Here is a 141,948-nt window from a genome sequence, read left to right on the forward strand (position 1 = left end):
AGCCACTGATGACCCTCAATCATCAAATCCAGTGTCTTCTCTGCCTTTATCCCTCTCGCCTCTCAGTGACCTGTGGCCCACATGACGGGTCTGACTGCACACAAGGCTCAGGGTTATCTGGCCTCCACAGCCAGGCCCCGGAGTCAGACTTCCTGGGACTCAGTCACAGCTGTCCCCTTTCTAGCTGTCTGACCAGGGGCCAGTAACAGCCTTCTGTGCTTCGGTTTGCTTCTCTATAAAATGGGGATAATAACACCATTTACTTCATAGGGTCCTTTGAGAATTAGGTGAAATTATGCATGTAAACATCTCAGAACAATGCCTGGCACAGAAGGAAAGCCTGGCAGGTTAGGTATTAGTACACAGCCTCACTGGCCTTTACCACATGCACCTCCCCTCCCCTGACCTCCACTTAGGTTCTGCCCTCAAAACTCAAGTCTTGCTTTGAGGCTGGGCTTTGCACTCAGCTTTCCCTTTGCCTGAAAGTTGCAAGTAACAAATCTGAACTCAGTTGGGCTTTAGCAAAAGAAGACATTTATTGGTGCCAATAACTGCACAATCTATGTGCAGGTCTGGTAAGGCCTAATCGAGAGCTTCACTGGGCCAGACCCCATTTCTCTCTTCATATTCTGGGACCCCTCTCCCAGGCCTAAGAGGCAAAGCAACCCTCATGGTGCAGAGATGACCCCAGACACTCCCAACTCCCTCTTCTTGGTGCAAATCTAGCACACAAAACATTTGTTTCATGGACATTTCAAACTCAAGTCCAGGAATAGTGTCTCTTTGAGCAGCCCACCTCTAGCCTGCCCATCTGTGAGCCAATCACAAGGACCAGGGCCTTGGGTAATTAGAGCCACCTTCTGAGATGGGGGTGTGATGGAGGCAATATCACCCAAAGGATGTGGACTGGGGCCAGCTGCTGAGAAATTCTGATTACAGCTTAGTTCAGGGAAGGGGAATAAAACACACCCAGTTGCCACATCCTCCATGAAGCCTCCCCTAAGTCCTCCTCTCCCAGTTACTCTGTCACATCAAAGTTGGTAACTTTCACATGCTCCCTCCCCTCTGTCTGTCTGCTTCCAGTAGAACATAAGCTTCCCAAGGTAGGAATTGGGCCTGCTGGTTTCCATGTTGGTCCCCAGGGCCTCAAAGCTACCCTTCCTGGGCCTCCAGCACTCCACCTTCCCCGGCCTCTTCTACTTTCTTTAATGTTCTTTTTCTGCCTTTGCACAGCCTGCTCCTCCCACCCCTGTACTCAGCCTTTCCACAGGTGTAGCCTTGGAGACCTGCTGGCTGGCTGCAGGCCTTCAGGATAGTTTCTGGGAAGTCTCCTAAACCTAAATCCCCAGCTCTGATCTCTGCTCAGAATTTCAGAGCTGGAGTTCCTACTGCAGGGCGTGCCCCCGTAAATCTTCCTGGAGATGGTAAGTTTCTATATGGTTGTTATTTATTACACATAAGACAGAGCTTCATGTTGTCTCCCTGAAACCTGTCCCCTCCTGACTCCCCTGTTTCTATGAATGATTCTGTGACAGCTTGTCCATTGCTTTGAAAGACAACACAGCAGGATTATGAGATGTGAGTGGATGGGTCTTTGCCTCACCTTTGGTGTCAGATGGAAGTTTTTGGTTTTCTGGTGTCTTTGTCCTTGTCTGGTGTGACCCAGGCAGAGGTTAGGAGGAAGTATTAGGACAGAGAAGTGATGACTCCTTCATTCAGTGAATGAGGTCAGGTAAGTGACTAAGTGACTGACAGCCCCTTCACCTGGCCACCAAGAGACTCAAGGCTGATTTGCAGCTCAGCTGTAGCCACTCAGGACCCTCTCTGCCACTCTCACTGTGTATTTCCTGGGGTCCTGATGCTTTCTTTCTTACTTATACTTTACTAATTTGTTGCATGCATTTCCTGTGAGCTGTCTCAAATCCTCTCTGGAACAAGGTGGGGAATACATTAATATTTAAAATAAAATAAACAAAATGTCAGTGAGTGTGTGTCTTAGGCTTGAAATTCCTTAAGGGCAGGGACCATGTCTGTTTATATAGCACCTGGCACAGTATCAAATTGAGGCTTAACAAATGAATTTTGATGAAGAGGGAGAAAGAAACCGCCTGCACGGAGACAGAGAGATTCAGACCTCACCCTCCAGTTAACTCTCACCCAAACCCCCTTTTGCAAGGGGGTATCCTCACCCAGTTCCTGATCATCCGACTGCCTTCCTGTCACACCTGCCCTGTCCGTGCTCCTCATCCCCAATCCAGACATTCCCCTTCCTCCCACAGCACAGCCACAGACACACTTCACTCAGGGCTTCACCCCTGAAATACCCAGCCCACCCTGGTGCCCACTAGCCCTGCCCCAGGCTCACCCAAGGCTGGGCAGCAGGGAGGGGCATTAGGAAGTGCCACCGGCTGAGCCACTGGAGGTGCTGTCCCCATGCGTGCCTTGGCCCCGTGGGGGCCTCCAGCCAGGCGGGGACCTGGCAGAGGGAGGGAGAGGCTAAGCTGCTTCAAAACTCCAGATGCAGCAGTTAAAAAGAGGACAGAGGCAATGATCCTTCAAATTGCCACATCTGTATAATCTGCCTTTTATTTTCTGCTTCATGAAGTTTTATTTCCTATTATTTATTCACCTCCCCGCCCTCCCCTCCCCCGCCTCTGCTCCTCCTTAGCAGGTGACATGCTCAGATGGGCCCTGAGCCTTGGGCTGGTCTCGCCCCTCCCCCTGAGCCCCCACCCTGGGCGGCTGCTGAGAGAAAGCACCTGCTCCCCCTCCTAGGACTCCCCTCCATCCTGTACTTCAGCCCCTACAAGCCCCCCCCTCCATCCTCCAAGGGGAGCTCAACTGAAGTGTGCGTGGGTGAAGGGTCAGGGAGGTGAGGCCTGCTCCAAGGCCAGTGTCACTACCCCCGAGCCAGAGCTGCTGGGGAAGGAGAACCCAAGGTGCTGGCACTCACAGCCAAGTGGGGTCTGCACCACCACACACCCCTCCACCTCTCCTCTCCTGGCCTTCTTCCCAACTCCACCCCTAGGACCCTCTGCCTCCTCTCTTCCCTCCAGCAACTTGGCGCTGGGGCCAGGGCTGGACCCAGTCTGGTGAGGGGGTGGAGAAGGGAAGAAGGGAGACCAGCTAAGACTGTTTGGGGAGGGGCAGCTTTGGTCCATTTTAGGCTTGTTGTCCCCCTTCCCACCCCACTATGGAGACAAAGCAGCAGTCCTGAGACAGGGCTCATGCTGCCCAGTGTAGACAGGGCCTGGGGCAGAGGCTGGAGGGGTGGGGGTGTTTGGGAAAGGATGCTCACATTTTGAGTGTGGTTTGCCTAATGTCCTCCTGACCCTCCCTGGGGCACGCAAGCATAGATCACCTTCTCTAGGAGGAGAGGTTAATTTTCAGGTGCAGGGTTTAGGGTTTCCAGTTGGTATTCCTAGTGGCTTCTTGGGGAAGAGGGGGATGCCGGAGAAAGGCCTGGGAGGGGCATGAGGGATTTTGCAAATACCTCCTGACACCCTGGCTCTTTCCGTCCCCTCTTGGGGACGTCCTCACTTCTCCACCTGGCTCTACAGTGACTTTCATAAGTCTTCTTTCTAAGCTCTAAGGGTTTCTTTTGAGGGGGGTGGTAATCCAACAGGTGCCTCTCTCAGGGTCTAGCACATCTTAGTGGTTTCATGAAACCTCCGAATGAATGAGTGAGCATCTGCGAGGTGGACTTCAAGCCTGGCCCAGGTGAACAGGGGCAGGTAGCTTTCCTCTGGCTTCTGTGCCAGCCTGGGACTCCTTCAAGCATGGCTTAGCTGGAGCGGGTAAGCTGAGACAGGACCCTAGTGCTGTGGGTGGGTGGCACACCAGGAGCCACCCAACCCTCACCCCAAAGGAGACCTGATTCTAAATATAGAACTACAGCGTTTCCTGTGGTGTTTAATGGAAAATTACCTGGGGAATTTGGGACAAGGAGGGCTTCATACCTGAGCCAGTCAGATGAGGCCATAATGCTGTCACTGACCCAGGTAACTGTCAGTCACAGTGGCAGAGCTGGACATCTTCCTGAGAAGCCCCTTGGGGTCTCCAGTGGGGAGGTGACAGGGTGGCCACAGCCCTCAGGACTTGGCTCTCTAGAGGGTGGGGCAGGAACAAAGCTGATGACCAGAGGCTGCATCACATGACAGTGACCAGCAGGCTTCAGCCCACAAGTTCAGTCCCTGGAATGGCAGGCAGAGCAGGCCCCGGAGCTGCCCTCCAGGCCCGGCTCCCATCCTTCCTCTCCACTGCTTTTCTCTTTCTCTTCCTTTTTCCATTGGTGGGGAAATGAGCCTCCATTCAGTCCAAGCTCCTCTGCTGAGGACAGTTTCCCTCCAGCAGCTGTGGCTACATGGAACCCCAGAAGATTGTGGCCATGCCCTCTGGGGAGCTGTAGGTGGGGGAAGTGGTGCTGCCTACAGCTGGGGCCCCCATGGGGTTTGGGGGGCAGGAAGTAGGGGCAGGGGTGAAAAGGCAGCTTGAAAGAGGAGGTGGCCAGTTGGGAGTTCCCAGTCCATGCCCCTCGCAGGCCTGTGGATGTTGGTGAAGCCTGCTACCAATGTCCCCATTCCCCCTCAAAAAACCAAACAAACATAAAACAAACAAAAAAGATTTATTTGCAAATGAACAGGGCTCTCAGTCAAGGCAGCTCCTGGAGTTCAGGCAGCAGGCGGGCCTGTGTGTGGCTCTATGTACGTGGGCTTGGGCCCCCTTACAAGGAGGGTGCTTTGGCTGGGGAGGCGGGGGAGAGGGTGGAGTGGAGGGTCTGCAAGGGGTGGGGATGGGAGGCACGGTGGGGGGGTGTTGGCTTCACGCTGGTGCTGGTTTGATTTATCCCTAATGAGTTCTCAGCACATGGCTGCTCCCGGCTCACTCCAGGGGCCAGCACGGCCTCCCGCGGGCCCAGCCGCCCCAGCTCCAGAAGAGCCAACGCTCGCTCAGAAAAGAGCCAATTTCCACACTGCACAGTCCGCTTCACTCAAGGGGAAATCACATTTCCCTGGGAGAGCCGCGGGCAGCGCTTCACTCCACAGCCTGGCCAGATGCCACCAGGCACAGATGCAGAGGGGCTGGGCCCGGCTCCCTTCTCCCCTCACCCAAAGTCTGTTCCTCCCCACCCCCAGGACCCAGTAACCCCCAGATCTGGGTGGCCTCTTTGCCTCCTGGGCCTCGGCCTCTGCTCCTTCGCAAGAGAGGAGAAGGCGTGTGGGGGGGTATGCTGACTGGGAGGAACAGCTTGCCTGCTCCCTCCTGTGTCTCCCAGGAAGCCCGCACCCTGGTTCTGTTTGGGGGGGCTGAGAGATGGGTGGGGGTGACTACGGGAGCACGAGTGCACAGGGCACCATGAGGATGGGATTTGCTGTCAGTGTTGGGTCCAGAGCCTCTGAAGAGCCAGAGGAGCAGAAGGAGGTAATGAGAAGAACAAGAAACTGGAAGAGCGGGCTTCTGGTATTTGCTGAGCATGAAGCAGGACTTGAAGCCCTATGTGTCCACAACCCAGAGACACAGATGGTGGTGAAAGGAAGTGATTGCTTGGGACTCAGCAGAAGAGGTGCTGGAGTGAGAAACCAAGAGATGAGCAGGAAAGAGAGAGGAGAAGGGGGGCGGCCTCTGTGGCACAGGCCCTTCATGGGACTCACAGCCTCGGGGTCGGCTCAGCTGGGCCACGCCTGCCAGGGGCACATGAAAACTGGGGCAGAGGCACAACCAGATGCCCTACAGAAGGAAAGGCTTTGTGACCCAAAAGGTGGAGGATGGCCACCAGGGGGCGGCCCGAGGGGAGACTCAGGGCCACAGGTAGAGAGGAAGCAGGGTCAAGCGGGCACTCCTTGGCTCAGCCCTGTGCTCCTCTCCACCTGCAGGCTGACCTCTGGCCTTTGAGCCAGGCCTCCTGGCCAAGTTGGCAGTGCCCCAGGTGTCCCTGCACACGCAGCACAGGTGCCTGGGGTCTCTGCAGACATCTGGCTACCCCAAGATACTGGAGGCTTCACATTAGGATGAAGATTAGGGGTCAGGCTGTGGTCCCAGCAGTCCCGAATGACCTTGGAAAAGTCAAGTCCTCTCTTGCTCTCAGTTTCCCCAAGTGCAAAATGGGGCCGATGTTCAGAACAGAGACAGAAATTGATGTGAATGAGCTTTGTAAACAGCAGCTCAGCTTATGTGAAGGGATATCATAACCTCTGAGGATAAGGGATGACAGGGTGGTTGTGGCAACTAAATTTGGGCAAAGTGGGGGGGTCTGGGAGGGAGCCCCACTCCTCACTGACCTCCCTCTGCCCCTGAGGCTCAGGCCCACCCACTAGGACCCCTTCCATCCGCACCCACCCCCCAGAGGGCAAAGATGTCAGGAGTCACATAAAGAAGACAACTCATACACATGGGAAAGGGCGTGTGTGTGTTGGGGAGGAACACAGGAGGCTGGCAGGAGCGGGAGGGGGCGGGCAGCCACAGAGAGCTCCTCAGCAACTCTGGCCGCCTGTCCCCCCCCCCCCCCCCCGTGGCCACCCACTCCTCTCACCTGAGGTGGCTGCGAGGGTGGAGTGCGTGCCTGGCTTGGGAAGGGCAGAAAATATGTGTTCTTTAGTAACAACTCTCTGCAGGAATACTGGAGAAGTGAGCGGAGGGGCTGAAGTAGCCTGGGCCTGGCTGGGAGGCAGGACTCCCAGCTGCCCACATCTGCAACCCTGCCTGCCCCAGCCCACCTTAGGAAGCCAGCTCCGCCCCACCTGGGGGCCTGGGTGGTTCCGGCTGCCTTGTCTCCCAGCAGGAGACCCACCTCTGGGCTTGGGCTGTCTGGCCCAGGTGGACCTCTGTGACCTCCAGGGGGAGCCAGGAGGGCAGGTGGGCAGGGCGGGAATGAGGATGGACCAGGGATAGCTGCCTGGAGAGCTGAGGGTGTCTCTGCACTCAGGTGGAGGATGGGATCACTCCAGGGTGCAAGGCCGGCCCCCAGCCTCAGAAGGCCTCAGGCCCACACCTCGGCCGGTTATCTCCTGACAACACTCAGTACTCCCACGAGCCTTCAGAGAAACCAGGCCTGACTCCACTACACATAACCAGCCCCTCCACAGGCAGGGCCCACGGGGCTTCCCATGCTCCCATACCCTCCCTGCCCTCTATCTCCTTCTTCACACCCCCTCAGGTGCCACCCCAACTTCTCCCAACACCACCCCAGTGCTGGGCCACCTCACTCTGCCTCTCTCCCCCAGTACACAGATGACTATATCTTCTGAGCCCCATGGTTGACCATGAACAGAATGTCTGGGTAGGTACCAGCCAGGACACCTGCACCTGGGCCACACCCCAACCCACTAATACCTGCTCCAAGCAGATGCTCAGATCACCCCCAAGAAAGCAAGGTGAGTTCTGACCAATAGTCACCTGTGGCAAAAGCACAGCCCAAGTCCCTTTGTCACTGGGGGTTTGAGAGGGCCTGCCAGTGGGAGTGTGCCCAGAGAGGGTTTTGGCTATGAGGGCAAAGGACCACCTGTCTGCTCCGTGGTGCATCTCAAACTGATTGGCGGGGGGCTCAGTTAGGACCCTCAGGAACCCAGGGTTCAGGATGGTAAGGAGCGTCAGGGAGAATGGCATTCAGTCCCGCCACACTCACAGGCTACAGGGCATTCCTGTTACTCAAACTCAAGCCTCATCTCAGATCCCGCAGGAGATTTGGGGGAAGGGCCCCTGGGAGGTTCCCCGCTGGCCCTGCTCTTCTTATCCACCCTCATTGAGCATCCCTGGCCTCTCCTTTGGGGGAAGCAGGGAGGTAAAAGCTCCATTTCCCAGCCGTGGGGCCCATAGGTGGGATAAAATTCTCTTCCATCCGACTCACCCCAGCTGTTGTGTGACTGCCAGACTGTCAGCATCACCTGGCCGTCCAGCTGCACACGGAGCCCTGGCCCTCACTCCAGCAGTGTCCCTGTGGGGAGGGGCCCTGCAGATATCGGGCAGTACCTTGTGGGCCACCATTGTTGGGGGCAAAGCCCTTGTAGCCACCATCGTGTGTGATGACGTGTTCTCCAGTTTCTTAGATAGGGGTTGTCCTATGTTCCTGCAGGCTTCCTCATACCCTCTGGCCTCACCACCCCCTGCATCTCCATTGCTATCTTGCCAAATCTTTAGAACCAAACCAAAGGGAATGAGACCTGCAGTGGTCCCATATCCTCTCTTGGGTCTGGAACCCTTGGGCTTCCATCATGAGGATCCTGGGGTGTTGGGTGGGGGCCCTGGACTTAAACTAAGAGGACTGAATTGACTCCATCACTTCCTTTCTTGGGCAGGTTATTTCACTTTTCTCTGAGCCTCAGTTTCCTCCTATGGAAAATGGGGCTAATCGCATCTTAACTCATGTGAGGCCCGCCTCAGCGCGCCCGGCACACAGGTGCACTCAGATGTCCTCTCCTCTCAGTCCTCTCACACCACAGGCGCATGAGAGCTGTGTCTGTGGGCTCCAGGTTGTAGCTATTCCCGGATCCTTCACTAACCCTCCCTGATGATTCTCTGGCTTCTGTGAATTGCAATAGCGACTACTCATGGGGAGGCTGTGACTGTCCTGGCACCATGCCATGTACTTACTGTATCCTTGTGTTTACTCTGGGCTGAAGAGATCAAAGCTGAGGAAAAGTGTTTTGCCTGGTGTTATTAAACGTCTATTAAGGGCAGAGGAAGAATGAGAAGCCAGGGTTCTGGGCACTAGCTGGCCCTTTCATCCCAGCTGCAAAGTGTGCTTGTTGACCACTGGGCTCTGAGATTCTCTGGAGAAAGCCCAGTTCCCGATGCTCCCTCCCCAGCCAACCCCAAAGCCTGAGGCGGAGAGTAATGGTTTATTGAGTCGTGGCAATGGTGGGTTGTCTTTAAAAAAAGAAAGAAGCATGAAGGAGAGAGGCCTGACTGCTGGAAGACGACTCACAGAGGCCAAGGTCTGAGGTGGGAAGAGGGGAGCTCGGCACACACAGGGCTTCCTGTGCAGTACTTAGTCAGGCCTGGGGGGCAGAAGCTGTGGGAGCCAGAGAGCCAGCCTCCATTCGGGCTTCCTGCTTGCCGCAGGGTCTGTTCAGTCGCTTGGGCTCTGGCCGCACATCTGGCTTGGCAGGGCCACTGAGAGAGGGAAGCAGGTTCCCAGCAATCCTGCCTTGCTCTGCCTGGGGAGGGCTCTGCCCTGGGAGGGCTGCTGCTCGCCCCTAGGAGCCAGTGGTCCTTGAATGTCTGCCTTGAGCTGAAAAGGCTGGTCTGGCTGATGCTTCTGCCAAAGGGATGTTCCAGGGCAGGGGCCTGGCATGTGCTTGTACATCCACAGCTGTAGCAAAGGGGAGGCCCGCTGACCACCAGGTGCAGCTTCTGGCTGACTTGACCTAGCCCCTCAGCCCATGGCCATGAGGGAGATGCAGGAAGAGCCAAGCAAGCTGAGAGGAGCAGGTGGGAGCCTCAGCTCTGGGGCAGGTGGGAGGTGACTCTCAGGGTGGCAGTGGCTGCAGGCTGGACTGGTGAGCACACAGCCCACACTGCCGGAGCTGCTGACAGAGCCACAAAGGTGCCTTTGTGCACCCCTAAGGCTGTAAGTGGGCCCCAGCTGCCATCCCTCTCAAGCTCCTGGGCTGTCCCCTCATCTTCTGTATTTCTCCCCCAATTCTGTCTCTCTCGCAATGGGGAATAGGACAGTTCTCTCTCCCTGGGACTCCTGCCCCTCATTAAGGAGTCTTAGAGGACAGTTTGGCCTTCTCCAAAGTCATCCTGTCTTTTATGGTTCACTAAGTCAACCTCACAGGGAGTGAGCCGCAGTGCTGGACTTGTGGTTATTTTTCATGTAATAAATAAAGATTCCTTTGTGTGACTCTCTGGGGCCTGTCCCAGACTGAGTCCTCCTGTTGCTCAGTCGCTCCCACTGTCCCCATGGCAACTACAGATGGTCAAAGGCCGTGGCGGTGGTGGGCGGCGCACTCGGCCTTGATGTGGAACTGTAATAATATGGGGAACCTGGACATGGTGAGAAAACAACAACACTGCTGGTCAGAGGGGGAAATTGCACTGCAGCCCCTGCACGGCTAAACTTTAAGACAGGCAAGTTAATCATTTACCCCTCTAGCCTATCTGATCATCAAAGATTAACTCCTCTCAGGCTCTATTTCCTCCTTCTCTGGCTTCACCTTTGAGTTTCTGGCCAGAGTGGAAATGGTGGCTTTTGCCCCTCCCCTGTCCAGCTGCTTTGACCTTCAACACCCTCATTTCAGGCAGAGGGCAAGAGATAGCAGTTGCCTCTGGCACCCCAAAGAACCAAGCACACGGGGGATCACCAGGGACTCCCCAGCCTTGCTCAAATAGTGCAAGATCAGGAACTCGCATGGGATTAGAATGGGATGTGGCCAAGGGGGATGTGCCTTTGAGGGCCGCAATGGGGAGGCTCTGCACACCTGTAGGATGCACAGCTCGCGAAGGCCCCTGGAGGAGGTGCTTTGAGCCCTGGCGTGGCTCAGCACCCTCACCCTTTCTGGCTAAATGAAACAGAAAGATGGCTTGGGGTTGAGCCTATCTGACAAACAGCGTCCAGGTCAACCCCCCTCCCAGTCATTTCTGGAATGCCAGGAGGTCACTGGAGGAGGGGTTTTGGGGGATGGATGGTCCTGCCAGGTCTGCGATGGTGCCCTCGGGTGGGCCTCATTTGCACCACTGCTTCTCTCTGGCTCAGGTTTGCTCTGAGACACTCAGTTGTCACTCAGGGAGACTCCAGCTGGATTACTCAAGTTCCCCATTTATGAGGCCTGGTTTCCTGAAATGCTTCTCTACCCAGCCCAGGTCCCCAGGGCAGGAAGGGTGAGGAGCAACCCCGCAGCTCTCTCTCTGGACCTCATCCTGCAGGTGGTCCACACCTCAGGTCAAGTATCAGCAACATGGGGAACAAAGGATTCTTGTGTGAGGGTTCTGGTGCTGAAGCACAAGTATTTGTGAGCCACTTAGGTGGCTCATATGGGCCACGGCAGGGCGTTCTTTGCAATCTGCACGCTCCCAGGCAGGAGGGCAACATGCACTTCTGCAGGACGCCCCTGCCTCTGCTGGACCTTAAGTCCCCAAAGGCAGGAAGTCCACCCTGAGACTATTCTTGAGTCCACCCTTAAGTCCTGAGTCTTACACAAAACAGAGATGCCATAGACAGGCCTTAGGCAGGAGGCAGGAGGAAGAGGCAGGGGCGCCCTTTGCTTCTGCCCATTCCCCAGAAAGAACCAGACACATTACCTTCCCTCCACCAGCTTGGGCTTCAATAACCCATCTCCCCAGCCCTCCATCTAACCTGCGCCTCCCAGCTTTCTGAGGGTGTTTGGCCCAGCCTTGCCCCCAAGCCCACCCCACAGAGCAGAGGGCCCAGGGCCTGGGAGTGACTTACTCAGCAAGCTGGAGTTGGGGAAGCGCCAGGCCTCGCTGTAGGAGGAGTAGGGGGTGTGGCCATAGGCGTTGCCAGAGTATTCACTTCCTGTTGGAGGCAGGCAGGTGAGAGGCCTGTGAGGTGTCAGGCAGCCAGGCAGGGCTGGGGGCAGGGGAGAACAGTTGGGCCTGGCACTGTGGGACAGGCGCAGCTGGAGCCACACTGTGGGAGCTCAGAAGGCCCCCATCAAGCCTTGGGGACCCCAGTCTGCATGATTTTGGACAGTGCCCTTCTCCAGGTGCTGGAGGCCCTGCCATCCCAGGCCCATCCTCCACAGGACTCCCAGAGAAAAGAGGCTATTAGGATGCCCGTGTTACAAGGAAGAAGCGAAGTCTTGGGATCTGTAGATGCTCATACAACCCAAGGGTTTGGTGGCATCTGGAAGCCATGTGGGACTCTGGGACCCAGGGTCTGGCCACTTCCACACTGCCTGGACTTTCTGCAGAAGGGCCTTCCTGGGAGGGGCCAGCAGGAATGGAAGGGGTCACAGAGCAGTCACAGAAGGAATCCGGGAGTATAAACTTTTCCACCACCCTAGGTATGAGATTCTCAGGGACTGTGCGTGGTGGGTGGGGTTGCTGAGGATTAAGGCAGGAGCGGAGAGGAGGCAGGGGCCTCAGGCCCTTGGTTTCTTGGGGGAACCTGTGCCGTAGACTTGCTCTGTGGACTTTGCTGGCTGGCCCAGTGCAAGTCTGTCAGTTTAAGTAAACCCAGTGCATGCATTTACACAAAGTAAATGAGATCACTTCTTTCCATGTGTGGATTCTTGGCTTTGCCAAAATAATTATTTACCAGAGAAATTACTACAATTTTGCTTAAGTAACAACAACAAAGGCAAGCAGACCACCACAATTACCACTGGTACTTGGGACAAAGCTAATGTTTGCAAAGCAGTGTCCTGCACACCGTGGCCTTTATCCTCATGGCCAGCCTATGACGCACTCGTAATTACTGCCAACTGGTAGATGAGGAAATCACTGCAGGGGATTACCCTGTTGGTAAATGGCAGAGCAAAATCTGGTTGTAGGGCTCTTGACTCTAAATTCCAGATAAGCCCTTTATGCACTCATCGAGACAGAAAGCCAAGTCCCTGTTCAACCCTGAGGTCCCATCAATGTCCCCACCACCTCTCAGAATCTCATTTGCTGGGAACTAAGTGCCTTCTGTGGCTTCTGGTCTCCTTCTCAGACTCTGGAAGGCGAGCTTAAGACTGCCTGGCTCTGGAGCTGGCCTGCCTGGAGTCAAATCTGTGTTCCCCACTTCCTAGCTGTGTAACCTTGGACAAGTCTCTTAACCTCTCTGAACCCCTTATCTGTAAAAGGAGTAAATTATTGTCTCTTTCATGGGGTTTTATTGAGGATTAAATTACATGATACACAATAAATGCTCATCTCTATGCTTGGTATATAAGAAGCAATCAGGAAATGCTACATTTAGTATTTTCCCATTAAGCAGGTGCTAAAATAAAGCTCCATGGAGACTCAAAGCAGTCATTTCCAACCAGGTTTAAAGCCTGACTTGGGGTCAGAGAAGCAGGCATTTGCACAGGAGGAGTGGAAACAAGGAGGAGAAGTGTGAAGCAGAGGGAGGCTATTGGATCCTTCCTTGTCCAGGGAGTCAGCAGTAGTCAGGAACACAGTAAGTTCCTTGGGGCAGGGACTAAGCTGAAAACATCAGACACACAAAATACGTGCAAAGGATGGGAGGGAAAGAGCAAAGAAAAATAAAAGAAAACTAAGAATTCATTTAACCCATTCATTTTACAAATGAAGAAACTGTTCCCCAGAAAGGGCGAGACATCTGCCCAAGGCCACATGTGCAGCAGATCCTGTGCTAGAACCCTGGCCCCTTGCTGCAATCCAGTGCTCTTTCTTGTACCCCACAATGTGATTGCCCCATGTACTGCTGGCATACCCCAGAGCTCCCTCTCACGATGCCCTGGAGGAAGCTGAGCCTATGTGGACTGCACAGCAAGGGCCCCCGAGCCTTACTCCAACCCCACCTAGTGCCAGACATTGCCCACTCTAAAGGGCAAAGGAGGGAGCTGGAAAATGCATTGTGTTCTGTCACTTATTCATGCATTCACTGGCTCACCTGTGCTCAAGTACTGAGTACCTATCTGCTTCACTCACATGGAAGTTGGGGCAGGGGGCAGGGTGAGGGGGTGATGCACTCCTGGGGGCTGCATCTTCCTCCCTTCCTGCAACCACGGTGGATAGAATGCCCCCGAGCCGGTGAAAGGCCAACCCATCCTTTACTCTGCATCCCACCCTGCTCACTTGTCTGAGGACTTGGCCCCTACAATCGATCCCTTCTCCTCTTTGTTTTGTCAGTCTCTCCATCCCTAAGTCATCACTCCCTTCAGCCAGCAAAAACATGCTCTGCTATCTTCTCTTTTAAAACACCTCTTCCTACCTCACAACCAGCCACTAGCCCCTTTCTTGGATCCATGGTCTCGGTCTTCACCTCGTCATTCCCCTCCAGTCAGGCCAGCACTGATCCTCCCAAATCCTCACGCCCTCTACCTTGATCATGTCATGTCCGTTGCTATGCTCACTAGCCCCTCAGCCTCTCAGCTGACTCTGCTGAGCAGGTCTCCTGATCTCCCAATCTGGAGGCAGTTCATCACTCTCTCTGGGTCTGTAGATTTCAAGGTGTCCACCCTTGTGGTTTGCTTCCTAAGCCACTGGCCTTTCCTTGTCACTCTCCTGCTGGTTCCTTCTCTGCTAGAAATCTGAATGTTGAAGACCCGCAGGCCAGGGTTTGCCAGCCTTCTGTGCTTTTCCATCCACATTCTCTTTCTAATGATTTTGTCTAACTCCTTGGCATTAAATAATAGCTCAGTACAATGGCTGAAATTTATGCCTTAGTCAAGATTCTTTTCTGACTTTAGACATATATCATGGGCTTACTGGTTTATGAAAGTGGGACCTAGGAGGTATCTCGATCCCAACGCAGCCCAACAGGACTGTTGATTCCCACCTGCCACACACCGTACCTCTTCCCCCTCTAGGTCCCCATGGATATACTTGCCACCACCACCCATGCATTTTCCTAAGGCTCAAACCCAGGAGTCATCCTTGTTTCCTGTTTTTGAACTTCTACAGAGAATGCACCAGCAGATCGTGTTGGCTCTGCTATCAGAATATATCCTCAGTGGCTCTTTTCCTTCACCACTACCTCCTTATCCTAAGCCACTGTCCTGCCTTGCATGAAATATTGCCATTTTCCCTCCCCTAACTGGTCTCTGTGCTTCCACCATTGTCTACAATCCATTTTCTCAGCAGCCTGAGTAATCTTAAAGTTTGACTCAGTCACTACCAACATATCATTTTGTAGAGCTTTCCTGCTCACTGTTCTTGGATACACTCTCCCTCTTGCTCAATGTGACTCTGCTAAACTAGTTCCTGCCTCAGGGACTTGGCACTTGCTATTCTTTTGGTCTGGGGATGGTCTGCTCCAGTTTGTCACTTGGCTGACTGCTTTGAACACCTTCTCAGGGAGGCCTCCCCTGATCTCCCAATCTAAAACAGTTATCTCCTCTCCCCGTGACTCTTTATTACATCATCCCATTTTATTATCTTCACTTATCACTATCTGAACTAATCTTGTTTATTCATTGACTTGTTTACTGTACTCTTTTCTCCACTATTAGGTCATAAGCTCCATGAAGAGAGGGACCTGTCTGTTCACTGCTATATCCCCAGCATCCCGTACCGTAGATCCTCAACCAGCATGTGTTAAGTGAAAAAGTGGTGAATGGATGGAAGAGTTCAAGGATGGCTGAAAGGGTGGATCATGGAAAGACAGATGATGGAAAGATGGACAGCTGAAATGATGGATGCACGAAAGGAAGGATGGATGGTTGGATGAAGGAAGGATGGATGGACCGATTAAGGGTGGATAGATGGATGGATGATAGAAGGAATGAAGGGAGGGAAAAAGAAAGGAAGGAAAGGAGGGAGGAAGGATGGATGGATGATGGAAGGATAGAAGAATGGACAAGAAGATGCATGGATGTACAGAAAATGTGTGTAAAGTTGAATGAATGGAAAGCCAGAGGGATGGATGGGTGGATCCATCTATTTGGAGTTGTCAGTGCAGCTCCAGAGCTGGTGAGAGGGTCGTTAACTGTGTTAATGACTCAGTAACAACAGCAACAGTTGGAAAGAAAAGCAGAAGATGAATGAACAAGAGGAGTCTGTGTCCCCGCCCTCTCCCGGTGTCATTCTCCTATTACTTGTTCCTTTATTTCTGGTATGGTGGAAGGCAGTGTGGCATAGTAGAGGAGCCCTGTACTTGAATCAAAAGACCCGTGTTCGAACAAGTCAGCCACTGAGTATGGTCATGATCCTGGACATCACACTCTGCTTTTCTAAGCTTGTTTCCATATCTATATAAAACTAGGATTGTATAATTTCCCCATCTCATAGTGAAGATTAAACAAGCAATGAAGTTATATAGATGAATGGCCAGGCACACAGACATCCATAACAAATGAGCTCCTCCTTCCACAATGGGTTGAAGAATGTCATTGGTATGCCTTGCAGTAAGCATTGATTATATACCTAGCACATAGTAGGTACTGAATAAATATTTATTGATTTTAATGGAAGGAATGTCCCATTTGTTAACTGGGAGATTACAGCTGCTGGTAAGAGATGGACAAATAATTTCTCTACAAAAGAAATTCCTTAAGAATTCATTTGCATGGAGTTCTTAGGAGCAAGATGATGCATTTAAATAGTACTGCACTTTCTGAAAACTGATTTGTATGTAACTTATCGGGAGCCCAGGCATCTTGCAAGACAAGGCCACTCCCTTTTGCAATTCACCTGCCTTTGATGTTATAGTTGTGCTATTTTTTGCCCACAACACCCACTCAGGATGAGGTCTTTCTGGAAACCTAGGGCTCTGATGAGAGGCCCAAACCTCCCAGCTCCCTCACAGGCCACACTCTGAGCCCCAGGAACCCCCTGCCCTGTGCCTGCCCCCTGGGAATGATTCATAATTAAGAGAAAAGCCCTGTGCTTCATGTTTCTGCCTCCTCCTCTAAGCAGGCGACAGGGGAAGGTGGAAGGTTGGAAGGGGGATGGGGGGAGCCAACTGGAGCCTGGGATTTTGATTGAGAGGCCCCATTATCCACACTCTTAAAAAAATAACCGAATCTTTTCCTTTTTTATCTTGACCAATCTCATTTCACGCTCCAGAAGAGGAGGGGAGGGAGGGAGGGATTGGGGCCAGGAGGGAGAGAGGAGTCAGTATTCTGTATTTTCAACGCTGCATTAAGCACATCGCCACGGTAACCAGGCAGCAACAAGTGCCAGCTCAGCAGGTTCCCAGGGAGAGCAGAGCCTCCTTCCCTCTCTCACCCTCCCTCCCAATCCTGCCCAGGAGAGCCCAGCCCACCTGCCTTAGCGCAGGGCACCCAGAGTGGGTGGCTGGCAAAGAACAACCCCTGCCATGGAGGGAAGGAAGCAGGCCTGGGTGAATGTGCTGTGTCTGGGGTCAGAGCCAGGGAGGTGTCCAGGGCTGGCATGGGGGTCACAGATGCCCTGATGCAGAGCCCCTTCCAGAAGTGCCAGGTCCTCAGACCTCTCTGGGCAGTGGAAATGACTGTATTCCAGCCAATCATCCTTAAGTCCTTCTTATACGGTTCCTAAAAGAGTAAGACTCACCCTAAGACACTCTCCTGGTCCTCCTCACTTGTCCAGGCCTTGAAACCCTGTGTCACTGTTGGGTGATGATCATATTGGTAGACAAAGAAACCCAAATGACTGGCAGACAGGATCCCAGGACAGTTCAAACAATGATGGAAGAATACTTCCAGCTCACCTCACGATAGTACTTGGGAAATGAGTACCTAGAACATGGATCCTGCCTTTGCAGGGGTGAGTGAGGGTGGGGGCAAAGGAGGATATATTTCAACCATCTTCATCATCATCACCAGCCACACCATTCCTATTCAGATTTTACAAGGAGGGTAAACAGATTCAACAGAGCTAAATAACTGGGAGACAATGGGTTGCTCAAGGGCCAGGCTTGTGTTTGACTCACAGTGTTCCAAGGGCCCTTAGGATGCCCTCCATCAAGGCTCACCAGATCAACAGAAGAAGTGGGGAGCTAGCCTGTCTCAGCGTCTCCCTTTCCATCGTGGTGGGGAGTGTGGAAGCAGGTGGAAGAAGGGAGCTGAGTTGGGGTGAGTTGAGAAGCCAAGACTGCACTGAAATCTTGTCTGCAGGCATTTTCAAGATGCACCCTTGGGCCCATCCTTCAATGCCCTCTGGGAAGTCTGTGCATGGAGCATATCCTGCCTCTTGCCCCCTCTTGCTCCACCTTTGACCAACACTTTGTCTTTGCAATACTCCTCCTCCTGCCCAGCCCCTCCCCTTACCTGCCACCATGCCTGCGATGGCAGAAGAGGCATAGCTGCCCTGTCCACTGGTGGGGATGTGGGGTGGGTATCCAGGCAGCGTGGGCCCCACCATCTCTCGCCCTGGAAAAATACAGCAAGGGTCATCAGTTAGGCCAGAGTGGGCTCCTGTACTCACTGCCTTGCTCCCCTGAGGCTCAGCAAGTCCCATCATGCCAGGCCCACTCTCAAAAGCCATTCTCCAAACACACTTCTTCCCCCCGTCCTCTGAGCCCACGGTCCTCTCTCTGTCTGGCCTTCTACAGAACAGGCTCCACCTTACAGGGAGCACCTGCTACTGCAGTCCTGTATGATTCCTTGTTCTCCAATGATTTTATTCACGATGAATCTTACTCATCCGTAAAAATATCATGGTACTGGCAGGAGCCTTCTAGGTTCTCCTCATCCACCATGGTATCGGCACAGCAGTGGGCACGGCCGATCTAAGCAGATACCACGGAGGGCACTGGGCTCAGCTCACAGCCTTTCAGCCCCAGCTCCGAGGAGCACCCAGAGCAAGGCCTTGAGAAGGGATAACAAAGGTGCGGCCTGCTGGCCCATCACTCTCCTCTTCTGGGCCTGTGGCAGACATTGCTGATCAATCACTGCACTCTCTTCCACTGAGCCAGAGACTGGGTCCCTACTCCTCGACCTGGCAATCCAGGTGGATACAGCCATCAGAGCTGCAAGCGACATGAAATCTATTGGCTATCGCTGACCTGGAGAGGAGATGTGGGCTGAGATATTTAGTGCTTACACATGACCATGAACCATACATCTGTCAATTCCATTCCTGAAAAAGAAATCCATTTTGAGCAAAACAGACACCTGTCTCTCTCTCTCTTTATCTGTAATTTGTGGGTGATGGTGAGGCAGCTCTGTAAAGACCTCATTTCCCTGGCTCCACCTCTTCTTTCCCTCAACCCCCCAACTCAGTCAGACCTTCCCTATTTGGAGCCCACCTGGCTGGGTGGGTTTCTCCCCATTTACTCCATGTGCCAACAGCCGCAGCCCTTCCCTCAGGCCCCTTCTCCCATTGCCCCTGTGTCCTGCAGGCCCGATCAGACTCCCCTCACCCAGGGATCCTTGGCAAGGTTTGCCCAGGTCGGTCCTGGTTATGACAACTGTCCCGCTGTATTTATTAATAATTCCACTTCACATTCAAAGCACCCCCATTCGAATGATGAGTTATTTTGGCCATTCTAGTTCTTGGTGATGTTTATAAGATTTCTCAGGTTCAGTCTACGGCACTTTGGGCTGCACTCAGCATTGTAGGGTGTCCAGCATCATCCCTGGTGTCACTCACTGGATTCCAGAAGCAGCTCCTGCCCAGTGGGACAATCAGAAATGTCTCCAGATAATGCCATGTGCTCCCAGGGGTAATGGCACCCCGGGTGAGAATGACTGCGGTAGGCTGTGACCATTCCACCCGAATGCCTCTGCCTCTTCCACATCGGGGGCTGCTTTTCCTCCCTGTGAGCCCCAGTCAGCCAGCTTCCAAGTCCATGCCTTCTACACCTCTGCTTGCCCACCTGCCCTCCTGTCAGTCCCCAGGAGGTCCTTCATGCTACAGCCGCATCATCACTGCCTCGTGATGATGGACAGGGCGGTGCATCCCGTGGAGCCCTATGAGCTGCCGGCTCCTTGCCTCTATTTCTAGATTCCCAGAAGACAATCCATTCATTCAACAAATCCTTACTGAATTGGTATGATGTACTAGGCACCCTCCTGAGCACTAGCAGATCAGCAGTAAGCAGGGGTGCTAAATTAGCAAGGCCAAGGGCTGAATCAAGGTGAGACATAGGCTGGGATGGGCATTGGGAGCCAAGCGCAGGGGGTCAATGAACAAGACCGGGCCTACGGGGCTTCTGCCTTCTTCTGGAGGGAAGGGTCTAAGAACCAGGGGGCTTTAGTCCTTACCCTGCTTCTATGACAAATGTTCCAAGTGCCCTTAAACCAGCCACATATATGCTCCAAGCCTCAGTTTCTTTGCACACAAAATGGGAACAAATGAGACTAGCCTTATGTACTTTATTGCCTTGCTATGATGTTGTCAGTGTATTTCAGAGCTATGGTCTCATGCTACAGGTGGACACTGATGAGTGCAAAGGACACCTTTAAAGATTGTTATATGTCAAGAGAACCCATAGAGAATAAATCCTATGTGAAATGAGCCATCAGTACATCAGTATTCACTACTTAAAATCCATTTAAAATTGTGTGAATGTTTTGGTAAGAAGGAATACCACCCTCTAATTTGTTTGATGCAATGTCCAGCCGTGGTTGGTGCTGGACCAAACAGGGTGAAACCCATGGGGATTCTACAGTTGGGTTCAGTTCACTTGACTCAGATCTAAACAAATGAGGGATTGGAAACACAGGTGAGGAAAAGGGAACTTTAGTGTATTTAGAAGTGGAGGGAGAAATATGTAGAAGTTACCCCCAGGTAAAATCTGATCATTCTTCAAGGAAGACTACAGCATGATCAGGTCTCAGACTCAGGCGCTCGGCCCTCAGATGTAGCCTATGGCCAGATGCTGGGGCCCATGCGAGGGTAGGGGCAACACGCAGTCTGTGAGGACAAGAGGGGTAGAGGATGACAGGTGGTACGCACAGGAAGGTGAAGGGGAAGGAGCTGGCTAATTCAGGCCTGATGCCTCCTCTCTTTCTCTCCCTCCCTGAGAGAGAGCGCTCTAGATCCAGGCCAGACTGTGGCTGGGGGCCAGAGTACTCAGTATCTTTGAATCGTATCTCCTAATCTGTCTTATGAGGAGCTAGGTTAGATTAGAGACTGAGAACTGGGTGCATCTTATCACTTGATTGATTGGGAGGGGCTTTCTGGAGCCCTGAGTTCAGAAGGATTCTGAGGCTGCACTAGTGTCCTACCATGACTGGGGATGTGGGTGAGGACATACCTATGTGCTGGGTACTCTCCAGGCATCTTCTGGCCCTGGAGCCCTGTGGTGTGTACTCCCCCTGCTCCTGACCTCATCCTGTCCCTTTCCACCACCCTGATCTGCAGCTCATGGGTGAGCGCCCAGGCACATGTTCCCCTTAAGCCACAGTTTGATTTAGTCATGGTAGCCCCTATGGCCCCACCCCGTAAGAACTAGCCCCCAAGTGGCGCTTAGAATTCAGCAGCCTCACTCCCCTGTATTGTGAGATTTTAATCTTTGTCTCCCCTCAGTCCCTGAATTTTCTCCCAGCAGGGCTGAGGCTTCTGAATCAAATGCTGGAGCAGACCCCCGAAGTCTTCCATGAAACTTGGCCCTCCTGGAAAGCCTGGTAAGACTTTGTTCAGGACGGCTCTCACCCAGACCATGGTAAACTCTCCTGTCAATCCCACAGATCTCTGCTTCAAATCCTTAAACACATGGTTGCTTCCAAATGCCAACCTTGTGACCTTCTTAGAACTGAAACCACAGAAACTATGAGGTAGATGCACACCTTCAGGGCCTAACCATGCCCTATTGTCAACTTATTTATTTTTAAGGCTTTTCACCATCATTTATCTTTGACTTGTAATTCCTCTGCACCTAAATATGCTTCCAACACAACCCTGTTTTAAGAAGTTGACACATGTCCAGGTCCATGTTAATGGGCTGCAGAGTGGGGTTCTATGAGAAAACAGTAGCATCCCAGAAATATTGGTAAATATTCCAAATATTCGTAGAGACCAGGATCAAAAACAATGACTTGGAGGAATTCAGAGGGTAGAGGTGATTTCAGACAATTTTATTTGCTCCGCTTTGATGTCTGCCCTCTAAGTGGCCCCATTTCAATTCCTTATCTTGTTCTGATAGCAAGGAAAATTTATAGCAATCCAGAAATCTCTTTGGCAGGACTAAATATAATTTTGCACAAAAGGATGGAGGTGGGTGACAACCCCTTTGATGATAAAACCAAACTCAGAGCTTTCTGGTCAGCTGAGTGGGCGCCATCCTAGAACAGCCAGGACAGGGGTGGCCCTGGATCACCTCGGTCAGTACCGGGACCTTGGACTGGGGCATCTGAAGGGAAGCGGCAGGCATGTTGGGGGCAATCTTACTGTTCCCCACACCCTGATGTTTCTTCTTTCTTAGATGATTAGGGAGAAGCCGAGACCCAGGACAGTCACCCTGGAAACTGCACTATCAGAGTCCCTGGACTAGAAGAGGAGGTGGGAGACAGCAGGAGACTGCGAGGCAGGCAGAGGTTTCTCAGGAGGCAGCAGGGGATCCTTCATGGACCCGCCCCCTCTTCTCCTGGCTGCAGAATTACCTGGGAATAATTTAGTCTCTCAAACTCACTTCTTCCTCCCCTGGCTAGGTTTCCAGCTCCCCAGGCCCTTGAGGTCCTTCTCCTCCTCATTTTCCTCCCCCCTCAGTGTCCTCCCAGCCTGCTGTCTGTGGCTCTGCCACATGGCAGACATTAAGTCTGAACCTGGCCAGGGCTGCAGGGGGACAGTCTTCAAGAGGCCCGGGCCAACACTCTGGGCTCAGCACGGGTACCAGCCATCCTGTGACTTGTGCCCAAGTCACAGGGCTGGCCTGGCTCTGTGAACTGCAGCCCTGACTTTCTTCCTGCTCTTGGAAACCTGCCTGGATCCAGTCCCTCCAAACTGGGTACTCCTTGCTTTTCTTGAGCCCCTGCCTCTGGGCTGCATCTTCAGCCCTTGGGCTGCGCCCTGGGCCCCGTGGGCAGCCATCTGCCCTCACATCCTGCACATCAGCCTCAGCTGGCCCTGGCTCTGGAGGTCACCTGCCTGAAGGGCACACTGATGCTATGTATTTGCTGCTGTCCACATGAGCACCTGTGCCTGCTGCCAGCTGCCAGCTGCTTTGCCTCATGGGGTGGATGACCACCACCCACCCCCACCATGGTCTGGAGGGTGGGCATGGCCACTACACTAAGAGCTGATAGAAGTTGGAAGCGTCACCCCCAGTTTGATTGCATGTTGACAGTGAAGGGAGAAAGTGTGGGAGTCTGGGACAGGGATTTTCCCGGGGGCTTTTCCACATACACTTCCTAAGACCACCCCAGGTGGTGCTCTGTTATCCCCTTCCCATGGCCATCTATCCTCCCCTCTGTGCTCAGCGGCTCCTGCCAGCCTCTCCGGCTCATGCAGTAACTGAGGAATGGCTCCCTTCACACACCTCATCCACACCCTCGGCCCTTACCTGTCCCATGGCGGCCCTCCTGGCCCAGGCCTGCTATTCACAGGAGGCAGGCTGGCAGCCTGGCAGGCTCCCCAGGGCCCCACACTGGAGGTGAGTCTTTTCTATCCTATCTCTCCTCCCCTCACCTCCCATTTTCTCTGGCTGACATCACTCCACTCAGCTCATGGAGTTTTCCCCCTTAGTCACATTGGTCAAAACAAATGACCCATCTCCACTGACTTCACCCTCTTCTGAAATTTTGAACTCTGAGTCAACATTTTCTTCCTTGCTTCAGACCCTTAAGCATGGCCTCTCTGCCCACACACTTGGGCTTCCTTTATTAACCCTTTACCTCTGCACCCACCTCTTCCAAGAGGGTCTCCCACACTAGATATGGGGATGCACAGAGAAAAAAACATACAGACGCCAGTCAGACAGAAAACACAGGGTCAGTTATAAGAAAGGGTCAGTGAACGCGAATATGATGAAGCTGTGGCCCCTCGGGGCGGGCAGGGGTCTTGCTTCTCTGGTTAGAGTGGTTTTCAAGTCCAAGCACTTTCAGCAGGCAGAGCCTCCATTCCAAACAGAGTGGCTCTTCATTTGTGTGCTTTAGATACTTGGGTTCCTTGGTAAAAGTTTTCATTTCAAGATTGTGTTTCAAGGCCCAACAAAGTTGAAAACCACTGGCACAGAAAGTTACCTGCCCACTTCTGGCTTCCTCCATGGGTCCTGGTTCAATGCCTTGGGCCCACAGCTAAGAGTCTCATCTCTGTGGAAGCCCTTCAGATATCTGGGGGCTGTTACGGGTCTCTGCCCCGCACACCCTTACTCCACCTCAGGCTTCCTCCTGCCCAAGCCAAACACCCTCAGCTTTTTCAGCTGCTGTTCAGGCCCTGGGCCAATGTCCTTCTGCCAGGGAGACCCAGCTTTGCCAAGGTCCAACCCACAGGCCACCCGTTCTCAGCCGGCCAGAGGGCAGGAGCCCATTAGAGACCCCCACCAGGCCCTACTCCCAGGGCCTGTCTCATCAGTCAAAGGAAAGATTTGCTCTAGATGCCCCAAGGCGCTTCCGGCTCTGAATGTTTGGAGGCTGATGAGGTCCCTAATAGGACGCCCCCTCAAGCCCCTGTCTCTCAAGTCAATCTTCCTGAGTGACCTCCAAGGGTGACTCTGTTAAGCTGGAGGAGAGCTGCACTGTGAAGACCCAGCTGGGACTGACCCTCTGTCTTCTTTAGAAATTTGATCCAGAAATTGGCTATGAAAGTCAATTACTTTTTCCCTCCAAAGTTTTCTTTTTCCCTTATTTTTTATTTTTTACCCAGACCAAGAGTTCCCGCTTTACCTGGCTCCTAGCCTTAGAGTCCCTGCTCTTCCATGGGGCCTTGGGCAGGGTTTTGGAAATCTGCCTGGCACCCCATTTCCTGGCACTCTCAGAGTGCCTGCCCTTCCCATGGCCTGACTTGGTAGACATGAGATCTGACTCCAGGCATCTCCAAAAGCTACCAGAGGATTTAGGGCCTCTGACGATGGCCAACAGTACTGGGGGCCAGAGAGGGGCCTGGACCCAGACCAGGGGGCTGGCGCCTGCCCTGGGGACCCCCCACCCGCACCCACAATAGCTGCACGCCGGGGACCTCCCTGTCATACCTGAGAGGAGGGCCTGGCCCGTGAACTGCCCGTACACGGAGGCAGCATGGGGAAAGGCATTGAAGGGTGGGACCGAGGCACCTGCTGGGACCCCGGAGGCGACTTGCTGCAGATCCAAAAAGGCGGAGCTAGATAAAGAGGAAGGGGTGGAGCTAGAACTGGACACCTCGGGGGTTTCCTGCTTTATGGCGAAGGGTGAATGAGGATCTGCTGGAGGGAGGGAGACAACAAGGAGAGAGGGGTGTGAGATGAGGGGGAGGGAACATGCACAAGTCAAGCCATGAGAGGTGGGGATGGGTGGGGGTGCTGGGCCAGGCAGCTCCTCTCTGAGTCTGGGGGTGGGGTGGGAGGGTTCTGTGGTGCCCTTCAGGTTGAGTGAGGCAGGGAGAGAACTCTATCTCCCTGCTGTGTCTCTGCCAATGTAGACTGTGTATGCCCGCCACACCCCAGGCCCCACAGTCAGGAGCGAGGAGGCGAGGGGCTGAGGGTAGAAGGCAGGACCTTCTTGGCCCACCTGGAGGCCCAACCAGTGCCACCTGCCTCTCCTCTCCAGGCCCAGGGCCCTGGCACCCTCCTTTCCAGGGCCAGCCATGCCCTGCCTTGCCCTGCCCTCCAGCCCATTCCGCAGCTGGGGCCACATGGCCCGGGAGAGTCCCAACATCGTACCTGCCACCCCGGGATAGGGCTGGTGAGTTGAGAGGTTGCGCCCCAAGGGTGTACTGGAAGGGGTCAGGGTGGCCTTCCCGTCGTCCAGGGCGCTGTTGAGCAAGGGCAGCGGGTAGAGGCCCTGGGGAGCAAAGAGGAGTCAGTGCGCTGGGGACATGTCTGGGGGCCTAACTAGAACCCTGCTGCAGCTCTTGGAGCTTTGCAGCCCAGTCATCCCAGGACCCCAGGACACACTCCCTTCCTCAGAGCCCCCTTCTTGACTCTACTTCGTGTTCAGTAGGTTCTTATTCTCCGACTCACAGCCTCTCTGTCCTCCCAGGTGCTCCAAGCTTCCCTGTCTGCAGCTTTGGAATTCAAAGCTGGCTGGTGGTGTGCAAGCCAGGCACGATGGAGTGCCTTCTTCCAAGGACCATGCCCAGCGCATGGCTGGTCCCCTGCCTTGTCTCCCCGCATGGTCTGCACCCCAGACAACCAGATTGCAGGGCTGGGGCAGGTGGCTCACGGGACTGATGAGAGTGCTGCACTCGATTTATGAATGTAGTCCTCTCCAAATAGGAAACGTGGCACAAAGAAGTCAAGGAACTCGTTACTCTCCCATATGGGGCAGAGCCAGGATTCAAACCCAAAGACCCCAGCTCCAGTGTGCCTGCTCCCAGCTGCTGTCTTGAACTGGGAAACGTCATGACTGCTTCTTACATTTGCAAAAGGGCACGTTAGAGCTTTGCCTATGTTCCCTGACCAATCGCCCTCAACGGCCAGTGACATGGGTGAGCAATACTCTGTCTGTCTTATGTGTGGAAAGCCTGTGGCCCAGAGCAGTAAATGTCCTAGGTATGCATAAAAAAGGGACCAAACTGAGGACATCTGCTCAGACCTAGCTGCTTTCTTCTTCAGCAAAGTGGCAGCTGGGACACTCCACCAGGGCAAGTGGATTCCTCCCCCTGTCTCTCCATAGCCAAGCAAATATAAACATGTGGGTTCAGCATGAAGATGGCACTTGGGGTTAACTTTGTTTAAAAAAATTCTTCATCGAGTACCTGAGGGTTTGCTTCATTAAGACCTCATTTGAGACTCCACCTGGCCTTCCCTGACTGAGCAGGCTGTCTCCCGGGGCACTCCCTCTCAAAAGAGCTTGCTCAATTCAACACAAGCACGCACCAGCCTTGCAGTGACTCCCTTCCACCAGGGGATGAGACAGCACACACAAATACACACCTGTTCCCCACATGTGGGTCACACACGTCACAAATGTACTATGGGAGATGGTGTGTGAGACTGAAATCAAGGAGTGCCCTGTGGTTGCATAACAGCTCCACTAAAGGCAATTGTTTTCAATGATTTCCATCAAGCTGGTTCTCCAAGGAGCCACAACACTTTCCGGTGCATGCCAGGCACTTTTGGAAGCTGCAGTCAATTCTAGAGGCCACCAGGGCACCATTACTGTGTAGCAGCAATTACTAGCTAAGTGGTGCTCTGGTTCCATGCCTTCTGAGGGGGCCTGCTTCAAGGCAGGGTGGGGTTAAGTGAGGCAGGAGAGCCTGGCTTAATGAAATTGAACAGAATACCTCATTTCTAGAGAGTGAAAGAAAAGTTTAAAATGCTTTATGGATATGTTGATTTGATACCAAATAGCTACTCAAAATCTTCTAGCTTTCCAAAATCCAGGCAATTTAGCAAAAAACAAAAATGAAACAAAAAATATCCCCAAACCTATACAGTCAGACATGTTAATGAAATTGTACAAGTGGCTTAAACATCCCAGTGATGACTGGATTCCTTACTGGGATTGAACTTGAATAGGGGTACAGAGTGGCACATGCTTTAGAACTACTTGGGCGAGTTTGAAGCCTGGCTCTGCAATGACCGGTCAAGTAGCTTTGGTCTCCCTGACCTCTGTGAGCCTTGATTTTATCCCTGTATAAAAGGGATAATAAAATCTGCTTCAAATGCAGATGTAAGGATTAAATGAGATTTCATATACATATATTAAACACAGTACAGAATACTCGGTAACACATGCTCGATGAGTAGTCATCATGAATGTCCTTATTTCAGAAGTACTGAAGACCCACAGCTGCCACATTCTTGGTCTCTGTCATAATATTCACATTCTGTTATTTGCTTCTTGGTGTACTTACAAAACAGAGAAACAAGACCTGTGTAGCCTCTTAACTAAACCTGGTGGTGAAATAGCAACCAGAAAGGAGGCCACCTGGCATTTCTGTTGAATGCTTCCCCCTTGTTGATTTTTCAGAAAACACGGCTATGTCTTGCCCTACTGAGGTCAAGTGTGAGGACCTGTTGCCCCCCGTGCCCAGGGAACAGAGCACAGAGTTCCCTTGGCTGTGCTGTTAGAGTCACCAACAGCAGGCAAGGCTTGGACCTAGAAGCCCTCGCCCCCTCCAGGCTCTCCCTGCCCCTCGCCACCAAGCCAGGTGAATGGGGCAGGCAGATGCTGGCTGAGGAGGCAGATGATCACTGATGGGCACTGTGAACTTTGGTTTCCTCATCCGCAGGATGAGGGGGTGGAGCAATTCCATGGTTTTCAAACTCTTTTTCAGTCTTCAAATAAGAACTCACAGAGAAGCACCATATCTAAAACAGGCAACAGTGGGCCCATCTGAGTGAAACCATGGCTGGCAGGCCTGGCCTGCCCACCTATTTGCTTCCCAAGCCCTCTGTACCCATTCTGGCCCAGCTAACTCCACAGAAATGGAAAGACTGGGCTTGTGTCCCCGAGGTCCCTCCAGCTCTCAGACTCTCATTCCATGATTCCCGCTTGGTGCAAGGTCTCCTTGTCATTAAGCAAAGGTCCCTTGGGCAGCTCAGATGGTGCTGGGAAATGGCTCTGTGACACAGTGAGTGTCCGGATCTCAGCCGTGGGTTATTGTTTTAGTCTTCCAGGACAGCTGGGGCATGCGCAATGGGCTTGTGCAGGCTCCTTCTCACAGAGCAGACACCCTGCAGGCTCCCTAGTGTGGCCCCCTCTCCCTCCAGGGGCCATGCGCTGATGCGGATGAACACCCAGCCCTGTCACCAGGCCTGCTGACGGCCAGCTTTCTCGGCACCCCCTCCTGGTTGCCACAGCCAAGGCTGATAAAATCGCTGACGCAGGTTGCCCGCTCAGCTGCGGTGCTGGCACCGGCCCAGTGGCCCAGACGGTCCCTGGCAGTAATCCAGCTGATTATTGGCATCGTCGTCATTGTCCTACTCGGATTTCAAGGTGTAGGGGCTTGCCTTGCCCCTGTATCAAATGACAGCGTGAGCAAAGAGGCACAAAGACACCACCTTGAAGCTGCTGAAACTCTTTAGCTGTTGGCCTGGTGTGGTGAGGGAGGAAGGCATCATGAACACTGGCAGAGAGCAACGAGCCCAGGGGTCAGCAGCCCTGGGAGATCTCAGAGCCTTTGAGGCTTTGCTGGGCTCAGGGAGATCTCTGAGCTCTCTGCCAGCCAATCGCAGACGCCAACCCATTACAAACCACTTCACCTATCCTGAGCCCTGGAGATAAAAATTCCCCTGTAGTTTGTAATTCATGGGCCTGGATTTCTCAACGCCTCTACTCAATACACCTTTCTTGAGTATCTATCAAGGGAGTGACCCATGCTGGGTGCTGGAATTAAACAGATGCTTCAAGATGCTGCCCTGCCCTGAAGAAATCGCTGTGTCTTTACACCTCTGTCCCTGGGACAATTATGATGCACTATGCGAAGTTTCAGGAGCGCCACTTCAGAGGTACTGACTAAGGAGAGGCGAAGCATGCTGCAGGGGCAGGGACAGACTCACAGAAGGGCTGATGCCTGAACTGAGACACAGTGGCCGAGTGGTATTTTTCCAGGCAGAGAACTGGGAGGAAAGGCATTCTGTGTGGAGGGCACACAGGGTGCCAGCGCAGAGAGCTGTGAATGCCAGTGGCATGCTAGGGGCATGAGTAATGCAGGAGTATGGGGTGAGCAGGTGTGAGTGACCCACGGTGGGCGGAAGTGCCAGCTGCGACCACACCATAAAGGCGAGGGGCTGGGAGGGGAAGGAGGCAGATGCCAGCATCTGGTGAAATAAGTGGCTTGGAGCTGCATGAGGCACGCCCTGAGTCCACTGAGGCAACTTCCCGTTGCTCTGGGGGTAGGACAGCAGCCTGACAGGAATCTGTCAGGGACCACGCCATGCTCTGGCTGGCCGCTGCAGCTTCCGCCAGGCCTGGCTTCTCACCTGCTCGCCTTTGGTGTGGCTGGGGGAGGCGTGGGCCTCCTGGTAGTGCTGCCCAAAGGGGCACTCAAGTGGCTCCAGATGGTGCTGGCTGAAGGCGTCCGTGCGAAGGTGCTTGCGGGGCCCACCGCTGCCCTGGGAGTCGATGCTCAGCCGGCAGCTGTCCTGGTCACCTGGTGTCCCCAGGCAGGAAGAAAACTTTCAGGGGACCCATGGGTCCACCCCTCAGGCCAGAGTGCAGGGGCAGCCTCAAGCAGGAGGCAGGGACCAGTCCAGGCTCCGGGGCCTCGGGCTGTGGCCGGCTTAGAGGTAGGCCATGCAGGCAGGGAGTTGCTAAGTGCCCACGTGGCTTGGGCCAGAAATGGGGGCTTCTGTTCCCATCGGAGCCTGAGCGAGCTGCCCTTCCATACCCCCAACCTGCCCTCTGGTCCCCCGACACTCACTGTCATCCATCTTCCTCTTGCCATCGCCAGCAGGCTGAGCGATCCCCAGGAGCCCATTGATGGAGTAGGTGGAGCCCAAAGAATCCGACTGGGGTGACTCTGGGGGTGTCACGGCTGAGCTGGGGACTGCAGTGGGATGAGAGGGAGGGGGTCAGGGCGCAGTAAGGACAAACCCCCCTCCCCCGGGAAGCCTGGGTCTGCTGGGAGAGGGATTTCTGGAGGCACGGCTGCCTGTTTCCACCCCTCAGTACTTCAGGGGACCTTCCCTGGGAAACCGCAAGGCTTTACCACAGTGGAAGGGCTCAGGTCACACACATGGGTGTGTCTGCAAGGGTGTTTGCATGTGCCTGTGCCTACACAGATGAGCATGTGTGTGCAAGGGGGCAGCACTCACTAAGTGTGTGTCCTGGGCTCAGGGATTTGGTAGCCACACAGCTGTCCATGGGGAGGTTGAATGGTTGCTGCACTTTGGTCCTAATGATTCTGTAAGAAAGAGAAGAAAAGCCTTAGCAAGGGAGGAAGCAGGATTGGCAGCTGCCCCACATCCAGTAGCTGTTTGGAGGTCCCACTTGGGTGTCTCAAAGGCACCTTCGATGCAAGGTGTCCACAGTCAAAACCCACATCCTTACACCCATGCCCTTACTCCTCATACCAGCCCTTCCCAGTCACTCAAGGCAGAAATACAGGTGCCTCCATCTGCCTCCCTCCCTCCTCTCTCAGACCCTTTGTTGTTTTGTGGCTTTGACCTGTGGACTTCTCCAGAGTTGATCCCTGTCTTCACATCCCTGCCAGTAACTTAGTATGTACCACTGCCAATTTGCTCACTCCAGGGTCACCCACTGACTCACCCCTACCTGTTCTAGACCCTTTCTGCTCCCACTGCATCTAGAGTGGACTTGCTGAAATGCAAGTCAGTCTCTGGCTTAAAATCAGCCAAGGTTCTTCCCAGTTTTTATAGGCCAGAAGCAAGAATAGGTAACATGGCCACCAGGCTCCCAGGGCAGCCATGCTCTTCTCTATCTACTGCCTTACTTTCAACTTCTTGTATACAGTGCTATTAGCCACAGGGCCTTTGCATGTGTGGTCTCAGAGCTCTTTTTGCTCCTCCTTTCACCTAGTTAGCTCTATTCATTGTTTCTTACTTGGGGGCATCTTTTCATACCCTCCCTAAACCAAGTCACCCACTGCTAGCTCACATTTCCTCCTCCTTAGCAGGACTTAGAGCTGCATTTTTACAATGTTTGTATGGCACTCAATTAGTGTCTGTCTTCCCACTGGATTGTAAGCTCCACATAGAAAAGGACTCTCTGTCCCCAGGGCCTAGTGCCTAATGGGTGAATCATATGTGAATGAGTGAGCGAGTAAATGATTGATCGGGGTAGCTGTGAATAATTGAATGACTAAACAAATGAGCGAATGCTTGAATGGGGGCCAGGTGAGGGGTTGTGTGTCTCAGAAAAGGATCAATTCAAGAAGATTCTTTTATTGAATGAAAGAGAATGTCATGTGTGAGGAAGGAGCTGGCAGAATGAAGAGCCCACACTACAGGGTGGGGTGGATGCAGGCAGCAGGGAGGAGGCAGGGTGGCCTGGTGGCTTCCGGCTGGTTCTCCAGCAGGTGGCCCCTCCCAGGCTGTGCTCCACCCACACCGGGCACTCCTTCAGTCCTGCCTGACACCCCAAGCCCAGGTGCCCTGCCCCCACTGTCATCTGTCTCACCTGTTGATGGAGCTGACACTGGGCACAGTGTCGTTGTCACAGACGCCCTCGGCCAGGAGCCGGTCTCGGATCTCCCAGGCAAACATGGTAGGGTTCTGCCGCTTGTAGTCTCCAATCTTCTCCACCACCTTGGGGGTGGCCACCTTGGGCTTGGAGCCCCCTATCACTCCAGGCCGGATGCTACCAGTCTCGTAGTACCTACTCCAATAGAGAACCCCAAAGAATTACCCAATAAGCAGGTGGAGACTTCGGGCAGGGACTAAGAGACTCTTGTTCCCCTCTGAGGGAGAGGCGTAGGCATTCAAATGGGCCTCCGATGCTGGCCTCAACACCTGATGTGCCCAGTACTGGCCTTTCCCCTGGCATCTGTAGGTTTCTGTAGCTGCCAAACCAGAACCCTCTGCTAAAGGCCTCACTGTGGGACAACTGGCTTCCTCTCCTTTCCATCCCTCTGGCCAGTCTCCTGCATCTGAGCACCTGCAGGAACAGCCCTCTGGGGCACAGATTCCCCTCTCGAGAAAGGAAAATCTGACACACATGCTTGGTGTGTACACATGGTTTACAGAGGCGGTTTTCCAGTCCAGCTTCTTGGTGAAAGCTCGGCTCTGTCCTCCCTGGCCGTCCGGGCCTTCGGGCCCTCTGCGCTCATGCTGGTCTACATTTGCTCCCCATTCCTCTCCCCTGACTGTCCCCCCACTGGTTTTCTACCAGTGGTTCAGGTGGAAGCTGCGCCTCATGGGCCTGGGCCCTTCGCCACATCCAGGTCCTTAAGCCTCCTCCACTGCCCCAGGCTCCCCACTCCATCTCCCTCCAGCCCCCAGAGAGCTGCTTGGCAGATCAATGACCTATGTCAGCATAGGCTTCCCTCTGGGTTGTGGAATCACTCTGGTCTCTTCTGCTGTGAAATATAATCTGGCCCTTACAACTCCACGTGTTGTCCCAGCCATTCAGGGCTCATGTCCTCGCTGGGGCACTTGCAACCTGTCTTGGGAACCCCTCTCCTGAGCCCAGCCAGGAGCTCCAGTCAGGAACCAGGGCTTTCCACAGCTCAGTTACTGTTCAGGCCCCTTTGTCCCTTTGATCAGAACTCCTCTTGACTCCGTGTAAGGCTTGGGTGAGGGAGACAGGTGCATCGGGCTGATGCAGAGCCACCCAGCCAGGGGCATCGGACAGGCTGGATATGCAGCTATGTCAGCCCAGAAGCAGGACTTTGCTGTTCCTGGGCCCTCCTCAACCTCTGGCTCAGTGTTTCTCACCTCTGGCTGCAGAAATTAGAATACTTGAGGGGGCCTTGAACCTATAACCATAATGTGGGCCCCATCCCCTAAAGTTCTACTTTAATTGGTGTGGGCTGGGGCCTAGACACTGAATTTTTAAAATTAACTTTCCCCAGGTGATTTGAACAGGCAGCCAGGGCTACAAACCACTGCTCTGGGCTTAGTGTTCAGAAGTGTCACTTGGTCATTTCATGGACATCACAGCATGCAGCCCTGGCTCCCTGAGAAGTGGATCCTGTGGGTCCGGGCTGGGGATTGGGGACCCACATTTCATCCAGCAACCCTGGAGCTTCTGCTGCAGGAGTTGTGGCTTGAGAAGCACAAACTCAGATGACCCTCATGCAGGGATATGTGGGTGAGGCCTCAGGAGCCACCTCGATGACATGGCCCCTCCCTACCAACTCCATTTCCCTTAGTCTCAGCAGGGGAGGGCCTTTGGGGAAGATTCTCCTGCTGTAGGAGCAGAGAAGCCCATAGAAAATGAGACGTGGGGCAAAAGAGAACTAGAGGGAGAGAGAAAAAGACAAAGGAGAAGAGCCGAAGAGCAGGGGTGGGGGAGGCTCAGAACCACCAGCACCTGGGACCAAAGCCGGACAGTGGGTGGGCCCCATCCTGGGAGGGAGGGTGGCTGCAAGATGGGCAGGTGAGCCCTGCAGGAAGTGGCTATGGGGTGAATTTCGTGCTTACCTGCCAAGGATCTTGCTGACACAGCCATGGCTGACACGGAGCTGGCGGGAAATGTCGCAGGGCCTCACGCCCTGGTGGGCCAGGTCCACGATGCGCTGACGCACCACTTCAGGCAGAGGCCTGCCATTCACAAAGGCCCCTCCTAGCTGGTTCAGCCCTCCATGGCCTAAGAAGACAGTAGTCCCGGGGACAGAAGTCAGGGCCAGGGAGGGCGGTTGGGTGGGAATTGGCCCAGAGGGAGGGCACCGGATGCGTGAGAGACTGCAGGCACGAGCCTGTTTCAAGCCCTCTGTGCTCCTGCCGTACCCACTCCTGCTCTGTGCCTCTGAGGATGGCCAGCTGTTGTTGGGGAGGGTGGTGTATGATGCCACAGAGGGCACATGGCCCCTGGGGGCTTTCTGGGCCTGCTCAGTCTCCTCTCAGACCCTCAAGTTTCATTCCAAATAACAGCCCACCACCTGCTTCCCTCCTTTGGAAAAGTAGATAAAGAATTGACAATTCGGGGTCTCCCTAACACGACACAGAGCTGTGTGGTCTTGGGGAAGCCCCTCCTCTCTCTGAGTCTCCTTTCCTCATCTGTACAAGGACAGAGGACTAAATCAGTGGTCTGTTTCTCTTTCTTTCTTTTAACCATAGAATCAGATTTTTAAGCACAATTATGTTAAGAAGTACAAATACAAAAGAATTAAAACAGAGCTGGTTAAGCTGGGGCCCGAGCCACCTGTGACTCCTGCCTGAATGACCCCTGTGGATTTTTCTCTAACAGGCCATAGCACTGAGAGAGCACTAACAGGCTGGCAGACCTCCCTGGCACACATTCCCATTCCGGGGGGTCCAGGACTGGCGTGTTGGCTATAGGCAGTTGTGCAGAACATGGATATGCTGTGGATATGCGAGTATGTTTCCTTAGCTGCCTTCCTGACTTGGTCTTTGCCCTCTGCCCCCAGCTCATGTTTCATTCTGAGCCCATCTACCTAGTCAAATGCATTTACTAAGTGCCTTCTCTCTGCCTGGCAATATACCAGGCCCCATGGCTGCTGAGGTGAATAAGGCAGAGGGGATCCCTGCTTTTTCCTCATGGGTTTTAGAGCAAGGGGTCCAGACCAGCAGACAGCCAATTACCATATGCTATGTGACCACTGCTGGGATAGGTGACATGCAGAGGGTTGTGGGAATCACTGCAAGGCACCAAGCCCAGGCTCAGGGGACCATAAAAGGGTTCCTGGAGAAGTCTAAGCTGAGGCTGAAGATAAAGACATGTTAGCTAAGTGGAGGAAAGAAGAGAAAAAACTGTTCCAGGCAGTGGGAACAGCATGTGCAAAGGCTTGGAAGCAAGAAGGTGCTTCTCTGTTAGAACTACTAACATGCTCAGCTCTCTAAAGTCTCTGGATCCAGGGTGACCTAATTTCAGGGCTGATATCTCCCTTTGCCCATGAAGAGACTGGGGCTTAGAGAATTTTAGTGACTTGATTTGTATGGGCTGTGACTCAGCTTGTATGAGGAGAATCCAGAATCTAACCAAGGATTAAGGCTCTTGTCTATGCTGCTCCCTGGGGTGAGCCCTTTTCAATGGCCAGAACTGATCCTGGAAGCCTGGTGCTGGCTCTGTCATCATACACTGAAGGTCCCATCGTGCAGGCATGAAGGACATCTTTCCACACCAGGGGCATGATTTGGTGATCTGGCAGGGATGGTAGAGACCCGGGGGTGGGAGTCAGTGGAAGCAGGCAGGCAAGGAGGAAGAGCTGATGCCAGGCTTTCTGTGTGAGCCCATTAAGGACTATTTATGGTTGAGGATGGGAAGTGCCTCTGCTGGGCACACAGTGCCTGTTACCACCCACTGATTAGCACATTCAAAGCTGCCTTGCAATGTCTCCTCTGGGGCCCAAGCTGTCTTCAGCAGAACAGTCAGTTTCTCTTAAAAAAAAAAAAAAAAGAGGCTATAAGCCTCTGGCCTGGGCACTAAGTCAGGAGGAAAATCCCTCTGGTCAAACACCCAGTGGAAGGGGCACAGTGCTCTGTCTGCCTGGTGGAGGCAATAGGGTTAGCTTGGGCACAATTTCTCCTGTCCTGTCCAAGGCAACACATCCGAGCGAGTGCTCTTCCACCAGGTCGGGGCAACCTCCGGATGGGTGGCGGAGGAGCCCAGGCCCGCTCCTGAACTTATTCTGCTGGCTTCTCACTGGCCACACGCCATCCTTGGAGATGGCTTAGCCACCTGACCCTCCTTCTGTCCTTGAGGCCTTTCAGCTCTTTTGGGTCCAGACACTGAACACAAGAGGGAGCCAGACAGCCATTCAACTCAGGTACCCCGTGCAGCCCAGTTTTGTCCCCATTTTCCAGATCTTAGAGTGCCACGTCATCATGACCCCAGGGTTTAGGTGTTTGGGACCTAAATGTCTGGAAGCAAGGTTTCCTACAGGTGGAGTTCTTCACCCCTGGAAAGGTAGCAGCTTAAAAAAATAAACATCATTTTTGGGCGGCATGAATTAGGTATTGTGCCTTTGAAAAAATCTGCCCATACTCCATGGACACTGTAGGCTATTGTCTGAGTAACTTTGTGTTACTGTGCAAAGCATGTTGGGCCAGACTCCTGCATTGACTGCCCACTTTAATTTTATCACCTGTGAAAACTGGAGTTGATTTCTTCCCTAAACTTAGTGTTTTCATGCATTGAATGGAGCTAACAAAACATTTTGCTTTGCTGCTGATTTTTAACAACTGCTATCAGATGGGGGAATGAGGATGAGGAAGTGTGTGGCTAGCTGAAAATCTTGATATAAGTGTCAAGTTTTCCTAATTTTTTATATTTACATGGTTGTGTATTATGGCCCAAGCTTGGCCGGAGGACAGGGGCAGTGGTTCTCAAACTTGAGCTTGCATCTGAATTACTTGGGGGAATTATTGAACACAGGCTGCTCAGCCCCATGCCCTGAGTTTCTGAATCAGTAGGTCTGGGATGGAGCCGAGAATCTGTTATTAAGAAGTTCCCGGCTGGCGAATCTGCTGCTAGTCTGAGGCCACACGTTGAACCATTAGTTTAGGCAGGGCAATGACTGGTAAAGGAAATTTATGAAAAATAACTAACTACTGTGTACCTCCCACCCCTGCCTCACCTTCTTCTAAGAACAGTAATTCTTATTGCTTGTCTATTACAGTTTTCATTTCTTTTTCTCTCAACACATATGTACCAAATGAGTACCACGAGTCAGGTTCAAAGCACTGAGCATGCCACCTTCAATAAGACGAGAAACAGGGCTCTCAAGGAACTGAAAATCTTTACGGGGGATGAAATCACACAAATTGGGAATCTCCATGTTAAGGGAGAAGTTTCTTGAAAAGGGTGAGATCAGGTGTTAGCACAGTCCCTGAGTGGTAAGAGGGAGGAATGGTTTGGAGGGAAGAAGCTGAAGAAGGTTCCACAGGAAAAAAATCCACACGCGAGGTCTTGGTGTTCTCTAGAAATTGAAAGACATTTACTGTGGCTGCAGGACAGGCAGGCAGGAGAAGGGGAGTTTGGAGAGAGCCTGCTAGCTGCAGATGGAGATGGGCCCTCTGGTTTGAGGTTTGGAGCCTGTAAGGGAAGGACTTTTGTCCCTCCTGTGTCCGGTGTGGGGGAGTGGACTCCTTCGGGTCAGTCAACACCAAACACCCAGAGGTGGGTGCAGCCTTCCTTCCTGCCCTGGCCTGCCCACTGTACTAACCACCTTTCCATGAGGCTGTGGACAGGGTGGGCTTTGAGGCCGGAAGCCAGAAGTGAGTGGCAGGCCCAGGTTCGCAACTTTGGGGAAGGCTTGAAGATTCCTAAATAAAGGCCCTTTGCATAGTCTAGAGGGTGGGTGGGAGTGGTGGTTGTGAAAGAGAAAGACAAGACTGGCTGGTTGGAAGCAAACCGCTCTGAGTGGGAAGGTCCTCAGCCGAGGGCCTGCCAGTGCTCTGGGCCGGAGAACTCACCCTGCAGTTAAGGGATTTGGGGCTCTGCAAAGGTCTAGGTGAGACTATTGTCCAGAAATAGTACTTTAGAAAAGTGACCATTTAAGGAGGTCTTAAGACTTTCTTTGGTAACTTCTTAACACACGCTTACAGGACTCTGGGAGTAGGAATGGTAGAAGGAAAAGAGAGAGGTTCGTTGTCCAAAACTCGTGCTGCATGTGCCCACACCAACCCCTTCAGATGGAGGGATGTTTCCAGGGGTCCCACTGTCCTCTGCACGTGGCTCTGTCTTGGCACTGACTGCACTGGACAGCAACTCTAACTGCTTAGATTCCTTCAGGAGCTCTCGTCAAGGGCAGGTTTTGCTTACCTAACCCTGGCACAAAAGCTTAATTAATGCTTCAGTATATTCCTGTGACAGAAAAATGCCTTATAAATGTGAGGGTGTGCTGTGACAATTCCTGTGTAGCCTCCCCACTGTGGGACCCCTGAGTCCCAGATTCCAGCACTTTCCTCTTCTTCCGTCTGCCTGATTCCTCATGCCTCTACCAATCCTGGTGTGATGCTGTTCAACGTGTTGTTCTGGGAAAATTTCCATTCAACTACCTGGGGACTTTTGCTTTAGCCCCAGCGATTGTCCAGGTGGGAGTTAGAGCGCTGGCAGGACTCCCACAGTGGGAGATACAGTGGCTGCTTTGGGATGTCCTTTAAATCACGCTGTGCCTACTCCCCTTGCACAAAGGAATGGCCTTGCCAATGCTAAGCGGTCTCTGACATCCTCAGCCTGGTGCTGTTCTCATTCCCAGTGCGCTGACTTGCAGGCCTGTGATCTCCCACTGTAACCTCCCAGCTGCTTCCCTTGGCTACGTGCCTTCTTAGAATAAAGGCCAGGGCCTCTGCCTCAAACTGCTGCTAAAGAAAGTGTTCCACGACCATGGAAACCTTCTGCTCCAAACTCTTGTTCCACCTTCCACCCCAAGTCTGCTCAGCAGCTCACACCGGCGTCCACGGGTTACCTAGGCACACTGGCCCTTGGCCTAGGATGAAGGGGCCACATGAGGAGAAGCAGTGTTCAGCGTCCGCATCCACCCCCCGTCTGGCTGCAGGGCCTTGGAGTTTCTGCCCCTCGTCTCTCCTCCCAAGGGAACTGGAGAGGAGAGGCTGTGCCCGGGGCTGCTCTCAGACTGCCTATTCATTTCTCTTTGCTCCTTCGCCCTGCTCTGGAACCCTATTCTATAGCTCATCCTCCTGTTTCTTTTAGATGATCTACCTCCCCCACTGTGCCAGGTGCTTCCCTTGGGTCTACCAACACCACTGCGTCAGTCCCCAGCCCTGCACCCACCCGGACACACACAAATCCCCACCCCTGCACTGTGACATCTTTTCTTCCTACTGTTGCCAACCAAATTCCTCAAAAAGCCACCATACCTGCTGTCCTTTCCTTCATTCCCGGCAGCTCACTACAGCCTCCGGCTCCAACCTGAGCTGGGTGGTGGCTGGCGCTGTGTGTGCTCTCAGGCTCCCAGTTCCTCTACCTTCAGACCCGCTCTCATTTCTCTGTAATGGGGTTCTCTTCCCTCATTTGTTCTCTTTTGTCTATTTTTTTTCCAGGCTTCTCTCAAATCCCAGGGCTGTGCTCACTCTACATAGTCATCCTTGGTGATCCCACCCCTTTCATTCTTTTATCTACTACCCCCATCCTGATGAATCATGGGCATCCCCAGTTTCTCCAGCCCACGTTTTCCCCCCACTTTTTTATTCAACTTCCTGTTGGGAGTCTCCTCTTTGGTGGTAAAGAGGCCCCTCCCCTAGTGTTGTTTGGTTGTAATGACATCAGCTGCCATGGGGGTGTAGAGCCTGCTGCTTCGGCCTCATCTCATGTCACCTCCCACCACACTCTCTGCCTGGCACCCTCGTGGGCCTTCTGCATGACCTTGGAAATATCAGTGCGTCCTCCTGTCTCAGGGCCTTTGCACATGCTGTCTCCTCAACCTGGAACTACTGTCTCCTCTTATCCAGACTATTCCTACCTATCCTGCATATTTCCACACAGAGTCACTTCCTCCTGGTGGCTTGGCTTTATTCCAGAGTAGGTTAGGATGTTCTGATGTTCTCGGCATCCTTTACCTTTACCTTTACCTTTCCTGCATAGCATTCATTCAAATTTTAATTTTATATTATTTGTACCAATGCAATTATTTGCGTGATTACACATATGACTAGTGACTATCTTCTCCCACCAGACTGAAAGCTCCATAAGGGCAGGACCATGTCTGTTTCATTCATTGCTAAATTATATTAGGTGTTCAGTAAATATATGACACATGAATTAACAAGCAGCCTCTAGCTTCTTGCATTCTCCCTATATCGGAGGCTCACCAAACCCTGACATTTTTGCCTCCTAAATATTTCCCCAATCAGTACCTTCCTAGCCATCCCCAGCATTTGCACACCCACGTGTTCAATGATCAATCTGACACGTTTACTGAGCACCTGCAACATGCCAAACACTTTACTAGAACTGACCACGTAGAACTGATCTTTGCCGTCATGGAGCATCCACTCCATGAATAGGTGGAAATTTTAAAAAATGAACACAAAAATAAATGTACAATTATTGGATAGTGCTAGGAAGGACACAACAGGGTGTGGTACTAAAGAATAATGGGGTGGAGGGCGAGGGCCATAGTTTCAGGTGACCAAAGAAAATCTGTCTTAGGTGATGTATCATCTGCGACAAGGGTGAGTAGCTAGTCACCTAGACTCACCAGTCTCTGCACTTGACCTTGCACACATGACACTTTGTTGGCGAGCAACACATCTAAACCCAAAGTCTGACCCTCATAGGCACTGAGAGGTGACTCACGGTTACTGTGGGGGTGGAGCTGGGGTGGGTGGGTGAAACAGGTGAAGGGGAGAAAGAGGCACAAAATCTCAATCATAACGTAAATTAGGCACAGGGATGAAAGTGCAGCATAGAGAATATAGTCAGGGGTTCCATAACACCTTTCTATGTTGACAGACAGTAACTGCGCTAGTGGGGATGAGCTTTTAATAATATCAGTGACTGTCAAATCACTGTTGTATACTTGAAACCATTATATTATTGTTTATCAACTAAACTTTGATTTAAAAATATATCAAAACAAGAAAATACCCACAAAAAAAACTACAAAAATAAATAAGTAAATAAATAAACAAGTGGAGCCTAAGTCTGACCGTACCCCTCCCATGCTGAGGAAACCCTCCTGTGCATGGCACCATCCCCTGCACGGTGAGGTCCAAGCTAGGAAATCTGGAAGACAATGTCCACATGAGCTGACCCCGGCTGACCTCTCCAGCCTCGTTTCCTACATGTCTCAGCCTTGAGTCTTGTGACCCGGCAACACAGAATTGCTGGCTGTTCTGCCACAGAATCTGAGTTCTCTCTCCCCTGAGTCTTTGTTCATGCTGCCTTCTGTGCCTGGACTGCCCTTTCCTTACTGCCTCTTGACTGATTTTTGAGTCCATTCAGAAAGCTGCCTCCTACAGGAAGACTTCCCTGCCTTTCCTGCTTGCAGTCTCTGATCCTTTCTTTTAAACACGTCAGGACATAATCTCTACCAGTACATATAGCAGAATATGTGTCTGTTTATACTGGCTGTGTCTCCCTGAATGGACCACATGCTCCTTGAGGGATGATGTAACTTCTTTATCTCAGAAACCCTAGTATCTAGTATAATGCTGGGTACACAGTAGGTACTCAATAAATGCTGGTGGAGTTAATTACTGGAAGGAAGGAGGAAGGAAGAAAGGAAGGAGGGAGGAAGGAAAGAAGGAAGAAGGGAGGGAAGAAAGCGGGTCTCAGACAAACTTAGTGAAGCCCACACATTCTTTGCCCTAAGCAGGATTCTGTCTTTCAGACATATTAGACGTAAGTTGTTTAAAAAAGGGAGGTCCAGGAAAAGAGAGTCTGCTGTCTGACTGCAGGGGCCAAAGGGTGAATGTGGATGCCCTCCTCCAATGTCAACATTAAATGAGGGCATAGCTTTTCCAGGAGCATCACGGTTCACCTACCACCTCACTGGTCTTACAGGACCACTTTGTGACTTGACTGCCACTGCCACCATCTCACACTGATGAGGAAACCATTACCAACAGAGGCCTGCAGATGCCAAGTTGAGAAGCTTTATCCTGGCACCTTGGCCATGGAGGGTCTGTGGGGAATAATGAGGGGTGCTCCATAGGTCGGCCCCCAGGGGAATCACGGCTCTGAGGGAAAGAGCCAGGAGAGGCAGCTCAAGCTGGGGGGCCCTGGGGTTGAGCGGCAGAGCCACCCTTTCAAGGACTCGGACATCCCAGGGTCCAGCCAGTAAAAGAAACGTGTTCCCCAGTTCTCACTGCCAAGTTGCTCAGCACTGTGCCTAGCATTCAAGACCAAAGCCACGGCCAAGCCAGCCTGGGTCCAGTCAGAAAACAAGAAACCTGTTCCTAGAGATTTCATTTGAGGGGCTTCAGTGGGGGTCTTGCCTGTCTGGGTGCAGGAGGGCTATAAGCACAAAGGTGCATGGGGGGAACCCCTAGCTGGCATCTGCAGAAGCAGCTAGCACCCTGGGGCCAGGTGAGCAAAAGGAAGAGGGTGGGGTTAGAGGCTGTGGCATGTGGAGGGGGGCCATGGAGCTGGGGCTTGGGCCTCCAAGTGATGGCCTTTCTTGGCCACCAGGACAACTGAGATGCATGTAAGCCGGTCCCAGGAGAGCAGGAGTCCGGCTGGCCTGCTGCTGTGAGGCCATGCTGCCAGGAGCCACAGGCGACCCAGCACCCTCCAGCCTTCTGCTACCTGCCAGGTGGCCCATTTATCAGTCCCTCATAGAGGCCCAGGCTGATAAGCGTTTTTATATCTGACAAGTGGGTGAGGTTCATTTATCAACTTATTTCACCCACTGAAGAATAGAATAGAGGTTGGGAAGGTGGGCTTGGGAGGCAGACTGCCTGTGTTCAAAGCCCTGCTCCACCTCTGATGAACGTATGGCCTTGGCATGAACTTTGCTTCTCTCTACCTCTCCTGCCAGGTGTGTCGTGTGATCTGCATAACACGAGGCACATGGAGCCCTGGGCAGCCCTCCACAAACATCTCCATTCCCACCTGACCAGCACTGCTCCAGGCTCCAGGGATACCGCAGCCAAGCAGGTGGGTCCCCACTATCTAGGAGGTTATAGTTTTATGGGTGGGCTTCAGTTTAATGAACATATTTCTCAGCAAATGACAAAGCTGTCCGACTCCATTTGCCCATCTTCTTGCTGAAATCATTTTCTGCTCCTGCTCTTCCAAAATCGTTAGTGAAGGACAAGGTTCTGAAATGTCCTGATGGGGAGGAAGTAATCCCAGTTCTGTCTTTCCCCTCCTGGAGTCACTGTGCAGGTGGTTATTCCGGGATCCCTGGGCTTGTTCCTGGTGGTCCACAATCCTGGCCTGCTGGCCTCCAGCCCTTAGGCGGGGTCTCCACACACTTCAGTGCAGCCCAGGAGGCCCCAGGTTTTGAGACCATAAGGACCAACCCCAGCACCCAGGCTCCTAGCCTGTGAAGCTCTGGCCGACCAGAGGGTCCCCAGAGGCCCTTAGAACAATAGCATAAAACGTTTGGTTTCTGTGGGCGCTCTCATCTTAGAGGAGCCCAGAGGGAAGGAGGTGTCCTCACTATTTGTTCATCCCTGACAGGGAGAGGGCTGGCAGGGGTGCAGGGAGGGAGACAAAGCGTGGATAAAGAGGTGTCCTCTGGATTAGCCCCCGGCTGGGGAAGAGTGAGACGTAGCTGGTATTTTACCAAAGTTAGACTTAAAAGAAGAGGAATGAAGGAAAGGAGGATGGGAGCGAGGGCTGTTTTCAGTATCCTCCCAACTGAGAGGGGATACTGAGGGCAGCATAAGGCGGTGGACCAATCCAATGCTTTGGCTCACTCCGATCTCATGACAGCCCTCTGGGGTAGGCAGCATGGCAACCCCACTGCACATATGGAGATGGGGGGCAGAGACTGTAATTTCCCAAGGCTGTGTCATTACAGAGGGGCAGAGCTGAGGGTCCCATTGCTGCTTAGCCCCCCGTGCCCGGGGCAGCATGTGATTTAGGACTGCCAGACCCTTCTCTAGGGTGAATGTGTCTTCACATCACTTACTGAGTGTGGGACATTCCAAAACCCATTTCAAAATCCTCTCCAGGTTTTCATTTGTTGGGGCCTAATTTTTCCTTTTCTGTGATTTTCTCTGGTCAGAGTATAAACCTAATCCCATTATATGCCCCCCATCGCTCCCTGTTGGTTGATTCCCCTCTACTCTCTTTCCACCCCTCCGCTCCCGTCTATTTCTCTGTCCTCAATTCCTTCCCACCACTTGCCCACGGGCAGATCCTGGTTCTAGCCCCTCCCCGCCCCTATGGAGCGGGCAGCCCCGCCCGTGCCACTGTCCCACTGTTCCTGTTCGCCTCCCCAGCTCCTGGGGCCGGCCCCTCCCTGAATCTTCTTTATTGCCTGCCTGGCTGCTCAGGTTCTTTATCCATCTCCCCTCAAAGGCATTCGCAGCTCGCTGTTATTCTTGTATTAGCATTGAACCCATTAAAGCTAATTTGTTTGCCCTAATCTCCATTTATTTTTCCCTAGTTGATATTAGATTTCCCTTTCTATTGCTCCAGCATGATTTTCTCTTTGTCTTCCTAATGGTCTACCCCCCTCTCTCTTCCTCTATTAATCTGGTTGGCTTCACTGTGTGGTTTCAAGGCCTTTCTCCACCTCCCCCAGCCCTCAGATTAACCCTGTCCCCTCCCTCCCAGGAAGGGCCCTAGTGTGTGGATTTCTAGGGATGGAGCTGCTGCAAATGTCAATAGGCCTCTAAGCTCCCTAAGAAAAGTCCTGCTTGGCTTGAGGCCCTGCCTCGTCCTGAAGTCAATCTGGACGCCTTGGGAATCTGGGGACTACAGAGCTACGTGCAGGTGGGAAAACATGGGCTGTTCTGAGTCCTGAAGAGTCACCGAGGCCAAGGGCTCCCCGACTAGGTTCCTCTTGGGGGCTGTCTCAAAGATTTCCAGAGGCCTCTGCCAGCTTCCTCAGATCTATCAGTTCTCTCAGTAGCTCAAACAGTGGATGGGCCACTCTCTTCCCATGACCCAGATTGGGCACTGTTTCTTCTCCAGCCCTATGTCCCAAACTGGAGACAAACTCTCTTGCCTTCCTGAAGAGGTGAAGGCTCCTCTCTGAGGATGTGGCTTTGTGGTGGCCAGTCCACATTGCACACTCTGGCCTCATGTCCTGAGGACAGAAGCCTGCCTGGACCAGTTCTCAGGAACGTTCACCATCCCCTGCCTTCCCCACTGACTGCCCCTCTCCTGGGGTCAGTGCACTGCCTGCCCCCTAGAGACCTAACTCCTTGAGGCAGGTGCAGTGCCCCCTCTGACAGGGTGAGTTTGCCCTACAAGGAGGAGGCTTTCCATTGGAATATCCTGGGGCATTCAGGAATTTTTCCACTTCCGGTCAGTTCAACCAGAATCACTTGGCATGGTGTCCTTGAATCTGTATTTTTAAAAAGTTCCTCTGGTGGTTGCTGAGAGCTTATATCCACTGAGTAGATGATCAATAATATTTATTGAGAGCATTAATTAATTGATCAAATATAAACTTGCAGTCAGAGCCTGTAAACAGAATGTCCCAGGGCTCGCTGGAGGTTAACTAGAGGTCATTCCTCTGGCCTCTTCCCACTGAGCTTCTTAGATACCTACAGGCTCCTGGTATCACATGCTCGGGGCTGCAGTGAAAGGCCCAGGGCCTGTGCATTTGGGAGTATGGAGATGTGCGAAGCAGGTGTGCCAGGCCCCACTGGCTGTGCACTTACTAGCCCAGCATCTATACAAATCATTGTGCTGTACCTTCGATTCCCCCTGAGGTCAGAGGCCTGTAGATATTAATGCTGATTTATAAAAAATGGGCCTCTATTAAAGCAATCTTTAGTTCATTAGATTTCAAGTGAGTGAGCACCCACTCTGTATCTAATAACATTCCAGGCTGTGTGCATGTGGGGAGATGGTTTCTGGGCAGAAAACACAGTTCTTGTCCTTGAGAAACTTGCAGGTTAATAATCCCTGACATGTTATAGAAGCTTACGCTTAAAATCCATTCACCCTCATTATCTCCTTCAATTCTTTCTACAACCCTGTGGAATACCTAAGGTGGGCTGTGTGTGTGCACATCTGTGTGCATGAGTGTGCATGTGTGTGTGCACAGTGAGATGAAGGTGGATCGTAAACAACTCCTGGCCTGACATCTGTTGTAGCATTCTTCTAGGTTCTACAGCTTAAAGTTGCAATGTTATAAAGGTGGGCTTTGTGGCCACTGATTTAACACTCACCAGGAGATGGGTAGGGGAGGAAAGGGGGAAGCAGCTAGAAGGGCCCCTGCTGGGGAAAGGAAAGCATGGAGTGGGGAAAGGGTACAGAGGCAGAAAAGGAAAGGGAACAGCATGATGGGGTCCAGAGGCTGAGGGCACCTTGAATGAAATGAAAACACTCAAGGAAGAGAAGAGGGGAATCTTACCTCACCCAGAAGGTTGAATAAAATGACCCTTAAGATTCTCTAACTGGGATTCTATGCTTCTGAGATCTTAACTAAGATCAGAGATGATTCATCAGCTCAGCAATGAAGTGGCTGGCAAGGGTGGGCTTTGGCCTGAACTTGAGGCTCACTTAGAAAGGTGGTGTGTGTGTGTGTCCTGAGGGTATGTGGCTGTTCATGTCTTCATGCATGCTTATGCCTGTGTGTGTGTTTGTGTTGTCTGTGAGTATACCTATGTGTGCACATATATGTGTGTGTATGTCTATGTGGATGTTCGTGTCTGTGTGTGTGTCCATGCAGGTGCATGTGACTGTGTCTGTGTGTGTGTGCAGCTGTTGGTGTGTGTGATTGTTTGTGTCTATGTGAGTGTGCATGGCTGTTCATGTGTGGCTGTGGCTGTGTGTGTATCTATGTGTGTGCATGGCTATTCGTGTGTGTATGGCTGTTCATGTGTGTGTGTGTGTGAGTCTATATGTGTGTGTGCACATCTCTGTGTGTGTGTGTGCACGGCTGTTTGTGTCTCTGTGTGTGTCTCTGTGTGTGTGCATAGCTATTTGTGTCTTTGTGTATGTGTGTGTGTGTGTGTGTTGTGTGTGTGCATGCGTGGTGCAGAGCTCTCAGGACCAGGGTGGGGATGAAGGAAGAGGCCTGGCTGGCCATCCTGAGAGAAATAGGTGGGAACAAATGAAGAACGCTTTTTTTGAGCCTGACATGCTGAGCAAAATTTGACAGAACTGCGTACCTGTGGTTTCCATACCTGTTGACATATCGGCAGTGAGTTTCCCAGAACCCCGCACCATAGCAAAGCGCCACACTCTAGAAGCCGAATGATCGTTGCTAAGGAGACAGAAGGGACAGAGGGGGCTGACATGGCCTGCAGGCTGTGGTTTCAGGAGAGGGAACCAGGGTGCTGAGAACTAGGAGGCCTGGGGTTCCCCCGCTCTGTGGCCATGCCTGCCTGTGCCTCAGTTTCCCCATCAGGCTTGGAGGGAGCAGATGATATTTAATGTCCTCCAGTTCTAACATCTACAACTCTGGGACTGCCCTGAAGCCTGGAACAGAGGCCAGAAATCCCAGCAAGGGTCTCAGAGACCTCTAAGTGGGGGCCTTGGGCAGCTTTTCCATGCAGGGAGCTACCTGTGGGTGGCTCTGAGTCTACCTGTAGAAAATGAGGGAAACTGGCTCTCAGTGGTCCATGGGCTGCTGCATACATGTGTGATGGTGGAGTGATGGCTCTGGCTATGGGACTATTGAGGTGACACATTAGTATCCTATCCAGCACCAGAGCTGTGGGGCACTGCTGAGAATGTCCCTGGACAGAAGGGAGAGGTGACCCATCTAATGTGACAGACTCACTTCGTGGCGGAGTCAGGACAGGACTCACATTTTCTGAACTTAGTCCCTATTCATTCCACCTTCCAGAGACCCCTTGTGACCTGAGCACAGTGCTGGCCGGGGTCACCCTGGCAGACAGTGGGGGATGGAGGTGGCAGGGGCTGGCAGAATGTTCTGAACCAAGACACAGCCTGAAAGATTTCTGGCCCTCTTCTCAGCTTGTTTGTTTGCTTGGCAGTTCGATTTTCTCATGTAGAAGGCCCAGAGATGGGATGTAGAATCCCTTCCTCTGCGGGAACACTGGGGTGGGTGGGAAAAGAAAAGCTGCTGAGAACATATATTGGCTTCTCCTGTCAAGCCCAACCCAGGGCCTCTGCAGCTGGTGTCACTCAGACCTAAAGCAGCTAAGGGTTGGTTCAGGGCTGGCTGCGGGCTGAGCTACATCAACAATCTGTGACACTCACATTGTTAGGCACTGAACTGTGTCCCCACAAAACTCATATATTAAAGTCCCAATTCCCAGTACCTCAGAGTGTGACCTCATTTGGAAAAAGGGTCTTTGCCTATGACCAAGATGAGGTCATCAGGATGAGCCCTGACCCAATGCAGCCCTGTCCCTACAAGAAAAGGACGTGTGCACTCACAGGGAGGATGCCACGAGGCTGGAGCCAAGGAGCACCAGAGATGGCCAGCTTACAGCCAGAAGCCAGGGGAGAGGCAGGAGCAGACTGTCCCTACAGCCTCAGGGGGGACCGACCCCGCCCACACCTTGAACTCGGACTTCCAGCCTCCGGAATGGTGAGCCAATCCATCTCTGTGATGTAAGCTCTCAGTGTAAGCACCTAGTTGGGGCACTTTGTTATGGCAGCCTCAGCAAAGGAACGCACAAATCAGCAGGGCTGTAACTGAGTTAGATACAGCAAGCTTGGGGAAGTGTGCCAGGGCTGCTCTGCAGGGCATCGATCTGCCCCGCAAGTGACTTTTCAGCATAAGGCAGTGAGCAAACACCTTCTCACGTCTGGTGCTCTCTACGTGCACCTGCTTCTCTTGGCATTGCCATCCTCCCTACAGAGCCACCACCCTGGCCTCCCTTCCTCAGTCTTCTATCATGTGGTCAATCCTCCTTTAAAGCATGTGGTGGAAGGATCAGCAAAGTCTTCGTGTAGCTGTCCATCACTTGGGCCCAACCAGGCTGCTCCCTGCCACTTCCCACCCCCCATCTACTGGGACTTCCAGGCTTCTCCTCCTTTCAAGAACTTTATGGACCAGTCTGTAGGTTGGTTATGGACTCACCTAATATTTGCAAAGCCCTTTGAAAGTGCTTTGAGGTAAGTGATACTTTAATTTAACTCAACTCAACAAATATCAGTTGGGCTTTGGTGGCATCACAGATGGTCTTTATGGCCCTGGGAAGAGTGGGCTGGCATTTCGAGCTCATTTTCCAGGCGAAGGCACCATCCTGGAAGTGGCAGTGGCTGTGCACAGCCGGTCAGAGTGGGCCTGCCACTGCATTTGGGTCTGGTCTACTCTTGCCCACGGCCAGGTGGGGAGTCCCTGAGAGGAGCGGGTGCCGGGAAGGGAGAGGGCTGCCTCCCTGGCAGCCTGAGATGAGAGACACTAGAGTGCGATGACTCCAGATGCATGGGTCTCAAATGGTGATCTACAGCAGAACCACTGGGAGCTGGTGAATGATGCCGAATCCAGGGTCCCACACTTGTTGACAGAGCCCCAGGAGCTTCTGAGGCTGGGACTAGAGACCATACTTGGCAAACACTTGATAAAGCACATTTTCAAAAAGGTTCTTTCATTTAGCAAATATTTATTAAGCATCTAACACATGTCTACTAGGTGCCAGATATAGTGTGGGGAATTTCATTCCCAACCTACAGAATCTTAACACCAGTGGTTCTTACAGATGGAGCCTACATCTGACCAACCACCCTGCCCAGCTGATACCCAGAGCCACCAGGGAAGTCCCCTTGGATCAGTCTCACCCAGACCTGCCAGTGTTTGCTGATTCCAGGGACCACCACTGCCCAACTGACTACCCCACATCTAAGCCCAGGCCAGCAAGGTGCCCCTGGAACCAGGGAGGGTCCCACTGGGGTAGCTCAGGCCTCAGTGGCTACATCTGGTTCCCTAAAAGGCTGCATTCCTTGTCTCCTCAGTCCCTGAGTGGCACTTATTATAAAGAAAATAGAAGAGTAATTACAGCAATATCATGTGAAAGGATCAAGTGTGTTTCATGTTACGAAACCTTCATTTACAAAACTCAAATGCACAGGTTAGGCCAACTGGTAAAACAATAAAACATGTGATTGGACAATTGTGTGAAAATTACCATCATGGGTATTTGTGGAGCCCACATGCCCTGTGGGATTGTATGTAAAGCACTGGGGAGATAGAATGGAAAGAGTTCTTATTTTAGCCTGACGGTCACTGCAGGTGAGGGTGTCTGAGAGGGGCTGGCTAAGGAGGTGGAACCTGGGGAGAGCTTTGTCCAAAGGGTGGGAGTAGGGACGGTGTTCTTGGCAGCTGCCACTGAATGGGCAGAGGCACAGGGCGGGAATGCACACAGTGTGTTTTGGAAACAAAGACTAGTTGGCTGGAATATAGGTTTGCATATGGAAATAGCGGGAAATAGGGTCAGGGAGGTGGGATAGAATGTTCTCAGCTCATACACCAGCGATTTGCCCACAAATGCCTGTTAATGATTGGATTAAAAGGAAGTACAAGTGAGGCTCTAAGATTATTTTGGAAAATCACCAGGCTAAGATCTCCAGAACAGGGCAGGGAAAGGAGGGAAATCAGTACACGTTGATAAGGTAAATCACCTAGCTCTCACAGATTATTGCCAAGCTGTCCCATTTAATAAAAAGGTGAGAAAAAAGACAGATCAGTTAGGTATATGGCTCTGGCCAGACAGCTAAAAAGAAGGTGAAAATCAACAAGGGAAGTGTGAGTAAAATACTTCCAAATAGTGAGAGCACTTTGACCCAGGCTTCTTGGCAACAGGGTCAGAAATAATGCCTTAGCCTGGCCTCTCTGGGCAAAGCCCCCCCCAGTTTGTCCGAACCCTGCTGTCTTCCCATTGCTGTCTGCTTTACCCAGGCTGACTCTGGCCCCTCGGGCCTGCATGCACTGCCAGGAGTCCACATCTCTGCCCCTGCTGCTCTATCCCGGAGTCCTCGGGTAGAACCCTGCCCCGAAGCTCCCTCTCCCCACCCAAGCAGAGCCCAGCACGCCTCCCTCTCCTACAAGCTCAGCATGGTGTGACAATCTGCATGGAAGCCTTTCCTTTCTCTTTGCTTGTGGCCAGAAGTCCAGTTTTCTTTCTGTTCTCTAGAATGTCAGCTGAAGAATGATCTCATGAGCTCTGTAGGCCCCAAAGCCTACTCCATGCCAGCCATACTGAGCGACTCAGTAATGTGTCCTTATTGAGCTGAATATTAGAGTAATAATGCCTCTTGAAACAATCTGGAGTTAGAACTCCAGGCTTAGTGAGAGCACGTCACAGGAACTGGGAGTCGTGAAGCCCAGCAGGGTGTTGAGGGAGCAGTGGAGGATTTCCCCAGGACACTGCCTGGCAGGTGTGGCTGTGTGGGGAGTCTGAGTCAGAGAGGGAAGGGACACCAGGTGCTTTGTAAGGAGCTGGAGTCAAACTTGAGGTGGCCCAGGCACAGAGTCCAGACTGAGCACCCACATAAGAGAAAAAGGCCAGGAGGAGAGGAGACAGGTCTGTCATGGGAGAGCAGAGAGCTGGGAATACAAGCATCTCTGCATAGTGGACCAAGTGGCCTGCGCATCTGAAAAGAATGAATCGTGATTTCTACGGCCGGTATTGTGGGCTGAATATTTGCACCCTCCAAATTCATATGTTGAAACCCTAACCCCAGTGTGACAGTGTTTGGAGCAGGGCCTTTGGGAGGTGGTAAAAGTTAGATGAGGTGGTAAGGTGAGGCCCTCACGATGGGCTTAGTGTCCTTGAATGAAGAGAAAGAGACACCTGAGCTCTCTTCAGGCCCAAGCACTGAGGGAAGCTGCGGGAGGCCATGGCGCAGGGGCAGCCATGTGCAAGCTGGAAGAGGGTCCTCAGAAGACCCCACCATGCCAGGACCCTGAACTCCAGCCCCCAGAACCTTGAGTAATAAATATCTGTTGTTTAAGACCCCAGTCTGTGGTATTTTGTTATAACAGCTCAAGCTAAGACAGGTGGCTGGGATGGAAACTGAAGGATGACAGGCTCTTCGGAGGAAACTTCCGGGAGAGGGGTCATGGCTCCAGGTGTGCTCCAGGGAAGCTGAGATTGAGGTAAAGGGGCAACTTGTACAAGGTGTGATGGGTGAGTGTACTTACTCTGCCACAAAGCCACTGGATTCCTTAAATGACTGATACACATGCGCGATATACCATGTGCTTTGAAAGGAGGGGATTTTGTTGGGAAAAGTGATATGTGGGAGGTGGGGGCCCAGGGAAGTGGCTCCTTTCTTGGATGGTGGCAATGTAAATTCTCCAGAATGGAAGCACTCAGGATGCCTCTGAGGCAGGTGTGTGGAGCTCATCGTTTCCCAGAGTTGGAGTGCCACCGCCACCACGTGGCAATTTCAGCCTCAAAACACCAGCTTCTCTGACACTTGCCAGTAGACTGGCCAACTGAAGGTCACACATAAGTGTTCTGCAAAGAACATTGCAAAACAGTATGTTCAATGTAGCAAAGATTATCACATGTTGCTCCTCATATCCTAGGTCCTAAGGGAAGTACCAGGTGGTGGCCATTAAAAGGAAAAAAATTACACCTTAAACTCGAAGACATTTTGTCCATAAATGTACTTTTCTCCTGCCATTGTTCAGTTTCATTATATCAGCGGGCACTCTGCCCACCTAGCAGGGCAACACTGTTTGAGAGTCACTGATTTATGAAAGTTACACAAATATTTGTGGATCAAATGTACAAAATGTTCATGGTGACAACATATTGCTGATAATAATCAGTTCATGCAGGTGCTATAACTACATCCATGAGCCTGGCTCCTGCCCACAGTTGCCCTGCAGGCTTTAGGGAACAGCATGTGTGTCCATAAAGGCAGGGCTCAGGGGCTTGGGGCAGCACTGCCTGGGTAGGTGATTAGGAGGATCTTCTCAGGTCTGAGTAGACAAGCCCAATGGTGACTGCCCTCAGCTACCTACCTGCAATGCTGTCATCCTCAGGGGACCAAGAGGTCAGATCCTAGAATAGGCAAGTCCTGCTGCTCTCCTGGTAACCCTGTCTGCTTCTGGGAAGAGCCACCTAGAACCCGAGACCTAGCATTCCTAGCAGCTCTGACAGTGGCGTGAGTGACCCGCGCAAATGACAGATTGTCCCTGAGTCTCATCTGGAAACAAGTCTGTGTAAGGCCTTCCATGTCCCATAACTTAAGTGGGGGGCCAAGAAGGAGTGCATGGCCAGACACCAGAGTTCCTCTGCTCAGGCCTTAAACTATAGGTTGCAAGAACAAAGAGGTCGCAGATTGATGACCTTGTGCCTAAACCGACCAGAGATGACTCAAAACACAGAGCAGAGTCCCCACATATCTTGAGCCCCCATCCCTACCACACCCATTATGGGTGTCTTCTCAGCACCTATGGACTCAATCGGGACTCAGCAACTGTAATTTCCTGGCTGCATCTCTTGGGGTGTCTGAGAGCAGAGGTTTCTCCAGCCTTCTTTTTTCCACCCACAGACCTAGGACAGTGTGATGTATATACACATACAAGGACTTCTTCCCAGTGTGTATGTGTGTGTGCAAGGGTGAGCACTGTATGTATGCGTAGGTGGGTATGTGTGTGAAGACATGTCACTCACATGTGTGTGAGTGTGGGTGTAACTGGTGTGTGGGTGCATGTGTCCTACACAGGAACTAGGGCCAAGACAGCCGGGCCTCAGGTACACAACCTGAGGGAGAGCTCGCTCTCAGGGAGGACCCTGCCCTTGCATGAGCCCCAGAGTGGGAGCCTCCTTAAATTTTGCACCTGGGTGCCTTTGGGCTTCACCCTGGTCCCAGCCTTGGTCACATGCATGTGTGAGTCTCTGCATGTTTGGGTGCATGAGAGCGCGTGTGCTGTGTATGCTTGTGCTTACATGTGACTGTGTGTTGACAGCTGTCAGTGGGTGTTGTGAGTGGTCAGAAGGTGGAGGAGGCCCTTCTCCTTCCCCTACCAGAACTCACCCACATGAGGCCACAGCCGACTGGGCTTGGGTGAGCCTTCTCTCTACCCTAAGCCATGCTCAGACAGCCACCCCATGTCATGGAGAGGGCCCCTTTTCTAAGTGTGGAGCCCTGCTCTGCCACAAAGCCTGTGGGGCCTGGGGCAGGGTACACCTCACGGGGTTTCAGATTCCTCACCAGCCTTGTCTGGGAGCCCCCACAGGCCCTAAACAACTCTGGGTCCAGGTGGGCTGTTTGGTATAACAAAAACCCATGAAGTTCCTGGGATGTGTGAAGCTCCCCAGCGTTCAAGTAGCTCAAGTCTAGAAGGCAAAAGCCACACAGATAAGGGACCCTACACAAAGCCGACTGCAACATGCTGTAAACCTCCAGTGCTGGACCTCAGTGAGCTGGGGAGGGGAAAAGAGTCTCAGAAGGCTTCAGAGGTGGCATTAGGTCTGGTCAGCAAGAAGAGCAGGGCTGCAGGGAGCTGTGACTAAGTGCTTCACAACACGTGCAGGAGCTGTGAGTCCACTGTACAGTGGAAGGCTGCCACGGGCACACAGGTATAGTTGGCTGAACAGAGGCGGGGGTGTCTCAAAACCACGTGTGCCTGACCCATAAGTCTCAGAAACATCCCCTTTGTCCTCCAGCAGTGGGGAAAGAGGGGCTCCCTGGCCTTAAGATGGCACCATCTACATGGGGCAGATTGGTGAGCCCACGCAAATGGGTCTGCACACAATAGCTGGCTGTGCACAGGGGTGCCAACACCATGGTACAGAGAGTGACTTCCAGGGAGCTGTGTGGGCAGGAGCTCAATGTGCTCCTGGGCTCAGATCTCCTGGGAAGACAGGTGCCCTCCAGCCAATAGGCTCCAGCCAGGTCCCGAGGATAGCAACCCACAAAAGCAGGCCCCACTGGCAGAAGGCAGGCCTGTCACAGATAGGGGTCTCTGTCTAGACAGCTCTGTGGCCGCAGGACAAGGGGAGGGGTGTGGGGGCACGGGACCTTCTTGGTATGGGGCGCTCCCATATCATCACAGAATATGGGGACAGGAAGGACGTGGGCCTTGTCATATTATCAAGGAGGTGGAAGGCCTGTGGGGGATGTCCTAGCAGGTCTGAAAATCCCTGAAGACATAGGCATTGAGCACTGGAAGCATATAACAAGCGTTTTGATTGGGCAAAAGTGGGCACGTCCCATGGCAATTGTACCCACCGCCCTGCAGCACTTTGCCGTGAGCCAGCCGGTCACCCCAGCCTGGAGCCCGGCAGAGCTTGCTGGCTGTCCCTACACAGGCTCATGCACTGCCTTTCTGGGACAGCGAATGCCCCAGGGATGGACCAGAAGCAAGAAGGCCGGCGGAGGTTTATCTGTTATTGGTGACAATGTGACCATTGGAGGTAAACGAACTTTGCCGTTCCCACCACCTGCCTTGTTAGTTTTCAGTCACTGTCCACCACTGAACTGTTCTGTCTGATTATTTCCCCTCCTGGTCTGTCCCCTTGAAAGGGATTCACAAGACACCAGCTCTCTGCCCTGAGAAGGTACCTCTCACTTCGTCCATTTACCTCGACTGACTGGGCAGCAACTGCCACTATCACTGGCATGGCACCTGCACATGGCAGGCAGCACTTCATGAGGGCTTGCTAAATTAAATTAACCTCTGACCCTCAGAACACAGCTGCCTCCTAGCTTGACTCCAGTATGTCTCCTGCCCTGACACCTTTCTCCCAAAACTCAGTCCGCCTTCTCAGTCCCTCCTCAAAGTCACAGCCAGATGCCCATGGACATGTCAGGAGGTTGCCCCATTCCTGGAACCTCCATTTTGACAGTCCTCAAGAAGGAGCTCAGTGTCAGAGTAAAAGAACAAAACAGAGCCGAATCAGCGATGAGGTGCTCAGCTAATCACAGATGTGTTTTATCATGCCAAAGCTGAGCTATTATGATACAAGGCAGGAAAATATAAGAAGGGGAATTGGGGGAGGTCCTAGGGGAGGTAGACAAGAGAAGACAGAAGATTAGTTGATTTCAGTGTTTAAAAAAAAAAAAGTATGGTACTGTGCCAATTAAGAACAAGTACCCAGGACAAGCCTTCCTGTGGTCCTGTCTCGGCTACACACACATCATAGTTGCACACATGTCAGATCATCTTCCTTTAAGACCAATTCTATTAAAAGCCTAGAACATTCTGGATTCCCACATAAAGTCCATGAACAGCCTGTTCTATCAGAAGCCTCATGTTTCCCCTCCAACTGAGTTTCCTGGTGAAATGAAATAATCCTTTCCCAGGGTGGGCTGCGGGAGAGGTTGATAATGGCTATAGAGGTGTAAGGCAGCTCTTCTCATATGTCTTCCATTTAACTCAACACCCCCAGGCAGTAGGTCTATTATTTTTGTCCACATGGAATATTGAAAAGTCTGTCCTAAGTTTTACCTGTGATAAGGTTTTGACACCGGATTTCAAGTTACTCGTGGAGAGTGTCACAGGAAATATTAAGACCATGAAATGTTTGGACATTGGCCCTGGAGTGATTTTGGAGCCTCTTCTCCCTGGTGACTTCCATAAGCAGCAGGAAAAAAAATGCCTGAGTTGCTGTCATGTGCCAAGTGAGGGTACAGGCTTTACTTTCAGTACATTCTAGAAGCCCTGAAATGTCTTCCTATTTTATACAGAGAAGGAAATTCAAGCCCAGAGACACCATTGGTCTGCCTAAGGTCACACAGGGAGAAAGCAGCAAGGTCTGGGACACAGGCAAATCCCCAAGGTGCAGCCCCCTCCTGCTGCTGCCTGCAGATGTGGGGAGGCTGCCACATGGCCCTGGCTTCCCAGTGACTTAACCTCACCCTCTTGAAGCCTCATGGCTCTTGAGATTATCCCAGAAATAGCAGTTCCACTAGAGATGCTGAGGAACCAGGACACAGCACATACAAGGGCGCTGGGCGTGCAAACATGCAGTTCCTGTGATGACAGCAGACTGAGCTGTTTCTCAGATGCATCACCCAGCCAGCCCCCTGACCTCTCTGCTGTACTGGCCTGACAGCGGCAATATGTCCAGGGGACTAATTAGCACTAATTGCTCAGGTCACTTGAAGGCCACTTAGGAGAACAAGTCAGAAGAACTGATGTTCTTCAGTCTGAAGACAGAAGAAGGAAGAAAAGAGTTCAGAGGTGGAAAAATTCTTCCTCGACCTCTGCTTAAACTACACAGCGGTTGTCATCTGAGAAATGCAGCCAGCGCAGGAACCGGGCAGCTACTGTCCACAGCAAAAAGTGAACACATTAAAATTAAACCCCTTTCCAGCTAATGATACAAGCTGAACCTTGGCAGAGGCCCCACAGGAGCAGAAGATGTGGCTTTGACCCCGGGAGGGGAGGGTCCCTGAGGAAGCAGCAGAGAGAGCTAGCCTTAGCGTGAGGAAACGAGAGCCAGCCCCTCAAGTGTCCCTGCCTGCTGCCCACGCACAGTCTCCCCTCCATGGCCCCTGACTCGGTGGGCAGGTCTTCCTGGTGACTCTGAAGCTGTTCCCATCACCCCTGCTAACTCACTATTCTCTGAAATGGACCCAGGCAAGGGGGCCAAGTGTGGTTTGGAGATGCCGAAGGTGTAAGTTCCCTGTTGGCCTATGATTTACTGAGGTGCCTGTGAGTAGCTGCCTTTTTTTTAAATTTGGTGCATTGGAAATGTGGCAGCCTTTGGGAAATGTGTTAAAAGAAAACCCCATCTCTCTGCCTTTCTAGTGGCTGACCATCCCCTTCCTCTTCACAGTGACCTCCCGGAGGGATTACTTCTCCCATTTCACATATGGGAAGACTGAGAACTGTACTGTAAGGGGACTGTTTTAATTGAGCTGGAGAGCCAGGGACACTGATGGGGAAAACAAGCTGAGAGCTTGAAGGCCCTGCCAGCGGTCCTGGGCCTAGTGGCTTCTCTCCAGGGATCTCGCCCAAGTGCGGGACAGGGTGGTGGGCAGGAAGCATCTGGGGCTACAGGGAGTTTGGGCGAGCCAGACTTTGGGAAGGGGGCATGGAAAGGGGAGTTGGAGCCCCATCAACCTCTCTGAGCGTCAGTCCCCTTGTCTTCTGTAGAAATATCAATAGCAGCACCTGCCTTGTGGAGCCCTGAGACTCAAATGAGCCAGGGCATGTGCTCTCTTCCAGCAGAATGCCACCCCGCTAGCAGCCCTCAGAGGTAATACCCACAGCTTCCTTGTACTGAGGGCTCACTAAGTGCCAGGGTATCTGAGCTCTTTGTCTGTGGTTCCCTGGATATGAGATCGGCCTTGGCTGGACTGGCTCTAGTGGCACCTGATGTGGCATTTGGGACTGTGGGAAGGTCCTGGGGAATAAACACAGAAACAGGACCCAAATGCCCTTTGTAGACTCCTGGACTTCCTTCCCCTTGACCTTGGACATGCCTCAGTAGGAGACACTGACTTCTGCCCAGGTCCATTCCTGGGGAAAGAGCCCCAGTCAAAGTAAGGCCCCAGCTCAGTGACATGAATTGGGGGCTTCAAATGGAAAACTGTCCTTGAAGTGTATTCTGCCCCGGGGCCCAAGGAAGAGGCCCATCACATCTCCATCTGGCTGAGGGAAGGGTCTGGAGGGGCTTTCAGAAACCCAGACAGTCTCATCTAACTCCAGACCTGAGGAAATAATCACAAACTGTCAAAGATCTACTTAAAAGTTCCATGATGGCGGACAGATAAGGAAGGGTGGATACCTCTGCCCACCCTGTCCCTGCCCTACAGACTCCATCCAGGGTCACTGTGCATTGGATGACCTTGGGTTGGCCTGGGGTAGTGGGGTCTTTGGGAATCAGGGGGTCCCTGGACTGTTGGTCTCCTCACTCCTCCCCCAGGGAGAAACATCTAACACCCCAGTTGGGAGCAGCCATTGCACACGTTTCCCAGGCAAAATGCCCTTAAATTTAGCTCCCTCTCCCAAAGAACCTGGGCTAAGGTGTTCCAGTCTGAACCCAGACAGTCATTCCCCCCAAAACTCTGAGTGTTGGGGTGCATTCTCCTCTTTTTAGAGGGTGTTTTACACCTCAAGTTTCATCTCCAAGGGGCATGGGGGGCAGTGGGGACCGGGGACTCAGCCTTTCACCACCTCTCAACTGAAACAAAAGCAAACTGGGGTCTGGAATGGGGGTGCATTTCCTTACCCCCTCCTTTTCAAATCATCTTTTTTTTTTTAAACAAAATTGTTCCTTTTACCTTTTGGCTCCTTGTGTACTCAGAACCACAGAGCTGGAAGCCTTCTTAGCACAACTGAGAGCTCTCACCTCTTGGAGTGATAAACAGAGCAGCTTAAAAATGCTTAGAACCGAAGACAGACCAACTGCGGTGAGAGAAAGTAAACACATCCATGCACCAGTCAGCCCTAGCAAGCTCCTCGCTGAGATTACAAACTGCAGTTCCTGCCAGGGCCGGCGACGATGCTGGAGCCGGCTGGGGGTGGGGCAGAGCCACGGAGCAGCCTCTTCTGCCTCTGTTATTTGTGCCCCATGGGAGATGGGTCACCTGGGCGTTCGCTCAGGACCTGCTTGGGACATTCCTAAGCAGAGCGTGCTCTGCCAGCACGTCCCCATTGGTTTCATACTTGGAAACTTCCCAAAAGAAGAAGGGACCAGCTTCATTCTTCTGATCTGCAGGGGCCCGTCTCCTATACCCCTATGCTCTCTGTGTTCAGGTGAAATTCACCAGAAAGAGAATGGGGATTTTTCACAAAATAGAATGTGATTACTACATAATTTGATATGGATATTTGAGGAACTTTTCCCAGGGAAAAATAGATACTTTAAACACTTCTTCTCAAAACACACACACACATACGTACACAAATTGTTTTTGTGAGAGACAATTAATAAATGCTAATTCATTCAGGCATATCTCCACTAAATTACTGTTTCATTTAATTGCAGGGGAATTTTCCATTACTAAACTCTCCCTTGCTGATTTTTTTTGCATTATTTATGTATTTTTACAGTTTCACTAATAGTGAGGTTGGTATGCGATATTATCTGCTGTTTGTACGTCTTAAATTTCTTTTTCATTTAAAATGTTTCCTCATTCTTGCAGCTCCACGTAATCTGGGAGAAACATAATTAAAAGCGGACGAGATTTTATACACAAATGATTGAAAAAGGCTCTGGCTGACATGAACCTGACAGGAGCGCATCTTGTCTGATTGTGCCTCTCTCAGGCGTTCATGAGTGTGTGCAAGTGTGTCTGTCACCACTTTGGTTTAATGCGGAAACGTTTTCTTATGTCGGGGAGTCACAAGTCTATCTATGTAACGATTGTAGGTACACAACTAGGAATGAAGATCACAGGGACTGTAATAATAAAAATAAATACTCAAATCTCTTTATAAGCCCCCAGATCACAATAAGTATTTTCTTCCTCCTCCCTGGACACCAAATCAAGACTTTGCCATCTAGACACCCCAGATCCAGACGAGCTGGCTCCTGAAAATCCTGCATTTTTTTATGCATAAGAAAGTGGGGGCTTCCAGTGGTGGTTAGGAGTTGGTTAAGGGCTGTGGTAGAGATTCTGTTCAAAAGGATGTATTTTGAAGTGAATTTCCACTTTCTTATATTGAATGACAAAGGCTCCATGCACCTGGCTATCTTCGTTTCTGAGATAACTTCTTTCATTTTTATTCTCTCCAGCCACCTTCTCCCTCTCCCTCTCCCCTCCCCCATTGCCCCCTTTCAGCGACTTTCTTTTTCTCTTCATTCCCTTCTTTTCTTTTTCAGTTACATATTCTGAGGATGTGAATGATTAAACTGTTTACTCCAAGGTTTAGGTATGAAAAGGCATTTCACCGTAAGCAAAGTTTCACCTTTACACCCAACTCTATCAATAATTACAGAACAAGGATGACTATTAGTAAATCTTTCTTACAATTAGGTCTTGGAGAAATGATGCCATTTATTCTGAGCATACTGAGTTCTATTGATTTTACTTTTCACAAAAATTAATTACAAAGCAGAGTAACCTCCAAAATGAAGTCAGTGTATAAAGGGATTGTGTGGACAGGAAAACGTATAACCACAAAACATTTACCACATTAAAATTTGAGATTTGAGGCCATAAATAGAAAGTTTTGACATATTACTACATTAGTAGATGCTTTCCTTTGAATGAAAATATCCCTTAATAACTTAATAAAAGTTCATGAGATTAATTTTTGTTTAGTTTTCCTTTACTTCCTTTGTCCTCTTCAGCAAAATTAGGCAGTCCTTTTGAGTACAAACTAAAAAAATTAATTAACTTTTCTTTCATCCCAAAAAAGTTCCAAGTAAATGCTTCCAATAGACATCAAAAAAGTGACAATTAGAAATAATTACTTATAATCAGTGAGGCAATTAAAATGACAAAGCTTGAAAGATACTTATCTCAAAACTAATTCGCAAGGTAGCTAAATTATCTCCTAATTAACTTGCATTGAGGAGGGTGGGAAGACGGACCATCCTGAAACAAAGATGAATTGAGGAGCCCCAGAGCCTCCGCATGTTCCTCCAGACTGTTTCCCACCCTGAGAAGACTTTGTTTCCAACCAGGCAAGAAACCTGGGAAGAAAACATCCTTCCTAAACGCTATTGGCCTCCTCTCCTCCTTTTTAAAACTAAGAGGAGGGAACAGGGTTTACATCTCAGATCAGGGAAGTTAGAGGCATGTTCCTTACAGATTTTAGGTCTTATTTTACCTGAATAACCTATTTTCAGGGGCTGGGGAGAGGGTTGCTGCAAGTTCCTGTGCATAACTTTTAATGACAACCTGCTTGCTTTTACTGAGCTCTCTTCCTTACTGACACGTTATCATTTACACGTTAATATTTATGCAGCGTTTATTGTTTCTCATGCATCTTTGAACATTTTAAGAAAGCGTTTCTGCTTTAGAGGATCTTTGTTCCCTGATGCTACAAAATTCTCAGTTGATTTTGCGGAATGTTCAGTCCATTGCTGATCAGCGCACACCAGAATAATTTCCTGTGCTTTTTCCACACACTTGCAGAATAAAACTCGGGGGAAAAAAATTAAGATCTCCCTGGAAAGAGTGATCAGCCTAGTGAGCCGCCCAGCAAACTTTTCTTGAGCGTCTCGGGTTGTTGGAAACCGTGCGCTCGGCCTCGCTCCCGCGAAAAGCCCTGCGCCTGCGGCTCCCGGATTCCCAGGCAGAGAAAAGTGGGAGCTCTCCAGGCAGGACAATCGGAACTGCAGTGCCTGCAGGACAGAGGGAAGACGCCAAAACTGGAGAACTGGGCTTATAAAAGCCTGAGGGTGGGTTTGCGAATTTAGCCCTAAATATGGGCAACGGCTTCAGGTAATCTGCCTGGACAGACACAGGGTCCCTTGCTCAAGTCTGCCGGGGAGGGTTTAGAAAAGAAACAGGGCACACAGCCTTGAACCTTCTGAGCTGTGTTTTAGGCAATTTCTTGTTTTATTAACTAGATTAAACGAAAAGAGAAAGGCTTTCTCCCGCCCTGGAAACTTGATTTCTTTATTTGTTTTGGGAAAGGGCAGATGAAACCCCTTTGTCTCCTAGACAGAAAAGTGCTCTGCCCCAGGCCCTGCCCGGGGGCACACAGTTTCCTCTCCAAACCCAAGGGCGACTTTCAGCTGAGCCTGGGCAAGTTGGGCTCTCATCATCTGGGTCTGTTGCCCATTAAAAACTGAGTAAAAATAAGTTGTGCCTTTTATCCTTTCCTTCTTTGATTCCCATTTATTCTAATGAGTGCTTCCAGAATGAAAGTAAGTAGCACTAACAAAATCAAGCCATCCCGAGGGACTGTGATATCGTCTTATTTCCCGCGCGGCCACTGAGGAAGGGTCTGGTTCTGCACGATAAATTAGGGGTCCTAGGGCACCCACTCCTGCCACCGCCCGAAATGCCAGGGGAACGCCGGGGCCTGGAGGAGGACAGCCCCGGGAGCCGAGCGGGAGCGGCGGGAGCAGCCTGACGCGGGAAAGGGCGTTTGGCGCTGCGCGCACGGACTCCGGAGACCGTCCAGATCCCGAGGCGTGGCGAGACCCGGCATTGCGTCCCGGTTTGGCTAAAGACTAGGGGTCTAAAACCTGGCTGGTCTCCGAGCGTGGTCAGAAGCGAGTGGCGCCGGGATGCGGCTGGGTAAGGGGTGCCAGGCAGCTCCGCGCGTCCCCTGGCTTGCGGACCCGCCGCTCCTTGAGGGGGAGGCCCTCGGTCTCTAGTCCACGCCCTGGAGGCGCCCGCGGCGGTGGCCCCAGTCTCACATGGGAACGCGGGTGGAAGGGAGCGTCCGCTGACTGCGCTTTTTGGCCCCAGAGCAAACCCCGGGAGAAACCTCCCTGGGCCCCGGGGGTTCTCCGCGCCCCTGCGGAGCTCGGACGCGCGGCGCTCGCGGCTCAATAGAGATCTCAGCCACGCGCCGCGCCAGACCCTGCCCTCCTTATTAGAACAAATGTCCCGTTTGCCGAGCAGGACTTCATATACGCCGAGAATTCATCTGAAATATTGATTTCCTCTCACTTCGCCGGCCCAAATCGATAGCGCTGCGCCCTGGCCCCATAAATCGCCTTCCCCGCGGCTCGCCCGGCTCCATCCATCACCGCGGGCCGGGCCGCGCCTCGCCTGCTGCCACACTTGCCGCTCGCCAGGCGGCAGAGCCCATCGCGCCGCCAGCCCCGACCCTGGGGCTGCTTCCCGGTGCAGACCCCAAGTCTGGGCCAGGAGGTGGCGAGAGCCGGCGCAGCGGCCAGGACCCTGAGCACTCTTGAAGGCCTTGGGCCGGGTCGCGGTGGGGAGGTGACTCGGCCAGCGCGCTGCTCCTCGCCCACCCAGCGTCCGGCAAGGAGTCCAAGAGCACCCGGGTGCACCCAGCGACTCCCGGGGCCTGGGGTCCCTTCCCGTTAGCTAGAGAGATGCGCGGGGCTCGCAGTCCCGCCGGGCAGCCGCGGGCAAAGGCTGTGCGCACCCGGGGACGAGGGCGCAGAGGTCGGGGCAGGGGAGCTGCGAGTCCAGCACTGGCGCGGCCCAGGGCCTGAGATCGCCCAGAGTGCCTGCAGTAAAGGGGCGTGCAAGAGGCGAGCGCGTGCGGGGGACACCCCTTTGCCCCCACGGAGAGCGCCTTCCCCTCCGTGTGGCCCGCCGAATACAAGGCCCGGAAAAGGCAGCTCCGCGGGCCGAGGGGGACCTCAGGGCCCGAAAGCAGCAAGCCAGCCGCCGCGGAGAGCCAGGCCCAAGGCGCCTCCAGCCGCGTCCCCAGGCACATGGGTCCCGCAAGCCAGCTGCCTGCCCCACCGACCCGAGCGCACGCACAGACAAGCGGCCACGCGGGCTGGGGTCCTGGCTTCGCTACGTCCTTACCGGATCTGATGGAGTTGTGAGGCATTGCGCGGAGTCGCTTGCAGCCGCCGGGTGCTCAGGCTTCCTCACGCAGGTGCCCGTCGCGCCCGCCGCCACGCCGCTGCCCTGCAGACCACGGGAGGGGGCATGACATTCCGTGTCCCCTGCCTTACACCTCTCCCGGCTTTACCCCTAAGCTCTCATCACGTGGCAAGAGTCAAGAGGATTTGGGGGACAAGTGTGACCAATCTAGCCTAACTAATGCGCACTCTCCCGAGGATCCGGGATTGGAGGTCCACTGTGGAAGCCCCAACTCCAGCCTGGGTGCCCTCTTCCCCTGCTCTTCCAGCCTTTCCAGTTTAACTTGGGAGGGAAAAGGCTGTCAGCCTTTCTGGGACCATCCCTTCTAGAATCACCCCTCTTCCCGGGTCAGCTTTCAGCCAACCCCTGGGCAGCATACCTGGCCGGTCACAGGCCCTCACTGCCCAGGTCCGCGGAGGGTGCCCTGGGCCCGCGTCTCTTCTGGCTCTGAAGTTTGTTCCCATCCACCCGGCATCGCCAACCGGTTTTATCCCGCCGGGGCCCTGAGAGATGGGTCTGGAGAGGCTCGCAGGCCGCGGATTGGCTGGCTGGGTGTAGGGGGTGCGGGAAGGGGAGGATTTTTGCAAAGGGGGACATGGCTGAGTGGACTCAGGAGTTGGAACATTCGCCAGAGCTTCTGTTTCCAGTGGAGAGAGGAGAGGCAGGCAGCTGAGCCCTAACTCAGCAGGCTTGGAAATACACCAGGAGTGGGGCATGGAGGCCTCAGGGCCTGAGGGTAAGGGTCTGGGTCCTCCTGGGGCCACTGACCAGCAGAGGTGAGATCTACCTACCCTGAGTCCCTCCGTCATCCCTGGTCTGCTTAACCGGAATGGCCTTTTCCTTTAGAGGAGGGAACTTTTGTTTCTGGGCCTGGTTCTTGAGGTAGGAGCTTACTCATGGCTGGAGACAAGAAGGTCCCCTCTTCTCCCCAGTGGAGCCACCCTCTTCCAGGGCAGAACCCTGACCATTGAGGCAGAACCGTCAATCTATTGCTCCATGCCACCCAGACTCACACCCTCACATTGTTAGATTTATGAAAATGGTCATATACCCTACTCTACAGAGGCACCTCTCCCCTCCCAAACATAGGCAGCCACCAGCCGGCTGTCTTGCTCTTGAGATTTTGAAATTTGGAGAAGAGTTCATAGGGTGGGCAGCAAGATCTTATCTGGACATGGAAGGGTGTTAGAAAGGGACAGTGCTGAGCTGACATCTGGCCTTGTCTGCAGGAGTCAGCAGCCTGGGAAGGTGCAGGCCTGGGTGGGGATAAGAAGGGATCTCTTGGATGGGAATGAGAGCCCTTGGTGCTAGGAGAAGCTACCCTTTCCTTCCTCACAGGTCTTATGTCAGGGAGGTGGGTACAGGGAGGACTATGAACAAGTGTTCTAGAGCACCTGCAGGCCAGTTGGCAAGTCCTGGATGCTCCCCCAGCCCTAGGCCAGACTCAGGATTGCAGCTGAGAGGCAGCTATGTTCCCTGACCTGGAGGGACTGCTCTAGGATACAGAGGATAGAGGTGCTGGGTGAGGGGGAAGTGAAGGGGCAGAGGGAACTGGGTGCTCAGCGGGAAGTGTGTGTGCATGCACATGTGTGTGTATCTATGTGTGTAAAAACACACTATTTTTCTTAATTAAGAAAAAATTTTATCTTGCAGGTTAATCCGCTTCCTACCCAGACTTTCTCAATTTGATAGACATTAATCATTCTGTGAAAAGAAAGAGAAAATAACGTGTAAGTCCTTAAATGGATCTTCCACATTTGTAAAAGCTCTAAACAAAAACAATGGGTGCTTTATTGTTTTAAGTGTTTCTCCAAAATTATTATTTAAAACTGCTCTGTGGTTTCCAAACACTCCACTTCTCTAGGCAGACACCCTGGAGATAGAAGATAGAAGAGTATTGAGATGGAAATGAACGTTAGTGTAGGTCCCACACCTGGGCAGTTGGCTGCTCTGGTACCTGCCCTGCTCCTGTAGGGGGGCTGTGGAGTGTGGCGGTGAAGACAGAGTCACAGTGCACCAAGGCTTCCTTCCCACTAGGGAAGCCCTGCTCCAGGGTGAGCCTGACAAGCTCCCATCCAGTTTTGAAAACTTCAGAGGGTCTACCCAGGCCAAGGGGCTGATAGGTACCAGTTACCACAGAAATGCAAGCATCCATTCTTGTCCATGCTTTACTCCCATTCAACAAAACAAGCTCCCCTCCTCCCTCCCCCTTTTTAGCAAAAGTTCTCAAAGGACAAAAAGAGCAAGTTATCAAAACATTCCTGTCCCACTTGTGAGCTCATTAAAAAAAATTCATGTGCAAAAGACACATTTACACATCCTGAGATCACCCTTTCCCTGGATGGCAGGTGACATAGCAGATGGCTAGGTGGAGATTCCTCAGAGTAATTCTAGAGCTAACAGGCAATGTGAATGCAGAGATAAACACAAACCTCATGGCCTGGCCCAGCTTCCTAATTACAGTCTAAAATCAAGTCTGGGGTCCTTACCACTTGCTAATTCTCTGTGATTAAGACTAAGAAAATGGTCATTAACCAGTATCCCAAATCAAATCAATCTCTTTGGCATCAGACTCCTCCTCTGCAAAATGAAGGGGTTAAAAAATACATATATGTGTGTGTGCCTTTTATCACAGTTTTTTCTCAAACTTAAAAAAATGATCATTTTAGTTAAACATAAAAATCTCAAGCCTTCCTTTGATATTATCTAAAATTTCAAAATAAATTTAGCATCATGATTAAGAAACTCTCAGATAAATTTTAAAATAAGCATCTTCTTTCCGGCCCTTCTCAGATTTGATGCCCATAAGGCTTTCTCACTGTGATTATCAATTGGCAACCTGTAATTTTTTAAAATTAATTTTAGTTGCCAATATAAAAATAAATAGGAAAGACAGAGTAACTCTGGTTTGTCTTTAAAATTTTGACAGATCTGGTCACAAATTTAAGTGATTTGTTGTGGAAATGATTCTTCTTCCAGGTTTAACATTCAAAGAGTTTAATATATATCCCAGGGAGCTGCCTAACTCCAGTGAGTGTTGTGTGATTTTAAAATTCTAAATTGATCTGCTGAGCCTTGGAAAGATGGTCTTAACAGGATTCAACTGAAATCCACTGAGCTAGTAGTAGAGTTTGCCAGAGATGAGGCCAAGGGCGTTCTCCAGATGTGGGGCTTTCAATACTCCAACCAAACCAGCGTGAGTTGGCCATCCTAGCTGATAGAGTCAGGAAGAGAGTGGTTTGTGGTCTTTTTTAAGCAGTTCCAAATTTAAACTGACTACAGGGTGGCTGTCTAATTGCATGGAAAAACCCTGCCACCTCTGGCTCAGGTTCCTTGGCTCCTTGAACTCTAGCACAGACCCATGGGCCTTCTTCCCTTCACCCTTGTGGACCCCAGGAGAGGGAACCTGGGACCACCACCTCCCCTTTGACATGAAGTCTCAGAAGTTTCTCTACGTAGACCACTCAGAGGCCAGCCTTGGGGGAAGATGCCTGCCCCCCAAAACCCTCCTTGCTTACCCACCATGCCACCTTCCCCCTGGGGAAAACAATTTCTGGGACTAAAGTGCATCCTTTGGGATGAAAACAGCAGCTCTCTGCTTTTAGTTAGAAGATGAGCATTTCAGCCATGGCTATAGGAAATGGTACTGCTTCCTTTCTCTGAGCCTCAGTTTCCTCTTTTGCAGGATGTGGGTACAGTGGGGAGTGGGAAGGGGAGACACACCCCATAGATTTGTTGTGAGGATGAATAGAATAATGAGCATGAAAGCCCTTTGAAAAACTACAGCTCTGTACAAAGGTTAATTATTATTAGACAACAAAGGCAGGGCAGTGCTTCCAAGAAGGGCAGAGTTAAAACTCCTCTAAAATTTTTTGTAGAAGTCACATCCCTAATCCCTTCCCCAAAGTTCTGGGACTTTTTCAAGCAGCCATGTGAGCCACTAGGTGGGGACAGGTGGGCTATTGGCCAGGAAAGGGCCAGTCAGTGCCCACTGAGAGTGTAGGGTGGTGTGGGGGCTGCAGTGGGGCAGAGTGTCTGCAAGGAAAGCAGGGATGGCGTCTAGCCCACAAAGAGGAGGGGAGAGCCAGCGTGCCAGAGCTTCCAGCCTGGCTGGCAGCACCACCTACGGGAAGGCAGGAGCGTTCAGGGCTCTGGAGGTTTCTGCTCCATCCTCAGCCCTCACAGGTGTGCCCAGTAGTGCCATAGCCACATGGGATTTCCAGTCTGTCCCCACACTTTGGGAAATGGCTGGCAGCCTGGCCCTGAGGCCTCCTGCTGGCCCTGCTAGAGAGTCAATCATTAATTATCTTGTGCCCCTCCCCTCCCTGCCAAGGCTTCCAAAACACCGAAATAGAAATACAGGTCCTGGCAGGTGAGAGGAAAAGGCCACCCTCTGTGGAAAGCAGTTTGGAGAAAGTCACTGTGCCTTTTGTCCTGTTGGTTTCAGGCTGGAGATGTGTCCTGCACCCAAGTCTCTTGAACCCTTTATCTATCCACAGCCTCTTGGTGGCATTTCCAGGGCTGAGCAGGAAAGAGCATTGTTGGGGAAGGAGAGAGGAAGGTGCAGAACAAAGGGGAGGAGCAATGCATAGAGGGGATGACGCAGGTCATTTTTTTCCTCCTTTAAATAGTTTATGTAAAAGTTACAATGAACAAGCTAGACCCTTTTGTAATCCATGTTGCAGATGAGAAAACTAAGCCCTAGGGAAGGTAAGTACCATGTCTGAGGCTGCCCAGCTCACAGGTGGCTGACTGGATGACCAAACAGGCACTGTTGACCCAGGCCTTGCACTGCGTTGGAAATTCTGCCCAACCAGCCTAGTTCCTCCTACTCCCCAGCACCTACCCATGCTCCAGTCTGGAAAGACGGTTCTGGAGCCCAGGGAGTGGCCAGGTGAGGTCAGATCCTGTGGCCAGAAAACTTCCCTGCCACGGGGGAGGACAGCAGCTAACCGAGCAGGAATGCCCCCTGTGCCCTGCCCCCAGCCAGGCCCCGGGAATCCAGGCAGGGCAGCGGGAGCCAGGCTGCTGGAGTGGGCTGCTTTCCCCACAGTGTTCTTGGGGATGTGCCAAAGAAAACACCCTGGCTCAGGGCTCTTCATCAGACTCGGGGCTGGCTTTGTTCTCAGCGGCCTTGGGAAGCCGGAGATTCTGCCTTCACACAAGCACAGTAAATTGTGGACCCCCAATCAGTGGCAGTGCCCAGGACCCTGATGGAAGGACCAGAGACTCTGGTGGCTGGGGAGGTAGGTGGGGGAGAGGCTGAGGGATGAGAAGATCCAGGAGATCTGACCTGCCTTTTGTCCCCAACTTGCACTGCCTGCACCCTGGAAGGCTTCCCACATTCTGACAGAGCAATTTGGGGTGCTTTGCCTTGGCTCACCCTGAGACTCTCCTCCCAGTCAGACCCCTTGCATCCTGCTGAGGACCCATAGCCCCTGCCTTTCCTGCATTTGGAGGAGCAGCCCTGAGAGTTTAGGGCTTTGGAGCCCCTTTTCTGCCTCCATGCTCTAGCACCCGAGCAATGTGGCCATCCTTGCTGTTATGTGGCCCCTATGTGAGGATGGACATACCATCATCTTGGCAAAGAAACGCTAAGCATGGCATTTCTTTCTAATAACTCTACCAGTATTGTTACTTACTAAGCAAATAGTAACTAGCTATGAATCACCCTGTTGCTGAGTAGTAAATCCAGAATCTGAGCTTCAGTGCATATAAATCCTGAGCCCACACTCTCTCCTCCACCCCAGGGGGTGTTTCCAGGCCATGGACCTCCACAATAACTCCAAGAAAGCTTGGAAACAAACTAGAAAAGGAACTAAAAGAGTCTTGTTTGTCAGTTTCAGGGGCCACCAGTGGCCTATTGGGTGGAAGCTTAACCCCCAGTAATGAGACTTAGGCATCCTGGGCCCTCAGAGAGGCCAGGAAGGGAAAGAAAACCAAAGGTTGGGGTCAACAGCGAGTCTCCCCTCTTCCCTAGCTGAATTCCCATGCATTTGGCAAAGTGCAGACATGGAGCACTTTCCTGCAAGAGTGAGTAAATCATCCACGTGTGCTTTTTTCCATCTTTATTGATGCATAATTGACAGAACTGTAAGGTGTACACCTTGGTGGTTTGATATATGTGAACTTTGTGACAGGATTCCCTCTAGTTAATGAACATGTCCATCCCTCCATGTGTCTGTGTTCTTTTTGGTGAGGCATTTAAGCTGTACTCCCTTAGTGAATTCCAATTATGTAATACCGTGTCACCAGCTACAGTCACCACCTTTCACATTAGCTCCTTAGACCTCAAACCTATACATTTTTCTAAACTTCACTTTAAAATTCTCTCCATTTTTTGGCATATCAACTTTGCATAAGGTAACACTTCATTTTACTTGTCCTCAGCTCCTATCCTTTGAACCCTTGGAGTGTGCCGTGCTGATTTCCCTTGCCTCATCCACATTCCCTGTCTCCCTGCAGACTTTGATCCTGTCTGCCCCCAGGCTTTTTTTCTAAGAGTAGTCACTTCCCTTGGGCTCATTCCTGTGGAGAGAGCCCGGAGTCCTGGAGAAGGATCTTTTCCCAACTCCATAATGTAGACGCAGTGCAGAAGTCATGACTGTGGGGCTGGGAATCTGGCAGCTGAAGCTGGAATCCTGGCTCAGAAGCTGGAATGCTGGCTGTGTGAGTTTGTGCCAATCACCCAACTTCTCTGAGCCAAAGTTTCCGAGTCGACGAAGTGAGACTAGTAATGGTGCTCCTCTTGTATTCTACTGATGATTAAGTCAGACAAAGTGCTTGGAGCACAGTGAGCGCTCAGTGAATGTTAATGACTGACAGTAAAACTAGCCCATAGTCAAAGATGAAAGTGTTGCTCATGGACCTTGGGGTGGTGTCAGTGTCACCATGCTCAGGACACCAGGAGACGCTGAGAGGCTCCAAAGGTGGCAGTGGGGTGGAGGGACGTGGGAGGAAGACTGAACTTTCAGTGTCCTGGGACACCCGGAGCACAAGGTCCCCAGGCCTGTGCGAGCCACTTGGTCCCCTTCCATTGCCATCTCTGGGTGGGCACTCACCTGTGGTGGGCACTCACCTGCCCAAGCCTCTCCTTCAGAGTGCCCAAGCCCGCACTCGGGGACCACAACCTGCTCCATTGCCTGGAGAGACAGACTGCCAAGCTGTTTGGCCTGAGAACCTTCCTCCCAGAGTGTAGCCGTGGCTCCAGAGGGTGCAGTCCAGAACCTAAGCTTCCATGGCTGGGTGGGCAGGCACATGGCTTCCAGAGCTGTGACTCTCAGAGCCGTGGCTCTGTGGTGGAGACGTCTGACCTGACTCTGCCACTTTCTGATTAGTTGAGAAGCCAGCACCCTCTCTAGTTTTCTTTGTTTCTATTTCTTTATTTATGTGTAGCATATACATATACTATAAATAATTCAAGCAGTGATGATAAATGTCTTTCTGACTCCAGCCCTTAGCCTGAGGGAACCCTGTTATCTGTTGATGTGTGTCTTTCCAGACCTTTTCTATTCATACCTTATGTCTGTTACTGCAGAAACTATGACCTGTCTTCTGGGAGAGTGTTTAGCATACACAGGAGCACACTGTATGTAAGTCCTGCTCTGCAAGTTGCTTTAATTCACTTAACAATGTCTTGAACACATGTGTGAATATTTTCTTGGGGAAATTTGAAATGAGAAATGGAATTTGGGGAGCACAGGGTTAAAATAGGCTTGGACTAACTAACTGGCTTCCCACAAGCCTAGTGTGGTTTCTCTTTCTACTGCTTTTAAATATTCTTTTAAATATTGGAGGTGAGCAGGTCAGGCAGAGAACGAAGCAGGTTATCTGGGGTTTCCTAAGCCAGGTCACATCATCCTCCAGGCAGCATGTACAGAAGCTCAGGGCGGGCATCCTGATTGGGGAATGCTTTCATTCCGAGAGCATTCTTCTCTTCCCACGCCAACCAGGAAATAACAAAGGCTTTTTCACCTCCACCTTCTGGGATCCAGGCCACCTTCCCTGGTCACACTGGGTGACTGAGTTGTCCTATTGTCACTCCTTCAGGATTCAAGAGAGAGCTGGCCCCTCATGCTTGAGACTCAGTCTCCCCATTCCAGTGCCTGGGGAGTTGTGAACTCAAAGTCAGAGAGACCTGGGTTTGTGACAGCCCTGCCCTGTGTGGTATAATCTGGGGGATTCTCAGATCCCTCATATTTAAAAAACAAAAACAATAAACAATGCACATAATATTCACATCCTATCAGTAGAGTGGTTTGAAAGTGACTTGTAAGCTCTTAAGAACTGGAGAAGTGTGAGGGATGATGAATTTGAAACAATTATGATGGTGAATATAATGGTGGGATCACCTCACCAGAGAATCCTTTCTCTGTCTCTCCCTCCCGCCCTCCTTCCCTTTGCATGTGTTTAATTGTATGAATATTTATCGGGCATCTACCAAGGGCTCAGCACTCTGCTAGGACCTGGGAGCACAATGATGACCAAATCACAGATCATGTCCCCATGGAACAAATGGGTTCTTGCAGGGAAGTGTTGGGGGTGGAGAGCAGGGGGCACGGGGAACACAGCAAGGGCACCTTGGAGACCTGGGTGCTCAGAAGGGACCCCTAATCAGAGGTCAGAAGAAAGAGGAGGAACCAGCCAGGCAAACAGAAGAATGGGAGGAAGCAAAGGGAGAATATTCTGGTATGGGCAGACAAAATACCACTTGCAAAAGTTCAGAGGCCAGGGGGCACCAGGCACATTGAGGGAACTGAATTCACAGAGTGGGAAATAAAGTACATTTATAGTGTATGTGCGTGTGTGCGCACAGTATGTGCACATGGGGCATGGTGGGGGCTGAGAGACGGGCCCAGGAAAGTGTGCAGGGTCAGATCACTAAAGTCCTTCTAAGCATGTTAAAGAATCTACAATCTATTCTAAAAAGAAAAGGGGGATGTCTAAAGGGATTTTAGCAGGGGAAAAGGAATGGCCAGGGTAATGTTTCAGCAGGTTCTTCCTGGCTGCAATGTGGAGAGTAGGTGGAGGAGGCCAGGTTGCTGGCAGGGGAAGGCTGTTACCATAATTCCCTGAGGGGTGATGGAACATTGGGGTGGAGAGGGGTAATTTTAGGAGTGGGATGGTGGGAATATTGTCATAGTCAGCTGTTGATTCTCAATTTTCTGCTTGGTCTGATGCTGAGAGGCTGCAGCCTGGTGGGAACCAGGCTGAATATAAGTGCTGGTTCTGGCTGTCTTTTATGTCCTCTGGAGAGCTTAGAGCTTGGGTACCCAACATGTGTTAACCCCTATGGGCAGGTTGGGCTCTTCTCACCTAGAAACCTCCCAATGGCCCAGAGGACATTTCTGTATGATGACAGTCAGATCAGAAATGAGAGGATGGGGATGCTGGTTCACTACCCGGACTGTCACAGACGGGCTGATGGAACAGAGAAGTGCGTGCCCAGGGTTTTGAGTCTCAAACCCCACCCTAATCGGGACACTGACAGCACCATTGTCACTGAGCAACAGAGAAATACTAAAATGGACGCAGGAGGGGTGGGCAAGGGGTATCTATCTATATGTCGGCCCATAAAAAATGAGCACTCATTGGGAGTCGGGAGGTGAGGGCCCCGGGCTTGGGACCTTGGCTGTGGGAACTTGGGGAGGCCATTCAGCTTACCTGGGCTGCGGGTCCCCTTCTCTATGAAGAAGGAGCATGTGGGAGGTGGAAAGTGTGCTGGTTCTCAAGTAATCGTGCAGAGGAGTATTTCCTGGCATTGTGCCCTGAGCAAAAAACAGTATTTCTAGACCCATGTTTTCTCCTTTTCAATGCAAAGTGCTTTGGGATATTTTGTTTTTAGATCTCATGTGGTCGGCTTTTGGGCTCCAGTGTACATAAAAACATTTTGTAAACCCTTATGTTGTAATAATACTGTAGACTGATAATACACTTTACAGTGAACAAATGCTATCATATTCATGATCTCATTTAATACATCTGTCGGTACACGTATATATTACTATTGTGCATCCATTATACAGTAATGTATACTACCTATAATATGTATTATATTACATATATCACCATATAATCATATACATATATGCAGGCATGAGATTCTAATATATTCTGATTCATATTCAGTGGCTCCCTTGCTCACTCAGAGAAAAATAACAAACTTCTTACAACAGCCTCCCAAGTCCTGCTCTATCTATGAGCACATGCCACCCTGTCACTTCCTTCAGGTATCTCCTCTTCTGTCACCCCCCTTTTATCCTGCTCCAGCCACACTGGCCTCTGCTTTCCTCAGATACTCAGGTTTGCTCTCCCCTACTGTAACCCCCTCTCCCTACTCTCCTTTTTATTGAGATATATTGCTATACAATATTATATTAGTTTCAGGTGTATCTCCCCGATTCTTCATCCCTATTACTCTGCTTTATTTCTCTCCACTACGGACATATTATATAAGCCACTCATTTCCTTTTTCATCACGTGTCCCCTCCCAGGAATGGGTAAGTGTCATGACAGCAGGAAGTTCCCATCAGCTTTGCCCCTTCTGTGTCCTTGGTGCCTAGAGCATTGCCTGGTACGGACGGGGAGCTCAGCACACTGTTGTGCTGACGGGCGTGTTTGATAAACGTGGCAGTAAGGGTAGCTCACTGACCTCATCGTGATGGGGAGCTGCTAGGTACTGGGCATACGGCAGTTAACAAGACAGACCTTGGACCTAAGTCTTGGCTATCCACACCCCTCATTGGTTCTTGGCAGCTGGTGGTAGAAGCAGAAACTCTGTAGCCCTGAATTTTTTCAGGGACAGCTGCCTGCCTCTCTCTTCTTTGTTCTAGGACTCTGAGGATCCCAAGTAGAATCTGAGTGGAAGTTGGGTTCAGGCCCTGGCCAGGGTCAGAGAGTGGTGCAGGGGGAGTGTGTCCCCTAGATCTCAGCAGCAGTGGGAGACAGTCCTCCTCCTCTACAGCACTCAGTCCTGCCGCCTAGGGCTCCAAATCTCTGGGCAAAGGTCACAGCATCTGCTGCCGGGGGAACATGTGACCATTGGAGTGCTGCTGACTTGGGACAAGCCACACAATCAGGTCGTTGTGCTAAACATGCAGGCCCCCTTGCCAAGCCACACTCCATCCCATCACTGCCAGACCTTTGTGGGGTTCTGATTTTCAGGGGCCCCAAAGTGGGGAGGGGACTGTCTCTTGGGGACTGAGGAGTCTCTTCTGTGAAACCCCTTTACTCTGGCTGCTCTGGGATCCAGGAAGAGAGAAGGCAGCCATAAGCCCATCCCGATGGCAGGCCCCATGGGGAGTGGCAGACACTGACAACACCATTACTTTCGTAATGCTTTGGCATGAACCACTGTCCTCTAGCATTTGCTTTGGGTGGTGAAGACTGCTGATCACTAACTTTGATATTTAGGAATCCAACGGTTTTCCTCCTGTCATGACCAGGCCCAGAAATTCCCACACAGCCACTCTTGGAGGGAAGTCTTCCTTCACAGAACCAGCAGTCCCCTAGACAAGGAGTTGGGGCTCCTGAACACTCAGTGAATCCTGCCAAATTCAGAGGGAGATAGTGGGGTGAGTTTCTAGAGAATCAGATCAAGCTCTCAGCTTCCCACTTTTGAGCTGAGTGGACTTGGGCAAGCCACCAAACCTCACTGAGCCTCAGTGTCCTTGCCTATGAAATGGGTGATGATGCCTATCATTCATGACTATAGATGGCCTTAATTAAACAAGGAGTGTCAAATACTGGCTTGTGAACCAGGAATGTGCTCGTTGCTACTTTTCTAGGGATGAGGAGTTGGACAGCGCTTTGCACCCTGCAGACACTGAGGCAAAGTTTACTGGAGGGTTGCCCTCCACAGGTCATTCAGTGACCTTCAGTAAGGGGGCCCCAGCCTGCATGGGTTGTTTATCTTCTCATTATAGGTGACTAGGGGAGAGGGCATGATGGGGTAGCATTCAGCCTAGTGGCCACAGCTCGATTCTAACAGGCAGGTGAGTAAGGAATTAGCTTGGTACACTGCAAGGTTCTTGAGTGACTTATGTGCAAGTACAAAAAAAGTGAATCTGCACTTGATCTTCGCCAAGAGGCCGAGAAGTATAATAGGCAAATCTGAGTCAAGGAGCTTGAGGTCCCCCAGGACCACCTTGCATCCCTGTACTCCCTAAGGGTTCAGAAATTCCAGCTCTGCTTTGTGGCATTCTCAGCTAACCTTCCCACAAGGGGAGGGGGAGAGACAGTAAAGCACACTCAGCCTTTTCCATCTCCCTTGCAGGAAAGACATTGGCCTACATGCCAGGATCCAGGCACCTGAGAGCCCTTGTCTGTGCCCTTGGCTCTTGGGGCCTGGGGATGATTTCTGTGCCTTGTATTTTGTCTCTCCAGAGTCATCCTCCAGGGAAACACCCTTCACACACACACACACACACACACACACACACACACACATGCACACACACCCCATGTGAAGGGAGGTCTGGGCAAGGGAAGAGGTGCATTGCACTTACTGAGCACCTACTTTGTGAGCACCAGCATGTGTTAGGTGCTGCCCAGTGCTGTGTGTAGGCTGTTTCCATCTTCCCTCCTCCCTCATTCCTAAAGGCAAGGGCCCTGTGACCTTGGGTCTGGAGTTGGATCGTCTTGGAGGCTCTGCTCTGGGCCTTCACAGTGACTTAGCCCCCTTGGGGCCTCCGTTGCCTCCTCAGGAAAATGGGGATGATTAGAATACCTACATTTTCAGAGTTGTTGAAGATTAAATGAGATGACATGGGTAAAGCACATGGCACAGGGCTTGCTAAACCTTCAGTAAATTTTAGAGATGACTATGATGATGATGGTGAAAGAGTGTGGGCTCTGAAAGGCCCCCCGAGGTTTATCCTTGGCATTTCCTGCCAGGCAGCAGCAAGGTTCAGACACTAACAGCCGTGGAGCCTGACTCTGTTTCTCACTCGCCTGGTCTCCTGGCAACAATTATTTCCTCCAGATTGGATCCTGGGGTCTGAGAGCTGGGTCCCAGGGTGCAATGTCACAGCTACCCCAAAGGGCAGAAAGCCCCCCTCCTTCCACAGGTGCACAGGTCCTGCCCCTAAGATGCGGTTCAGGAGACCCCCTCCTTGGGTACCAAGAAGAACCCTTGAGGACAGAGTGAGCCTTGCAGTTGGCCAACTGGCTCTGGTTCCCTGCTCCCACCCGCCAGGTCCCCAGGTGCCTTCCTTGAATTGAAAGTATCTAACCAGTCACAGGCACCTGCCCCTCCCCAGGGTGGGTCTTCCGTAGGCATCTGAATCCAGCAGGGAGGGGCACGTTTTCCAATCACAAAGGTCTGCCTGACACTGGACTGAGTCTTGTGGTATTTCAGGACAAACCACAATTCCTGCCCTGAAGGAAGTAAGAGCTGATTTGGGGAGATCTGTGCTGGAGATCGCAAAGAACTGAGATATCAGGGAGAAGGTCCTTAAACACGCAGGAAGGCATCCGCTGAAGGGGCTTGAGTTCAGAGGAAAGCAGGACTTGAACTGCCTGTCAGTCAGTGCTAGATCCTTACTCATTAGTATTCAAATAAGGAAAGGAAGATGCTTGGGAAATCAGGCACATTCTCCATGATCATGTAAGATGGTTTAAGCCCAGGCCAGCTGGGCTCCCAAGCCCACCTTTCCCACTCAGGAGGAAGGGGAATGTGGGGAGGCTGGACTCCTTCCCGTCTGCATGCTAATGTGCTAGTGGAGAAGGTAACACAGACCAGGACACACTAGACTGAGGTCTTTGCTTCTGGCCTGTAGTTGCCTTCATCTCGTGGCTGTGCTTTCCTGCAGACCTGGAGTTTTCTCTGTGGCCTCCCCAAGCCTGCTCAGAAGCCCACCTGCTGGAGTCCCCTCCATCACCAGCTAATACCCCCCACCTCCAGTGAATCCAGTGTCTCAAGGTGGGGGAGATGAGCAGACTCACCCTCCTTATGTGGCAGGCCCAGTTCTTACAGAGAAGAAATAGGGGATGGACAGAGACCTTCTTTACCTCTGCTTATGTTTTTGTAACTTTTTCTAGATGGATTCTGAAGACCTTCCCCTTTCCCACAGTTCTCCGAGCTAGTTCAGCTCTTCCTTTGCTACAGATCCTTTTCATTTCCTTGGACTAGGAGACAGGCACCATGCGTGTTGGGAGTTACTGTGATTTTGCCCATGCAGAATGTCTGATACAGACTAGACAACCAATAATGAATGAATGAATGGACTCAGAATTAGACTCAGCCTCCCATGGTAAAGATGGAGGAGGAAAGAGACATGGACAAAAATGCCGAAAGGATTCAGAACCCCTAATTCATTGGCTTGTTTCCCCATAATCCTGAGTCTTCCTGCATGTAGACACCAGGCTGTCATGCCATCAGCCCCTCCTGAGGTATTTCGGAAGAAAGTGTGCAACACTTCCACTCCCTTTATTATGTGAAGCCTCTGGAACTGGAAGCGCTCAGGACTCCTTTGCTTCTGGAGCCAGCCCAAACTGGCAGATGGTCACTGAACACTGCTGCAGGTCCAGGTGAGGGCAGGTTGAGCTCAGGACTTATTTTAAAGGTTTGTTTTCAGCGCGTTTTCTGTAGCTCCCTTTCCCTGCCAGCTGGTGAAGCATGGAAGATGGAAGTCTTTCATTAGTGTTTTTCTCAGCCATGCACCCCAGAGTGGGGCAAGCTCTCCCTGCTGCATCTCCTTTGCCATGAGCGCTCTGCTGAATTGGGGGTGTGGGGAAACTGCATGAACAATGGCAGAACCAACACCCCCAGAGCACTGTTCAATAGCATTAACTCATCCCATCCCCATGAGCAGTTAATGTTATTAATGTTAATCTGTCTCACAGATGAGCAAAGCGAGGCTCAGAGGGGCTAAAGAGCGTATCCAAGGTCACCTGGCCACTGAAGGTTGGGGCCAGGATTTGGCTGATTCCAGAGGCTGGGGGAGTTGGGGAGGACCATCTAGAAGGTGAGTGGAGCCTGGCCAAGACCTTGAATCTCCAGACTTTGCCTTGAAACGTGGACCTTTCCTACCAGGACACTTAAAAGAATACCTTCCTTGAAATGAGCCCCGATGGGCCTCTCCTCTAATTAAGATGCTATTCTAAAGATGTATTAAAGCACAAACATTTTTGTTGAGAAAAGTGTGACAGTATCAATCCAAAAGTCCAACAGACATTAGCAAATACTGGGACAATAGATTAGCTTGCTGTCGCCCAGGAAGCAGAGACCATGACCCTCAGGGGATAGATCTTGAGGGCAGGTACAGTTTGAAAGAGGTACAGGGGGACTGGAGATAAGAAGGAGAAGAAGACAGGGTCTGAGCAGTGAGCCCTAGAGGGTAGGTGCTGAAGGCTGGAAGGAAGGCAGCCATGCAAGCTCCCTGAGGCTGGAGCCTGGGACTGCCTCTTGCCTCAGTGTCCTCACTGTCTTGCACAGCTTGCAGCATATGTAGGTTCTCAATAAATATTGAATGAGTGTGTGATGAAGAAATCATTGAGGGAGAAGGTATGGGAACCATAGAGGAGCCTGGAAGGTGGACCTTGTGTAGGTGAACTCTATTTTAGGACTGGATCTTTGTGAGAGAGGAAGTGGGGTAGAGAGCATACATGTCAATGTGAACCACAGCCCTCCCTTCCTCCTTGTGCTTTCTTGGCCTAACAAAAAGAGAGACATTTCCTAAAAGGTTTTTAAAATTCAATTGATTTCAATGGCGAGTATCTAGCTGGACTTGGTTGGGGAGTGGTTTCTACTGGGAGTGGGTGACAATTCTGGCTTGGTAGAATGTAGGTAGTTCCTCACTGATGAGGTGAAAGGCAAGGCTGGGGCAGGTCTAGAGGTCCAAGGAATGTTTGCCCTGCAGGAGGGAGGCTTGTCTCCACCCAGTGCAGACATAAATAGCACCAGCAGTGCCAAAGGTCTGCCTGGATGATATATTCACTGAAACTCTGGTTGCAAGTAAAGGCGGCCAATTTGGACCAGTTAGGCAAAAATATAGGGGAGGGGTTAGAGAGATGTAGTTATGGGTCATGGAAACCAAGTTCAAGAATGCAGCTCAGCCTTAGAAGTGACCAGAGCCAGGGCCCAGAAGGCCACTGGTGCTTCCTTCCATTGCATTTCTTTTTCTATCTTAGCATTGAATTCTCTTTCTGTATTTCTGCAGGGAAGTTCTCTTTTTCACCATGGGCCAGGTTGGGGGAGGGCACAATGCAGCTGCCTACACAGTCCTGAGATTACCCATCACAGCCTTTTGAAGACAGTGACCACACTTCCTTCATCAGAGAGAACCCTCTCCTCAGTCTGTATTACATGACATTCTGGTCCAGTCCGCTCTCATTGGGGCTGTTGGCGTTCATCTTTGTAAATGGAGATGACAGTTCTCACAGAAAGGGAGTCAAGAACATTTGGGTTGCTTAGATACCTCCAAAATACACATCAAGGACTCCTTAGGAGGACTGGGATTTTTCTGAATACCCATTTGCCATCATTTATTTTGCCATTGGGCTGGGGCTAACTGAAAAGTTGTTATAAACTTAGGTGGTTTTAATAGTGATGGCACACCCAAGATACAGGTGGTGATAATCCCTCTGAGTTCCTTTTGAGTCATACCACACCTAGGTTATGAGGTTAACTCTAAGCACGACCTAAAAAGTAGAAGACTAAGAAGCAGAAACGGAGGGGGTCAGTGGCCATAAAGGCACTCTGAGCCATTTCCAATGAGGATGACTTAAAAGGTTAGAGGCTATTTTGCCTAAGAAGGGAAGACTTGGGGGGAAACGGAAATTGTCTTTAGGTAACTTTAAAGTGGCCATGTAAAGAGACACACTCGGTGTGCATGGTGAGCAATGTGTGGAGGCTCTGGACAGGTCAATTTTGGTTAAATCAAAGTGACAGATTTGGGGCAGGTGGTCTTGAATTTTTCTATACCAAGAGTGTTGGTTTTTAGACCAACAGCATTAGCATAATGTGGAAACTTCTTTGAAATGAGGATTTTGGGGCTCCACTCAAGACCTGCTGAATCAGAAACCCTGGGGGGGGGTGCGGGTGGGTGGTTTCTGGCAATCTGTGTTTTAATAAGTCCTCCAGGTAATTCTGATGAGCCTCTGACCAACACTATTCATTAGCAATTCTTGTTTTAGTTTTAGTCTACATATTAGAGTGACAAGTTCCACTGAGTTTGGCACCTAAAATGACATAGCCTCAGAAATGGTCCCAAATGGTCTCTACCTGATGTTGCTCATGACCTAGGGTAGTCCCCTCCCACACTACATCAGGGTTGGTTTTTATGACCAGTGGAGCACAGCAGATGGATATGTCACTTTCAGGGCTGGACTTCAAGACAATGCTTCTGTCCTGCTCTCTGTCGGACCACTTGTTCTGGGAGAAGCCACCTGCCATGTCATGAGGACAGTCAAACACTGCCATGGAGAAGCCCATGTGGCAAGCCACTGAGGCCTCCTGCTGACAGTCAGTGGGGAGCCGAGGCTTCCCCTCAATAGCTGTGTGAGGGGGACATCTCACTTGTGGGTCCTCCAGTGCCAGTCAGGCCTCCGATGACTGCAGCCTCGGAGGGCAGCTTGGATGTAACCTCATGAGAAACCCTGAGCTGGAGCCACCCAACTATAGAGTTTCTGGATTCCTGACCCTCAGCAACTGGGTGAGATAGTGTTTGTTATTCTAAGCTGCTAAATTTGTGATAATTTATTACACAGCAATGGATAATTAACATTAGACTCATTCTCCTATCTGCTCTGAGAAATTCTACTCTGGCCTTAAAAGTGTTTTGTCAGCAAACTGTTCAGAGATTTTTTTTTCCCTCTAGAGCAGAATCTAAAGATTTTTCTTCTGTCTTTTTTGTCCTGATTTGAACTTTAATCCTGCCTCAAACACTGATGTGGTGATTTGGTGAATTAACACATCAATTCATTCTTGGCATTTTAGATGTAACTGTGATCAGACTCCCAGGGGGATACACCTTGAATAAAGTGGGTGCTTTATTCTGTGCTGGCTGGACATTCTGGCTGAGACCCGGGGTCATCCTGGGGGAGAAGCCGCATGAGACAAGTCAGGGGAAATGGGGGCCATGGAGTTTGGAGAGACTCACCTTTCAGAGTCAAAGAAAAAGAGAGAGAAGGACGGTGGCTTCATGCCGGTATTTCACGTCTGTGCACATGTGTGTGGGTGCTCTTTCCATTCACCATCTGGGAAATCTTCAAAGAACTGGGACCAGGACCAGCACTGGCCAAAGTTCACAAGTTTTGTTTGTTTCTTTCCCCAAATTCTGATTCCCTTTTACTGGAAAGGGAGCTGCACAGGGGAACGCAGGGTTGGGGAAGTGGAGGAGTCAGCAAACACAGTGAGTCCCTGAGGGGTAAGGCGAAGGGGGGCGCAAGGCCGTGAGAAGCTGCTCCGGATCCGTGAGGGGGCCTGCACCCTAAATGTCCTTCTGGGACTCCCAGTGTCCTCTGCCCGGTCTTCCCACGGGCTGGACCCCACCTGTAATTCAGGTAGGCGCCACCAGGTGGACAAGAGTCTGGACCACAGCTTCATAACTCACATGGTTTCCCTGCATGTGGGTAACAGAAGTTACAGGGCTTAACCGTCACGTGTAAGGCTGTTCCTAAGAACATAGAACACACACACAATCACAAAACACTGATTACTGAGAAAGAGCTCTACTAACGTGCGTTTTACATTTATGAAAGTTATTACTTATCACTAATCCTCTCCTGGTCTTTAATGTGAAAGAATCAAAGTGATTTCCAATGTCCAGCTCTGAAATTCTAAGATTCCATAATAACATTTATAACAAAGCTCATTTTACTTATCTTTGACTTCTCCTAGCTCCTTAAGGCTTTGGGGTCTCAAATGCATCCTCCATCCCTTCCTTTCCCATGGTTTACTTGAGCTCTCTCACTTTTAACATCAATAACCATTCAACACCAGTTTACTCAACTTCTCCTCTCTGTTTTTAAGGAGGCTCTCCATCTACATGCATCCATTGTCCCGTTACCCCTGGTGTATCAGACGTAGACTTTGGGTACTTCTGTCTTCCTTTCTCTCTCTTGTTTGGTGCCCATTCCACTGTGAGTCATTCCTCCACTTCCAGACTTGATCACACCATAGAATTTGGCATTTTAGGGGACAGAGGCTAGACAAGGCAGTCTAGAAAGTTAGGGCTAATTGCTCATTTTGGGTAGACCTTGACTTGGGGGAAATGAGAGACTAGAGGGGGATGGTCAGGCAAATTCCCCTTCTCCTTTCAGTGGGCACTTCAAGGCTGAATTTCTCCATGCAGCTCTTACAGAGCAGCCCAGCATGCCAGGCAAACACGTCTAATGAGTGGCCTGGCTCATTGTGACATTTTCACTAGCACAGAAATGCATCTCATCACAGTGCCTCCCATCTTCCCTTGTGTTATTCCCATTTCCCATCCCTTTCACTGTCCTGGGCTTCCACCTTTACTCCACATAAAGTACCAGCACTTTAATCCTTGTCTCAGGCTCTGCTTCTTATAGGATTAAGGCTAAAACACTTGGCCTCCAAAGACAAAGTGTCCCTCTCCATTGAAGGCCAATCCTGTCATTTTGGGTTCTCATTTGGAAATGTTTCGCCCCTTCATTAATCACTGTTCCCTTTTCTTGAGATGAAATCAACATAATACATTCTTTCATTGTTTTGCATTTTCAAGTTCTCCCCCTGTATAGATTCCTTTCTCTTAGTCTAAGAACATACTCAAGTATTTCCATGAAAAATGAACATTCCCTTTACTAAAAATGTTTAATTCCATCTTTTCATGAACAAATTTCTTGTAAAGTTATATTTAATGCCTAGGGTTGCCATAATAAAGAGCCACAACTTGGATTTAAGGCAACAGAAATTTACTTTCTCAGAGTTCTGAAGGCCAGAAGTCTGAAACTAAAGTATTGACAGCACCATGCTTCTGCTGAAGCCTCTGGAGAGGAACCTTCTCTCCTTCTTTCAGCTTCTGGTCATGCCAGGACACCTGGGCTTGTGGCAGCCTAACTGCAGTCTCCGCAGTTACCGGCACATGGCTGTCTCCCCTCTGTGTGTCTGTGTCTTCGCATGACAATCTCCTCTCTCTTATAAGGACCCAACCCTATTGGGTTACAGGCCCTTCCTAACGATCTCATGTGAACTTACTACACCTCCAAATACCCTATTTCCATGTAAGGGGACATTCACAGGTACCAGGCATTAGGACTTCAATGAATGTTCCTGGGGGGAACAATTCAGCCTGTAACACTGCCTAACAGTTCTCACTACCAATTCAGGTCTTGGCTTCCTGTAACAAGGTTTCTTTTCATGCCTTGCTACTCGCAGGGCTCCCTTGAAGGCACCAATGCCAAATTCAGTGGCTTTTCTCCATCCCTACCTTGTGGCTGCCCTGCAGCATGTGTCACGCTGCCTTCCCCCTTCCTGAAGCCCCCTGCACACCTGGCAACCAGGTACCATGCATGTCTGGGCTCCTTCTCTCCCAGCTGTTCCATGTATACCTTGCTCTGTGAGTTTCCTCCTTGCCCACCTCGAATCCAAGGTGCATTTTAAGGTTGGGACCTTGGTCATATTCTCTGCTTTCAACACACTCTCTTCCCCAGCCTGCTCCCAACCTTCATGCCTCAGTGCTCTCTTCTAAGTGGATAACAAATATATTCTCTCGGGCCCAACTGTCTCCTGAGCTCAGGGCAAGCATTGCCACATGGAAATCCCTGAAGAGCCCCAAAGGTTATATCTACCTACCGTCTTTACACACAAATGTGCACAGGTGTACGCACCGACACACATGCACATGGGTGCACACAGGCACACACACATTCCTTGATCAAAGAAACAATTTGTTTCTCCTCTTGGCCTCCCTATTCCTGCTAATAGCACCACCACCCTGCCATCCTTTATTTTTCAGGTAGCCACGTCAGTCTTTGTGAAATTGTTCTGACACTTCCAGAAATACTGTGACACATTGAATGTGGATAGGCTCCCACAAGAGTGGGTGAGACAATCTAGTGGGATGTGCCTTACTGCCATTATTCTGACCCTGGCTTTTGACGCAGGCTATTGAGGCCCAGGGAAGTCCGGTCCCCACCTGATTCTGTGGGCTGAGACTCTCAAAGCAACAATAGCAAAAGCATATGTGGCAGGCAATTTAGGAATGTAAATAACTCTAGGCCTGCTTTCAGACCCAATGAGGCCTGGGGGTGCTTGCTCTCTCATATGCTGTTCATTTTGGAATATATGGTTTTCACATTGATTTGTCATTTTTTTCAGAGCCTCTGGTAGAGAGACTCACACAGAGCTAGCTTCCTATAAAGTGGTTGAATGACAAAATTTGCTGGGTACTTATCTCGGCCATAAAACCCAATAGATTTGCACTCAAGGATCTGTAAGTAAGAGCTGATGCTGCTTCTCTGCAACACAGCTCCCCAGAACTTTCATTCCCAGCAAGGCCAGATAATGTAACAATGGCAGTGTTTAAGATTCAGGGCTGGAGTGGACTGCGAGAGGCCTGCTCCCATCCCTTCATTCCATTGACACTCTGGACATTGAAGGACCTCCCCAGGCCCGCTGTGTGGTCCCCTAGTGTGCCATCTGCTTTGTTTTGCTTTCACTTTAGGGAGGATAGCATCAGGCTCCAATGGCCATCTCTGGGGCAAGCAGAAGGGGTCTTCTGTAAGCCTACCTGCCTGCAGTGTGCCAGGGGTGCATTCCTGGTGCACATTTTCATCCTGTGACACACATCCATAGCACCATGGAATGCTGCCCAGCAGCAAAGCATCTTGGGACAACTTAGGGACATTGTCCTGGGGGTGGTCCTTGGGGTCTAGAGGACTGAGCAGAGAGGATGAAAGGGAAGGAGTGTTTAGGGTTTGTTGTGTATTGGGAACATAAACGGCATCTCCTGAGTTCATATGTAGCCCAAACACATATTCTGTTCTCAAGCACGTTCCTGGGCCCCTTTGGCCTCTTTTCAATAAAGGAAGCCTCTGTGGAAAGCTGAACGGTGGAGTAAGTCATGTACTTAACACCTCTTTATCACGGGCCTGCTACTGTGCTATGTCTTGATGTAGCGGTTTATACACAGCAAGAGAGACCAGGAGTGCAGGCTTTATTTTATTGTATGTCTAATTTAATTACTTTTATTCATGACCGAGAGCATGTGTGTGAGAGATGGGAACCCCAACATGGCCTGAGGTCCAGGCTCAGCACAGGGGGCTGACAGCTGCAGGGGGTGCTGCATGGTCTGGGAAGGACTTTGGAGTCTGGGCTGTTCCTTCTCAGCACCCACAGACAGGTTCCAAGGCCATAGGTGGGGTCTGGGCAAACAGGAGGCAGACTGCAGGTATTGCCGAGGGACTCTGTCTCCCCAATATTCAGGTCTCCCCATTACATGAAGTCTTCTTGGTCTTGGTGGCCTTGCTCTCCAACACAGCATTTTCATGGCACAGGGCCTCCCTGGGCAATTGCCTTCTAGGCTCTGGGGTCAGAGGGACTTTCAGGATACAGTAGGAAGAAAGGGGGGCTGAGTGAGATGGAGCCACCTACCCAAAGCCCCACTTGTGGCTGTGGTCACAGCAGAGTCAGGATAGACAGCCGGGTTCCCTGTGCCATGGTCTCCCTGTGGCTGCCTGACCAAGCTGGCTCCCTACCTCCTTGCCCTGGGATGGCAGTGCCCAGCAGCTGTCAGACCCTCTGTTTTTTTCCAGCTCTGTGCTGGAGATAAAGTAAGCCATGAAACCATTTAGCTGTGGACCTACCACATGCCAGCCACTTGCTGAATAGTAATTCACTGATCCATCAACAGCCTTACCAGGTAGGCACTGATTTCTTAATGCTGCAGGTACAGAGCTGTAGCTCGGAGAAGCTAAAGCATGTCCCCAAGTCACCCAGACACTTGCTGTACCCCTGGAGGAGCTGGCTGTGGAGCTGAGAACCCTCTCCCAAGCAGCCTTGGGGAGGTGAGTCCCCTGCCCCCCTGGGCTCACCTGGGCAGGCAGTGGAGGCTGCACGGCTGGCGAGTGGTACATAGGGGCCTCTCCTGCTGCCTGGGAGGCAGAAGATAAACAGTTCCCTGTTAAACCTCACTTAATGCTGATATTTACAAATTTATTCAGCTTGTGTTTACTGAATCGAGAGAATGCTAATAACATAACGTGCTTCATCTCACATGTTCCTACTAATGAGAATGCAAGTATTGCTTAATTTTTTTTTTACATTTCATTTGCTTTCCACTCGCCGCACCTCCTCCTCTTGTTGTTGGCTTGGATTTCAATCTGTTGCCAAACGCTGGAAAGTTTGGGTTTCCTTGGATGTCACTGAGAAGGGGGCAGAGATGGACCCTGGCTGTAGCGGGCCCGAGCCTTGTCCCCATGGGCAGCTCCCCCCATGACATCATGGAGTCAGGGAGCCAGAAGGATGGAGCAAGCCGAGGGCCAGCAGGAACCTCTGTCCTCTGCTGCAGTCTAGGGCAGCTGCAGGCTTCAGGTCGGACTTGTGGAGCTTTGGGACTTTAGGACAGGGAATTTAGGGCAGAGGGTGGGAGTGGGGGGATGTCCTTGGCTTTGGAGGGTGGCCAGAATGACTGTGAAGATATAGGCAACATTTGTGGGGTTGTGGTGGGGCTGTGTGTGAGTGAGTGAGCATGTGTGTGTGAGTGTGTGTGTGAGAGTGTGTGTATGTACAGATCTGTGTAATGACAGACACAGACAGAGACAGAGGGGGAGAACTGGTACCACAGGTTGACTGTGCTGGGTGCTGGGAGGTCAGTTATGGGGCCCACCGAGCAGCCGTTACACGGCCAGCAGGAGCCCCTAGAGCAGGGCAGAGAGAGAAGACAGGCCAGCAAAGCTCAGGAGGGTGTTCAGATGTGCTTCCTGGCAGAGGGTGAGGGTTGGGGAGAAGTGGGGTAGTGAGGCGCCGGGCTTCAGCAGCCTGGTGGACAGTGAGACTGGGGCAGGGGGACACCTCACAAAAGGTCAAGAGCCAGGCTGGGTGTGCGGACAGCTGGAGCTGGGGACAGGAGGGCATGTGGTGGGGGTGCACAGGGAGGGGGAGCCTGGGCAGCCGGGTCTGATTCAGGAGAGCAGAGACAGGGTGTGGGATGACAAGGCAGGGACGGAGATGAGCCATGGCGCAGGCTTACCCAGGACCCCACCCCCTACCTGGCACTGGTCTGTGCTCTGATCCAGCTCCGCATTGCACCCTCACCCTCTGTGGGCATGCCCTGTGACTCTCCCTGCTGGATGGTTTTTTTCTTCTAACAACCATATCATGGAGCTAAAACATTCTTTTAGGTTTTAAAAATGCATAACCATAAATATAAAAGTGAGTGGAATAATCTATATTTTCCTATCAAAACCTGAACTTACCGAAGTTGTATGAACTTCTCTAAAATTCATTTGTAGATGATGAATTATCTCTGATGGCCTTCCTCCCCATCCCTGTGCTTTGGCTGGAGGAGAGGCTGTGGCGAAGACCAGCGTGCAGGCCCTGACCCCTGTGACTTTGGGTGGGCCATGGGCCTCCTTGGGCCTCCTGACCCGGAGCTCCATGCCTTCCAGTCATGCTCTGGGTGGCAAAGTCTGGACTGGGCATCTTCTGTGGGGCCAGCAGAGCAGAAGGCAGGCCTGGCACAGGTGTGGCAGCTCTGGGAACAGCCTTCTCTGCCTCTGTCTTGTTCGAGAGGCAGGACAAGGCTGTCTTCCCTGGGGCCTGACATCCTAACAGGCCTTATGTTCCCTTCAGGAACCTAGGACACTGCAGGAACCCACGGGCCTGGGGTGAGGATGGAGGCTCCAGTGGAGCCCTGGTGGCTGCTTCTCCAAGGACAGGGACTAGACAGTCAGTGCCCATCCCAGGTTCATGCCATACACAGCGTCCTCATCCCTGTCAGTGAAAAGCAGGTTGTTATCAATCAGATGACCAATAAAACCTTTCCAGCTTTACCTGTGGCCTAATTCCCACAGCCACCTACCTAGGCAACCCTCAGTCATGGGCATCCTCACCACCACCGCCCAGACCTGCAGGCTAAGGTGGGCAGTGCCACCTCCCCACCAGGACTGGCACATTCTGGGCCATCTAGTTTGGTCTCCTGAGGGTCAGGCGCCAGGTGGGTGGCATGGATATCAAAGGTCTCAGGCAAAGACACTATTTTTGGAGTGAGTAGAGAAGCTCCAGGACCAGCCTCTGTCACCTTCTGTTTCTGGTCCCCCAGATCCAGTGTTCTCCACCTGCAGCCCGTGTCCCCACCTGTCTCACAGCCCTGCGGCCTGGCAGGATGGAGAGCCGTCCTGGGCTCCAGTCTCCGCTGCAGCATTAGCAGCTTCCTCTGGACGCCCCCCCCCACCCCATGCCTCCCTCTGGGCCCAGCTCTGCTTGGGGTTCCTTCAGGAGGAGGGGGAGGGGAAAGGGGCTCATCCTCCTCTTTTGTGCTGCCTCTCCCTCCCACTTCCGCTCCCCTTGCGACGGGCTGACCTTTCACCCCTCCCTGGATGTCCCTCAAAGGCAGCTCCTGTGGTTAATAACTTCGGCTGGCAGCCCCACACAAAGCCAGGGCCGGAAACCATTGTCTGGGGGACAATGGCCAAGCAGCCCAATAATGAGGCGGCCACAGTGCTGTCTGACGTCCTACGTTGCCCTGGCAAAGGAGGAGGGGCTGTGGAGCTCGCCCAGCCCTCACCTCCTGGAGCTGAATTGTTGCCCTGGAGCAGGGGCTCCTCTGTCTGAGGAGCCACCAGGCACCTGTACGCTCTGGTCAGCCACCTTTCCCTGGGCTTGCACGCTGGGTGGACGGCACCCAGAGACACCCCCTGCCAACACACTGATATGCACGGCCCCTGCTCAGCTCATTTTTCCTCTCCTGAGTTCAGAGTCGGAGCACTGCATAGCTTAGCAATTGATTGGTTCTGGCAAATCAGTGAGAGAGCTGAGATCTCAGCCTGATGCCTGAAGGAAAGCATGTGGGGCTCTGGAAAGTGCATTCCCTGGAGCCAGCAGGCATGGGTTCAAGGCCTCCCTCCTCCATTGCTAGCTGTGTGTCTTTGGGGAAAGTGCTTAGCCTTTCTGATTCCATGCTTATTGGTTTATGAAAGCAGAGGTTGGCTGGGAATCAAGGGGAGGACCCTTAAAGTTACTTCAGAGATGACTACCTCCATCTCTCCCTCTGCCCCTGCACAGCACTGGGCACCAGGGAAATTCTGACAAAGCCATAAGAGTGGATTGGTGACACTTGCAAAAGGCTCTCGAGTGGGTATCCCTGGAGACCTGGAGAGCTTAAAAAATACCCGGAGCTGTGACCTAGCTGGTATTGGCTGCAGCATTGAGATAGTGTGTGTGTGTGGTGGGTTATTTTGACATACAAGTATAGAAACCATCATTTCTACCCTTAGAAAACATGCCATCCCACATGTGTGCTTGAGCACAGTCCTTCTCTAGGGAAAGAAATGGTCTATGTTGTCAGACAGTCTTGATACTCTTAGACACAGTGTTCTTTATTATGGCTTCTTGGTAAGTAAGTGATTTAGGTTTAGGGATAATTTTCTTTTTAAATTAACTTCACCAAGATATAATTTGAATATACCAAAACGCACCCATTGAAAGTGTACATTTTAAGTTCATGAGTTTGGAAAAATATATAACCACTGTCCCAACCAAAACACAGAATAATCTGTCATCCTGGAAATGTCTCTTGGGGACCTGAGGTTTTAAAAGCTTCTTGGGGGGTCTGTGACACAGCAGAGTGTGAGCACCATCAGAGCCAGATGCTCATTTTGACAGTTTCTGGTTTGGAATCACAGAGACGTTGTCCAGGATGGCTCTTCTCACTGCTCAGCATGCACAGCATCCCCTGGGATTGGTGAAAGGCTGATTTAGCCCCAGAGGCAGCTGCATTCCTGACAAGCTCTCCCCACACTAGTTCCAAGTCTCTCTGAGGGAGCTGAGGCTCACAGTGTGGATGTGGGTGCTTGGAAACCTAGGTTTTGAAGCTCCTGGCCCAATGACAATCACACCACTTTGTCCTCCGATTTTCCCCTTTGTAGATCTATTCAAGCTCTGAATCCAAAACAAGAGGCATGGCTGTGATAATTGTCCCTCCTCTTTCCCTGGAGCGGTGCCTGCTCCTACCTGCGGTCTCCCACCACCTGCTCTGGACCCACTTGGGTTGCTTTCCTGGAAAAGGGCCTCCGCTGCCTGTTTCTGAATGATCTGCCAGTTCCTCTAAACTCCTACCCTTCCTGGTCCACCCTATTTCTCAGAGGAGTCAATGCAATTGAACGAGCCAGTGCTCTTAAAGCAGCAGCACTGGGCCAGGAGGAAGGGCAACCAGAGAAGTGATTAAGTTAATCAAGGTGATGGAACAACAGGACATATGCACTGGGAGAAATCTGGTGGTCGCCCAGCTCCAGCCCCTTATTTACAGGTAACATCTAGGAGAAGACATCCACTGTTAGTCCCAGTGAGGAAGAGTGGGTAGAGTAGACTTCACAGAGGAGGAGGGGCCGGAGAAAGACTGAAAATGGCAAGGGAGAGGGGGTGAGAAGACATTCAGGGCACCCTGGCTGAGGGCAGGAAGGAGACCCTGCTGGTAGAAACTGGGCCCCAATTCTCAAGGACTAGGAAGAGGTCCTAAGGATCTGGCTGCCCAGACAGCTTTCCTATCTTCAGGCTGCAGGGCAGTCAGCACCAGTGGGGCCTGGGAGGTGCCGGTTCAGCTCTTCTCCATCCAGGTCCTTTCTGAGCACTGTGGAGGGGTCTGACCAGTGGGAGCATAAGCAGGGTGTGTGCCTGAGGTGGGCTGGAGAAGATGTTTGGTCTGGGGGCCTTGGGGGGCTCTGTTTACACGTAAGCAAGGCTACAGCAGGGGTTCAATTAGTACAGTGAAGGGATCATCAGTCCCTGAGTGTGGACAGCGGGCTGGATAAGGATGGAGATGTCAGGCATCTGAGTCTCCCTGACCACCTCCTGAGAGGCCACCAGGGGAAGCTGATCATCCTGGTGGCTTTGTGTCCATCTTTGTGCCTGAGAAGCAGCCGCAGAGCCATTTTCCCTGTGGCCACCTGGCTGAGATGGATTTCTTTCTTCCCAGAAGAGCAGGTACCCATTTGCCTTCCTGCAGCCAGAATGTCATGTCTGCAGGCAAGCTCGCAGACAGCAGTGTTGGTTAGGGAAGATGAGGTAATGAGGGCCTACCAGATTGCATCTGAGGGGTCTTTCGGTATCTGAAAGGACAGATCTAGAATTCAAATGAGAAGTTAGTCTACAGATACAGAAACGAGAGTTAAAATGATGGAGTGAGGTTTATCTAGGAAGATCTGAAACTCCACACTGCTGTGGACTGAATATCTTGTAGGGTTTGGGGGAGCATCAAATGTGAGTGTCATTTGGCCAGCCAGCTGTGTGTCTTTGGGTATACCAAGGGTGTGTTTCCTCTTCTGCAGAAGGGTGAGCTTGTCCTCAAGATATTTAAGTTTCTTCCAGCTTAGATGCATTATACTAGAATTCAGTAGTTTTTGGATTCAGTCCAAATTCCCTTGCAGCAGTGGAAATCAGGGCTGAGCTGGACCCTCTCAGGGGAATAGTGGGGTCAGTGTCCAGCTCGGCTGGCCATGGTTGCACTGGGAGGGTCCAGAAGGTTTGGTAGGGAGGGGAGGATGTGGATGGTGAGGATGATTTGAGGTGGGGAAGAAACTATTGGATGTCCTCAGCCCCTTTAGTCAAGCACTGCAGAAGCCTGCTTGCCTGCCAATTGTCTGCCAATCAGATGTGGAATGTCCCCACAGGACCTCGCAGGGGTTGTCTGGTCTGTGTTCCACAAGGTAGGAACAACTGCTGGTCAATTATGCAGACAGGAGGTGAGGAGTGCAGCTGTCTTTGCAGCAAACGCTTAAAGAGCTGCACCTTCTGTGATCAGCTCCTAGCCAGATGTGGGGACAGGCTGCTCAAGTCCCTGCGGAATGGGTCCACGGGACTAGCGCATCCCACACCATGCCTGACCTTGCCCTCTGCTGGGAAGGAAGAGCTTGCTCACTTGGCCAGCTGAGCAGGGAGAGAAGCAGCAGACAGCCTGAGCACAAGTGCTTCTGTACTTTATTCATTCTGCATGGCTCATCTCTCCAGCTCAGATCTGGAGAGTGACCCTTGGAAAAAAGAGGCTGGACCCCAACAATCTTAGGAGACAGTGAACAGCTGAAGAACTGTTCCAATCAGTAGCCCTGAAGGATGCTGGGATGAAGCCTTCAAGATGGAAAAGTCAGGATGCCAAACACCCCCTCTCTCCCGGTTCCCAAGGCAGCCTTTGCCTGATCTTCATTGGCCTCAGACTATGTCTCAGCATGCCTGATAGTGGGGGGTGCAACATCTGACCATCTCTGGACTAGATGGTTAATTACAGCAGTAGCAAATGACTTTGGGGTTGCTTGTAGGACATGTCCCCTCTGGCAACTGCGCAGAATCACCTATGAATGTCATTACCTGCGTTGGTGGACAGGAGCAGCATGGCTAATACAAAATACCTGCTGCTCCTCTTATTGTAACCTCTCACCAAACCAGGGATAGTTTTTAGCAATCGATTACCAAAAGTTACTGATGATCACGTTTCTGTTTAATTTCCTAAAAGAGCAGTTCACAGTCACATGGGGATTCATATAATTTTGGTTGACAGCCAAGTAAACTGCATGTAGCATGTACTGATCAAGTACTTTTGAGTGAATGAATGAATGAATGAAGAATGAATGAAATTAAAGCACCTCCAGTTTTTCTCAATGCTCTCAGGGGAACCCCAAACTAATGTTCACTTCCATCCTGGAGCAGTAAGTATGGGACACTAGGACAAGCAGGGGATTAGGGGCAAGGCGACTGGGTTGCAGCCATGGTTTCTCAAAAATGAGCTCCGTTAATGTCAAATGCCACTTCCCTCTTTGGGTCTGGTTTCCTCTTTCGTAGAATGAGGGTGTTGAACTAGATGCTCTAGTTCAAAGTGTCACAAATAGTAAGTGGCTGGGTGCGTGCCAGCCCTCAGGTCCCTGTGCTTCTCCTGGCAGCCATCCCCCAGGTCCTCCTGCACTGTCAGTTGCGTGCATCTTGCTATATAGGTAGCCAGGGCAGCTTCTCACCTGGGGGTGGGAATAAAGGTTATAATCTGCTCTGAACCTTAGGCCCCATCTCATTCGGACTTTTTATGGCCTGAAGTAGAGATCCTGTTTCTTTCAGGGAATTGGACTTTTGAGGACTGATAGAGGGTTTCATTTTCACACTTAAAATAACAGTCTTATTGTCACACTGACTTGGCTTTGAGGCCAGCCCAGTCACTTAAGAGCTGTGTGACTCAGGGAATGTTCATTAACCATTCTGAGCCTCTATTGCTTCCTACAGAGATAAGCATGTGGGGATTTTTCATCCAGGATCACAGCCGATGGAGGAAGGGAAGGCAGCAGGACTGGGCAGAGGGAGAAGGTGAGCTGTGGCATATTGCCTGCAGAGCTCTGAAGCTGGGAGAGCCCTGCAGAGGTGTGCTGAGCTGGACTGAGAAGGCCGGAGGGTGTGTGGAGTTTGACCATGACTGAGTCGGCTCTCTTCAGCCAAACGCAGTTCCAGAGAGGTCCGAGAGCCGGGGACTGAGTCCTTCAGGCTGGAAGAGGGGCTGGGGGCCACAGGGTGGCATTCTCTGAAGTACTTGCAGTGTTGTTCCAGGGTTAAACGAAATGATTAGAAAGCACATGCCATGTAGCGAGAGAAGAGAGAAGGTGCCCAGTTTACATCAGGTCCTCCCTCCTCCCTGCTCCTCACCCCCTCTTGCTCTTGGCCAAGGAAACTTCGCCTGTCTTTCAGGTAAACCTACAGGGCCAAGCCCACAGACCGTACAGGGAGCTCCGAGGACCAGAGGGCAGGAACCTCACCAGAGAACCTGCTTCTGTGCAACAACCTGGCCTGGCCAACTTGCTGCAGGGCACAGAAGGGTGCAAGCACATGTGACTGCAGGGTGGATGCACGCATTTATCTGTGTGCCTGGATGTCTCTGGCAATCACCTCTAAGCTCCCCAGGACCAGAACCATACTCAACCTTTCATTCTCATTTCCCAAACAGGTCCTTTGCTTTGTGTTGTAGGTCACAATGGATATTTGTTAATAAGATTTACATCTATTTGTTGTTTGTTTGCTTCAAAACATGCCAGAGAACATACATATTTAAGACAAAGAAATGACACGTGGTGAAATGAGGACTATAATAACCAACCACAGTTGCTGTAAGATTTCAGTGAGACCACGCAGAAGTAAGCACCATGCAAACTGCGGGGCTGAATGGAGTCCCTGTGAATGGACTTCTGAAAGTCCTCAGGCAATTGTGAAGCATGAATGAACCATATGGAAGAGATTGTTAGAGTGTGTGGGGTGGGGGCACAGAGGCTGACACAGCCACCTTGTGCCAGGAATGATATACTTGGCTGTCTTTAGTCCTGAGGACGCTACGTGGTAGGTATTGCTTCCATCTATTTTATACAGGTTGGGAACCTCAGACTGTGTTAAGCCATACATCACGCTGCCCAGCTCATAGGAAGCAGGACTGGGACCCCCACCCAGGAGTCTGTCTCGGGCTGTTGCCTGGGGCCAAAGCCTTGCTCTTGAGCCAGAGCTTTTGGGGAAAACAAGGCAGATCTAGGCATCTTGAAGAAAAACAAAAAGCAGGACTGTGTAAAGCTAAAATGGCTTACCAGCCCACAAAGAGACTCTAGGGGATAGCAGGGTGTGGGATTAGGGGCAGAGAAGTCTCAGACTTGAAATTTGGGAGCTGAAATGAGTTTGCGGAGGAGGTCGTGGGCCTTCTTCCCTCGAGACCACTACAAATAGGGCATGGCAGCCATCAGTGGCAATAATCAGTGGTTCGCTGCTCATCAGAAACCAGGGTGGGCTGAGGAAATACTAGCCAAGGTATTCATCCGGCTGTCCCACTTTTGGGAGGCCTGCTTTGTAGGAACACAAGCTCACAGTCCAGGATGGCTGGGAGTGGCTGGTTATGCAGCCAACTTATGTTGCTGTATTCCTCTCAGGGACTTTGCCGAGCGCCTCTCTGGTGCATTTGAAACTGGACTGGGTCATTTGTAGGGCATGTCAGAGGCTGCCTCCTTATGAAGGGGTGTGGGTCTGTACACTCAGAAAGTGGCTGCTCCTTTGCTGGCAGGGGCTGTGGGGTCTGTCTTCTTTGTGTCCCCGCTGTCCTGAAACCTGTGACATGACCAGTGTGCAGTCACAGAGCTCCAAACTTCTCAGCCCCCTCCCGATTCTTTTACCTGGAGAAGCCTGCTCTTTGCTGCCCACCTTTGCCTGACTTCTGGCTCTGGATCCATTGCCTGCTCCCTGGTTGTAGCCTGTCACTCCTCTGCTGGACTCCCTGGGGCTCACCTTGGTTTTCCTTCTATAAGCATGGCATGCTCACCATTTGGGCTTTGTCTACTCAACTCTGAGGGAAGCACACTGTTGTTAAGAGACCCCAGCTCACACAAGTCAGCCTCCGGGAATGGAAGTGATGTGAAGTGCACAGGCTTAGAAGGATAACGGTTACAGCTTTGTAAGGAAGTGCGGCTTGAACTGAGGTCTGAAGGATGACAGGCGCCAAGTGGGCTGAGGATTGAGAAAAAGTGAGAGGGCATGTGGGCAGCAGATCCCAGACTGTGGCAGAAGGCCTGGCAGGAGAGGCCCCGAGAAAGGAGCTGCTGGAAGGAGGCAGGAGGGAGAGCACGGGGAGGGTGGGGCTTGGGAGGGAGGCGCTGGGCAAGAGTGACAGATGAGAAAACAGGCTCAGCAAAGAGAAGTGTTTTGAACAACTCAGAAGAACCAGACCTGAGGTTCATTCCTCCTGGCATGGGAAGCCTGAGGCTCAGTGTTTTTAACACATTAGGCATTTCATTCAGTGTGAGTTCTGGGGAAGGCCATCTCATTATCCCTCATTAAAACATTAACAATATTATGCATTGTTCATCAAGAACCTAGAATACACATACTAATACTGTTACAATGTCTCATACTAGCATGAGCATGCATTAAATATGTACAGCATAACCAGTCACAGCATTGTATAGTTTCCAAACACCTGTTTCTGAAATATTTCTGGTTAGTGACCACAATAGCCAGACAGAACAGGTGGCACTCCATTCAGCATACCTCTGGTAGCCGGGGTGGGCTACCCCTGCATGCTGGGTCCATACAAGGGACATGCTTTGGAAAACGTATCGCTAAATTGGAACAGAGCAGGTCAAGACCACAGGCAACCTAAAGAATGCCTTTTTAGAGAACCAAGCCAGGTGCGCTTACTCGTTTGTACACCAAGCTTTTTCAAAGCAGGGCCTGCCTGTAACAGTCAAGGGCTGACTTTTGAACCCCGTAACAATACTTCTGATGTCTTCATGTGAGAAGATGGCAGGTGTATAGATTGCGGGTCTAATGCATACATTTTCTTTTTTTTTCAAGCTGGTAGTTATCAGCTAGAGTGTTTATCTAATGTTATACATAAATGGAGTACTAAGCTGGAAAGCATCTTAGCAGAGATGACACAGGGCCATGGAAGCTGGATGGCTGGCTTCAAGAGCTCCTGCCCAGCCAGCCACGTGCAGCATTGATAATGACCTTCACTCTCTCTCCCTCTCCTGGCAGGGTGTGCCTGGCACTGAGTGCCCTCTCACCGGGGCTCCAATGTCCTGCGTTTGGTTCCCTGAGCTTCCTGCTCCCCCTGTACTGCTTCTGGCTCCTTACCTGCATGACCTCCAAACTCAAGTGCGTCCCCTGTGGTTTCCCTCTGGGCCCTTTGGCTCACCATGGTTTTCAACTTCTACTTTTCTCTTGTTGCCATTTCATCTCTCGGCCCTTGGACAAGGTGAAGGAAGCCGTTGATAATTTACAATGTAACCGTCTCATTCTTTCTTGAAGGGGAGGGGTTCAGGGTAAACCTGGTACGGGTGCTGAATGGGGTGGAGGCCTAAATGATGGAGAAAAAGCTTTGGATGCAAGGAGACCTGGGTTTGAATCCTGGCTTTGCCAATTATCTGTATGTGACCTTGGCAAGTTGGTTTCAGCCCTCTGAGCCTCAGTTTCCATAACTGTGAAGTGATGAGGAAAATTCTGATCTCACAGGGTTGTAGTAAGGACTTTGGGGAATGAAGTAGGTAAACCGTCTGGCACATAGTGGGTGAGAAAAATGGATAACCCTCTTTTATTATGAACAGGGTGTACACAAAAGGAAAATCTTGAGGGTAGCCTACGAGATAAGAAGAATGTGAAGTCCAGGGGGCAAGTGGAGAACCAGGAATAAGGTGGTCCCCAAATATAAGAAGTGGGGCAGATATTGAGCAGATTAAGTTACTTGAGGAAGGGTGGGGGGCAGTCAGATGAGGCTGGAAGGCAGACCCAGCCCCTTCACTGACCAGGCTGCCTGGCCCCAGTGGTGATGGCAGTTGTCTTTTAAGGACCCAAGAGTAGGGAGACAGGAACATGTTTCCTTAATTGCCCTCTGGATGCCTTTTTTGGTACCAATCCCACTGCAGAGAGCTGCCTCTGCTGAATGTGACTGGCTCATGCTCCTCCAACCCTGGTACTGTTTTATACGTCACTCCATCTCTCCACCAACTTATTTCAGCCAAAATAAGTTCGAGTCTGCATATGTCCCTTTGACTAATATGACTATGGTGGTTCACAGTTAACTCTTTCCATTTCTAAGGCTGAACTTTCACTTGGCTTATCAGTAGTGTTGGGTCTCAGAAGGTACCAAGTTTCAAGCTATAAAACTGTGATGGTTTTATTGACCAGTTAACATAGGATAATGATGATTGTTTTTATGAAAGTTGGTGGGTCATTCTCTGGACAGCAGGTTGAGCAATGTCTTCTCAATCTTAATCATAGATTATAAAGTGTTAGAGCTGGAAGGGTTTCAGAAGTCATGTAGTTCAGCCCTCTCATTTAACAGAGGAAGGAACGGAGGCCTGGAGAGGTTACACTCTGCATTAAAAAGGCCAGCAGGACAGAGACATGGAAGTGCTAAGAAGGCAAGCATTTTTTCCAGATGACCCAATAAAGAGGCTCTGATCTCTTTAAAACTGCAGAACACTGGACTTCCAAAGACTACTTGAAAAGATGATGCCTTGATGGGATTTATAAGGCCAGTATTTGAGGAACTGGGTAATTTAAAAGTTAGACAAACTTCAGGGTTTTCATCAACTCTGACATTCTAGGGCATAATTTTGTATGAAATGCATGATACTACTGATACAGTAATTCACTTGTTTGCTTAAATTTTTTCTCCTGTCAAGAAGCTCCTTAAAGACAGGGCTGAGTTACTCATCTTAGTTTCTCCTTTAGCCTTACTTACAGTAGTTTTTTAATAAAAGATCTGCTGAAAGAATAAATGAATGTGTGAAGATGCTTTGAATGCCTGTGCAGAAGAGCAGTGGGGCTCTTGACACAGAGGGTGGAGTGAGTTGCAGAGCAGAGCAGACTGACGGAGCGACACTTGAGGAAAGACCAGAGTATGTGGAGTGGGAGAGGACTTTGCTTTCAGTTGAAATAATGAGAGCTGCCGCCTAAGGGTTTCTTCTGAAAAAGGGGGGAAAAAATCTCTCCAAATCCCATTGAAGCTACTTAGCTCAAGAAGAGAGTTTGTAAGGACATGAGACCACCTGAGACTGGAAAAATGTTTTACAGATGAGGGCAAGGTTGGATAAACAAATGGGCCAAGGCCACATTGCAGCTCACAGCCACTCTGGCACTGGAATCCATGGCTTCTGGCTCAGCAACCTGCACTTTCCTGGACCTGGCTCCCCTCTGCATTCTGTGGTGAATTTCTACTCTGCAGAGGAGAAGGGAGCCTGGGAAGCTGAAGTCCCTCACTTCTCAGAGAAAGGAAGAGAAATGTGGGAATTCATGTCCCGCAGCTGGCACCTCAGTGGACCCCGTTTTCCCCACTCCCTGCGCAGGGCCCAAAGCCCCAGCCCTCAGCTATCCCCAGGGCCTGCCATCTGGTGGCTGTGCTCTCACCTGGAAGCCCCACTGAGTCTTGGCCACAGGACCCTGGCTGCTGGCATTCCCCCTCTGCTCGGCGACCTCCTGTCTAAGGGGACTAGTGGTGCGATGGATGTCTTCTATCTCACTGGATCCTGTTCAAGGTTGTTGGTCTGAGCAATCTTAATCATCCAATGAGTTTGCAGCTGTTCCTTCTCATCAGAAACATGTACTCAGCATTATCCATAAAGCGCTGGTTTCCACACAGGGTGCTGAGGAGACGGGCTCTATCCCCAGGGCAATAATAGAAAATTAAATCTGCTCTCCAGGCTCCTTTGTTGGCACTTGGGAGGGAGAGGGGACATCCTGGCAGGGCATGGAGAAGAGACCCCTCATTGCTGAGAGGATTGTTCCCACCTCCCTATGAGTGGTCCCAATCTCTCCCCTTCTCTTTCCCTCCATCCTGCCTTCCCTCCTCCCCTCCATCCCTACTTTCTTCTTCCCTCTTTTCTCTATTTCTCTCTTGATTCTCTCTTCTTTCTTCCTATATTTCCCTTCCTCCTTTCTTCCCTTCAGTGAACATCTATTGAGCACAGAGTGCATACCAGGCATTAAACCAAGGGGTAAGAGGTAGAGGGAGGAGATACAAAAGTGAGTGACTCAGGTCTTTCTTTGAGAAGAACTTGCACACCTGAATTGAAGAGAGGAAGCAAAGCTGTGCACAGATTTAACTGTCCGAACTCCACACAATCCACAAGGTGTCTCAGGCAGGCAACATGCAGAGTGGCGTCTTCACTTACAAGGAGGTCAGCCAGAGCTGGAGATGAGAGATGCTTTCAGTGTGGCATCTAGCTGGTCCTCAGAGCGGGTACATGGAAGGTAAGCAGAATCCAAGGTATTCTCCCCAGATGCTCCACATCTAGGAGTGGTCTTTCTGCCTGCTGCTGCCCACAGAGCTTTCCCTCCCCTCTCTGATGGTATCTGCAAAGGGCTGGGGTATCGGTGAGTGTCTCTTCTCTGCTCCAGGCAGGCCTGGCTGCCCCCACCCACTGGTGGACTTGGTTGCCTGAGTCACAGGGCACTGGGGTCCCTGTCTCCAGGGGCTTAAAGTGCAACCAGGGGCAATGTGGACTTCTGTGTTCAGGAAACACTGAAAAGATAGCATACTTTTGAAAACTGACTTCATCATGTGAGCCATATATATTATGTCAGCAGATGGAAGTCCACTTTGAAAAAGGAGATGAAAATACCTTGCACATGTAAAGTTTCCAGAGGGGAACAGAGCCCTTTGGGAGGGTTTAAGAGGCAGTCTTCAACAGTGTACCAATTCTGGAGGGCTTTGTGAAGGAAGGGGGGCTCCAGGAACCTAAGGGGCTAGCTTAGGCTGGAAGGCTTGGGTGGGAGGCTGACTAGGCACATGGCGCTCCCTAACCCGGGGTCCTGGAGGGCAGAGATGTGCTGTGGACACTCCTGGGTCCCCAGCAGCCAGTGTGGGCCCTGGCACGTGTGTGAACAAGTCATGAATGAATATGTGGGAGATGGCTGAGAGGCTGGACAAGACAGCAGAGGAAGCTGAGAGCAAGGGTGAGTGACAGGCACTGAGAGCATGGGCTGGGATGCTGGCCCCAAGGACACCTTGCCAAGGGCTTGGAGGCAAAGGCAGGTGCACAGTAGGAGCCAGATCCTGGCGGGCAGGGCTTTGGTGGGGATAATCCAGAGGCTCAGCCCCAGGAGTCCAGGCATCTAGAAGAAACCCTGGCCTTCCCTTGGACAGGTCTCCTTCACCTTGCTCATCATCCTGCCACTGTGGAGGGCTTCTGTACACACCTTGTCCTCTCATCTGGCACCCGTGGAGGCTACGGTGGCTTTTGCCTTGGTCTTAAGGTCAGACCATAGCTGCGTGGGTGGTTTGGAGGCTGGGAGGAGAGGCCATGGCCATTGCTGAAGGAAGGGAGGACAAAGATGTGAAGTAAGGTACTGGCACTGAGGCAACCGAGAAAGAAGCAAGAACCTATGAAGCCTGGCACCTGATTTGTTGTTTAGGAGTCAAGACAAAAAATGAGGAGGAAATAACAATGGAAGCCATTTTTGGGGAGCTTAATATGTGCCCACCACTACATATACATGATCTACTACTTTTCAAGGTGGACTTTATCATCACCGTTATCATCCCGTCTTACAGATGGGGAAGCTGAGGCTTAGAAATGTACAATATTCATCCAAGGGTCACACTGTTAAGTGGCAGAGCTGGAATGTGAGCAGAGCTCTTGGGTGTTGCTTTATTCTGGCCCCCCTGCGTTGGCTCACTCAGGAGGCTTTGCTGTCCAAGTGCCATGGCTTGGGGAAGGCTGGGAGGCTTCTGCTGTCTGCAGGGTTCAGATCCTGGAATCGAGGATCACGTGCCATTTGGCTGGAAGCACCAGGGCACGAGCAAAGACAGCTGGGGATCGGCTGCCAGAAGCGGGTGAGACGAGGTGGAGAATTTGTAGCTATCTGGCTTCTGCTTTGGTTCTCATGACAGCCCTGGCAGTTAGGAATGGATTTTTTTCAATCCCCATTTTCCAGTTGAGGAATCTGAGGCCTGGAGAGGTGAAAGCAAGGGCCCAGGGTCATCCAGCTGGTAAGCGGCAGGACAGCAGAAGCTGGCTCTCTTTTCCCTGGGCTCTGCCCCTTGTCAGGGCTGGACACAGGGCCCCCAGAGGAGGCCCACCTTGCTGGACAGTCAGAGGGCACAGAAGCAGAGCAGGTGTGGCAGGTCCTAAGAGCTGAGGGGAAAGAGGTTCTGAGATATGTGACCTCATCCCCAAAGCTCCAGACGGGGCAGAGGCCAGGGTGGTGGAAGGTCTGCCTGGGGGTTCAGGACCCTGCAGCAGCACAGAGCACAGAAATGAAGGAGCCACTCCAGTGGATGCCCTGGGGTGGGGGGGTCCTCTCGCCGGAACCCAGAGGCTATGGAGAAGTCATCTCTGCCAGCTCTAACCCATTCCCCGCCGTGGGCATCAGGAGGGTCTAGATCAGCCCAGACTGCTGGGGGAGTAATGGTGATGGAAGGGTGCCCAGCCCTGGGCTGCAGAGGAAGGAGCTCTGCACACAGATTGCTCTGGGCTTACACCCCAGACTTGCCACTTCCCGGCTTGAGGATTTTGTATCTCAGTTTCTCTTTCTATGAAATAGAGTAACGACAGCCTCTTTACAGTCATAAAACATGAATGGGTGAATATCTATTCATGATATTAAATGAATTCCACTCATTTTACAAGCCCACTATGTGCCAGTGATGTGGGAGGTATTGGGGATAGTTCCATGACCCACACAGACAAGAGCCTGGCCTTAGTGTATTTTACAGTGTGTGTAGGTCCCCAACACAACCTGGGCCCACAGGTACCTGCTGTCCTCCCACTTGTATGGTGGTACCTGACCTCTGTCCTAGAATGGGGGCTTCACCCTGGAAGTCAGGGAAGGGGAGGGGTGCATGGGGAGCAGAAACTCAACCTGGCTCTGAGCTCACAGTTCCTGAGCTAAGTGGGCATCAGAGGTTGGGAGGGTGGAGCTGGGGCGTGGGACTGCCAGGGTCCCCACCTTGGTCCTCCTTGCCAGGCTGCCCTTGCCCCAGAAGCCCAGAGAGCTTGGCAGTGATGATCTCACTAGTGTTGACCACAGGCAGAGCAGAAAGCACTGGAGTGTGCTAGCGTTGACAGCTGAAGGATCAGAGTGCCTGGCTGGGGATCACAGGCTGCGGGGGTGGCTGGGCAGCACAGATTCTGAAGGCCCCTGGCCTGGCCCCAAGCCAAGTCCACTGCCCACAGACACTAGAGGGAGGCTCTTTTCCGTAATCAATATAAGGCTATTGTGTGCTAGATGCTTCTCCGTCTGGGTCCCCACTGCAGTCCTCCCTGGCCTGAAAACAGTTATCATTCCCATTTTCTAGATTAGTAAACCAAGGCACCAAGGAGTGAACTGGCTTGCTTAAGGCCACAGGGCTTCATCACAAGAGTGTGGATGCAGTGTCCCCCTCTCTGTGTAATTCCAACGGGATGACATGCATGACCTCCGTCCTGCCTCAGTTCACCTGAGTAGGCAGCAGGGACTGGGTGGGAGGCGGCGGCGGCACAGCAGCTCAGGGCGCAGAGGTCCTGCCTCCCATCCCTTCCCCGCTCGCCTCTGGACCGGCCCTCTCTCAGTCCTGTTACTTTCTTCGCTTGCCTTTGCTTCTCATTGTCCCTTCCCGTCTCTGCCTCCCTGATTCAGGCCTTGCAATCTCTTTCAGTATGCCCCTCTCCCCTTTCTTCCCCTCCCTCTTTCCCTCTCCCCCTGCTTTCTCCCTTCCCTTCCCTCTCCCTCTCTCACCTCCCAGATCTGGTCTCTTTGTCTCTTTGATCTCCGTTCCTCCCTTCCCGGTGTCTCCCCGTCCTCTCCCCGCCCGCGCGCCCCACTCTGTCCGCGCGCCCCCCTCCCCGCCCGCACGCGCCCCCCTCTCCCCAGCCCGCACCCCTCCAGCTGCGCCCCCCGCCTCCCCTCCCCTCCCCGCTCTCGCTCTCGGTGATTTATTACTTGCCCTGCCGCTTCTGACAAACTATTTGTAGGAAAATGAGATTCGGTCCTCGCTGGATGGCTCCTCTGGGAGGCAGGCGTGGGGGTCGGGGGTCGGAGCCCGCGTGCGGCGCCCCCACCAGAGCCCACGGCGCTTACGGAGCTCTTTAAGATAAATGAGCAAAATTAAGAGACTCTCTGGGGGAAGAAAACACTGGATGGCAGAGAGCGACAGCCGATGGTACATGGTTTCTCCCCAGAAATTCATCCGCGTGTGCCCCTCTGGGGCCTCCAAGTCTGCTGCAGACTCCGGGGAGCTCCTCCCCCCAGGAGGACAGCCCCTGCCAGGATGTGGCGCTGAAAAGGGCAGGAGATTTTCCGCAGGCACCAGCAACAGATTGGGGTGGAGCAGCAGGTCTGTCTGGAGAAGAGACCGGACAAGCAGGAGAGGAGGGAAGGGAAGGGGCAGAGAGCAGGAGTAGATGGGTGTCCCCGGGCAGTGGGGGGCGGTACTGGGTGGGCGGCTTGGGTGCACGTGTGGGGAGCCCCAGGTCCTTTCTGCCGCGGGGTTAGCTTCTCTGGTTGTCTGGGTAGTGGACTGTAAGCTCCCTGAGGGCAGGTGGTGGGTTTGTAGGCTTTCGTGCTCATTATGGGCCCAGGGATTGTTCAAGGAGGGAGTGATTGCAGAACTGCAAGCATGTCTTGCAAGCTCAAGGCTCCAATTTGAACTCCACTGGGTTGTGCACTGGAACCAACTTTTCACACTTTTCCCCCTTATGTTAAATGCAGTATATACTTATTTTTCTGTCAAACATTAAGAAAATGGATATAAGCACAAACAAGAAAATAAAATCACCTGTTATTCTATAGTTTGGTATTTTTCCTAATTTTCAAAGTGCATATATTTAAAACATCAGGGTCACACTAGACACATTTTTTTGACCTGTGCTAAGTATCCACTCAGCATTATATTGTGCATACTTTTTTAATGATATTAAGTACTCTTCTTAGATATAATTTTAAATAGATACAGTGTTTCATTATTTTTTAATTATATTTATATGTTTTGTGTGTGATTGTTTTTTAGCAAGATACTTATTTTTGTTCATTTTGATTATTTCTAAATTTTTGTTATTAGAAAGATGCGCTAACCTTAGTATTATCCAGATCACCCCATTTGAATTACAGTCAGTGATAAAAGCAATGATTTCTGCTCCTTCCTGGCTTCATAAGAATAAGATACTATTTAAAAGTTGACAACTCTAGTGGGCCTTGTCTGAGAGCCTAGCCTGGATCAGCCCTTCTGGAACTTGATAGGTTTTCAATAACCACCTGAATCTGCAAACCAGGGTGATCTGAGAATGTTCTGGAAGCAAGAGAGGTAGATAAGTCTTGAGTTGCTATAAGAATCAGAAAGATAATGGTATTTGGAGAGAAGATTATTCAGCTTCAATTTGCAAATAAAATGAGAGCCACATTATGCTGATGGGCCAAGTTACCTCTGATTGACATTGTTATATGATGATACTAACTTGAAAGTATACTACAATGCAAAACTTGAAAATAGTGGGATCATCCTAAGGGTCTACTATGAAAAGTGTTAAGTAACATGTGAGCAGAGAAGAAGAAACTGATTGGAGGTGTAAAGATATTGGAGAAAAATATTCAAAATTCATTGACTCCCATACAGATAACCCAAGTGACGGGGCACTTTTGAGGTAGAGGTTCACTTGCTTCCCTTGAAAAACAAGGCTTTGCCCGTCTGTATGTCTGTCTGTCAGTCTAGAGTGTGTGGGTCTCAGGAAGGCAGGAAAACGATGCAAAACAATTTTATTGTAAACAAATGAAAATATGTGTGCTTTGTACTGAGATCTCTACTGATGTGACCATTCCCATCACTCTGTTCCCTGGAACCTTTGTAGACACCTTACATCACTTTCTACAAATTTGATGTCCTGAGTGTGGCTCTCTGAGACAGTAATTGGAGACAGTAACAGGAAGAGGGGCCCATGAACTATTTTCAATATTTGGAAAATATTTGGATTACCTACAGTGAAATGTCTTGGCCTAATAAAATGTCAATTGCTTTGTTTTGGGTTAATGTATACCAACTTGATTTGGAAATACTTACTATCTCAAATGGACTGCTCTGATTGACATTTTCCTAGGTCTTTGATTCATAAATGAAGAGGAGAACAGAACCAATTGGTTAATAAACACAGTCTGTTTTTCTCTAACACGTAGGAGTTCATAGCTGGCTGGGTAGTAGAGAGGGCCTTTGTACAAACGAGCTTGGGACGCTGTGTAGAATGCCATCCGTAGCTTGCTCTCTCCTGTCCAGTTGCCATCAAGGCAAACTCTGCCCCAAAGGAGGACTTTCTTGACCCTGAAGTTAAGAGTGTAGTGGGAATATCCTAGGAAAATCCACCCAAATTTCTTTCTCCCTCAGATCATGAAGGAGAGCGGTACCATCTACTGGTAGGGTGGGCAGAAGGCATTGTCAATGGCTGGGAAAGAGGCATGAATACGACAAGAACAGGACCTCGGCCAAAAAAGATGGTCCCCAGCCAATTCAATCTGGAGGGCCCCCCCCCACTTCATTTTATTAGTAGGAAAAGATTTGGTGGGTTGAGGGGAGAGAAAAGAAATTAAAACACCACGATCCCTTTAATACAGTCTAAGATTTACTCTGCATAATCCAGCCATATTCTTGATAGGAAATTCATGGTTCCTCTGTCCCTAGTAACAGAACGGTGATCTTTATGGGGCCTGCGTGAGGAAGCTGGCAGGCACGGCCCCTGTCACATTAAACTGTCTCAGTGAAGAGGCAATTTGTTTGATATTAAGAGTTATAAAAATATCAGCACAGAGCAGTTACGCTGGGGATGCTGCACAAGCCAATCTGAATTTTAATGTAGTGTGAGCAATAAGCACCACTCTCCATGTGCCCATGCCACACTCCCTCTCTGCGAACATTTGAAGAGAACATAATGGAGGTTTGGAGTGTCTTACTTTTCTCCACTTCTGCTTCGTGCAGGCTCATTCCTCAGCAGATGTGTGGGACTGGCAGGGGTTTCTGGGTGCCTGGGAGCCAGTGGCATCCTTGGCATTCTTAGGGGAGAGAACTGGAAGACAGCCACATGGACAAGCTTGCTATCGCCCCTCACTCAGGCCAGCAGCAGTCCCAGTACTGCCCAGGACTCAGCCTCTCTGCCCACTGGTGTTTTATGATTTTCATCCCAAGCATTCTTTAGTTTCTTAATCCAATGGAATGCCATTTCCCAAGCATCCGGCCCCCTCCATCTCCCCAACCTCAAATCTATCCTAAAATGCCCTTCTTACCTTCTCACCACACCCGGTCCATCCTATCTTCTTATCTCACTCTGTGACCTATAGGCACATGCCCTGACCTCCCCCTCCCTTCCTATCAGCTTTCCCATTATTTGCATTCTGTCATTCCTCTTCTTTCACCTCCCAGTCACCTCTTCCCAACCTCTTCTCCCATAAATATCCATTCAACCTTACAGACAGATCTTTCTGAAACATGCTAGCCAATTAATTTCACTTCCACAGGGTGCCCACTCCATGTCAGGATTGGGCCAGAAGCTGAAGGAGACAGGAACCTGAATGAGCTGGATGGCCCTGCTCCCCAGGGGCTCACGGTGCACAGGGAGGAGACAGTGGGGATGGAGGTTGTGGGGAGTTGGAGACAAGCTCTCTAGTCATTTTCACCCAGGGTGGATGAGATAAGATCCCCTAGAGAGGCCCAAATGAAAGCAGCGGCGAGTGCACGGAGGGGAGCTGCATTTACTGGGGAAATCAGGAAACTGTCAGCCAAGGGCTGGCTCTGTCGCAGGGCATGCAGAAGGGATGTCATTGGCAGGTGGCAGCTGGAGAACTGGGTGGAGAAGAGCATGCTTCAGAAAGGCATGGGGGAGGGATTCATGGGGGCTTAGGGAATAGTGAGTCCTCCAGTGTGGCTGGAGGCTCAGAAGTTCAGGATATATCCGAGCTAATGAAAAGTCAAGTAACCAGCTTGTCTGGTAACCAGCTTGTCTGATTTCCCAGTTCAGGATACATCTCAGTACATCACAGAGTAGTTGTCAAGTTCAGGCTGGGCCCTGGACCCCCTGAAGCTCTTTCTGGGGGTCTGTGAGGTCAATGCCACTTCAAAGCCATTTGCCTTTGCTCAGGAGGGTACGGTGGGGTTTTCTATTGTACGTGTGGAAGCTCTGCACACCTCGGTGAGCCAACATTTTCCAGAAGAGCAATACATGATGTTCCCACTCATGCACAGATGAGACGTCCACTCAAAGTGCAAACAGACAATGTGCTTTAGAGGGCACACAAGCCTCACGGAGGCAGTGCCAGACTCCACGTTGCAGCCAATCTTGAGGAAACTCCCATTTGTTGAATTTGAGTGCAAAGAAGAAAGCCCACGGTTATGAGAAAGCTGATTAATACACTCCTCCCTTTCTGGCTACAGAACCAGAGGTGGTTGCATTTACCTAAATCAGAGTGATAGAGTGCAACACTTCGAATGCAAACAGGTATGAGAATCGGCTGTCTGCCGTTTAGCCAGAGATGTTAAAGAGATGTGCAGACATGCACAATGACACTCAGAGCACTGTTTTTTAAAATTGCAGTTATTTTCCATACAAATACATTACCTTTGTTAACATGAGTGAGTTTATTATGGTTACTTTAAAATGAATGCTTTGAAAATGTCTGTTTTAATTTATAAGACAATAAATATTTTTATATGTATTACCCACATAAACAAATGCTCTTGGGCCGCCTGATCATTTTTTAGGGTATAAAAAGGTCCTGATATCAAAATTTTGAAAACATGGGTCTAGAGTTGTGTCTCTAAAAGTTTCTTAGTTTTAAGTTTGATTGAGTTTGGCATAGAAATAACGGACCCTTCTTTGCCCTCCACATCTCTTTCCCTCTCTGTTTCTCTGTCTCTGTCTCTGTCTCTATCTCTGTGTCTGTGTCTCTCGGTCTGTCTCTCTGCCTCTCTGTCTCTGTCTCTCTCTGGCTGGCTCACTGTCCCTGTCTCTGTCCCTCCCTCTTCCCTCTCTCCTACTGCTGTCACATATGCCCTGTGCCCATTCCCTGCGGGGTTCTGGAACCCCTCCCCTCCCTCTGGTAGCTCCCTTCCTCTCTTCTCCCAACTTCCTCTCCCAGCACCGTTCTCGCTCACTGGTCACAGATTCCAGATCCAAACTACTTACCTTCCTCCAGCCCACCTCCCTCTTTCCATTGCTCCCACCTTCCTTACCCCTGACTCTAATCTCGCGTAAGTCTTCCCCAGACGAGCTTCCAGCCCCCTTTACTGAGGCCATACACACCCCTCATCTTTGCCCACCAGCTTCATCTCCAAAGCCTTCATTTTACAGTAAGTGTCTGCACCTGTGCTGAGCGAGAATCATGCTCATTTGGGAGTTAGGCAGGACCTTTCCTGGTCCAGCCCAGCCCCTGTCCCACCCACTGCACCCAGAGGAGGGAGGGGATGGGCGCAGTGCAATGAGTGTGGGCATGGAGGCAGGCAAGTCTGGGCCAGAGCCCGGCTTTGCCACATATTAACAGGGCATCTTCGACCAACTAACCACCTCTGAACTGTAGGTCCACTTTTATTAAGTCAGGAGAGTAATACTCACCCTGCAGAGCTCTTAGGAAATTTTAATCAGAATATACATATATTGGCAGGGAATAAGTGCTCTGGAGATTCACTGCTACATCAGAGAGAAACATGACAGTAACTGCCAAACATGGGCTTTGACAAACTAGTTAATTACTTGTCCTGGTAATTGCAAATCAAGGTAAACTGTAACCTACTAATCAGTTCTCAAACTTGCACACAAAGCGGAATGATTTGGGCAGCTTGCTGAATACAGGGAGGCCACCAGAAATTTCTATTTAATAGTTTACAGGTAGGATTGGCACACCTATGTTTTTAATGAACTCTGAAGCATACTACATACTAGCCCATATATTTCCTGAATTTCCCTGAATCTTATTTTCCTTTATATTATGGGACTTCCCAGTTCTTAAAACCCTGCCCGATTTGTATTTGATGGTATTTTTAAACACTGCACGTTTTCATTTGCATTATATTTATTGAATCACAACATTGTGCCAAACCATGCCTAGCCCTCCCACCCCTCCTCCTGTAGCAGAGCGAGGTGGGCAGGGGAGCTGAGGTGCCTTGGTTATTAGTTAATGGTGAGGACAGCCGTACCATGAGGATGCCACGGGGACCGGGTGGGCTAATGTTTGTTGGGGCATCCTTGGATGTGCCATCCAAGTGCTACTTTTAATTACTTTCTTTTGTGAAGAGCCCAGTCGCCTGCCTGTGAAAAGCAGGACTGGGAGTCGCCTGTCTCCAAGGCACCCCCAGATCTGGATCTAGCCTAACCCCCCACCGCTCCGAGGACAGTGCTGGCTCCGGGTAGGCTGAGCGGCTCCCTGCGCTGCCCTCCCTCTCACCCAGCCCTGCCTTGGCACCGTCTGTACTCAGCCTTCTCAGATGTGCTCAGGCCGCTGGAAGCCAGTTGTCTTGTTTTTCTTTTCTCCCAGCTTATTCTTTGGACTTGTTTGATGTACCTTGGCCTGGAGGACTCCTTATGTAATCTGAGTGCTCCTTCGCCTGGCTGCCTGGGGGGCAGCAAGGTCACTGTGATCTGTGTGCCTGGCTCCTGTCCTGGAGAGGTCACCCCAGGAACTGGAGGCCACCCCCCTCCAACCCCCACCCCGATGGCTCCTCCCGTTCACCTCAGGCAGTGCCTGGGTGTCACAAACTCTCTTGAATCTGCTCTCCTCCTCTGCTGATGCTACTTGCTTCTTGGTCGTGGCCCCACTGTCACTCTGCTCGGAGTGCCTCTTGAAGGGCAGCCGCTACCACTTGCTCTGGATGGTTAGCTGAGCATCTGCAAAATAGGAGAGGAAAAGGTGCCTCTCCCCCTCTGGGAGCCCTTCACTGGGTGCCAAAGCAAAGCTGCTTGAACCCCAGAGTGGTACAGCCCTTTGAACTGTACACACACAGCCTTCTCTCTGGGGAAGAGCATCTTGGCCTCTGGGGTGGCCTGGGTCTGTGCAGAGCCATTTCCACCTGCTGCTCGGTTCTGTGTGCAGAGTGATTACTGATTTAAGTGACTTGCTTCCCCTTGGGGTCTATGTCCTGAAGTTCCTCGTGCAATTCAGCTTCCATGAACACCCCATCATTGTCACCAGACACGTCTGTACATGCCCAGATTCCAAATTCCTTGTACAAATCAGCCACTACAGGTAGACACTGAACAGTAGGGGTGCAGGGAGCCCAAAGGCCATCCTGGACATAGGCTTATACCCAGAAGGCATGTTAAGGTGGGTTGCCAGGCTGCACGTGGAGAGCACTTTAGGCAGATTTAGGGCTGTAGTTTCCAGTGGGGGTGGCTGGTGAGGAAAAGTCTTGCGCCTTGCCTATGTGAAGAAGTTATTTTTTTCCTTCCTTCCTTCCTTTTTTTTTTTTTTTTTGTTATTTATCCATTTGTTTGGAAGATCACATCATAGAGTAAACATTGAAGAAATCAGGAAGCTGTGAGTTTTCTAGATGGGGATGAAGACAGAAGCTGGGAAACAGGAAAAGCCCCCTTAGTGGGTGGAGGGCCGGACCGCCTGCTCCTGGGGGCAGGGCGTGGGGATCACTGATCGCTTCACGCCCCTGCCCCTTCCCCAGCTGTCATGTGGATGCCACTCAGGGGAGCACAGCGATCCAGAATCAGGGGACAGAGAGGGTGGGTGGCATGGAGGTGGGGGAGAAGGGAAAGTTCTGGATTGACTTTGAGGATGAAGCAAACTTGAAGAAGAATTAAGAAGCACCTCCAGTCAGTCCTCAGAACTCCTGTTAACCTTGGGGAGACGACACACACGGCCCTTCTCAAGGAGAAGCCAGCTTGGGGTCCTTCCCTCGGCCCCTCACTGTGCACTGGCTGAGCGCTTCTGCTGACTGCGCACGCGCCAGACACTCACTTCCAGGCTGTCCGTGTCAGGGAACTGGCCATGGCGGCGCCAGGCTGGGGCCTGGTTCGGCACAAAGCCTGAGGGAGCCTCCTGGTGCCCCAGTGCAGAGGGCGCACCTGCATCCGGGGCTCTGGGAGCCTGGGAGACCCGCTGAGAAAAAACAGGCGGGACCCAAAGAGGGAGTGAACGCCAAGAAAAGGAGAAAAATGAAGAGCAATGACTGTTGGTCTTGAGGCTAATTGCACTACTAGCTGTGCTCAGGGAGGTGGGAAGGGGCCCCAGCCTGCAGGGAAAGATAACAGCCTCTGCTTTAGACAAGTTTTCGGAAGGCCAAAAAAATAGAGATCTTGCATGGCAATAAGAAATACGAGATGGGAGAGGGCCAGGGGGTCAGGGTTTGAGACATAGGCTGGGCAGCCACAGGATAATAGGAGTAAGGCAGGGCTGCAGAGGTAATTCATTTGTCTGCAGAAGAAACAGTCACAGAATGCCCGTGGCCTGCCAAGGTGGATCTGAGACCTGGGGATGCGCACTGTGAGGGGTCCGCCAGGGATGGCATCTTGAATGATTTGTGCGGAGGAGAGAATAAGAGATGTCGAGTGATGAGTTGGGCAGGGGAAAGAGAATGTGGATGTGATAGCCTGGGGCTGGTATAGGGATCCCTCCAAGTCACTAGAGACCTAGGAACCTTGCCTCTCTAGGGCCACATTGGCAGCTGCCATGATCTGAGGGTCAGCCACGGTCCCCTGCCTCTTCAACCCAGACTCTGGGATAAGCATGTGTTTTTCAAAGAATGTTCTGTGGAGCAGGTACCTCAGAGGCAGCTGGGGGTGGGCAGCAGGGGCTCAGGGGGGACACAGGGTGGGCCAAGGGGGTTGGTCCTCAGGCACACTTGGCCACACTTCAGCCAGAGCATTTATGTTTTTATATATATTATATGTGATGATAAATATTTTAAACATCCCTGAAAAAGGGTGAGTGTTTCCTGGAGAGCAGGTTGCTCAGACAGCTGTTCTAGCATGAACAGGGACTCATTTGCCAAGACCACTACTGCAGAGGTGTGCTCTACCCAGGCCCCTAGCCAGCGTGTGCACTTGTGAGAACACGAACACTGCACATGTGTGACTGTGCGCACGCAGCCCCTCCTTGTCTCCCAAGGCCAGGTGCCTTTCCTCCCTTCTAAAGACCTCCTGCCACCCCAAATCACCCCTTACACATCCAAATCTGGGCTCTTCTTTCCGGTTCTTGCCCTACATAGCATCCTTTTGTAAGTCCATTTAGGAGTTCCAGCCATGGCCTTTGGAGGTAGGGAGGGAGGAGAGAAATGGAAAGGAGAAAGATAGCACAGAGGAGAGGCACAGGATGCCAAGACCTGCTGGCTTCCAGAGGGGAAGCCCAGCTGGGTGGAATCACAGTTGTAGCACTGCAGTCCTGGCTGCCCGTAGGTGCTCTCACTCTGGACATGGTGGGGGAGGGACCTCACTTTTACTGAAAGAATAAGCTCTGCGCCTGACATCCCAGGGGCGCTCTATAATCACTTAATCCTCATACCTACCCTGCAAGGCAGGCAGTTTTAGGCTCATTCTATAGACCAGGAAACCTTGCTCCGTTTGTACGTTAAGTCTGCTGTGAAAGCCCAAAGTAAGAACAGATAAGAAACTTGCAAACTGGGAGGTGCTGTCCATGTGTGTGGGTCGTTATCAGGGCTAACTTTCCAGTTGACCACCTAGTACCCGAGGAAACTCACTCACCCTGCCTCCAGCCTGCTGATTAGGGGAACGGAGGACCATGGATGATGTCTGCATTCCAAGGGGATGAGAAGATGTGAGAGTGGTTATGCAAGCCCCTGGTCAAGCAGTATGGAAAAACAGGCAGACTTGGGCTTAATCAAAGATGCACTGCACAACTCCTGGCTAGTTACTTAACCTTGCCAAAAGCCAGCCCTAGTTTTTTCATCTGTAGAATGGGGTTTGTAACAGTTCCAGACTCATCAGGCTGTGTGAGGAGTAAGGAAGTGAATGCATGGAAAGAAATTTGCAGTGTCTGCCATGTAGAGAATGCTCAGTGGCTGTTGTTAGCTTTGGCTCTTATGGTTTACAAAGGGGGAAACTGAGGCACACTTTCTCCAAATTGCAGCCTGGGAGAGGGACACCTCCACAGACTTTGCCTGAGATCTGTGGAGTTCAGACAGATCTCTGCCCTCCTTACTGCCCAGCTCCCTGGAGCCCCTTCTGTTGTTTACACATGTGTGGGAAGCGCTGTCGTGGGAGGGTGTGTGAGTGAGGCTTTATGGCCAGAGAAGTGTTTGGAGAAGTGTTTCCATCCCCAGGTCCCATTTCCCAGGCTGGCAAGGTTTATTCAGTGCCTCGCTTTTCCCAGTGGGCCCTGCTGTCCTCCCTTTGGGAGGAGTCTGTTTCTGCTCTGGGCCAAAAGAGCAACAGCTGGGTAACTCTTTCCATCCCAAATTTATAATTTTAGTCATTTATACCTTTCTCAAAAGTCATCCCAGGAATGTAAATCACAGCCCTAAGATAGGGTCCTTTAAATTCTATTTGTTTTTAACTTTGAAAAAACTCCATGGAAGTATTTCAGAGGGAGGTGAGCATGGATGAGTGTAAGAAGGGAGAGCAGGAGGTGTGTGAGTGAGTTTCTCAGCTGACTGGTGCAGCCAGAACAACCAGATACTGTGGGTTGTAGTCTCCTACAGGGCTGATGACCGATCCCAGTGTGTAGACCTCCCAGGAGCAGGGAGACTCTCTGAGACCTGAGACCCAGACCTCAGATTGACCAGGACAGAGTATGAGAGGTGTGGGGAAAGTGGGGTTGTGTCACTCAGGGAAACAGAAATGATTCTGGTACTTTGTACAGAACCGAGTGGTTATCTCAGGACCCCCCTAATAGGAAAGATTTCAGTGGAAATCTCCTGTCATGGTTCCTTCAAAAGGCTCAGGGAGGGTAACCCACTTACTCACATTAGCCATTAGCATTTAGGCCCGGAAGAGAATGTAGGACCCAGTACGCTGGATTCGGGGATGGGCAGGAAGTAGTGGGGCTGAGGGAAGAGACGGGGCTGAGCCTGGCAGGCCAGGTTGAGGGCACTGGCAACTTGTGACTTGGGGGCAAGGGGTGCTGCACAGAGAGAAACACAAACAATTGGATGAGCAGATTGTGTACTGGCTTCACTTGCTTCTTGGTCCAGTCCAACCGCTTCCAAGACAGAGGGCCTGGAAATGCAGGTGGGCTGGGTTGTGGCAGAGATGAGAAGGGAGAGAAATCAGGTTACCCTGAAAGGGCAGTATGTTAGTGGGTAAAATCCAGAAGACACAGGATTTCAGGAATTCATATTTGATGGGGAAAAAAATCAAGGGTCTCAGAAAATAGCACAAAGGCAAAGAAATGCTAGCTAATCCACGGATCAGGCACTCAGGCATACAGAGTGGGTGCTAACCTGAGCTCTTGGCTAGACCAGCTGATGATGAGGTGCCGGCCTTCTGAAGGATCCTTTGAAATCTCTTTCTGTGGGTGCTGAGGGGCCTCTTGGTGGAGGGAGAACAGTTCTGCCACCCTTGAGGGGGGCTTTGAGCTCTGTCTCCCACCCTCACACCTCATCCTCGGTGTACTTGACTCTCAGGACTACAGCCAAGGCTCCCCATGGAACCTCTCATCTTTAGGGGGTGCATGCCCCCTCCGACAGAGCCTGAACTTAGAGAATACAGCTGTGAGTGTCATGACTTGAATGGACAAGGGTTACCTTATTACGTTCTCAATGTCTTAAGTCTCACCAGTCTGTGGGCTAAGGTGACGACACCTTAATAATTTTGAACCTTGCTGCTCATGCAATCTCTTTCTCCTCTCAAATGGTTTTGGACTCCCCGAGGGGTAGTCTTCACAGGCATTTTAGTGTAGGCTCCTGTGGTGCTGGCTTCTATTACTTCAGGCTGTCACTTCCACTGATGAGCAAGAGTCTGGGAAATGCCATAACGCGGGGCTTTCCCACTTGAAGCCACTGCTTACTGGCTCAACCACTGATGCTCTTAGGAAGTGAGTGCACTGTGCCCTCTGTGCTCAGCTGGAGGCTAACTCAAAGCAGGGTTGCCTTGGCCTGAAATGCTTCTCAATTCACAAACACACAAAACTTTTTTCTCTTTGTGCCCTTGGGATAGCTGAGTTGGAACAGTTTCCTAAAGTAACTCAAATGCCACACACAGTACTTCATGGCGCTCTAACCTCTGGTGCTACTGCTGGGTCTGGCTCACCTCAAAGGACTTCCTTTCGGTGGTGATTTTCCTCATGAGGTCCCCACTACTACTCGCCACAAACGGGCCTCCATGAGGAACCACCAAACAGCTCATCAGACATGTCTATTATGTCCAGACTTGTACAGATTCAGTTTTTCAGGGAAGTATCTCAGCTCTGCTGTAAACAAGGATCCAGATGGATTCTTGAGAGTGAGGCATTTCTCAAGCCCATCTGCCAGACTGTACCCAAGTCTTTATTCTGGCCTCACTGGCACACCCTGTTATTCCAACCAGCAGCGTTGACCAGGCAGGAAGCCCAGCGCCAGAACTCTTTTGAGGACTGACTCTGCTGAGAACGGGTACCAAGGACAGTTATCCAACTTACCTTGACATGTGAGGCCCAAGAGAGACTTCCCATTCCTTGGGCTGAAAAAGCCACAGTTTGGGGCAACACATGCCTCTGAATCCTTGCACCCAGTACTAGTTATCGGTCACTTACCACCTGTGGGCTGGGCATGTGTCCCTCATCAGGGCCTGTCCTAACACCCCACTGCCCATGATTTTTCCTTTCTTTTCTTTCCTTCCTTCCCTCTATCCCTCAATTTCCTCCTGTCTCTTCTCTCTCTCTTCCCCTATTAATTAAATACTTACTATGTGCCTCTCACTCTGCTGGGTATTAGAGGGATGAGAGATGGATAAGACATTGTCCTTGCCCTTGAAGGGCAAGCACATCATGCAGTGGGGAAGGCAGATGTGTACACAATTAACTATAATAAAACATGGTGAGCAATATAATGGAGATCTGCCCAGAGTGTCATGGGAGCACAGAGGAGGGAGCGAAGGAACTGCCCGAGGGGTCGTCAGGAAAGCTCCACTGAGACAGTGGTTTCTGACTGCCTCCTGGAGTGTGAATGGGAATTTTCCTGATGAACAAAGGTGGGAAGGGCATCTTCCAAGGAGGAAGAACAGCAGGAGCCTGATATGGCCTGAGCGCTGAGTGTGGATTGGTTGCAAGGGATGCAGGAGCATTTTGAAAAGGTGGCTTATGATCAGGATATGATGGGATCTGAATACATGCTTATGCATTTTATTCAGCATGTGATGGAGAGCCATGCACATCATCTTTCTTTGGATGACATTTTTTGTCTGGCAAGCCTAGCAGACTAAGTCTCAAAGTGGGCAGTGAAAACATGTATGCCACAGTGTTTAATCCATCAACTGATCAAAAACTTGTTAAGGGCCAGTGTGTGCCAGGGTCTGTGTTAGATACTGTGTGAGACCACAAAAGAAGTGTCATCATTCCCATATTATAAGAGGTCTGAGTGATTTACACTTGGAAAAACTGGAGGGTGGAAAGAGGGAAAGATCACAAGATCATGTGGTCAAGCAGCTGTGAGTCAAAATGGGAGACAGCAGAGAAACCTGGGAGGGCTTCCAGTAGGAGGTGGGTCTGAAGGATCAGCAAGAGGCCATTCTTCATAGGGTACCCACAAGGGCAAAGACTCGCTTTGAGTGTGTGCGTGTGGACAGGGAAGACTCCCGCCTGCCTGGACACGTGCTGGGAATGCTCAAAGAGAAGATGGTCACAGAGGTGAGGTCAGATGAAGGAGGGCCTCAGAGTTAGGTGACAGCACAGGGCCTCTGAAGATGAGGACCTTAAAGCCCTCCCAGAAAAACTCCTCCTGCCATCAGGGCCACAGGCAGGGTTTCTTCTGTAATATCCCTGCATGTGGTCATCAGTTATTGTTATAACATGTACAGAGGAGCAGATAATTTCATCCTTAGGTGCCTCTGACTGTTGGAAAGTTCTGCTAAAATTTGGCTTTTTATCTCTTGCATCCATTGGGTCCAGATGTGTCCCTCTGTGTGCATCAGCATCTCTCTCTCTTTCTCTTTGCTGCAGGGTAGCTCTTTGATTTTCAAATTAAACTCAGATTTTTAGTCTTCATTCTTCCAGGTTGGAAACTCAATTTCTTCAACTGTTCTTCCTCAAGAGGGCCACAGGCTGGGGTTTCCGCCCAGGGGTGACTGGTGCTTGGCAACCCCCCTAGGCCTTGATCGTCCTTGGAAGTGGGTTCTGCTCAGTGCTGTGCAGTCTGGGCACCATTTAGTGGTTGGTCACCAGCCTCTGTAAAATGACCTGGTGGAAATAGTGTTTTGTGCAAATGCATTAGGCTCAGAGTTCAGGATGAATGGGGATGGTTGGCCTGGGGGCAGCTGAGACATGGAGGACCCTGGCAGGAATCCAGGCATAAGAGCTAGATTGGGGTGATACTGGGTAAGAGGTGAGTGGAAAAACTGAATCCAAGGGACACTTCAAAACTGATAAATGAGGAAAGAGATAATGAGGGCTCTCAAATTTTCTAATCTGAGAGCCTGGAAATGGTAATTGTACGGGTGGAAATGGGTCGGGGGGAAGGGCTGACAGCAGGGAGGGGGCAGGGTGGGCCACAGGAGCAGGGCTTCCACACGGAGGAGCCTGAGAAGTGGCTGCAGTGTGGCCCAGGAGCCCAGGAGGGTGGTTAGAGATCTCAGCTTGACATGATGACAGACAGGAACCTATAAAAGAGGGGAAATACACAGGGAAGGAGTAAGCCAGCCAGAAAGATGCGGCAGGAAGCCTACTGTGCAGCAGACGGGAGGAACTGAAGCCCCCCCCAAGAGACGCAGGGCAGTGAGCTGTCAGAAGTAGAGCAGTGTCGGGGTGCCAGAGGAGCAGAGGGCTTCCAGGAAGAGGGAGAGGTCAGTGACACCACAGGCTCCGGGACAAAGCAAATGAGGCCACCAACTTCCCCTGGGTGGGGAGAAGGGGCATCCAGTAGGCTGCTGGGGCCAGAGCGAGCCTGGGGCAGATTCTGAAGGCACAAGTGTCTGGCTACCCTTTCCTGCACCCTCAGCCCACCCAGGTCCCACTGTCCACCTTCCTACCTTCCCTCCCAGTTTCCTGGTGGCCGAGCCAGCCAACCAGAGGTGGTGGTCCTTCAGTGACGTGGCTGGCTCACTTCCCCAGGGCAGGAAGCTGGGCAGTCTCCCCCCAGGCCAGGCCCCCTGGCTGCCCAGGCCCCTGTGAGAGCAGCGTGCCACTGCCACCGCTGGGCTGGTGCAGGAGACGAATAAAGTGCTGCTCTGGCAGCAAGAGCCTCGTGGCCCCAGGCTGGTGGCTGAGCTGCCCATATCTGTTTGCCTTGATATCTGAATGCTGTGGTTTCCAGAGGGCAAGCTCAGAGAAGCCCCACCTCCACCTCTTCCTGGTCAGCCCTTTTCCAACCATCCCACCCTGCACCCCACGCCTGATGCCTCCTACTAGCACCACACTCTGGGCTCCTTATGCACTGAGCAGCCCTTCTCCCCTTGCCTGTCAGCCTCCTGCTGCCCAGGAGCTCATCCCAGGCTGCCAACGGGTACATGTGCCTGCTGAGTCTAAAGGGCTATTTCCAAGCTTCCTCGGCACAGACCTCAGAATTCCAGCAACTAGGGAGACAGGTAATGCCAACCCTACTTCTCCCAGGATGCACAGGAGCCTGGGAACCAAGAGGGAGGGAGGAGGCTCAGCTGAGGAGCTCAGGATTTAATTCTATGCATCATTAAGTAGTCCTCTGAAAGTAGTGTCCCCCTATACATCATCCATGCTTAGTAAACAGCACGCTGACATTACATTAGCGGCTGGAAATGAATTTTCTCTTTTATAGGGAAATTGAGAATCCGCCAAGAAGAAAGAAAGAAAGAAGAAAAAAACCTCAAAACCAATTATCTAGGCATTTATGAGTTCCACCCTGGTCCCTCTCTCTCTCCTCTCTCACTCAGATGCAAAGAAGCATTTAATATTTAATATATTAAGAAAAGAAAGAAACTTTGATAGATTATGTGGAATCTGGCATTAATTCCCTCTGCCCCTCCTAACTTCCTCATTCTCCCCTCCTGAAAACCCACACTTGGTTCTAGCTGACATTTAAATGGATTAAGGTGTTCAGATTTCCTTAATAGTGTTGACATTTTGGAAATATTTCTGGCTTTTTTTCCCCCCTCTCCTCGAAATAATCATAATAAATAAATATTGGGATGGATCTTCCCCTCCACTTGACAGGCAGGCTCCAGGTGTGTCCTGCTCTCCAGGGCTGAGGCTATTTACATTTTACACTTTCAGTTAGCTGATTAAGGATGCAGAGAAATCAAAGTCCTCCTTGGGAGACAGTGGGGTGAGTATGGGAGTGGGGATGTGACTGGTCAGGAAGGAATGTGCTGATCACTAAGTTATTTCCGGGCCACCAGCCCCTTCCCCTCTTCCTGGAGCTCCAGGAGGCTCTCTGCCTCCCTCCCAGCCCCTCTCTTTCCCTCTACACCTGCTAGATATCTCTTGTTCCGTGTGACGGCCCTGTCCTTCCTCTTGGTGATGTGTGGTTTGCTTGCAGACTTGTCGTCACATGCCAGACAGAGGCACCCGAGGGCTCTCTCCTGCTTGGAAAGATGGTCCTGTAGTCTAATGGCCACTGTGAGGGAAGGGATGGGTTTGGCTCTCTCTGTGTCCCCCTTTCCCCAGGGTTTGAGTGGCCTTTCTCGCACTGAGCAGCCACGTGCTCCCATGTCCAGATGCCAAGGTCCCCACGCCTGGGTCTGTGTCGACTTTCTCTCTGCATCCTAGCTCCTAGCACAGAGCTTGTACATAGCAGATGCTTGTAAATGTTCCTTAAATGGAAGGCAGGCAGGAAGGAAAGGAAGAAAAAGTGGGAAGGAAGAAGAGAAAATGGAAAGCAGAAAGAACACCTGCACTGGAGGCCTTCTTGGGCTGGCCTGATGCTCGCTGTGGTCTCCCAACAAAATGGAATCAGCGGGCACATGGAGCTAATCCCTGCCCACAAGTTTCCCCTGTGTAACAGTTGCTGTTCTTTGTCCTCCAAGTGGGTAGAGAAACCTGACAGTACCCAGAGAGAACCCAGTGTTCCTTAGAAATGTCTGTATGAGTATCAGCTAGAAAGACATTAAATCAATGGCCCTGGAGGTCAGCCTGTTTTCTATCTTTAGTACAGGCTACGTTGTCTCTCAAGGTCCAGTTTTAGTGATCCCAATCCAAGGGCACTACCAGGACTATTCCAAGAATAATGCGCGCCCATGGATTAAGAATGTGAGCGGTCAACAAGGGGTAACTGCTTCATCGCTGATGCTGCTGTTAGGCATTTCGTCCAGCAGCTGAACGATAATAGCTTTCACCCATCAGGCTAAATAAAGTAGTGAAGATTTGAGGATATTCCAGAAAGGAAGAAGAAAAAACATCATCAGAGCCACTTACAAGTTCTAACCTGGTCTCTTCCTCAAGTTCGGCTTTTACTTTTGGATGCAAAGAAGCATTGAACATGCAAACAAAATAAAGCAACTTGGACAGATTTTTGGAAAAGGAGTTTACAACAGTATCTACAAGAAGAACGCCAGCTGAATTCCAGCTGCTGCACCAGAATTAGTGTAGAATCCAGGCAGACAGCGGCCTGAGTGATCACAGACATGATCAGTTCCGTGTGAGTTCACATTTCTGTGTTGACCCTCCTCCCTCCTCACACACCTTCTGTGATTTCTGAACCTCTTCCTGGTCTTGTCGCCTGCCTGTCCCTTCCAGGATGCACTGAGGTGAGTGTTTCCCAGGGATAAATACCAGAAAGAATTTTCGTCTCGAATGCCCAATTTTCACAAAACCGAGTTTCACTCAATCTTCCAAAGATATCCCAGCCCAAACTTTATGGAGTCACTTTCTTCCCTGGGCTGTGTAGGCTGGGCCAGGGGGCTTACATGTATCAGAACTGCTTGGCTTACTGGGGGACTCAGCAAGACTTCAGGGCTTGCTTTAAATTGCTTTTTTTGCAGCTTAGCCATCATCAGCCTAGCGTCTACTTTGTATTTTCGCCCTTTCTCCTGACTGAGATCCTGGCTCTGCTAAGCTATTAATACTTGAGTTTTAGAGGTGCTGACTTTATATTCACTGCTTTTAATTGTTTGCATCTCCATATCTGTTAGGTTCAAGAAGTATGCATCTAGCACGTGTGGCCAGCTGAGGGTTGTAATAGGTGCAGGATGAACAGAAGAATAAGACACATTTACCCTCATCAAGCTTACAACCTAGAAGTGCCCACAAGGGTATGAAGCTTGCAATCAGTAAACGATGTCCATAATCAAAGTGCATTTGAGATATTGAATCAGCATGGATTGGGGAGCAGATGTCAGGGGGTCACAGAAGAAAAGGGGACTCTCTAAGCCAGCTGGTGAGGCTGGGGTGGTGGCGGGAGGGCTGTGCCAAATTGACATATGCGTAGTCTTCTTTCAATAATGAAGGATTCAATTAGGCTTATGTTAAATTAGATGGTCCTGATTTGATCTGATTGAGAGCATTCTTGTCTGTGCAGTCTGGGCACCATTTAGTGGTTGGAGAGAGGAACCTCAAGTCTTAGCTTTCTGCTTCCTTCTCTCATTTGCCCCAGAGCTTCTATTAAAAACCTTCACATTATTAAGGCTTTGAGCTGGCTGCCTCATTCTGTCATCTGTCTGTCCATCCACCTATCCACCCAATCGCTGCTCCTCCGTTCATTCACCCGTCCCATTATTATTATGCCCCTGTAATGTCCTAACTGCTGTGCCTGGCACAGGCCGCACAGATGTCAACAAAGGGAACTTGGAGGGTAAGTACTGGGTGGCAGTTATCCAGGGTGCTAGCTACCTGAGTTGTAAATACTGATTTTCCTTATCTGGGACATATAGGAGGTGGAAAGACTGCTATAGCAAACACCAGTATGGTCACTGCACAACTTGAGAGATGGACCATCACCGTAGAACCATTGGGAACCCCAAGCTCCTTCCTCCCATTGGGTGATCACTATTCTGAATTATGAGGTCATTATTCTTCTGTTTTTCTTTATAGTTGGCCTCCAATCTATGTATTCCCAATATTAGATCGTTATTTCATATTTTTAAATTTTATGTAAATGGTGTCATGAAGTATGTATATTCTTGTGCAGCTTACTTTTTTCTCATTTTGTTCAGTAGTATGCATTCTCTCTTCCTGCCTGTGTGCTGTTCCGGAGCAGGACTACACCACAAGTCATTTATTCTTTTCCGCTAACGAGATGAGCTTTGCTGATCTGTTTCCAATATATTTCTTTGTCACGGCAATGCTGTCATGGACATTTTATCCAGTCTCCCACTGCACAGGCCAGCTATTTTTTTTGTAGTGTGTACCTAGGCCTGATTTCAGAGTCACAGGGCATGCATATTTCCAAACATACTAGATGATGCTGGATTGTTCTCTGATCGAGGTGTACTCCCACCAGCAACGAGTGTGCTTGCTCCACTTCTTCACCAGCATTTGGCATTACCAGACTCTTAAATTTGGGGGTGTGAAATTGTTTCTCATTGTGGTTTTAATTTTAATATTCCCAATTGCCAGTGATGTTGAGTGAATTTTTGTAAGTTTACTGGCAACTTGCGTTTCCCCTGCCGTAAGATGACTATTCGTGATTTCTTTGGACTATTTCTGTTAAATTGTTTGTCTTTTCCTTACTGATCTTCAGAAATGCTGTTGTGACAATCTGTCATTGATTATGGGTTGCAAATATTTTCCTCCAGTTTGTGGCCTGTCTTTTTATTTTCTTTAGAGTGTGTTTTGATGAACCCATGTCCTTAATTTTAACATAGCAAAAGTTCACAATCTTTTCTTTATGAGCTTTATTTTTTATTAAAATAACAGTAGTTCCTATCCTGAGGTCATAAAGATACTCCCTCACATTTTCTTTTGAAGTTTTGCGTTTAAATTATTAAGCCACCTTACATTGACTCTGTGTATGCTGTAAAGCAGAATTCCAACTGAATTCGTCTTTATGGTTAAACAGTTGTCCCAGAAAGATTTGCTGAATAGTCTATCCTTTCCTTGTTGCTCAGCAATGCCAACTGAGTCTTATATTAAGAGGTGTCCATATACATGTGACAGGATTGTCTCTGGGAGCTGTAGTCCATCCCACAGGATGGCTTGTCTGTCTCAGCCCTGCTGATGGGCTAGAGGATTCGGTGAAGCTCTTGAGTCAAAATCTTCTGAGAAGGAACCCCAAATAATTCATTTGATCCACAGAGACTTGTCTTTATAGGAATGGTAGAGTGAAAAGAATATGGGACTTAAAGAAAAGGGATAAAATCCCAGCTCTGACACTTACATGTATGGTTTTGGGAACATTGTTCATCTTTTCTGAGCTTCAGTCTCCTCATCAGTTAGTGGGAATAGCAGTTTCCGCCCCAGAAGCTGCCTTGAGGATTAGGTTACACTTTGTATTTTAAAGGATGTGAAAGTGCCCGGCATTTGAGTGAGCCCAGAGGGTGTGTTCTGCAGCATTCCCGTTTTGTAGCATTCCCAAACTAAGGCCCCACAGAAGTTCCCTGCAAGCTCCAGCCCAAAGGGAGCCAAATCACGGAATCGCACCACAAAAAAATGAGCCAGAGGCCTCCAAATGAATGATTACTTCCAGTTCACCAAACTCTCTTCCCCAAACCTACCGACTTAGTTCCAAATGCATTTCAGAGGGCGTGGGGCTGTGAAGGTTCTTTGCTAAAGAGGATTGAGGATCCCTGGCACAGGGAGACGAGCTGCATGTTACTGAGTCCAACGGCAGATAAGGAAAGGTGTCCCATGGGGAAGGTCACCGAAAGCTTAAACTCCAGGCTCTGGAATCTGGTTACCTAAAGAAAGGCTATCTTACCGTTTCTTGGTAATATAATATTGATAATAATACTGATGAAATATAGCACTTTATAATTTATAAAGCACTTCTATATCATTTGGTTCTGTTTATTCTCATAACCCCACAAGATGGTCTGAGGTCAGAAGTTGGCTCTGGGAGTCTGAGACAGGTTTATGTTCACAGAGTAAGTGAGGTTTCCAGGACTCAAACAGGTTGACCAGCTCGATCTCTCTCATCACTACACAAATGGCTCTCTACCCATGTGTACTGGGAGTTTCAAATATGCTGTCTCATCCTACTCACATGTACTCTTGTAGGTCAGCTCCCACAGTTCAGTTTGGGGGTTCAGGGAATATTACTGCTCAATGAGCATAGATTTCTAGCAGAATTGGGGTTGAGTATTCTTCTAGGCAACTGCCAAACTCTCAACTCTCAAAATTGCAAGCAGGTTTTAAGTATTATTTGTACACAGATTGAAATATTTTCTAATGGGTCTCTTTTCATGCATGTGCTATAAAGTTCCAGCAAGGGCTAAGGTCCCCCAGGGTATATTGACTTGGGGACATTGGTGAGACTGGTTAGACATCTACTCACATGCTGACGTGGCACCAAGAGATCCGGGCCAGGTTTCAATAATCTCAAAGATGTGGCCTGGGTCATCAGGCAGGTGGTTTTACCCTGGCAGCACCTTAAGAGCAACATTCTGGCAGCAAAGACAGTTTGGCCTTTGCATTTACAGTCTTGGAAAATCCACTTACTTCCCTGAACCCCTGTTGTCTTACATATAAACTAGGAATAATAATACCTCCCTCTCAGTACTGGCGTGCAATCCAATGGGATAATGAACATGGAAAACTTTTGCCTAAAGCACTAAGTGGGGGTATTATCAGCCCCCTTCCCCAACTTCAAACCTTAAGATAATTCTGTCTCTACATCCAAAGTGCTTCCTCTACCTTCCATCTCACCTGCTCCCTCCATCTTATACTGGTTCCAGCAACCTCAGCCTTTTCCTCTTCGTTCACTCATTCCTCTCTGCTGGAAAACACCCCCTGGCCTGCAAAGAGCTACTTGACCTGTTTTCAGTCCCATCACCCAACAGCCACACTGCCTCCTTCTCCTTTGGTAACAAGGAAGGACAACAAGAGGTCGCCCTGCTCTTCCCAGAACTCCCCTTCTTCCCGGAGCTGCTCTCCCCAAGCCTGCAGATCTGCCTGTCTTCTTAGTCCGTCAGCGCCTCACCCCCTCAGGGAACTCCCATGCTGTGAGCCACTCTCCTGCTCCTTGAATCTCCCTCTCACCTTCCTTTTCAGAGCACTTCAGACTTTTACTAGAGGGTACTCTTCTGCTGGCCTCCCTTACTCTTTACCGATTCACTGTTTCCTGTCTCCTCCCCTGACTCAGTATCCCCCTCACCTCCTTTTCCCCAGGCCTGTCTTCTGCCATCTGCTCCACCTCAGACAGGGAGCCATCATCTCATCTTACTCTCTGCTGGTTGAACCCACCTGACGTATTCTATTTACTTGGAGGTCTCACCTTCTCTGAGAATCATACGAACTCAAGGGCACTCAACAGGATAACCAAGATGGTGAGGGAGCTAGAAACAGCCCATCTGATGGAACACTTGAGAGAATGAATATACTTAACCCATAGAAGTAGAAATTCAGAGGAAACACACTCTTTGCTGTTTTAATACATTTAGAAGGAAATAAAAAAGAGTTTCCATCTATTGACTTGGGTCCCTACAGAAAACAGAATTGACAGAACCTAGACTGGCAGATAGGGAATCCCGAGCAAGAAATCCCTTCCATTCCTGTTAAGGTGTTGCGGGTGCAGGCTCTGCAGTCAGATGACATGGGTTCAAATCCCAGTTTTTCCTTGTTGTAGCCATCTGACCCTGAGCAAGCTATTTTATTTTTGATGCCTTCATTTCATCACCTGTAAAATGAGAGTGATAATGATAGTCATTGTGATAAAGATTCATTATTCCCTAAGCTGGATATCGTATAGGGTTATAGACACAGTCATGCCTAATGATGACTCACAAGCTAGTGGGGGAGGTAGATGCACATGTGGGTAATTCAAACACAAGGCAGATCATTGAAACAGAGGATGGAGTACGATGGAGGGGGGAAGGGGACAGATGACAGGACCGGGAAGGATTGCTGGGAGGAGGCAGAAGCAGAGTATGAGGCAGGACTTGCTGCAGTAAGGCAGTACCCCCCTCACACTGCGCCTCACTTGGAAGTCTTTGCTGTGAAGCCACCCTACAGTGCCTGTCATCTCACAGCTCCTGCAGCATATATTCCATGCGGTCAACCATCTTTTTGTGTCAGGGAAGGGAGTTTTTTTTAGCCTACTCTGCCAGTGAAGCTGTAACTTAACAGGATCTGAGCCCAAGAACCAAACATTTGATCCAAGGGGCAGATTGAGGAAGCGTAGAGTGGACACCTAAGGAGAGGATGCTAGCAAACATGTCCACTGATCAGAAAGCCAGCCAGAGGGAGGAGCAGGTCCAGAGTGGGCAGCAGTGGTCCTCAACCTGGGCAGTTGTACCCATGTGTATACAGGTGCCCCTTCATGTCCTTTGTCTAGGGCAGAGTCACATAGACGGTGGGCTCCCCATGAGTGAGTAAGCGAGTGAATGAATATATGAACATATGGTGCCACATAGGCTCCCATATGTGTTATAATATATTTTTACATATTATCTGGATCAAAAAGATGTGCAGACATTTGAACAACCCGCAGTTCTGACTTACTGCTTTTTGGTGAAGTGTTCAGCAATCCACACACATTGTTGAATGTCTAAGAAAATAATTTCTTTGCATTCTGATGCTGCAAAATATTGTTTGGATTAAAAGGGCAGGAACAAATTGATAGATCTAAAATTTTTTTTCTTTTGGCTTGGAGATGACAGGGCAATCCATCAGACAACTTCCTTGGCTCCCTGTGACATTTCAAGCTCAAATGTTATAGCTTTCTTATTTTTTCGTTTCTCTTTTTATTCACCCCCTGGCTCTCTATTGAACTGTGCCTCTAGGAAATGCATCCTGCAGATGTGGCTTCTTTGACACTTGTCATACGGCAGTATGTGCTCAATGGAGGCTTGTCAATTGGTGGCTGGGAATGCTCAGGCTAGCTTAGCTCGTTGAGAAAACTCCTTAATCCACTTGTGAAAATGCCCCCATCTGTGCATTCGATCATCCAGAAAAACAGAGCCCTAGACAATGGCTAAGGATGTAGACACCTATACAATGTGATTTCAGCAGCTGTGTGCAACGAGAAAATACTAGAAGTTAGAATGCTTGCCTTCTTCACCTGTTTCTGCTACCCCTCCATGCAGCTTCTATACCTTTAAGCCAGAGAGAAGAGGATAAGAATAAAACGAGATGACTGTGGATACACTGTGAAAGTATGGAACATAATTTGATGGTGTATACCCTCTGCATTAGTTATCTATTGCTGTATTGCAAATAACCCCCAACCTTAGTAAATCCAAATAATAAACATTTATTATCTCACAGTCTTTGTGGGTCAGGAATCTAGGAGTGGCATAACAGGGAGGATTTGACCTACAGTCAAGACATCAGTTGGGGCTACAGTCATCTGAGGTCTTGACTAGGGCTGGAGAGTCTGCTTTCAAGATGGTGCCCTCACCAGGCTATTGGCAGGGACCCTGGTTCATTGCTGTCTGTGGGCAGGAGGCTGCAATTCTTCATCATGTGGGCCTGTCCACAGGACTGCTCAGCTGTCCTCAGACATGACATCTGGCTTCCTGCAGAGTGAGTGACCCAAGGCAGAAGTCACAATGAGCTTAAAGATGTAGGCCCAGCAGTCACAAATATCCTAGTGGTTAACCAGGTCGGCCCTAATCAATCTGGGAGGGGGGACACACATGGGCATAGATTCTAGGAGACCACTGTGGAGGCTGTCATCCACACTCATTCTCCATTTCAATGGCTCCTCTGGGAAATGAGGGAGATAGCTGATTATCTCCAAGGTCTCCCTCCTGTAACCACATCACTGCTTGCTCCAAATAGCTCTCCAGTGAGCCTGCTAGGCAGGCACTCTCCATCCCCGATCTAGCTTAAAATTCTTGCTCTCATTGTCAACCCCTTGTTCCACACTCAACATCCAGTTTCAGTCCCTAGTGGGCCCCTGTGGAAATGGCTGTGCACAGCATCTGAAGGAGGTCCCCGAGCTCTCATCACGCTGGTTTGCACTGGTCTGTTGTCCTCCGGCAGGTGCAGCCCACCATGGTTTACTTAGTGTTGCTGCGTCCTCATTTCATGTGAGCCGGAACCCCTGCTTGGAGCGTCCATGAGGAGGCGTCTGCCGTGGGTGGACAGGAAGAGGAGCGGCAAGGTCCCCTGCTTTGGCTATCTGCCTCGCGTGTTTTATTTTCCAAAATGGGTTTGTTTCTGGGTTCTCTGATTCTGTCAGCTCTGAGGGAGACAGAGCTGGTACTCTTTCTTCCACTTTGTGGATTGAACAACCGAGCCTCGGACAGTCCTATCATCTGAGGCATTTGCTGGGAGTTAGGAAAGATCTCAGGTGTTTAAAATGCGGAGTTTGGCTTTAAACATCTTGAGCTGGAGGTGTCTGTGGCATATTAAGTGAAGTTAATGTACAGCCTTGAATAGAGCTCCTACATGATTAACTGGGCATGAAACAAGAACTAATATCCTGATAATTACACGTTATCTGCAAATGTCTCCACTCCTTCCAGCTGTTGTACTGTTTTCTGTCTTCTTGGTCCCAGATGTCAGGGATGGTTTCTTCAAGGCCATCCTCAGCCTCACGGCCCCCCTGGCCTGGCCACACACACACAGCTGCGAGGGCCCAGCAGCTGACAGGGTACTGCTTTCTAGTGGGAAGGATTCTGGCCAAGAGCTCCATCAACCCCTGTGGAAAGAGGGGCAGGGAGAAGACGCTCTACACTGGCTTTGCCATCCTTCAGGAGAAGCAGTCTTTCAAAACATAGCCTGTCTATTCAAACAGACCTCCATGCTCTCTCTGCTTCCACAAGTTCCCAGGGCCTAGGTCTTCCTTCACTGCTGGTTCACTGGGAAGTTAAAGGCTTGAAGTGAAGGCTCCTTGGGACCAAGACCCCATGTCAGCTTCTGTCCTTTGCTGGGGCCTCCATGCTGTCCCCACCCCACTGACTGCAGCTTACACCATGGACCTCAGCAAACTGTTCTCCCCAACTTCAGAGTTCTTCAGAAGATTGACAGGAGCCAGGGTCCCCGAGCCCGGCACCCCCGTGTCCAGCCCTGCAGGCACGTGAGCAGCTGCCTCTCCAACCTTATCTTCCCTCTGCCTCCATGGAAACCTGAGAAAGACAGAAAGGGGGAAGTGGCCCAGTTTCCCAACACAAATAACCCTACAGAGCTTTCTCAGCAGTGACCCTTAGCCTGTTGTGTCAGCCTCAGGCTGAAGGAGGAAGGAAATAGACCTTCTATTGAGTATTTTTCTTCCCCTGTCAAGAAGATCAGAGGAGCTGAGATGAGGAAAGAAAGAGTCAGAAGCACCTTTTGCCTCCTGCTACAGGATTTGTGATGCTTTCCCCTCCCCTCTTGAGCTCTAGGTAAACAACTCCCTAGCCTAGGAAGGCCCCAGGCCCAACTCAAGCCAGGCCATAAATAAGAGCCCTTCACCCTGCACTCCCGGCAAGTGGAAGGCACTTCTGAGTGGAACATTTGATAGCGGGAGGGTGGGGGGAGAGTGCTCGTGTTAATTGAATCCCAATTTCCTTCTCCCAGGCCTGCTCTTATCTTTTTAATTATACAAGGCCTTTAATCTTCCTGAGGACTTGTCTCTGTCATTAATGTGTGATCCCTATTAGAGATAGGGGTCTGCTCACGGGTAATGGGAGCCCTAGCAGAGGCCTTTGGAAACTTTTGTGCTTTTTAAAACACTCAGGTTTTAAAATCCAGGTTGAGGTGGGGGATACTGGGCTCCTCTGGGCTCCTCTTGGCCCACTTATGACGTTCCTTGGGGTGTCTGCATTTGAGATTCTGAGATTGGGGACAAGAGCACCTTCTGGCCAATACCTGCTGTTGTGGCCCTTGCAGGTAAGGAGCAGGTGGGCTGCTGGCAAGGCCGTCCCAGGTAACTGACTCAGGAGAAAATCAGTCCAGCTGTACTCACAGGATGCTGGAGATGGAGGTAGGTGCCCGGAAAGACTGGGCTATTCTCTATTTCCTAAATGTGGCATAGACGTTAGGTGCTTGTGAGTGGAAACATGTTCTCACCGGCTTTCCTTGACACACAGACTTGCATTATCTCCTGGTGACAATGGCTTGGGACACTCCAGGATTACATTTCTGTTCAACCCTTGCCCTCCCAGCTGCCCTGTCAGATGGCTAATGAGCTGTAAACTAATACTTAGGCATGCAAAGGACATGTCCTATTTGAAGGGTTTGGATTATTGTAGGTGTTCAATAAATGTTGGCTAAATAACTTTTAAACAAGGCTTCTGAGAGCCATTTAACTTCAGACATGAATTCGCAAGCATTTATTAAGCAATTATAGCTCCTCATTTATAGCTTTAAATCCTACTGGAATCAATTTTTCTGGACTTTCTGGTGACCTTCAGGGTCCCTTTACCCAGACAGGCATGCCACACTAGCCCTCAAGTGTGCAGAAAGGTGGGTGAGGTGGCATCCCCACAAGGAGCCCAGTGCTCAGTTGGGAAACAAGATCAGTTTTGTTGGTTTTAAATATATTGTAAAGAAGGAAAAATAAATGTGTGTGTACAAGGCAGAATATATAGTAAATATGTGTCTATATAATACAACTGTGTGTGTACATATACACTTACCACAAATACATAAATATACATACATACATTTATATCTATGTATGCATGACTGTGTGAGAAAGGCATCTCTATCTAACTGCACATACACACAGCTGAAGTCGCAGGTGGCCCCTCTGAGGACGGGACTCCACACGCAGCGTCGCCAGCCCACTACACATCTTGAGTGCACTTTCACTCAGGTTCTGCACTGAGCCCAGGTCTCACCAGCTCACCACTGCACACAGCCACCCTAGAGTTACAGAGGTGGCCTGGCTCTTACCTGTGAAGGCCATGTAACCAGAAGGTTCAAGAGTCAAGATTCTAACCCAGATCTGTCCACAGAGTGTGGCCCTCAATCCCTAAGCCCCACGGCCAAAACTTCCTCCTTGCTTGAAACCACAGTTTGCTCCTGAAAGTGCCTGGTTCTGGTCAGAGGCTCTCAGGAGACATAATGAATCCAGACATGGAAGAGCAAACAAAATACTCAAAGCAAGGGAGAGGTTTCTGCTTGAGAACAGACCAAAAAAGAAAAAAAAACAGTAAAATCTGGAAAAAGGAAGTGTGGGCAGGGATGTGATGGAATTGTACTGGGTAGTGGAGGGAACAGAGTTGGGGGAGCCAGGTGTGCTTGCCAAGAGGGCATTCACTGAAGCTTAGAAGCAGCAGCTTAGGACAATGACAAGGAAGTTCTACTTAACACGTTCCATAAGTTTGCTGCTTGCTGCGTGATCCCAAGAGGTGGATCAGGCTGAAAATACAAATAGATTCCCAGCTTGTGAATGTACTGCTGTGAGGTCCCTACAGAATATCTGGTTTCTCATTGTCTAACCCAAGCCATCCCAGTCTCTAATGGTCTAGGCCAGGAGTGGGAAAACATTTTCTGTGAAAAAGGAAACAGTAAATATTTTTGCTTTTGTGGTTAACTCTATTGTAATTACTCAACATTGCCATCATAGCTCAAAAACAGCCATAGAAAATGCAAATGGGCATGGCTGTGTTCAATAAAACTTTATTTATAATGATAGTCAAGAGCTGAGTTTGACCAGCAGACTGTAGTTTGCCAACCCTTGGTCTAGATTAATTCACAGTCAAGATGAATCATACAGTGTAAGTCTGGGAGGTGTCTTAGAGATCACAGCCTCATTTTATAAAGTTGAAGACTGACATCCCAAGATGTCAGATGAACTTCCCACGGTCATACAGATGGAGACACATAGCAGGTTATTAGCTTAGTTTTGTTGTTCTAAGGGGAATATTTAGATCCTCGGGAGGTGATGTCATGGAGTTTGGCAATGAAGTGTCTTGCTAAAGGCTACTCTTAAATTCCTGGATATCAGAAAACAAGAAATGTACTGTTGCCTCTACCCTCTCTCCACCCAGTCCTGAGATAAGAGAACATTTATTTCTTGACAGACTATGTAAATGACATTGGCCCTTAGTGCAGTGTCTCTTGATAGACTTGTGCCTGCAAATAGAGGCTGTCCATCTATGTCTCGTAGGACAACAGGGGTCCTCCTAGTGGAGCCTGAGAACGTTCACCTCCCACATACAGCAAAACTTTCTTGGAAACAACCTCTGCTCTCCATGCTCTGCTGGCTAGAGGCAGGATCTGTTCAAATTAGTTGACACTCAGAGCTCTTATGGGGAAGGCGTGTATGTGCGCGCGCGCGTGTGTGTGTGTGTGTGTGTGTGTGTGTGTGTGCGCGCGCATTTGAGCAGCCAGTGTGGGGAGGGAGGTTAAAGGAGCAGTAGCTGACAGCTCAGGAATGCTTCAATGCTCAGAAGGTTCTAGGAACTATTACATTTGATGCTTGTTTTTTTTCTGGGACCCATTGACTGTCCCTCCAGAAAACAAGAACTTGTGCACTCAGTGACCCCCAGAAGTCCAAAGTTGGTGGGAGACAGATGTACTACTGCTCCAAGTTTGGTGTCTGGGTCTCCTGATGGTCCCCCAGTACACCGCAAGCCTCTCAGCCTACTTGGCATGCTGAGTACTGTGGTCTGTGAGAGGAATCTGGGCTCTGTGCTGTGACACCTTAGCGACATGGCTGCAGGTGAGCAAGCTGGCAAAGGGAAGGGGAGAAAATAGGATATTTTACACTTGGATGGTTGATTTGCCTCTGAGTGTAGCTTCTTGCTTCAGGGATAGAAAGGGACACTGATTGACAGACTTCGAAAGGGAGCCCACCAGCTGGAATGTTGATCCACGTGATAAATGGTGCCCAAGATGCTTGGCGCTGAGGGGACACTGGGGTCTTGGAAGCCAGCTGTGTTCTAGCCACTCCCAGATGACATTCCACCCCGGAGAGGTCTCCACCCTAAAGCTTCACAAATCTGTCAGGAGACAAGTCTCTGGAACAAGTTGCAAGGATTCCTACCTGTTCCTTAATCCCAGGAAGCAATGCAGGCTGGACATACAGACAGGTGCCTAAGCAGGCCTGGCACCTGTGGAGGGGGAAGGCTTTTTAAAAATGGGCTTGAAAGGCAGAAAGTCCTGGACTCAGATCCTAGCTCCAACTCTTAACAGCTTTCAGTCATTACAGGAGTTATTTTGACTCATCTCAGATTTGGAGACTGGCCTAACAGGTCTTCAGTAAATGTCGTCTTCCCTTTTCATCCTATTGATTCTCACACTTAGCAGCCCTCTCGTTCAACCTGCCACCCCATGCGAGCCTGGACATAGTGACAGGGGCCTCAGTTCCTGCTACTGGTGTATCCCTGGATGTATCACCTATTAAACACATCATTGCTCTCCAAATTTTTTTTTTTTTTATTTTCATGACTTTGGATTAGACAATGACTTTTTAAAATTTTTTATTTTGGTATCATTAATTTACAATTACAGAAAGAACATTATGTTTACTAGGTTCCCCCCTTCACCAAGTCCCCCCCACTCTCCAAATATTTTTAATACTTTTTCTTCTGATAACAAAGATGATATGTATGCATTGCAGAAAATTGGAAAAACAGAAAAATGGACATGAAAAAACACAAGTAAATATAACATGCAATGATCGGCACTATTAGCATTTTGGTATATTTCTTCCTATTTGTGTAGGTGTGGGCATGCATGTGCTTTACACAATTAGCATCATATTTACTAAAGGTTTTTTATCCAGTTCATTCTTTATTGCTTACGTTGTCAACATTTTTCATTTCATTAGTCTTGAAGTCATATTTTTAACAGTTGCCAAATTTTCTGTAGCATGGAAATACAAATCAAAATGGGTGTGCCATTTCTTTACTATCAGAAACTTAGCTTGTTTCTAACTTGTCAATAATCTAATTAACATGGCAGTAAAAATCATTGCAGGAAAATCTCTGCCACATTCCAATTACTTCTTTTAGATAAATTCCTGGCAAAAGAAGTCCTGGACCAAAGGGTGGAAGGATTTTTAAGGGCCTTGACCTTGAGGAACATGATTATTTTCCCAAAAGGCTGTGTCAATTTCTATCCATATGATGTGTTTGCCAGCACACCATTGTAATACCCAAGTTGAAGCAAGAGCTCTCAAGTACAACCCCTCAAATATTAGAAGGTGGCTCTGAAATCTCCCAAATTTCTGGCTCCTTTAGAGTAAAAAGCCATTGCCTTAAAAATTCTTTAAAAAAAGGCTACTTTCCAAGCCCCTCACCATACCATTCTACTGATTTGAGAACCTGCTGGTTTCTAATTATGACCTTAAAAGGTACTACCAAAACCAGAACACAATACATCAGATTTTGGCCTGATCCATTCTCATCTCCTCTATGTTGAATCCTATCCTTCTGTTGATGCAGCCTAAGGTTGTATTAGTTTTCTGGTTTTGTTTTTGTCTTAACAGCCTATTGGCTCTTATAAACTTATGATATGCTGATACTCTGAGGTCTCAATGATCTAGTTAATTGGGGTCACTCCCATTTGATACTTGTTCAGCTGATTTTTTGCACCCAAATCCAACACTTGCATTTGATTGGTACTAACAGTTCAGTACCTCTGCCTGTTTAAACTCCAGTGATGCCCATGGAACAGGCCCTCATTCCCACCCCACACTGCCCAGTGGGCTCCCCTGGGGCTGCTGCCCTACCTCTCCCTGTGCAGAGGTCAGGACAAGGTCGCGGTGTTGTTGAGCCTGGACTGCCTGGCGCCACCCTGGCTGGCAGTCCACTTACAGGTGTTGTCAGCAGTAACTGGGACCTTGGCTTGAAACAACTTTGGTGAGGAGTGTGGCTGACCCCTCTGAGAAGGGCCCTTGAGTGACGTGGGACAGTTCCACCAGCAAGGCGGGGGCTCCTTAGTGACCAGGGCTCTGCAGGCCATGGACCCACCTGGCTGGGCTCCTCTACCAGACCCAGAAGTGGGCCCAGAGGCTTGTCAGAACTCTGGCTTGAGTAGTTTCGTTTAGCCTCTTTCTCAATACAAACTCAATGTAATCCCTTTGTGAGGTTGGCACTTAATTCACTTTTATAGGGAGGTGTGAGGCCTGCCTCCCCACCATTCCCAGCTCCAGCCTGAATCCTGAGGGGCTTTGGGCAGGAGAATGGGCATCCTGGGTTCCATTGCAGCCCTCCCGCAATGCCGCCCCCAGGCTTAGGCACGGGTACTGCAGCATGGTCCAGGTGGAGAGGGGGCTCCAGCTGGGCTTGTCCCTGCACCCCTTAAATTCCTCATCTCCTGGGAGTAGTCATGTCTTAGATGCCCGGAGCAAGGCCCTCAGAGCCATATGCCTAGGGCAGGGAACTTGGTCATCCCAAGGTCAAAGGTGACATGGCTCACAAGCAAACCATGTTCAGTCAGACTTTCAGTCCCTACAGAGCTCCACACTTCTGGGTGTGGAGGGGCGCTGGGGTAGATGACTGGAAGCTGCAGCTGACTATGCAAAGATGAAAAACCTAAATGAAGAGGGCTTCAGTCCACATGCCAGGTGCTCTGCTGTACTCTTGGGAAGAAACTCTGAGACCATGGAAAGGTGAGGGGACGGTGGAGGAGACATTGGCCAGGGGTCCAGGAGCCTGAGCTCTCATTCTGGGACCTGGCTGCTGAATGTCCTGAGTACAGTCTCCATTTTGGGCAGCCAGAGTCCAGGGTCCCAAGTCTGGAAGGCCACGTCTCCAGGTGGCTCCAGGTCCTCGGATGGTCTCCATGGCATTCATGCATCTGCATGCGTGCTCCGCACCGTGGTGTGTCCACTTCCCAGTCCTCAGGGACGGCAGTGCCCCCATCTTCACAGCCCTGGGCTTCCTGCCCCACACTCATTCACTCAGCCTTTGGTTACCAGGCGTGGGGATAATGCAACTCTTAATTCAGATCAGTTCAGTTCCATCCCATCCAACCCTCATCAACTAATCTCTGCCTTTTACTGCAATTGTAATTTGCTGTTTTGAAGGAGATAAAGCAGAAAATACAAACATATGTTAAAAGTAACCTTCCTGTCTTATACTTCATATTTTCAAAACGCTTTCACATAAAGTATTTCATTACAGACTCAAGCAGCTGGCATCATGAAATATGGTCTCAGATGTAGAATCCAGTGAGAACCAAATGGGAAGAAACCCTGAATGCAGAAGGAAGGAGCGAGCAGTCCCAATAGGCCCACTGCCCCCTCCTGCTGGGCATGCAGGCACCCGCTCATGGTCAAAGCTGGGTTAAAGGTTTGGAGATTTCTCCTTTTCTTCTAAAATGCTCCATTATGCTTTTATTTCCTCTTCCTATTGATGTACTTCTTGGAAACTGAATCCTGAAATCTCAGAGCTGGAAGAAGTTGTTCCTAAGTGAGAAGTGCAGTTTCAGGCCCCACCCTGACCTGCTGAATCTGAAACTTGCACACGTGCATGTGTGTGTGTGTGGGCTTGTATGCGCGCGTGTGCACATGCAGGGGGGGCATCCAGCCATCTGTGTGCTAACAGCCCTCTAGATGATGATTCTGATGCCCACCCAAGTTGGAGACCACTGATTTGGGCCCACTTCCAAATTTCAAACTGCAGCCTGGTGGGTCCTGCTCCTGACTCACACGTAGTGCACAGGGGAGCCCCAGCTCACAGTCCTACAGGCCTCCTGCCCCCAGGTCCTCGCCCCTGGCCTCTGGTTGTCTCCTCTAGGGACAGAGCTGCCAGTCTGCTTCCCATTCCTCATGTGAGTGTGCCGAGGGGAGCCAGGCCGGCGCTGGCATCCCTGAGGACAGCAGACGTCGGTGCTTCTGGCTGTGCTGTGCCCTGCAGCCCAATCAACCTGGAAGGCACAGGGCTTTGGAGGCTATGACATCTGAAGACACCTGATTCCTGACCACCAGATTATACCCTCCTACCTGCCCTGTGCCTCCTTTAGTCTTTTTTCTTCAGGACAAATCTGCGGGGCTGAACCAGCCCAGAGGCCCCCACCTCCTCCCCAGGGCCCTGGGTTATCACTGGTATATTACCTGGGTTATAGGAGCCGGGTCAGTCTCCTCTCTTCACTTCCTTCCCAAACGTGGAGTCCAGATGGCAGAGAGTGGAGCCTGCATCCAGGGCACGAGCACTCTTGGGGTGGTCTTGAAAACAATAAGAAATAGTTATTAAAGGTCAGCCTGGGGCATGAGCACGTGGGTTCCCTGAGTAGCAGCAGCGGGCCGCCTCACTGGCCTCGCCTCCCACTCTGGGCTCCTGGGCCGGGAGGCAGCAGGCCTGGCCCCGGGCCCCTGCCTTCCGGACGCCTCGCCCAGCCCTGTGCGGTGTGGTCTGTGGGTTTTCCCTCATGGGAGGCAGGAAGGTGCTCATCCCAGGGCCCTGACTCATGAAACGAGGGAGGCGAAAGTCACCGGCTGAAAAGGGAGGCCCGGGCTGAATTTTGCGGGGCTGGAGATTTTGGATAGCTTTGCTGGAGAATGTGCTCAGAACGGACATGAGATGATTCAAGCTGTGCCCAACTCAAGAGAAAGACATAGGTGGTAGATGGGGCCCTTTGGTGGGACTCAGGGTTTTGCCAGACAGACTTGGCAGATCCTTCAGAGGCCAGGGCCCAGCTGGGCGAGGATGCCAGGAGACCACGCTCAGCCCTGGGTGGCGGGTGGCCTGGGGCTTTCGGGGAGCCTGGTGAGGGAGCAGAGGCAGTGGGTGGGTGTCGGGGAACAGGGAGGGGGAAGTCACGGTGGACAAACAGGGCGGCTTCTGGGTGAGGATGCTGGATGGACGCTGCCCCAGGGATTAAAGTGGGTCAGAAATACCTGCAGTAGCCACGTTCATGAACCCAGGCCCTGTGACAGGCACTTGGCACATATTTTCTCATTTATTCATCACCATGATTTTTTGGCACCTGTAACGTGCCAGGTACCACCCAGGTCCTTTCATGTTCCCACTGTCATTTAGTCCACCTCCCCACTCCCAGGAGACAGTTATTTCATGACTTGCCAGCATCCATGGCTAGCAGGGAGCTGAGCTGGTCCTACATTCTAGGTCTTCTTTAAGAAAGCCCCAGCTCTGTTGACAATGTCGTCGCTGGTTCTTCTGCTCAGAGGAGCTAGTGAGTGTGACAGCCAGAAAAATCCAAGCAGATGCCACACGGGGCCCAGCTTCTGGTTCCCTTTGGAGCCCCTGCAGGAGGAGGAGAAGCAGGAAGCAAAGGGCTGGCCCTTGTCCCAGGATGCACCTGGCAGAACCCCTCCCCATTCTCCAGTGCCCCTCACCCCCACATGTGGCACTGTGAGGGACTCACAGCATTTGTGCTCAGAAGCTACGGTGCTCTGCGCATTAGCTGGATGCCCTACGAGAGCCCTGTGAGTATCTGGGGTTAACTTGCTGGCAGTGCCTCTCAGGGTCCTCGTAAGAACCACAGGTGGGGGGCTGCCCAAGGGTGCTGCCAGACTCAGGGGAAGGATGGTACCTTCCCTCTGCTCATTTGACAGGCATGCTATCACTGCAGGCCAAGGTCAGAGCAAGGACAAGCCAAGGGCAAGCTCCCAGAGACATGACAACAAGAACCAAAGGGTGATGAGTGCCACATCTCAGCACATTCTTATTCTCAGTTCACCCCTTCTTCTTCATCCCAATACACACCAGCTGCAGGTCCTGACCGCAGGCCCTTGAATAAGCTGGCCAATAAATACTGCCTTGATCTTTCCACTGAACATTCACCTGCGGTAGCATGATTGCCCATCAGTGGGGGTCCTAGAGAGGTGGTCTTCTTCTGCAGCTCAGGCCTGCCTGAAATAGTCCTGGGCAAGATTAGAAACTCCCTGCTTTTGCTGCTGAAACCCACAGACTTTGGGCTCCTCCTAGAAGAAACCTCACACCTGCCTCTTACAGTAAGACTTCTCATGAATTAAACGACCTCAGGTGTACAAATCTGGCAAGGGGAGAGTGGTTAAATCTGTAGAAGTTGGCGGTTTCTAGCACATAGACTTCCTGGGCAGACATGCCTTACCGAGTTCTGTGCAATGCTTTGGCTATTTTAATGTTTCCCCTGGCTGTGAGGCTCAGCTGTTCTTGGTTTGGGTCCTTCCTGTCCTCTGATTTCCCAGGATTGTCCATTCTGGCCCCAGCTCCTTGAAGTGTCTGGATCACTGTCCGAGGTCCTGGGCAGAAATAGAGTGGCACTTGAGTTAGAAGATCTGCAATGTACTGATCATGTGACCTTGGGCAAGACACTTACCTTCTTAAGCTTGAGTTTATTCAACTGTGAAATGGGAACAAAAGTACTCACTGAGTCTGTCGGGATCAAATCACCATCCTTGTCAGCCCCTCAGCCAAGTGAGCATTTACCATGTATGCCGTGTGGTGCTGACCCTCATGTGCACGATCTCGTCCAATCCTCTCAACTGTGATACAGATGCTAGCAGTACTTTTTCTTTACAAGTGAGAAAATGAGTTGCAAAATGCTTAAATAACTTACCTAAAGCCGTGCAGTTGGACGTGAAGGGGCAGAAACGTGAACCAGGGCAGACTAACTTCAGAGTGTGAACTCTTAAGTCTCTGCTGCTGCTGCCTAGGAAGTGGGTCTCTGCTGATTCCCAGTCACCTGGAACCTTCTCTTTCCTTTCCCCCTCTCTTCTGCCTCCTATTTGAGTGACTGGATTTACCTTTAGTTAATAGTTCTCTGGATTCAGAGGAGGAAGGAGGCCTCTCTCCCACGCACTGGCTGCAGCCATTTCTGAGCAAGCTGCTCTCATCTGTGTGCCTACATCACCCGGCAGCCCGCATCCAACATGCCAATACCTGGCTCTTTGAACATAAAATAGCAAGTGAGGGTCATGACTGGGCCTGAGAACAGGAGACAGTGGCTCATGGAATGACATCAATCTGCGCACTTTCCCAGGGCATGGGGGAGGAAATGACAGCAGCTTGATGCCTGGGAAATGCGGATGGGTGGCCTGGTATCTTGGCAATGTGCTCAGATGACCAGGGCATGTTTTTCCAGCCCCTCCTTCTGGTCTGGTACTTTGGACTCCTCAGCACCATTCCCAGGCGCAAAAGAGAAATCTGAGCCTGTTGTTTTTCAATGCTCTTAGCGCTCATTTAACAACAAAGCACCGTGTACCAGAATGTGCTGATTCAATGTGAGATATCTGATGCTATCTAATGTACCCTCTGCAATTCTGTGAAATTTCTATTAAAGGAGAAAGCAGATTCAAGGGTCCAAAAACGTCCCAGGATGTCTAGGTATACACGA

General features: G+C 50.7%; 1 protein-coding gene and 3 long non-coding RNA genes across 13 annotated transcripts in view; 3 read left to right on the plus strand and 1 right to left on the minus strand.

Moving 5' to 3' along the window:
- Positions 1-8,819: 8,819 nt before the first annotated feature.
- Positions 8,820-64,520, minus strand: PAX8 (paired box 8). Of its 9 annotated transcripts, none has more exons than XM_036930747.2 (12): positions 64,438-64,520; positions 63,999-64,103; positions 33,620-33,785; positions 31,656-31,853; positions 30,332-30,420; positions 29,938-30,063; positions 29,498-29,667; positions 25,289-25,409; positions 24,623-24,750; positions 17,820-17,921; positions 11,387-11,473; positions 8,820-9,984 (listed from the first exon to the last, which is right to left on the minus strand). In XM_036930747.2, the coding sequence occupies exons 2-11, from the start codon at positions 64,021-64,023 to the stop codon at positions 11,387-11,389; spliced, it is 1,212 nt and encodes a 403-aa protein (XP_036786642.2). In that variant the 5' UTR covers positions 64,024-64,103; positions 64,438-64,520; the 3' UTR covers positions 8,820-9,984. The 9 variants fall into 9 exon arrangements, 8 of the variants coding, with proteins under 8 accessions (XP_036786642.2, XP_036786639.1, XP_036786637.1 ...); XM_036930744.2 differs by having other exon boundaries at positions 24,623-24,829; XM_036930742.2 differs by having other exon boundaries at positions 11,387-11,527; positions 24,623-24,829.
- On the plus strand, positions 31,635-53,765 carry LOC118934849 (uncharacterized). 2 transcript variants are annotated; one of them, XR_008995762.1, is made up of 5 exons: positions 31,635-31,742; positions 34,386-34,515; positions 42,604-42,722; positions 48,107-48,258; positions 48,532-53,765. It is a non-coding gene; the product is annotated as an uncharacterized LOC118934849 (long non-coding RNA). The 2 variants fall into 2 exon arrangements; XR_005033605.2 differs by having other exon boundaries at positions 49,376-53,765.
- Positions 64,521-69,181: 4,661 nt separating the features above from the next.
- On the plus strand, positions 69,182-96,591 carry LOC130678871 (uncharacterized). Its single transcript, XR_008995764.1, has 3 exons — positions 69,182-69,304; positions 70,039-70,091; positions 94,897-96,591. It is a non-coding gene; the product is annotated as an uncharacterized LOC130678871 (long non-coding RNA).
- Positions 96,592-131,461: 34,870 nt separating this feature from the next.
- The window catches only part of LOC130682547 (uncharacterized), a 22,744-nt gene continuing 12,257 nt past the window's right edge, over positions 131,462-141,948 (plus strand). Inside the window, exons 1-2 of the long non-coding RNA XR_008995763.1 lie at positions 131,462-131,695; positions 134,178-134,383. This is a non-coding gene — a long non-coding RNA (uncharacterized LOC130682547). The remainder of the gene's footprint in view (positions 131,696-134,177; positions 134,384-141,948) is intronic.

This window comes from Manis pentadactyla, chromosome 2 (assembly GCF_030020395.1).
Source record: "Manis pentadactyla isolate mManPen7 chromosome 2, mManPen7.hap1, whole genome shotgun sequence".
Classification (NCBI taxonomy): Eukaryota; Metazoa; Chordata; class Mammalia; order Pholidota; family Manidae; genus Manis; species Manis pentadactyla.

Bases quoted from the DNA above. Each gene is read 5' to 3' on its own strand.
- PAX8 (XM_036930741.2), bottom strand. From the start codon at position 64,023: ATGCCTCACAACTCCATCAGATCCG. The intron at 25,410-29,497 runs GTGAGAAGCCAG...TTTGCTCCCCAG, and splicing joins GCCACACCAAAGGCGAGCAG to GGCCTCTACCCGCTGCCCTT. The intron at 17,922-24,622 runs GTATGACAGGGA...GTATTTTTCCAG, and splicing joins GGGCCAGGCCCTCCTCTCAG to GGCGAGAGATGGTGGGGCCC.